The 144,179-nt window shown below is 38.7% G+C and overlaps 1 protein-coding gene and 1 pseudogene across 1 annotated transcript; both read right to left on the minus strand.

Annotated features, from left to right (window-relative positions):
* Positions 1-44,620: 44,620 nt before the first annotated feature.
* Positions 44,621-105,413, minus strand: LOC148029983 (uncharacterized). The gene is made up of 7 exons (XM_087686254.1): positions 104,539-105,413; positions 73,239-73,317; positions 45,804-45,865; positions 45,556-45,655; positions 45,413-45,454; positions 45,210-45,251; positions 44,621-45,044 (listed from the first exon to the last, which is right to left on the minus strand). The coding sequence occupies exons 1-7, from the start codon at positions 105,162-105,164 to the stop codon at positions 44,865-44,867; spliced, it is 1,131 nt and encodes a 376-aa protein (XP_087542380.1). The 5' UTR covers positions 105,165-105,413; the 3' UTR covers positions 44,621-44,864.
* Positions 105,414-139,950: 34,537 nt separating this feature from the next.
* On the minus strand, positions 139,951-140,984 carry LOC148029984 (DNA (cytosine-5)-methyltransferase DRM2 pseudogene; annotated as a pseudogene).
* Between the last annotated feature and the right edge of the window lie 3,195 nt (positions 140,985-144,179).

The raw sequence follows: 144,179 nt of genomic DNA on the forward strand, positions 1-144,179 counted from the left end.
ACTTGTAAGCTTCGTAAAGCTGATTAATGCTAGACATCGCAAACTCCAACATACATGTGAATGCAGGAAATAATCAGCCTTCCACAAAGGATCATATTTGCATTCCAACAACTCTTCAGAAGATTTACGTAGTTTTGAGAATTTCAAACCCAATCTTCATGTCCAGAAGAACATTTATATTCAGTCCTTCAAATGTAATAAACATGACATCTCCTTACCCTTCTCTGCAGTCTCCTGTAGTAGAACTCCGTTCAAGCAACTGTTATTGGCCGTTACTTTCAAGAGAGTCAGTGTGGCTGATTCAGCAAAGAAGGTTATAAAAGTGGCAATTATCACAAGTTTACAGCTTTTTCTTTAGATCTATTGAGAATTTAGAGTCTTTAGACTGACACAGCAGCATTGGTCTGGCTCCAATAGCCGTACAATGCTGGCAAAAGTGCAAGCTCCACCATGACTTGAGTACTCTCAGATCAGCGCCACACAAAAATCAAAGAAATCACCTATTGAAGGTTGCTTGAAGGCTGAAGCCCAGGATGGTAAACACAGCCAAAAGGTTGATTGTATTGAAAACCAAGTCTTCATCACCATCGACATCGTCTTGTCCCTCGTCTCCATCGTTATGACTGTATGCTAGAAGCAAGGTAGGAAGGTCTTCACCCCTTAGAAGTAATTGAAGTTATAGAGGTGATGACAAATGTAAACAAGTGAAGAAGCTTGTCGGAAAAGATGATGACGTCCTCCAAAGCAGCAGTAGAGATCATCAGTCCGTCCAGAATTACAAAGGGGAAACCGAAGCTGAAGATGATGGCTCGAGTTTGTCATTTCGTATCAGAATACATATGCCGCGGTCATTCAGCCCTCTGCGTCCAGCACGGCCACTCATTTGAATGTACTCTCCACTAGTAATCCAGCGAAATTTAATCACCATCAAACTTCCGAACATTTGTGAAGACTATTGTCTTTGCTCCCTTCCTGAGCCAAGTTTTGCTTCTTCAAAGGCAGTAACAATTGAGAAGTTTGAACTCCTGGGCCATGGGCGGACACAGCGCTTGCTCTAATTGACAGCTTTCTTGAAATTGTTCCGATAGGTTTGCGAGATCACAAATAAGATTGGCCAAGCGAGAGTGAGCGCCAATTTTGTAGAAGGTGTATCCCTATAGGTAGTGTTTGAAAAGCCGGAGTAAAACTTGAAGGCGCCGAAAGCATAAATAGCCATGACTGCAAGAGGGCTGAAGAGTGCGTTAAGGAGAGGACCGACAACGGGAACTGCTGATACCACAGGCAAGCCAGCCCTGATCCCTTGTCAGGTTGTGAAAGGAGTAGGCTTGCTGCTTTGCCACAGTAGCTGTTCCTTCTTCTGGTGCTGCCACCTACACTTTGTTGATGAGGAAACCCTCCCGGAAGCTTTTCTGCTCCTTTCCTCTTCGTCCCTCCGTTGTCGCCAGAGTGTCTCCGTTGCTTTTCATTTCTCTATCTTCACCCTTAGTTGCAGAGCTCCTACGACCTTCTTTATATCAGCCATGATCTCCCTCTCAGAATTCTGCGCAGAGTGTTCTCTTCTTCCCTATGCTCTGTTTTGCTTCCCCCGTCTATTTCCCTCCTTGTCTATTTTCTTTCCTCCTTCATCTATTTTCCCTCTCTCTCCCGATTCAAAAAGCTCCTTCTTTTTCTAGAAAAGCTTCCTTTTTTCCCCCAAATAGCCTTTTTGCTTTTCTTACCATTTACTATTCACAATCCCCTTTTTGTTTTTTTAGCCACTCTTTCTTCCATAGCATATCACACACAGAAAAGCGGCCTCCATCTTTTTAACTTCCCGTGTATACCATAATGCTGGCAAAGAAGCCGAGATGTGTGAACTATAAGTTAAAATGTTGCATCAGCCATGTTGTAAAACACTTGTTCTATCCCAACGATCCGTTGGATTGTCAAGAGCATTATACTGAAGTAGCAACTCCACTAGCGACAAGATGTAAGGCAATTCTGTTATCATAATCAGCTGCTTTTGGTGAAGCCCCATCATCCAACACATCCTTCAATGCATTTGTGCTATCTTTGCTTGTATAATTTCTAGTAATGTCATCCTCTCTATGACTACTATGCATGCCTGAAGGCTAAGGACAAATATTGCCTTGCAAAGAATACAACCTTCATCTTGCATTTGCTTGTAACATGATAAACTGCTTTTCTCTTGACCTTGCACAACATAGGCTGAAAGCATCTCATCTTGCTCACCACTATGCCTCCAACTCCTCCTCGCTATACTCATACGCAGAAAATAAATGTAAACACAACAACTAAATATGTACAAAGTACCAAATCCCATGCACAACTTTTGGGTGGTTTACACACCTCGAATGCGCAGCAATACGACAACGTCATGTGGCAATGAGGACACGATCCTATTCTAGGTATTCATGTTCACTTTCAGATAGATATGTATGTATGTATGTATGTATGTATGTATGTATGTATGTATGTATGTATGTATGTTGTCAGAGGGGTTTTTATCTAAAGGTTGTATCCACCAAGGTTTAGAGGTAGAAGGAAGTAGAGATAGGAGATGGAAGAGAAGAAAAGGAGTAGACAAGAGGCAAACAAAACAAAGAAAAAACACAATGAATTGAATCAATATGTATTGACAAAACCTGAAATCCTTTATCTAGCACTACTTAGAAACAATCTCCATGCATTAGATATCCTGGAGCTCCTTCGTAGACCAAAAACATGGATCAAAATAACAACCTCCTCTCTATTGCTTAGAACCCAAATTTGATGGCTCCGTTGACCCCTAACTCTCTGGTGTAGGTCCTGAACGGTGGCTAATGTGCTACAGGGCTCTCTGGCGAGGTGGCAGACACCTGGGAGCCCAAGTGCTCCCTAGAAGTTTTCGCTGCAAATGTAGATGTGGTAGTATAGGTCTGTGTCGTCATCGTGGAGATTCACTACAAGTAAGAAACAACACAAGATAATTAGTTATTTGTTCATAGAATCTCACACTAACCTAAAACAAAGGGGAAAGCTATCTAACAGTGTCTCAATCCCGTACTGAGTCACAATCCCATCACCCAATTCTCTAGGTAGTGTTTGGAAGGGGAGTTCATATAGTGTCTAGAAGGGGAGTCATGGTACCGGCAAGAAGTTAGAATTTGGCCCCTAAAATTATTATATAAAATATAAAACACTTTACTCCGTACGTAAGAGGTGATCGACACCTGTGTGCTCCTTCTGTACCTTGTCCTCTATGTGGCTCTCGAGAAGAGCCCTCATCAGGGGAAACTAGCCTCCAAAACTGCTAGAGGTAAACTATCATCACTGCCTCTAGCTCTGAATTGGGGAGGTGCTCATAATCCTTTGCTATCTGCTCTCTAGGGGTGCCGCTCACCCGCAAGATAGTCCTCAAAGAAATCGACAAGCTATTCCTGGAAGAAGTCATATATGTACACGACTTGTTTTCAAAAACAAAAAAAAGTAACATGTCAATATAAGCAAAACAAAAAGTAACACGTCATGTGGCAATGATGTAACAATTCCGAAATAAAAACATGCATTCTGCATACGAATCCCCTCTTAGGAGGCTATAAGGTTAGGATAATGACAAATTTTTTTATTATTAGGATAATGACAAGTTTGATCAAGCTCCTCGATGGAGCTTGTAGGGGGGGAAGAGCTCATGCCAAGTGATGCATGGGGGAGGGAGGATCTCCTCCCCTCCCCTATTTAAGTCTATGCCATGGCGGGAGATCAAGGAGGGTGCAGGCTGAGAGGATACTCTGCCATCGAGAGGGAAAGAGTGGAGATGCAGCTGTTGTGTGGTCATGAGGGAGAGAAAGGAGGAGCCACCCTACACAAACACCGCCATTGAAGATAGGAGGAGAGGACAATCAATGTGCTGCTCCGCTTGGCTGAGAGAGAGGAGGAAAGTCGTTGCTGCCAATCATCATGCCGACATCTGCCCTCCACCACATCGCCATCTGCTGCTACAGTCTGTCCCGTCCGTTCAGCACGCCGTCGTTGATCCGTTATTTCCTTCCTCCCACGTGGCCCCCAGAAGCTTTAGAAGCTTCCTAGGGAAGCTTCTAAAGCCCTTAATAAGCCCCCCTTCATGTGGCCTATTTAAGCCTTTATATTACACTTTTCCCCCCATAAATTGCCCTTGTAGGCTCTTGTTCATGTGGGCGCGATAAAGCCCTTTTCCCCCCATACAAAATCTCTTCGTGGGCCTCTTTTAAGCCCCTTTTTTCCCCCACCTAAAAACCCTTCTTCAAAGGTCTCATACACCCTTCCTTCCCCTTTGTTTCCCCCCTTTTTCCTTTCCACCAAGAGATATTTTCCTTCCCCCCCCCCAAGGATTCAAAGCCCCTTCTCGTGGCCATTCTTAATACCTTTCAAGTGGGTTGAAAGCCCAGTTACTTCGTGATTTAACCCCTCACTAGCAAGTTATACATTCTTCTGCCTTCCTTTTTCGGTCCACTAAGACCGTTTAAAACCCTCCCGAGGTGCACCCCCCTTTTTGAGAAATCCTCACTTCTGGGTTTTAAACCCTTTTCCCATTGACCCTACAAAGTGGGTTTTCTTTAAAAACCAAAGTTTAAGCCCTTGGCATTTCCACAACGTCATTCTTAATGGTTGTAAGGTCCTAATCGTGAAATCCCTACTTCAAGGAGGAAACCTTCTAAAAATCGTTTCCGAAAGATGATGAAAGTTGTCACAAAGGGAGCTGCACGTGCAAAAAGGAGACGGCCAAGGTCATAAATCTGCATCCAAGACGGAAAGGCCACATTCACGATGGCTCCTAAGAAAGCCCAAGGCGCGACCGCAGGAGGATCATCTCCTAGTATCCACGTGGACATCTCACCAAAAGTCCAGGTTTTTCTTCCTAATTTTTATTTTATGTCATTATAATTAAATTGTGTGTAGATGATTTTTGGAGATAGGATGCATTTTTCGTCTTAAATAGTTTAGTTAATTTATAAGAATTAGCTCACGACGAAAGAATTCAGTCACTAGTATTTTCAATAAAACGAACAAAATAAAGTGAGCAGAAGATTGATACGCAATTCTAGCAAGTAGCTTTGTGCATTGCAATTAATTGAAATTAGATTAATGCTCATATTTACAAAACGGAATTATAAAAGTACACTCCGATTAAGCATGAAAGGAATAAACCGCATAGTGCATTATTGAATATCTATTTTTGAAATGATTCTTAGAGAAAGTTATTAGTAATTGTAGGAAATTGCTAGGACTACATGAAGAAGATTTTACTCTAGGCAAATGGCCTAAAAACTTAAATCAACGAAAGAGTGTGTAAGTTCTGCATATGACAAATTCATTCAGAAATAAAAGTAGTAAAAGGCTGCATGTTTTAGCATGAATCTTGTTCGCATGTTATAGAATGATTAATTGGAACTAGGCTATAATCTAACCTATGCTTGATCTTAAACCGAAAAGTTAGGATTTGAAAATCAACTTACGCATAGAAAATAAGTCATGTGGTTATGGAAATGATAGCGTAATTATCTTCAAGAAGAGATAGTTAAATTGACATAAACCTAAACACCTAAAACCGCGGAGTATTCATTTAGAAAAGGGTTAATTCAATGCAACGTATCCCAAGGAACTATCTAGGGTTAGCCCGGTGAAGACATTTACTTAGTCACACGCATTGCCAAAAACTAAGACTCCTATACCCTAAATACTTACCCACATTCACTGAATGTAGGGACAATAGGACATACTTGCGAAACGTGATCAGGGGTCCCTAAGAATTTCTCGCTAAAAAGATGAAACTCGAAACCCTAGGACTGACAAGTCGGCCTAATGCCAATAGGAACATATTATTTCATGACCCCATTCGATGGGTAAATAGTCCCATAATTGATGCGACACTTGTGCATCAAGTTGTAGATCACATGATCTTGTGATTTGATCACAAGGGAATGGCAAATTCCTCAGAGTGAGATTGGAAGACTCTTACGCAAGTTATCTTATAAGAGGATGAATAATCGTCCTAATATAGTATCTTTTTGGGGTAAAGATAATTGCTTGGAAGCAAAGGACAAGCCAATAAATTGGAATAACATATGAACTTAAGGTATTAATCAAGTCAGGTTAATAGGGTACGCCCTAACCCAGGATATAGGGGATCTTGCCAAACCTCAGTTGATCCCGGATCGAGTGCTAGATGCATTCGGAAAGAAGGATTTGCTCCTTAGTAGTTGGCCAAAAATAATGACCAAAGAATTGTTTGTGCTTGTAAACAATTTTAAGAGCATTGTTTTGCTTTGTTTGATCAAAGAATTAAAGGATAAATGGATATCTAATGCTTTAGGTTGAAGGCCTGAAGGGAGAGGCAGCTTCTGTTACCCCCGACTACCTGCTTGACCCTAACCAAGGGGGTTGTTAACCACGCCGGGAAGGTGGACCGAATCCACCGCAAGAGGTATCTCCATTAAGTGCTACTTGGAGTAGGAGGACGCTTGGGTGCCAGGGGGGATCTGGCCGTAAATCCCTTGCCTTCGAGGCCCTGCACAAGAGGCTAACATGACTCAGGATTGGATCTCGAGGCTCGCATACTAGTCTACGGGCGAAATCTTGGATTAGTAATCCCTGTGGATTGCTGGATAGCCTTTGGGTGGATTGTGGATAAGCCTACGGGCTGGACTTTATGTATTTCAAAGATAAATATGATAACCTATTTAAAAGAAACTTGTTTGACATTGCTTTTCTATGTCAAGTGCTATAATTACGTGAAGGAACCAGTGCCTAACGGGCTAATCAAGGAAGCTGATTGATACATGTCCAACTAAATGTGTTAGGTAATTAAATAACTAAAATAGCCTAAGGAAAGTGCGGTGGGTGTGGCCATAGGTCCATCCTATGGATGGGTGGTCCCGGTTGGGCGGAAACTTTTCTCAATCAAGATAGACAACAGGAAGATCATTCAAAGAATACGAATAGCAAGAGCATTGACCTAGAGTCTAAGTTATAGATGATCCCGATTTACGCTGTTTTAGGGGAATGGAATGGGACTATGCCTTATGGCAGAGAGGTTGAGCTTCGCATCCCTCTCGTTTCCCATTCTCCTTGAACCAACTGCAGCGTGAATCCGCTTTGAACCTAGCATTTCTGCTTAAAGTAGTTCTCTTGGGTTCGACGCTAGTTGCTGTTAGGAAATGACCAATAGGGAAAACCCTAATTCAGGTCGGTCCTAAGTGAGAACAGCTGAAATACTTTTGCTACGTGGCAAACATGGAAAGTCCTAGATCGCAAACCTCGTAACATTCCATAGGAGTGCCGGGCACAGCTTTCTAGATATTCTTTCCGATGGACTGCTAAGATATGTCCTGAAGATAACAAGTGGACACGTTACAAAAGAGGACATGATCCTATTCTAGGTATTCATGTTCACTTTCATGTGGATATGTATGTATGTATGTATGTATGTATGTATGTATGTATGTACGTTGTCGGAGGGGTTTTTGTTGAAAGGTCGTATCCACCAAGGATCAGAGATAGAATGAAGTAGAGATAGGAGATGGAAGAGAAGAAAAAGAGGAGACAAGAGGTAAACACAACAAAGACAAAGCACAATGAATTGAATCAATATGTATTGACAGAACCTGAAATCCTTTATTTGGTACTACTCAGCAACAATCTCCAGGCATTAGATCTCCTAGAGCTCCTTCATAGATCAAAAACATGGATCAAAATAACAACCTCCTCTCTGTTGCTTAGAACCCAAATTTGATGGCTCCATTGACTCCGAAAGGGGGGTAGAACTCCAGGACATGTGCTCAGGGGTCTCCCAGTTCACTTCTTCTTCTTCTTCCAATTCAAAGTACAGTTTTCAGTCTATCAATAGCGATTGTGACACGCGCAATCTCACCCATCTGTCTCTTTTATGAAAAATCTAATAACTGGTTGAAAAAGCCACTTGCTTTTTGCATGCCATCTTAATCTAGAAGCTTTTCTAACGTTTTTGGATTTTAATAATTAATAATATAAATAATAGACTAAAATTTTCTAAAAATCTAGTATTTTTGGACCATTCATGCCACTCACACTAGTACTAATGACTCAGATCACATTGAATCTCTTGATTAATATGAAGGTTGGATGATGATGCATTCCAGAGTTTTTCACACCGTTTCCATGTAGTGGCACGACATTCACCCCCTCTGAATCTGTACATCCTCTGGTATGTGTCAAAATCATAGTTGTCATCAGATTCTAAGTCCTCCTCATCCTCTGTGACCATATCCTTTTCTTTTTCATCTTCCATATCTCTTGGCTACCCCTTGTATCGTGGCCACTATTTTCTTCCAATTCTGGCAACTCATAGGCATTAGATTCCCGCCTCTTGAATAATTTTATTATTTTCTATGCTATGAGAAGTTTTATGGCTATCCCATCCAGTTCATTTAATGCAAAAGTAGTATTATCAAACACCTCTCTTACCACATAGGGTCCAAACCATCTTTTGGAAACTTTATGCATGGCACTATGTTGGTTGTCTAAACTACTATCATCAACCAATACCCAATCCCATCTTGTATGGTTGTTTGTCTCATTCTACGTCCTTTGTCAAACCGTTTCTTGTTTTGTATCCTTGATGCCCTTAATTTTGCAACTGCTACCTCTATGTCTTCTGACTTTCTTTCCAACTGTCTAATGCGCAAGGCCAAAAACTCCTCTCGATTCAACTCCTCCTCCCAAGGTAGCACACTCCATGTGATTGTCATATCTTTTATCGGCATGATAGATTTTTGACCATACATCAATTTTACTGGCATATATCCTGTAACAACACTATGAGTTGTTATGTCAACCCACAAGGCATAAGGGAGTAATCATGACCACTCTTTTACCTTCTCTCCACATGCTTTTTCCAATGCCTTCACAATAGGTGGATGAAATCTTTCACTTTTACTATTTCCTTCAGGGTTATAGGTTGAATCTAAAGCAAGATTTATCCCAATCGTGCAAAGAAATCATGAGCTTCATTGGCATCTAGTTCACCCCTATTTGCAGTAATTTTTTCCACACAGCCATACCGGCAAAAGATCTCTTCTAAGAGAAAACTACACACGGCATTTGTTGTCTTAGTATGTAGAGCTCTCCCTTCCACTTGATTAGTCAAGTCTTCATGGGCAAGTACAAGATATCTCATTTGCCAAAGACCTGTAAGCATCATGACTAAATCCACCACCCACTTAAAATGAAGAGACAATGGATATGTGGGCTGCAATCCATCCCAATGTCTCACAGATGAATACCTTTGACATGTCATACATGTTTCCACAAAGTGAGAAACATTCTTATACATACCTTGCCACCAATATCTTCCTTTGATCTTTGCAAAAGTACCCTAAATACCTCTATCGCCAGTCTACAAGCTTTCATGAAATTCTTGCATAACATTTACTTTGAAGCTTTATCACCCAAAATTCGCAATGGCATACCTTACTTCTTTTTAGCATGTTTCCATAAGTATCCTTCTTTTAAGAAAGACCCATAGGCTTCCCTCTTGATCTTCTTAAACTCCTCATCTAACTATTCATCTCTCTTTGTTAATATACTGAGGTGTTGACCAATTCTTAGCCACTCTCCTGCATATTTGTCTTCCAGAAACACTTCTACACAAGATGCAAAACATCTAAAGTGTCTTCTCTTTGTTGTCCAAGCTTCTGTTAATGTTGTACCAACACCTTGCATTGCTAAATTCACTCTTGCGACATCATTTTCAGCCGCAAGAAAGTCATCTTCTTCCTCCTTATCCATCATCCCATCTTCATTCTCATAATGTGCTCGAGATAACATGTCTGCCACTAGGTTATCTTTTCCTGCAATATGCTAAAATTCAGGGTTTAAAGATTTGATGTATGCAATCCACTGAAGCATAGCAATGTCCGAGGTAGCACAACTAGTAATCATAACCAATACTAGCAAACAATCAATCTAAAAAACTACACGAGCACCCATAAAATACTCCTTATCACATTTAAGGGCTGTCATAATTCCCCATAATTTTGTTTTTACCTGTGGATACCTTCTCTGTTGTTCAATCAATACTTTAGCACCAAAGCATATTGCATATATTTTCCCTTCCTCATCATCTTGCCCAATTTTCCATCCAATTTTGATTGGGCTTGTATCAAACAGTAATAATGATAGGCTTTCCATGTGAATAGTCAGTCTTTCTCAATGTAGAAGTACATTTTAAGAGCTGCTTCAATTTCTTCATTGCTTTTTTATGCTTCCTTTCCCAATGAAATCTTTGACCTTTCGTTAGAAGTTGATATAGAGCATAAGCTATATGTGCAAAGTGAGGAATCCATATCAAATAGAACACAGATGCACCCAATAATCTACGCACCTCTGATACATTTGTGCATACATCTTGCATTCTATCAATCCCATCTATCTTTGCTGGTGATGGTCTACTCCCATAGAGCCCACATATATGCCCAATAATCAAAACCTCTTCAACTCCAAATACAAACTTTTGTCCAGAGAAAGTTAAATGCACCTCTTCTAGACACATCAAAATCCTCTCACAATCCACAATATGGTCTGCAACAAACTGCCTGCATGCATGAGCATCCATCTCTTCATTCTTTTCATCCACTACACACCCTTTGATTGGAACATCATCCAAGAAGGGCATTGTCAATTGTGGTATAAAATCCCTGAGTATCCTATTCATAGCATTTGTCATGTGTGCCATTGAGTTTTTTGCACCCTGTGGGAGAGTACACATCCGTACTAACCCTAAGAGAGTCTTCATGGTTGTGATATCCCTAATTTCAGTTGCAAGCTGAAATTAATCAAACCCCGAGTAAAGATCACCCACAGAATAGATCACTCTACCTCCAAAATCCTCTATAAATTCATCACCCATAGGACTTGCACCCACATTTCTTATGGTCACTTTATTGGCTAGTTGCATGTCTTAAATAAATCTCAAAAGCCATGGGCACAATAAACCAATGATTCGAGTATGGGATTGAAGAGGGCTCCAAGATTTTCATGCAAATCTTTTCATTTAGAAAATCCATCAGGCTTTAGGCATTGAAATAGGCCTCAAGTTCCATGGTACATGTGACATAGTAAATATTACCATAGGAGAGACAACATTTGGATCCACACACGCTATTTCAATTGGCTAAAATGCAAATGCCTTTCCATGCCTAGCCAACATCCACATAAAATAGTCTCTTTGAGCAAGCAAAAGAAACCCTTCTACACCAACTTTCAATTCCTGTAATGTTTCAGATGTAAACTGATGGCCTATATCTTTAGGATCCCGTAAGCTTGGCTGCCTTGACACTTTTTCATACATACCCTCACTTTCTGGTGGAAGTGGCAAAGCAATTGGTTTCACCTTTTTGTCAATTATCTTATACTTTGTCTCCACAAGTGCTTCAGCCCATTGTAATCCTTCCTACTGACCAAACAATGCTATAACATCATACATGTCCAAAGAACATACTGACAACACTCTATTTTGAGCCTCATTTTCTGCATGTATAGTTGCTGAAATTTTAGCCATATTGTGATTAATATTATGCCCATAAAATATGCCTAAAATGCCTTCATTTTTAGCTAACAATCCCAATGCTCTCAGTTCCTTAGTAGCCTATTTCATAGATATGCGTTCAGCCTTGTACATAGCTTCCATAGGCTTAAACCAACATGAACTATTTGCTATAAACTAATAATAACCAATAGTATATATATGCTTCATTCCATCAAGAGGCGAGTACTTCCTCTGAACAGCACTACTGTAGTCCCACATTACAGCAATGCTTAATGAAAATCTAAGTCTTTGAATTCCCTTGCATTTGGAGCCAAAGGAGACTCTCGAAGCGTATCATGATTTCTAGGATGATTAACACAAACAATAAGAAATTGGACTACTTTCGTCCCATCCTTACTTCTGACTCTTGCATAAGCAGAACCATCATTAAGCACCTTTTTTTCCATATGCACTCCTGTAATATAGGCCTATCCCAAAATCACTGCATATGAGGAATTATCTTACACAAAGAAGTGTTGCTCTTCTCGTACATCACCAATTGTAACTTTTACATTAGGACATACAACATAGAGCTCTCGCGAAGAATTATTTGCAGCCCTCATATGCCAACCATGATCAGTGTCCAGAGGCCATGCACCATTTTTATACAATCCATGGTCAATGACATTTATCTTAGGCCCATGGTCAAGTAAAGAAACACAAGGAGTTTCACGATCCCCTATTTTCACTACCGTTTCAGTGGTAGCCTTGGCCCACTGATTTCTTGTGTAATGAACTCGTGGAATAAATCCTATAGTCTCTTCCTCATATTATTGCATCTGCCTTACTCCACCATGCATATTGCTATAAGACAATGCATTTTCAGCCACTTTCTTCTCTTTTCCACATGATGTCCAATGATTAGTAGCATCTTACATAGATAATCCAGTGCTTACTTCATGCTTCGAATACCCAACAAACCAGTTTTCTCTTCAAATTGCAGCAATGCACTAGTGGTATCACCAAGAAACTGACACTTCCTCTTAATTATGTCAATGGTCTCATCATGAAATTCTTGCTTGGCAATGCCAAGCACCTCTCCTAAGGTAAAATCCACGCGACTGTTTAAGATCCATTCTTCAAGAACCTTCTTAAGATCTGTGGCTGTCTCAATGTTATATTGCAACTTATATCGTGGCTGCTTACCCTTCTTTTTGCCCTCTTGTTTGCTATCTTTTTTTTGCTCCTATGTGACTAACATCTTCCATAACATGCTTGCGAGGTGGCTGATTTGTAGCTTTAGGCTAATCCGCACCTCTTCTTGTTACCATTTTAGATGTCCCTGCATTATCTTCATCTCATTTTTGTTTCTCTTCCACAACTACATCCGTGTTTTATACCTTTGCTAAGTCTGCATACATTAAATATGTATCTATCAGTGATTCCCATCCAATTATGTCACGAATGTCTTGCCCTGTATGAGACATTTCACTATTAGAAATCTTTTTATTTTCAGTTGCATGTAAAGCATGTGTCCATATTTCAGCCTTTGGACCACTTGGCCATGCATTTTATCTAACTATAGACTAAAAGTAGAAGCATGTACCATCGCATAAGCATTTCAGACAGCCAAGTCTTCGCACAACTTCTGCATACCTCCCTTTCCAAAATTCAAAGCAAGAGGCAATCTCATTTCTTCTACATGTATTTTTCCATCTTTCCAAAAGATGAGATGTCATGCTAAGGCCTCGTGATAGGCATCACAATCCTTTCTCTCATGCTGCAAACTATCACACCACATACATCTTTTTCCTGGCTTAGGGGCTATTGCCCGTCCCCTTTCCTCTTGTCCTTTTTCATCCAATTTTTCAACCTTCAATTGAAGATCCTAATGCCTTTGACCAATTCATCTAAGACATCTTCCCTATCAAAGGGAACAATAGCAGGTACAACCATAGGTTTAGCCATAGAACCGTGTGGCTTACTAGATACTTCAATTGTTTTGCATGTAGTAGTAGGCAAAGCTAGAGACATGCAATCTTTTTCTTCTTCTATGCTTTTTCACAAGTGCAGTAATAGCTTCCTTGACATGTCTCCACTCTGTTTTTAGACATGTCTCTGTAGTCTGATCCTCTAGCAAATCATCAAGCTTCTCTTGAAGCTCAAAATCTGCTGCTTGTAGAAATAATTAAACTTTTTGACTTTCAAGAGCTTGTTGTTTTGCAAGATCCAACTACTCAAATCAACTTTTAAATTCTCTTAACAATTCTATAGCCTCAAAACCCTTATTAGGTTGTAAAACCCACTCTTGAAAAGTCTTGCGTGTAATCAAACTAATATCCTCAATGTAAAATTCTTCCTTGAGTGTCTTCTTAAAAGCTACCCAGTTAGCATTCTTCATGTATAATTTAGTAATTCGAGCTTTCAATTCATGTACATTGATCCAAATAAAATACTGGCTCCATGCAAGTTGAGCCAGCCCAAATAATTTCATCTTTTGAGCATAGGTATGTACACATACAAATACATTCCTACCATTGAATAACTTCATCCCACACTCAACTGCTTTTGTACAACATTCATGATAACACTTTCTATTTGAGCAGAAGTCTACATTACCTATTATTGTTGTTGTACATGCATAAGCATATTCATATTTTGTACCAACTGTTACAAAACATCACTAGAGATTGTGTTCGAAGGTTCTCCCATCTTGTATTTCCTTCTTCTAATGACCTTTCATATGTCGGATTCACCAATGTCTGAGGGGTTTTTGTCGAAAGGTCATATCCAACTGCAGATCAGAGGTAGAAGGAAGTAGAGATAAGAGATGGAAGAGAAGAAAAAGAGTAGACAATAGGTAAACATGACAAAGACAAAGCACAATGAATTGAATCAATATGTATTGACAAAACGTGAAATCCTTTGTCTAGCACTACTCAAAAAAAATCTCCAGGCATTAGATCTCCTAGAGCTCCTTCATAGACCAAAAATGTGGATCAAAATAAAAGCCTCCTCTCTACTACTCAGAACCCAAATTCAATGGCTCCATTGGCTCTAAAAGGGGGGTAAAACCCCAAGATACTTGATCAGGGATCTCCCAGTTCACTCCTTCTTCGAGTTCAAATTGCAGTTTTCAGCCTGTCAACAACGATCGTGACGCACACAATTTCGCCCATCTGTTTCTTTTATGAAAATTCCAATAACTAGTTTAAAAATACACTTTTTTTTGCATGCCATCCTAATCTAGAAGCGTTTTTAATTTTTTTGGATTTTAATAATAAATAATATAAAAAATAGGCTAAAGTTGTCCAAAAATCTAGTATTTTTGGACCATTCATGCCACTCACACTAGTACTGATGACTTAGATCACATTGACTCTCTTGAACAATAAGAAAGTCGGATGATGATGCATTCTAGAGTTTTTCACACCGTTTTCACGTAGTGGCACAACAATATGTATATGTATATATATGTGTGTGTGTGTGTGTGTGTGCATACATATGGGGATAGTTGTTGTCCTAGAGGGTAAGGTCTCTACACAAGGAGATAGATACTTGCTTGGAAGCTGCAAATGTATTAGCAATCATTGTAGTATTTCCACGCAATAAAAGTAATTAGTTGGTTAGTTCGAAAGTTAGTTAGTCAAGTAATAAGTTAGTAAGATTACTAACTAAAGACTAACTAAGGTAAAAAGTAACATATATTAATAAATAATATTTTTTTAAAGTAAAAATATATTTTAAAATAAATCGAGAGTCATAATCCGACGTTTTACTCGGATTGACAAGAACCGTAGCTACCCTTCACAGAAAGTACAATGTGTGAATGAGACGTATGAGCCATATTAATCACTAGTATTAATATGTATAGTTTGGATAGTCTAAAAATATTAGATTTTTTTGCAAAGAAACTAGTAAATTTTAGATATTATCCTAAAAAGATAGAACTAAAAGTCATTTAAAAGAAAAGACAATTGATGTTTTAGTTAGTTTTGAAGATTTTATAAAAAGAAAAAATTAAGAAAAGTGACTGGAAAAATCACGCGGCCGCGATTGCAGTCTATAGGCAATAGACATCACTTCGAACAAATAAAAGAAGAATGAGTGAACTGAGAGCTTTCTAAACAAGTGTCTTGAGGTTTTACCCCCCTTTTGGAGCTAGGGAAACCATCAGATTTATGATATGAGTATCAGATCACTGAGTCTTCCAAGAGCCCCTCCACTCTTGTTCTTAGTCTTATCCCCTTCTCTCTAATTCATTATAAATATGAGGCATGGGGAGGCAAAAGAGAGTATAACGAATCCCCAAGATGCTGCGAGAGAGAGGTAGAGAGAAGGATACCCCTCCAAGAGATTGTGAGAGAGAGCTTGCGAGAGAGAGAGAGAGAGCGAGAGAGAGAGAGAAAGAAGAGTTACCTTGAGAGGCTGCACAATTCCCTCTATCTCAATCCTCGACTTAGCCATCTTCTCTTACCCTCTCCCATCTCGAATCTATTCTGCCTTCTTAATCTCTTGAGCCTACTTGGAGATGATGGCCTCCAAGCGAAGAATGTTGCGTGCGGATGGCAATCCTACAACCAACAATGAAGCTTCGGGCAAAGGCATCACTGTCAATTCAATTGCGGTATCAAGTGTCTGCTTGCTCTGTTTTCGTGTCTATGCTATAAATTACTCAAACGAACCATGTTTCCTAAAAGACTTAATTAATGAAGCTGATTTGAAATGTCACACATAAATGTGGTAGGACCTAATTAGGAAACTAAAGCTATCAAGGGAAGCAGGTGGACGAAATCCACGACGGGTCCCTCCTACGGCAAGGTGGTCCAAAAGAAGTAGGAGGCTTCTCACAAGGATTTATCACCGATTGACTTTAGGTATTGTTAAGTTAGAACCCAATTCATACCGTTTTAGGGGACCGGAATGAGACTATGCCCTACGTTGTCGAAGGGGTTTTTGTCGAAAGGTCGGATCTGCCGAGGATCAGAGGTAGAAGGAAGTAGAGATAGGAGATGGAAGAGAAGAAAGAGAATACACAAGTGGTAAACGCAACAAAAACAAATCACAATGAATTGAATCAATATGTATTGAAAGAACCTGGAATCTTCACAGCACTACTCAGAAGCAATCTCCAGGAATTAGATTTCCTCGATCTTCTTCGTAGAACAAAACGTGCATAAAAATTACAGCTCCTTCTCTGCTGCTTGGAACCCAAATCTCATGGCTCCATTGGCTCTGAAAGAGGGGTAAAACCCACTGAAGGATATGAGGGTATAGTGATGCCCATTAGCGACAAGAAATAGCAGCGTCGCTATTAGTGTCGCAAATAGCGATACAAATATTGACGGTACCCAGAGGAAAAAAGCACGGGCCAAAAATGGAGTGCGTCATTTTTTGTGCATTCACGAAAGAGAGAGCAAAAGGGAGAGCGAGAGGGAGAGTGAGCATCTTGCTGAGAGGGAGAGAAAGAGAGAAAGAAGGCTTCTCACCGCCGTCGCCGCCGCCCTTCCGTGAAGAAGAGGAGGAGGTGTACGGAGGGCGAAGAGGAGTCGCCATCACAAAGAGGAGCCACCAAACCCGTCTTCGAGCCTTTACGGTGAGTGCATTGTTAATTCTTGCTTTGCTTTTGTGTTTTCTCTCTCTCTTTTACTTATTTTTGGTATAATTCGTGTGTATTCAGAGAGAGAGAGGAAATGAGAGAGAGAGAGAGAGAGGGAGGGAGAGGGAGAGGAAAGAGAGAGGGAGAGGGAGAGGGAGAGGGAAGAGAAAATGAGAGAGACAAAGGGAGTTTTCTCTCTCTCTTTTACTTGTTTTTTGTATAATTCATGTATATTAAGAGAGGGAGAGAAAATGAGGTATAATTCGTGTTTATTGAGAGAAAGAGAGGAAATGAGAGAGGGAGAGGGAGAGGGAGGGAGAGGAAATGAGAGGGAGGGAGAGAGAGAGAAAGAGAGGGGGAGGGGGAGGGAGGGGGGAGGGAGAGAAAATGAGAGAGGGAGAGGGAGTTTTCTCTCTCTCTTTTACTTGTTTTTGGTATAATTCGTGTGTATTGAGAGAGAAAGAGAGGGAGAGGGAAGGAAAGGAAATGAGGTATAATTTGTGTGTATCGAGAGAGGGAGAGGAAATGAGAGAGAAAGAGAGGGAGAGAGGGAGGGAGGGAGAGGAAATAAGAGAGGAAGAGGGAGGGAGAGAGAAAGAGAGGGGGAGGGAGAGAAAATGAGAGGGAGAGAGAGTTTTCTCTCTCTCTTTTACTTTTTTTTGGTATAATTTGTGTGTATCGAGAGAGGGAGAGGAAATGAGAGAGAACGAGAGGGAGAGGGAGAGGGAGGGAGAGGAAATGAAAGAGGGAGGAAATGGGAGAGGGAGGGAAAGAAAATGAGAGAGGGAGAGGGGGAGGGAGAGGGAGAGGGAGGGAGACATTAAACATAATAGGGAAATGAGATAGGGAGAGGGAGAGGGAGGGAGAGGGAAACTTTGAAAGAGAGAAAGAGAGGGAGAGGGAAAGGGAGGGAGAGAGAAAGAGAGGGGGAGGGAGAGGAAAGGAGAGAAAAAACATTAAACATAATAGGGAAAGAAAGAAAGAGAGGGAGAGGGTGAGGGAGGGAGAATAAATAAGAGAGGGAGAGGAAGATAGCAAAAGGAAATGAGAGAGGGAGAGGAGAGAGAAAAAATGAGAGAAAGAGAGGAGAGAGAAAAGATATTAAACATAATAGATAAAGAGAGAAAGAGAGGGTGAGGGTGAGGATGAGGGAGGGAGAGGAGAGAGAAAAAGAGAGAAAAAACATTAAACATAATAGAGGAAGAGAGAAAGAGAGGGAGAGGGTGAGGGAGGGAGAAGAAATGAGAGAGAGAGAGGAGTAGAGCAAAATGAAATGAGAGAGAGAGAGAAGAGAGAAAAAAATGAGAGAATGAGAGGAGAGAGAAAAAGAGAGAAAATATGTTAAACATAATAGAGAAAGAGAGAAAGAGAGGGAGAGGGTAACGGTGAGGGAGGGAGACGAAATGAGAGAGGGAGAGGAAGGGAGAAAAGAAAATGAGAGAGGGAGAGAAGAGAGAAAAAGAGAGAAAAAACATTAAATCTAATAGGAAAAGAGAGAAAGAGAGGATGAGGGTGAGGAAGGGAGAGGAAATGAGAGAGGAGGGAGACAGGCAGCCTTCCAGACCTACCTACAATCTTGGAGCCTGAGATGGAGGAAATGATCAATGCATTGATTCCCCTGGATATCGAGACTTCTGATCCACTTAGAGAGGAAGCATCCATACCATTATATGATGGGTGCCGAGTATCTCGCGTGAAGACACTGCTTGCACTTCTAAGTGTGCAAGCAAAATACAGATGGAGCGATGCGAGTGTTACCAAGTTGTTTAGGTACCTTGTACATACGTTTCGTTGATTTCTTTTCGGCACTATCATTAAAAACATTTGTGCTTTTTCAAGATGTTTTATGATTTTTTTCAAGTTACTGTAATATCATATATTACCACTTACAAATACCATGCCTGAGTCTCGTGATGATGCAAAACATGTTTTACAAAGGACTATAACAGCATCCATGCATGTATCAACGATTGCATATTGTTTCGAGGAGAATACGAGACTATGGAGACATGTCCAAAGTGTGGTGCTCACAGGTATCGACAGGACTTGTAAGGGCAAACCATTCCTCAAAAAGTTCTTAGACACTTTTCGCTTATCCCCCACGTAAACCACATGTTTCATACGTTTGGCATGGCGAGCTTGACAACGTGGCATGCGTAAAATAGGTCCATAGATGGAGTTCAAAGAATATCAGCAGATTCACGTGCATGGAGCCACATTGAATCTACCTTCCCAGGCTTTGCCCGAGAGCCCAGGAATCTTCAACTCGGTCTTGCAATGGATAGCGTGGATCCATTCGGTCTGTGCTCAACTTTTTGCAGTGTGTGGCCTATAGTCCTTGTCAATTACAATATCCCTCCATGGATTTCTACAAATAAATGACATCTCATCCTTAGCTTACTCATTCCCGGCCACTACAAAGTCAAAAATATGGACGTGTATCTTCGTCCATTAGTCGATGAGCTTAAGATTTTGTGGGAGGAGAGGGTCACCGTGCAAGATATGAGCAAGCGCGATGGTCGATGGTTCGCCAATATTCGAGCCATTCTCATGTAGACGATGCATGACTTTTCGGGATTCAGAAAGTGCTCAGGTAAATAAGCTTCCGTTATCGTTGGTAATATCTATATTTTATCTCATTCAAGTTTGTATTCATTGGATAGAGGTGTTGGAACATGTCTGGTTACCTCAGGTTATCATGCATGCCCATTGTGTGGGCCACAGTTAGACTCCCGAAGGTCATAAACCATGAAGAAGATGGTATATCAAGGACATGCCGCTTTCTTGCCAAAGGGTCATGAACTCACGGAAAGTTTTCTTAGACGATCTCCAACACATATGAATGCCGCAAGCTGGTATGGGATAAAAATGGTCCACGCGGAGTCACATCCAAACAGAATGCAATGGTTCTCAGTTTTCTACGAGTTGCCATATTGGACCCACTTATAGATCAACCACTTGTTGGATCCCATGCATATTTTCAAGAATGTGGGCAGCTTGCTATGGGACCACATCACAAGAAATAGAGACACTATAGGGGCACGAATGGATTTGAAGGAGGTAGGCAAGATGGAGGTGCTTTGGTCGCAGTCGAGTGTTGATGGTCGTGTGCAGCTACCTCACGCTCCTTGGGTTTTGTCCACTAAAGAAGAGCGCATTGTGAAGCAAGTAGTCAAGTCTATACGCACTCCAACGGGTATGATGCATTCTCTCAGGTCTGCATTTTCTAAAGATGACCAATTATCAGGGCTAAAATCCCATGACTGGTATAAGATATATCAAGTTTGTACTACGAATGGATTGTAATTGGCGTGCACATTTTGCTATTTGGAGTGTAGCCATTGTTCATAATGCTTTCTCATTTGTGGCAGTTTGTACTACGGATCACGATTGCAGGATGCCTTACTCCAGAAATATGCGGGGCCATTTTACAGGTTATCGACTTTGGTGCAATGGATCTCATAGAAGGAGATTAAGACATCCTCTATTGAATCCGCGAGGGGGGGAGCAGTGGAGACGATTTATCTCTTTGAGAAATACCTGCCTACCAGCATGCTCATGATAAAAATCCACCTTCTTGTGCATCTTGTAGATGAAGTGGAGATTGCTAGACCTGTCCATACGTGATGGATGTTCTTCTTGGAGCGCTTCATGAAAATTGTGAAAGGCGCTAGTGCATATTTCACAATGGCTACCAATGGTGGATCCAGACAACAAAATGCTATGGTCACTGAAGGATGATAATAGACTGACCGGAGATGTGGTGGTTAGAAATGGGATAGCAAAACAAATGGATGTTGCAATGGAGGAGAAGGTGAATCGCTTTTGTATGTTGCACCATGTCTCTATGGAGACGTGGCTCACCAGGTACCTGATCACTAGGCATGATCGAGAGGAAGCGCGATCTGAATTTTGACATAGTATGCACCATCAACTGATTCGATATCCCGAGGGCATGGAGAAGATGATGCGATTCATATCAATGCGATGGTTGCATGGAGCTTTGATCACAGCGTCTCGCGAAGGGGCGGAGGTCTCAATTGAGGAATGAGAATTTCGAGGGGATGTAGTCCAAAGGTGATGACGTGTTTAGGATTTGTTGTATCTATATTTTATATGCGACAACTAATTTGAGTCCTTCCATGTACAGTACAAAATATATAGTGCAGTGTGGTTGCACGGACGGCATTTTCACTTGGAGCATATTGATAAATTGCACTCCACAATGGAATGTGGTATCATGGCAAGGTTTGAGCAGGAGAGCCGACGACAAGCAACGGATCCAAACACGGTTATAGATGAGATGGAGTATTATGGAAACTTGCAAAGTATTGTTACGGTGGATTACTGTAGCTTCTCCATGATACTATTCGATGTGCAGTGGTTCAAAGTGGTACTTGAAGGAGCTGGAGCAACTGTTCGACAAGGTCCATCTAGATTTCTCGAAATAGATTCTGAAAAAAAATGGACGGATTTGCACGACACCTTTGTGTTGTCAGCCCATTGTGAACAAGTGCATGAACTCATTTGTTTGTTAATTGTATTATGACATGGTACATGTCACAATAGTTTAATCTCTCTTATATGTGTTTGTGAACAGGTAATCTTCTATCCAAACCCTCAACAACCTCGATGGTGGTATGTTATACCTTCAGCTCCTCAAGGTACGAGAGTATATGGTCAAAGCGATGTTCCGAGCATAGATGAGGACAATATGCAAATAGAGTGATCGATATTGCAAGGGGTGGAGGCCACGGAAAGCTTAGAGCATGTAGAGGAGCCAACATCAACTAACAATGATGGAAATACAAGAGTCCAAGAATTCTTTGAGAACGAGGTGGACTCATCCTTTTGTGGTGACATGTCTATTGATCTTCCAGTGTATGCGGAGTTGTGTTAGGAGATTGATATGGGACCATAGGATACTTCATACTTGGAGCATCCACTTACTCAATTCCTTGACTAATCGCTTATAAGGGTACATAAGATATATATTTTAGGTGAGATCATTTTTTTAGGATTTATATTATCGTGCTTTGTATGATTTAAATTGATTATGCTAACATTATTTTTTGTCTCTGTAGGTGACCTTTTCAAGATGAGTCGAGGGATGAGTGATGAGAAGTTATAGGATATCTTCACGTACATGTCTCCAAATCAAATGGCGAGATTCAGAGACATGGCAGACTAGGAGTTGTCTTGGACATCGTCAGGCCACTCTATTAGATCTACTTTGGCTCGATCAGATGCTTCAGCTTCGAGCAGAGGAGGTCGACACTCTAGACTTGGGCCAGAGGGAGGGGAGTACTTCAAGGTTAAGGGGATGCTCTAGAGATATAAAGGCAGTGATCTCATGGCCGGCACTGGATACATGTGTGACTGCTCGCTCTCGTGGCAGTTCCAGGGAGCGTGGCTCAAGTGGTTGCTGTGGAGGCATGGACACGGTGTCTCCGTCTCGTCGTTCTACTGGAGTTGCATCACCTCCTGGATTTGTCACACATGTGGGGACATCTAGTCTAGTTACTGTAGCTTTTGCTCAGCCGTCTGCAGGTGGCACCCCTATGGATGCTACACCGATAGATACTACCCCGGTCAGTATACCGGATGTACACGGGTCTCCTCGATATAACCACGAGCGTGGACGCAAGTGGGAGAGGACCCATCTTAGGCATACCCCAGAGGGATATGCCTATCTTGTTGATGATAGGTCAGGAGCCATCATCATGAATGATGAGGGGAGGGGGTGATGGCTCGCATGAGAGAGTTGTACCAACAAGTTTTTTGGTACAACGTCTTAGATCATTGAAAAAACATACCGGAGGGGAGCAAGGACTACATAGTAGCATCCTTGTATAAGGAGTTTCCAGTTCTAGCCACAATAGATAGATTTTCTACAGGCTAGATGATGGACTGCATGTGTGCATATATGTCACACAAACGATCGGATGCATGCAAGGCACTCAAGAGTGGGGCTGCAAAGCCCGAGTGGCTAGATGCGAACGAGTGTCGCCGACTGAGGGACGAGGCTACAGATTCTCCACGATGTTGGAGTCAGCAACGCGAGGTGGAGAGGGCACGACTAGAGGCCGAGGTGGTCCATCATCTTGGGAATGGCGGCCACATGACATATTTGGAGAACTTTGTACGTTTTCTTTTGTTTTTCTTGCTTATGTTTTTGCAATATTCCTTTTACTGACAATTGTGTTTCTAACAGTTAGTATTTTGTTTTCTTTGCAGCACTCCATTACAAATCGTGATTCGACCAGCATTGAGATTCCATATGCAAAGAGGCACAGTCTCATTGCATTGATCGACTGATTGTATAGACGCGGCGGCCCTATAAGTCACTCAACTTTCTTATCCATGGTTACCATGTTTAATTAGAATACATTATTGTATGGTGGACTGATATGTAGTTGTTTCTTTTTTTTGTAGAGCCCGTTCGATGCTCCTTTGTAGGTGGGGCAAGTTTTCGGATGGCGAGGATATGTAGCTCGCCCTTGGATCCCTGGAGCTCATACACCCTTCTTTTTTGGTCGCCTGATCTGTGTAGACATTTTTTATGTAGTAGTAATATATTGTCATGATTGTACCAGTCGCTTTCCTTATGCGATTATGTATTTATTTCATGTATCAGTGTTATGATTTAAGTGCACTTTGTTTTTGTTTACACGAGCATTGTACACAGTGTAGAAATTATTTTGTATGGCCCAAATAAAGCACACATTGCTACTTTTTTTTTTTGTTACTGTCACTATTAGCGTCGCAAATTTACATGTATGTATCGTTATTAGTATCGCAGAGTGTCATTATCAGCGTCACTATTTTCATCTGTATCAGCATTGCGGTGCTGATATCGACACAAATAGCGGCGCTGATAACGACGTTGATACCAACTGTTCTATGGCGTCGCCAAGAACAATGCTTTTTGTGACGACATGGGCAAATTTTGTTATTTATATTTTCGTCACTTTTAACGTTGGTATAAGGTCTATATCTTGTAATGACTTGAGAGCGGAGTTTTGAGCCCGAGATGTGCCAAAAATTTCAAAATTTCGAGAAAAAATATTCGACATTGAAGGTGGCGGGGCTGCAGCTAGGACGATTTTAAGTACCAAGTGAAAGACGGCTTTTAAAATGCACCCGAGCGACACTTATGGATTTTTTATACTTTTTTCAACTACCGTGCAGAATGCCGGGAGCTGCCAGTCAATGCAGGATGTGGAGACGGACACGCATGATTTTTTAGAGGTCGAAATGAAGTCCGAACGTGGAAGAGACCAAAAATTGGCCAAGATTTAAAAAGGTGGACAAAAGAATTAGGACCAAAAAGGGGTGCCCTTTGGGAGGGGGACACCCCCCCTCCATTTTTTTCGTGGAGTATGGCGGCATGTCGTGATCAGCAACGTGGCGTAAAAATCGCCATCCCCCCTCCTAAATCGAATTATGGGGCTGCAAAGAACCCATGCAACAAACATTGGCCACCAACTTCTCCCTCTTTCCTGATTCTATTCACCAGTCCTCGTGCAAGATATGGCTATCTCGATGAAGAGATCAGAATCTAGTCTTTCTATCTCCTCCCTCTCTCTCCTCTCTATAGGTTATTCATGCGCACTATCTTGAAGGAGGAATCGGCAGGGAGATTGAAGCAAATGGTCATGGAGATTGATGGAGATGCTAAAGATTGATGTGCAGCATTGGATTGAGAGCAATGGAGGCTTCATCCGCTGGTCATGCAGTCATTTAATGCGTCTCCGGTTTCGTTAAAACACGGTATGACCATTTTTATGAAGGAAAATGAAGTTGTTTTATAGTTTATGATGGTAATGATGTTCTTATTGGATGAAAATTTATTTGAGTGTTGGTTGCATCATGATTAATTACTGTTTATTAAAAAAATTGATTTTTCAATGATTTACATGCGCTATTTAATTCCCAAAAACCCGAAATGCGGTTTTTAAGCGGTAAAATGGTAGTTTTGTCGTTTCGGGTAGGTGAAATGTGTTCCTATGGGGGGAAAATGAAAGATAAATTGAATGTTAGTATGCTCAAGTGATTGGACAAGAAAAATCATAAAATAGAATATTTTAGTTTCAAATAAATCAAAAAATGAAAAAAATAAAAAAAATAGAAATACGTCTCACAAAAATAAGAAAAAATATAATGATTGTTTATGGATGTATAGTAGTGGCAAAGCATGAGGTTTAGCTTCAGTTTTCCCTATCTCTTTGTCAAAGTTTGTGATTTATCGCTTTTCATACATCAAAATATGACAAAATGAACCTCTACACATATATAACGAAAGCAATACCTAAACGTAGGCGATTGGGATATTTGAATGGTGCGATTTGAGTGCTGATTGTTTGCTGATTTTTTTATGCATATCATGACATAGAGTTTGTTGTATTTTAATTAAATGGATAGTAGCACGAGTGTTGTCTCGGTATTATCCTTACATCGTCTCGCAAGGAGTTAGTGAATGAGCATTGGAAAGCCTAGTTATGCACAACACGTTTCTGATTGAAAATTATATTTGAGCACTTTAGGATCATCCAGTTTTGCATGTGCATGTCAACCATGGTATCAAAATACAAAGGATTGGATGCATAGCACATGTTTTCGATTATGATGACCTACGCTTGAGTGTGGAAAGGTAACCTAAGTCGTAGGATAGATGTTCATTTCTTGGGGAATCATTTGGTAAGGACACATGGTATCTCTTGGAATACTTTCAAAATGAAAGAGTGGAGTTTGTTCATGTGTTCTATATATTGAGCAGCACATCAAGGGGCTAATCCCTGCGATGTAGGAGAGCTGCAATGAGGCCACAGTGTTTTCACTGAGAGGTTGCCTCCCATGTATGTGATTATCGTGGCATTTATTGCCAATGTGTATGGGTTCTCCCTCCGTGGAGTTTATAGAAAGGGTAATGTTGGACTACAAAACTATAAACGCATAGATTAGACTTTAGGACAGTTCATCCTTTAGCAGCAGATAGACGCTCCTGGCCTGCTAGGTCATGAGGGTGTGTTTGTCTGTTATGAGCATGAGGTCCGGCTAGAGTGCCATAGCCAATGCCGGCCCATTTGAGGTCCCATCAGCGGTGCGTCTACCAAGAGCCGCCAACAAATGGTGGTTCCCAAATCTAGGTTTTTTAGGGACCAAAAAATTAGTTTATGTCCTCTGACAAGGACCGTCAAGCCGAAATACAAAAGGCAGAACGTGCTGAGAGGGCTAGACGGTGGTTGGAGATTGTAAGACGCTATTCTCCTCAAAGGAGTAGCCCAATACGCATAAAAGGCAGTGGTCTTAGTAACCCAACTGCTACACATAGTCCTTTAGGTGCAAAAGGAAGCGCAAGTTCTTCCTCTCTTCCACCAAGTCAACCCACTTCAAGTGGGGGTGTGATTCCATCAATCCAAACTCCTATTATCAATCGGATTGTCATCATGGCACAACCCATTGCAATTCCTGCAGGGATGCCAGATCTGCCAGCTTTAGGAGTTCCTTTGCCCATTTTTAATGGGTTAGCCAAAGAAGATGCAGAGTTTCACATTTGTGAATTCCAAATATTAATGTTTAATTACCACATCTAAGATGAGGGACATCTTATGATGTTCTTTAACATGACATTGAAAGGAAGGGCTGCAGTATGGTATCATAGCATAGAGACTGGAACCGTAACCACAATTGACCAATTTTATGCAGCTTTCCGAGGAGAATATGCCCTTGAAAGATGTGGCCAATACTAGTTGTGTATTTTGAATGTAACATGCCAAGATCCCCATGAGAATGTGAAAGCCTATGCCAAGAAGCTTAAGGAAGTGTTTCGTAAGTTACAAACTTACATTCCTATTACACCGGTTGCCCAATTGCAATACTTCTTGCATGGATTGGATTTCAATATTCAGGTACAATTGAGCAGTGTGGCTTTGGCTGATATAGACACCGCCATCACGCGGGCAGAAGGAGTAGAGTCACGATCACAAATGGCCTACTTCTCTCGAATAAATCTTAATGTGGGTCTAGTACTTGGAGGCAATTTACCATTGATGAATGGAATTCAAGGGATACGTATGAATGACCCTAATGGGAGATGAAGCATGGTCCAAAATGTACCTTTACTGCCAGCTCCTCCCAGTGTGACTATGCCTATGGATAGTCAGTTGGCTCCACCAAATGTTGAAGGCCAAGCTTCGAACCCTAACGTTGTTCCTGTGAGTCAACAACCAATGCCCAATCAAATTGTTAGGCCAATGGAACGACGGATAGACGATCAAGGCTATGAGTCGAGTGCCTCTAATGTCCTTGGCGAAGTTAAGGATATGATGAAGCACTACACTGACATGATCTCTGAACAATATTGGCAAATAGCTGTTGAAGTCAATTTCTTGAAAAAGCAGCAGAATCTGATAGGGAGTCGATGCCCTGAAGAGGGTGGTCTCTCAAGATTCAGTTGTAAGTGGTGTGGCGGACAACATTTCCCTAGAAACTGTCCAAATGTTAAATGTGATATTTGTGGGAAGTCGGGCCACTTAGCCGCTACCTGTTGGAGTAAGATCAATTCCCTCTAACAAGGGAGTAAATAGCCAGGTCCAATTAATCATAGAGCGCAAGTTAGTAGCTCCAGCAAAATGATGGACCAAGACAAATATTGCAAAGAGGGAAGACCACTATAGAGGAGTTGCCACAAGGCAATGGAGTCAGCCTTATCGAGGCTATACGCGTCAATGGCACTGAAACCTCTAACCTAAGATCCGTGACAAGAGGCCAAAAGGCTAAAGAGGGTGATAAAGATAATGCAAAACAGGTCGAGGAAAACCCTAAGCAAGGGGATAAGGGGACGCAAGTCCTGAATCCTGGCGTGGAAGGTGGACCTCTAAGGCCTGTTGACAGAAAAGTTGATCCTAAGAAGAATGAGGAAGTGCCAAGAAAGAAGGCAAGAGCTAAAAAAGAAGCACCAAAGCCGGTCCCGAGACCAAAAGAAAGGATGGTTTGGCAAGAAAAGAGAGCTTTGGCTACCTATCATGATTTTGATTTAGCAAGTTCTCTTTGCGAAGTCAAACCAGATGTAAACCTCTTACAATTGATTAAATTATCTCCAAGAATACACAAGAATTCAAGAAGATCCTGCATATTGGGTATATTGTAAAACCTCTGGGCATAGCACGAGTAGGGGAAGATTGGTTCGATCATGTTGAAAAGAATTGCCCTAGGGTTCCAGCATACGTGGATGGAATATTAGTGGAGCATGCTATTGTAGACACTGGGTCCATATTCAATATCATGAGTTCAGAGTTGATGGAGAGGTTGGGTCTAGGCATCCAAAAAGATAGCTCCACCCTTCTTAGAATGGCTGATGATAGTCTAAGGCAACCAGAAGGTTGCATTACTAAAGTCCATGTTATAGTTGCAAGTGTAGAATGCTTCTTGGACTTTAGGGTAATAAGATTTGCAGGATGTCTTAGCTATCGAGTCTTGCTAGGTAGGCCTTGGATCTTACGGATAGACTATCAAGTCAATATACCCGCCGGTCGAGTGGTTCTAGGTAGAGGTGCTAATCGAGTAATAGTCGATGCTTACCCTGAGTCTCCTCAGAGTGAGAGAGCTCCTTTATTCTCTACTGAATTAGAAACAAAAGATGATCCATCTGGTAGTGAAACATCATCCAGCGATGAATCTAAAGAGGGGTCCACTACAGAGGATATTTATTAGATAACTCTAAATGAGCTTATAGAGCCTCAAGATAGGATAAGAGACACGGATGTGATTGAGTTGGACCTTGGCACGCCAAATGATTCGCGGCCAATTAAATTAGGTTCCATGCTCAGTTCAGTAGAAAGGGAGGACTATGTGTCCTTGATTCAAGAATTCCACGACATCTTTGCTTGGAGTTATGACGAGCTGAGAGGCATTCCCCCCAACCTGGCTGTTCATACTATTCCTGTAAAAGAATGCAATCATCTTGGGCGTTAGAAGGTAAGGCGTATGCCTTTTAAATTGAGGGACGGGTAATTTAAGGAGTTACAGAAGTTACGGGAAGCTGGTTTAATCTTCCCTATACAGCACACAGAATGGTGTTCACCAGTTGTTATCAGGAAGAATAAAAACAACCAGATCCGACTATGTGTAGATTTTAGAGAGCTGAATAAGCAAACAGTTAAGGATTACGACCCACTGCCATTTATTGACCAAATTTTGGATCAATTAGTGGGAAATATATTCGTTTATGGAATGCTTTGCGGGTTACAACCAGATGGCAATTGCAAAAGAGGACAAGTTGAAAACAACTTTCATTACTGTCTTTGGTACTTTTGCGTACCATGTGATGGCTTTTGGATTGTGCAATGCACCTGGATCATGGCAACGAACAGCAAGCAAGACCTTTGGTGACATCTTCCTAGACGAGTTGAAAGTATTTATCGATGACCTGGGGGCAGTCACTGTAAGGGAAAGGATGTTGATTATCTTAAGAAAGTGCTTTGAGTGCTGCAGACAATTTTGTATTGCTCTTAACCCACGGAAGTGTGTTTTTGGAGTGCCTTATGGGCTATTGCTAGGCCATGTGATTAGTTCAGTAGGGATCACAACTGACCCTAAAAAGATCAAGGTTATAGTCACTATGAGTACACCACGCACTCCGAAAGAGATCCATAGCTTTCTGTCATCGATAGGGTACTATTGGAGGTTTATAAATGCCTTGGCAGAAAGGACGTTGCCATTAACGAACTTGTTATCCTTTAGCTGTCTATTTGTATGGAGCGACCCTTGTAAGGTAGCTTTCGAGGATCTGAAACATGAGCTAGTAAAAGCACCAGTTTTAAAAGCACCTAAAAAGGGCGAGGTATTCTACATATTTTTAGCAGCCACCATGCATAGTTTCAACTGCTGTTTAGCCCAAATCTTGGAGGAAAAGTAGTATCATCCGATAGCTAGTGAAAATTTGACATATCGGAAATTAACTACACCTACATGGAGAGATGTGTAATGCTTGACGAGGTTCCTTTCATCTTGGAAGAGTGCCATGACTTTGCATGTGGAGGGCACTTTGCTAGATGATTGATGGCACAGAAAGCTTTAAGAGCTGGGTATTGGTGGCCATCCATCTTCCAAGATTCCTTTGAGTACGTTAAGAGATGTGATACCTGTCAAAGACGTGACAGCAGAGAGAATAGAAAACACCCACTTACGCCTATCATGACTATCCTTCCATTTGAGAAGTGGGGCATTAACTTTGTGGGTCCTATCACCCTATCGTCTACTACTCAGAAGAGGTACATTATAGTAGCAACTGATTATTTTACAAAATGATCAGAAGCGCGGGCAACGAGGCAGGACAATGCAAAAGAGACTGCAAGTTTCCTATTAGAGCAGATTATCTACCATTTCGGTCCACCGAGGGAACTAGTGTCGGACCGTGGAACCCACTTTTTGAATAAAGTGATCAAAAGTCTAACTGAAGCTTGGCAAATCAAGCACAACAAAACGACCCCCTATAATCCACAAGCCAACGGGCAAGTCGAAAGTACTAATAAGTAGCTTGTGGATATCTTGTCAAAAATAGTCTCTAAGAAGAAACGAGACTGGGACAGGGAGTTGTATGTGGCAGTATAGGCGTACAATACAACGTTCAAGTGAGCTACCAGCCATACTCCATTTAAATTAGTTTATGGGGAAGAGTGTGTGTTACCCCTCGAAATCGAGTTGCCAACCATACGGTTTACAATTAACCACTCGTTGGGAGACGAGGATGCACTCTTTGAACGTTTCACAACCATAGCCCACCTGGATGAGCTGAAATTGCAAAGCTTATTACACCAGGAGGTAGCTAAACGTCGGATGAAGCAGTTGCATGACCTTAAAGCAAAGAAGTATACCTTTAAAAAAGGGCAATTAGTTCTGTACTACGCTGCACATAGGGAGCTGTTTCCAAGGAAGCTGGAACCTAGATGGAATGGCCCCTACAAGATTGTTAGGATAGGAACAAATAGGTCTATGGCTCTACTAGCTGATTTGTAGGGAGTAGAATTTAAAAATAAGGTTAATCTTAATAAGATTAAACCTTATTATTTCTAAGTATGCTAACACAGAAAAATGCATTGCAAGTCCATGCTGGGGCTGATTTGAGACATGCAAAAGGAGCTTAAAGCTGGTTGATGGGGTGGTTAATTCCTTATTTGGAGCACCCATACTTGGAGCAGAGATACCATCAGGGGAAACTTATCTGGTGGAGCAAAGGTTACAAAGTGATTGAGCAAGAGGACGGAACCTTTGTGTGGGAGATCAAAGTCTTCTGCCATCATTGCTTACGAATGTTGACAAGTATCCCTGTTGAGTTTAATGAAGAAGGTGGGATAGAGCCATCAGTTCATCCTCTAAACATGCTAAATTTTGACTATCATAATTACGAATAGAGGAGTTTATGATGACATGCTGTGTAAACCCATTGTGGACGTACATATTATATTTTGACGGAGCATCCAGGGGCCCTAATAAAGAAGGAGTGTTGGAGTAGTAATCCGCGATCCCCGACGTAGAGTTACGATGAAGTTAGCTGCTTATCTCGGGGTAGGATTCACTAACAACATGGTGGAGTATAAAGCCTTGATTATGGGACTGCATATTGCCAAGCAAGGTGGTATTCGGTGGTTGTTAGTAAAAGGGGATTCCCAGTTGATATTGAATCAGCTAGATGAGACATACACAGTGCGGAATCCCATCCTTTGTATGTATCATCGAACTTCCATGACTCTACTTGAGGAATTTGAGAGAGTGTCTCTTAAGTTGATTCCACATTATTGGAATCACTTTGCGGATTCACTGGCAAACCTTGCTTATGAAGAATACCTTTTCTTAAACTTTGGTCCTAGTTTGGATATTGCTATCAATAATGAGACAGGATCTAGTCGCTTGTGGGAAATGTTATCAGAGCATGCAATATATGGCAGGCAATGGTTGATATGGGTGATGCAAAGAGTAGCCGAGACCCATCTACCATTGTTATCCTGGACCCATAGGTTGATTAGACCACATGTTATGCATACGCCTCTTGCTATATATGCAGGAGGGATGGGTCATAATCTTATGCATTTAGCTTAGGGCTGCGAGCCCTATTTTTTCTCCTTGGAAAGGAGAATATTATTGTTCATCTGTACTATTTCGGGGAGGGATGTGTAGGTGCTATTTTGTTTGATCTCGTTAGGCCAAGAGGGCCAGTTTTGCGAGGTTTTAGTGTTATATTTCATTAGTCCAAGAGGACTGATCGTCTGTTTAGTATGGGTGCGGTTAATGGTTTCTTGTTTTAGTCGTGTGCTAGACAGGTTCAAAGAAGATCTTGGAAGGAGCCTATGACGCACGAAGACTTCTCGTGGCCCTATCTAGGTGATATCTCTCCTTTACGAGTACCGTGGTTTTTATGCTTTATGTGTTTGCGTACTTGTAGGGGATTTTCTTTTCTTGTTGGGGACCGACGTCCAAGGCATGAAGTCCCAGGTTTAGGTTAGGTCTGTCTGAGGGAGGTTTGAGTAGTCCTTGCCTCCTATAAAGACATTGCCAGGCATCGAGAGACCTGTTTCAGAAAGCAATCCTAGTGACCCTATTCTGCTAGCCTGCTAGGCGGCCGTTCTAGGAGTTCTTGTTAGTTGTGAGGCAGTTAGAGAAGCCTGCCGAAGGAAAAAATGATGATGATAGAGGGAAAAAAACCCTGAATATCTCAAAGAAAATAAATATATACAAAGGTGTGTAAAAAGGGGTTCTAACCCCTATAAGAAAAGAAATGAAATGAAATGAAAATTTATAAGCAATTAATCATCACCTTGCGAAGGCCTGGTAGGTTCGTGGGGACGAGTCCAAACTGGGGGCCGATGCCTTGCCTTCCTAGGGGTGGCGTCTTGCTAAAAAAGAAGAAAGTATAGAAGGTTGGAGCGAAAATAAAAGTAAGCGTAAGAATAGGATTAAGTGTCGCCTTGCGAGGGCTTGGTAGGTTCTTGGGTATCGAGACAGGACCTGAGGCCGATGCCCTGTTCTCCTTGGGTCACTACGTTCAACTCCCTCCTTTTTACATGCCCGAGTATGGGGGAATAAAAATCTAAAAGAAGAAATGTGCTAAAAGGAAATACTTCTTGATCAGACTATAGGAGTTCTCGCCTAGTAGGAGCTCCTGGTTGTGTTGTCCTTAGTTAGGTAGGTAGTTCAGACCACCACTTAGGGCGACTTCTTTGATAGTTCTTTTTAGTTTGGCCATGTTGGAGCAGTCAGTTAGTGACTAACTTTGGAACTTCTATCAAATTATGCTAGGCCTACTCCTTGTGGATTTCATGCCTTGGTTTTGTCAGGGGGTAGGGTGAGCTTTGTGATGTGGTTTAATATGTATCTATTTTGTATCAGCTTGATGCTTCCTTTGGTTGTTTTGTGCAAATCTGTTGTGGGATTCGATGGGCTGAGTCGCCCTATCCCGTGGACGGCAATGAGAGTGGAGTTTTGAGCCCGAGATGTGCCTAGAATTTGCCAAAAAATCCGAAATTTAGGGAAAAAATATTCGACATCGAAGGCGGCGACTGCAGCTAGGACGATTTTAAGCACCAAGTGAAAGACGGCTTTTAAAAGGTGCCCGAGCAACACTTGTGGATTTTTGATAATTTTTTCAGCTGTCGTGCGGGATGCCGAGAGCTGTCAGTCAGTGCCGGATGCCGAGACGAACACGCAAGATTTTTTAGAGGTCGAAACAGAGTCCGGATACGGAAGAGGCAAAAAATTGGCCAAGATTTGAAAAGATGGACAAAAGAATTAGGACCAAAAGGGGGGCACCCCCCCCCCCCCCTCCATTTTTTTCATGGAGTATGGCGGCATGTCGTGATCAACAACACGGTGCAAAAATCGCCATTCCCCCCCCCAAATCGATTTATGGGGCTGCAAAGAACCCATGCAACAGACATTGGCCACCAACTTCTCCCTCTTTCCTGATTCTATCACTAGTCCTCATGTAAGATATGGCTGTCTGGATGAAGAGATCACAATCTAGTCTTTCTCTCTCCTCTTTCTCTCTCCTCTCTATGGGTTGTTCATGCGCACTATCTTGAAGGAGGAATCAGAAGGGAGATTGAAGCAAACGGTGATGGAGATTGATGGAGATGCTGAAGATTGATGTGCAGCATTGGATTGAGAGTAATGGAGGCTCCGTGCACTGGTCATGCAGTCATTTAATGCATCTTCGGTTTCGTAAAAACATGGTATTACCATTTTTATGAAGGAAAATGAAGTTTTTTTATAGTTTATGATGGTAATGATGTTCTTATTGGATGAAAATTTATTTGAGTGTTGGTTGCATCATCATTAATTGCTGTTTATCAAAAAAAAAAAAAATTCAATGATTTACATGCTCTATTTAATTTCCGAAAACCCAAAATGCGGTTTTAAGCGGTAAAATAGTAGTTTTGTCGTTTCGAGTGGGTGAAATGTGTTCCTACGGGGGGGAAATGAAAGATAAATTGAATGTTAGTATGTTGAAGTGATTGGAACAATAAAAATCATAAAATAGCATATTTTATTGACAAATAAATGAAGAAAATGAAAAAAATAAGGGAAAAAATAGAGATACGCCTCACAAAAATAAGGAAAAATATAATGATTGTTTGTGGATGTATGGTAGTGGCAAAGCATGAGGTTTAGCTTCAGTTTTTCCTATCTCTTTGTCAAAGTTTGTGATTTATCGCTTTTCATACATCAAAACATGACAGAATGAACCTCTACACCTATGTAATGAAAGCAATACCTAAACGTAGGGGGTTGGGATGTTTGAATGGTGCGATTTGCATGTTGATTGTTGCTGATTTTTTAATGCATATCATGACATAGAGTTTGTTGTATTTTAATTAAATGGATAGTAGCATGAGTGTTGTCTCGGTGTTATCCTTACATCGTCGCAAGGAGTTAGTGAATGAGTATTGAAAAGCCTTGTTATGCACAACACGTTTCTGATTGAAAATTATGTTTGAGCACTTTAGGATCATCCACTTTTGCATGTGCATGTCAACCATGGTATCAAAATACAAAGGACTGGATGCATAGCACCTGTTTTCGATTATGATGACCCACGCTTGAGTGTGGAAAGGCAACCTAAACCCTAGGATAGACGTTCATTTCTTGGAGAATCATTTGGTAAGGACACATGGTATCTCCTGGAATACTTTCAAAATGAAAGAGTGGAGTTTGTTCGTGTGTTCTATATATTGAGCAGCGCATCAAGGGGCTAATCCCTACGATGTAGGAGAGTTGTAATGAGGCCACAGTATTTTCATTGAGAGGTTGCCTCCCATGTATATGATTATCGTGGCATTTATTGCCAATGTGTATGGGTTCTCCCTCCATGCAGTTTATAGAAAGGGAAACGTTGGACTACAAAGCTATAAACACATAGATTAGGCTTTAGGACAGTTTGTCCTTTAGCAATAGATAGACGCTCCTGGCCCACGAGGTCGTGAGGATGTGTTTGTATGTTACGAGCATGAGGTCCAGCTAGTGCCATAGCCAATGCCGGCCCATTTGAGATCCCATCATGACTCCAGGTGGCTTGGTCACGGATCTCCCAGATTACTTCTTCTTCTTTCAGTTCAATTTGCAGTTTTCAGCCTATTTACAGCGATCGCAACGCAAGCGATTTCGTCAATCTATCCTTATTGTGAAAATCCCCTAATTGGCTAAAAAAGCCACTAGCTTTTTGCATGCCATCCTAATCTAGAATCTTTTTCTAAATTTTTTGACTTTTCACAAGAAATAATATAAAAAATAGACTAAAATCTAGATCAATAAGGAAGTCAGATGATGATGCATTCCATACTTTTTCACACTGTGTCCTCATAACATTACGACATCTACCAATATCGGAGGGGTTTTTATCGAAAGGCCGAATCCGCCGGGGATCAGAGGTAGAAGGAAGTAGAGATAGGAGATGGAAGAGAAGAAAAAGAATACACAAGTCGTAAACACGACAAAAAAAAAATCACAATGAATTGAATCAATATGTATTGAAAGAACCTCAAATCTTCGCACTACTTAGAAGCAATCTCAAGGCATTAGATCTCCTGGAGCTTCTTCGTAGAACAAAACGTGCATAAAAATTACAGCTCCTTCTCTGCTGCTCGAAACCCAAATATGATGGCTCCATTGGTTTCGAAAGGGGGATAAAATTACAAGACACCTGCTCACGGATCTCCCATACCACTCCTTCTTTCAATTCAATCTGCAGTTTTCAGCAGCTTGTTTAGAGCAATCGCGACGCGCACAATTTTGTCAATCTATCCTTATTGTGAAAATCCCCTAATTGGCTAACAAAGCCACTAGATTTTTGCATAACATCCTAATCTAGAAGCTTTTCATAACTTTTTCAAAATTTTCTAATAAATAATATCAAAAATAGACTAAAATTATCCAAAAATCTAGTATTTTCAAATAATCCATGCAACTCACACTAGTACTTATGGCTCAGATCACATTGACTCTCTAGATCAATAAGGAAGTCGGATGATGATGCATTCCATACTTTTTCACACTGTCTCCTCATAACATCACAACAACGCGCAAAGAGGATGAGTAGCGCATCCCTCTCATTTCCCATTCTCTTTGAACCAAGTGCGGTATGGATCTGCTTTGGATTGGATATCTCTACGTAAAGTAGGATGTCCAAAACCCGACGCTAGGATGTTGTCAGGAGACTTTGTCTACTAGGAATCCAAATTTTAGGTCGATCCTAGTGGATTTGGCCATGGACATTCTATTGCAAGGCGGACTCGGGAAACCCTAGGCAACAAACCCCGAAACATTCCATGCGAGTGCTGGGCGGTGACGCCTAGAATTGTTTCTCAATGGACTGCTAAAACGTGCTTGGACAACCGATAGATGGGCACGTTACAATCATTTAGGGGCTTCTATAGGGTCAATGTGGGGTTGTGTAAGGTACAAATGCAAGCACACTGAGTGGATGCCTTGGATTGTGAGATGGCAAAGACTACCAATTGGGCTAACCACATGAGAGGCACTGCATCAAAAGGGTAGTACAAGAGACCCACTAAGGATGAAAAGTTCTAATATAGAAAAAACAAAAAGAGAACCCGTGAAAATGTCACTCCCACAAGCATCAAGTGATGGACAAATATGCAAAGGAGGCTGATTTTGCAACATATGGTTTGGATGACATGAAAGCTCTCACAAGAGCTAAGATTGCAGCAATATGTATGTTAATGATTGATAAGGTATCAAGTGACATGAATGCAATGCATGAAACATGGGGAAAGAAATTGAATGCTAAAATGGATGCAAACATGAAATTACGCATGAGGATGTGTGGCAACATGCAACAAAAAGTCATGAATGACATGGATACAAAGCAAAGGGATCTGCAAGTTGATTCCAATAACGTGGAATCAGCTGAAGAAATACGCTCTCAAATTCATCAAGTAGGGTTATAACAGTTCAATGATACATACGAAGGATGAGATTCTAGACTGTGTATGTCCCATTGAGTGGATTTAAGAGCTGGGAATCCCCCTTTACCAACAACTGCCGAATACCACCTTTCTTGGCAATATTCAGTCCTATAATCAAGGCTTTATACTCTGCCATGTTATTAGTGAATCCTACCCTGAGATAAACTGCTAATTTCATTGCAACTCTATGTCGGGGATCTTGAATAAGTACTCCAACACTCCCTTTTCTATTAGGGCCCGGGGATGCTCCATCAGAGTATAACGTGTACATCCATAATGGGTTTACATAGCCAACCATCAAGAACTCCCCTATTCATAATTATGATAGTCAAAATGCAACATATTTAGAGGATGAATTGACGGCTCCATCACACCTTCTTCATTAAACTCAACAAGGATGCTTGTCAAAATTTGTAAACAATGATGGCAAAAAACTTTGATCTCCCACACAAAGGTACCATTTTCTTGCTCAATCACGTTGTATCCCTTGCTCCTCCAGATAAGCTTCCCGTGATGATATCTTTGCTCAAGATATGGGTGCTCCAGATAAGGGATTAACAGCCCCATCAACTAGGTTAAGCTCTCCTGCAGATCTCCAATCAACCCTAGCATAGACCTGCAATGCATTTAGTGCGTTAGCATGTTCATAAATAATAAGGTTTAATCTTATTAAGATTAACCTTATTTTTGAATTCCACTCCATGTAGATCAGCTAATAAAGCCATGGACTTACTTTACCTAACCAAACTATCTTGTAAGGGCCATCCCATCTAGGTTCTAGCTTTCCTGGAAATAGCTCCCTATGCGCATCGTAGTATAGAACTAATTGCCCTTTCTTAAATGTATATTTCTTTGCTTTTAGATCATGCAACCGCTTCATCCAACGTTTAGCCACCTCCTGGTGCAAAAAAACTCTCCAATTTAAGTTCATCCAAGTGGGCTATAGTTATAAAATGCTCAAATAGGGCATCTTCATCACCCAAAGAATGATTGATTGTGAATCTAATGGTTGGCAACTCAATTTCTAAGGTCAAGACACACACCTCCACATAAATTAATTTAAATGGGATGTGACCAGTGGCTCGCTTGAACGTTGTATTATACGCCCATTCCGCCACATATAATTTTGTATCCTAGTCCTGCTTCTTTTCGAAGACTATTTTAGATAGGATACCCACAAGCTGCTAATTGGTACTTTCAACTTGTCCATTTGCTTGCGGATTATAGGGGGTCGTCTTGTTATGCTTAATTTTCCATGCTTCAATCAAGCTTTTAATTACCTTGTTCAAAAAATGGGTTTCACGGTCCGATACTATTTCCTTTGGCGAACCAAAATGACAGATCATCTACTCAAGTAGGAAACTGACAGTCTCTTTTGCATTGTCCTACCTTGTCGCCCGTTCTTCTGATCACTTTGTAAAGTAATCAGTTGCTACTATAATGTATCTTTTTTGAGTAGTAGACGATGGGGTAATAGGTCCCACAAATCGATGCCCCACTTCTCAAATGGAAGGGTAGCCATAATTGGTGTAAGTGGATGCTTCCTATTCTCTCTACTGTCATGTCTTTAACATATATCACATCTCTTAAAATAGTCAAATGAATCTTGGAAGATGGACGTCCACCAATATTCACCTCTTAAAACCTTATGTGTCGTCAACCACCCAACAAAGTGCCCTCCACAAGCAAAGTCATGGCACTCTTCCAATATAAATGAAACCTCATCAGGCATTACACATCGGTGTTAGATATCATCAACACCCTGTCGATATAGTGTTCCTGCAATCAAGGAAAATTTCAATGCCTGTTGTTTAATTTTGCTCTTCTCTGATTTTGATAAAGTAGCTCCAATCTCTCACATAGAAAGTAGTGTGTTATAGCAACATATGAGGAGGGAATAGATGTTGTATCAATCTTGAACAAAGTTTCCATATCACTTCCATCAACCGAGACATCCTTTGGCTCTCCAAAATCCACAAGACACTCTACAATGCCCTGAAACTTCGACAACTTGTTCTTAATCTCGTAATCAAATTCCTGCAAAGTGATTAACCACTTTGCTAAACAATCAGGCGGTTTTAACTTATTTAACAACAATCGAAGCCCTTCCGCCTTCGTATAAAAAACTACCTTCTCATAAAGAATAGTGCCTAAACTTTTTTGTCGCAAATACCATTGCAAGGCACAACTTCTCCATATAGGTGTAGCTAATTTCCGATATGCCCAACTTTTGACTAGCAAAAGCTATTGGATGGTACCACTTCTCCTTCCAAATTCGGGATAAGAAGCAGCTAATACTTTACATGGTTGTTGTTGAAAATATATAGAACATTTTGCCCCTTTTAGGTACTTTGGCAAGCTCCTGTTTCACATCATCAAAAGATACTTTGCAAGCATCACTCCATGCAAACTGATAGTTAAAGGACAATAGGTTCGTCAGTGGCAATGTTCTTTCTACCAAGGCATTAATAAATCTCCGATAATACCCTCCCGATGACAGAAAGCTATGCACTTCCTTTGGAGTACGCAGCGGCCTCATGGCGACTATGAGCTTGATTTTTTCTGTGAAACTGACCACATGGCCTAACAATAGCCCATAAGGTACTCCAAAGACGCACTTCCTTGGGTTGAGAGCTATGCAAAATTGTCTGCAACGCTCAAAACACTTCCGCAAAATAATCAACTACCTTTCTCTTACGGTGGCTGCCCCCAAATCATCAAAAAACACCTTTAACTCCTCTGGGGAGATGTCACCAAAGGTTTTGTCAGCTGTTCTTTGCCACGAACGAGGTGCATTACATAACCCAAATGCCATTACATGGTACACAGAGGTACTAGGTGCATGTTGATTCTCTTATACTCTATCAAGAAAAGTATCATATTGTTTATGTTAATTGCTATAGAACCAAAGCAAGTATTACATGCGCTAGAGGATTAAACCAACTAGATGTGGTTGCTTTGAGTGACAAAGATTCTATTACACATTGAGAACTTTACTTACAAAAAGATGTAATTTAAGTACATAAACAATATTTATCATATTTAAAACTCATCTTTTACCATCAACTAAACCACTATCCTAACACATCTCCACAAGCTACTAGTAGTACCTTTTTCCTAGTCCCACTTTCCTATAGATCTTAGAAGGACTAACAAAAACTAATAAGGATACACTAGAGGGAGGGCAAGCCATGGCTGCAAAAACTCTCACAACCTCATTAGCATGGTCTGGTCTTGCAAAAATATATTCCATGCATGCATTGTGTTCCACTATTTGGCTCAATTTCATTTTCTTTTTTCATCACTTTGAAGTAATTCTCTGACCTTGGACAAGTGGTTTTGAATGGTTGGATCTTGTAAGAAGGTTGTTAAATGTCACAAAATGTGGCTTCACACCTTGAGCGTGCATGTCATCAAAGCATCATCTTTATTCCTATCATAAGACATTATAATTGCATTTCATGATAGAGCATTTCAAAGAGATATTTCAGATGCTTTTGTAACCAAGCCACATTGGCCATACATGTCTAGCAATGCATTGCTTACTTAGAATTCTGGTTCTTGCCCTAATTTTCATACCTCAAAATGTATCTCTTGATCTATTTGTAATACTTCTAATGTGCTGATTAGCTAATCACATTCCAACCTCACTTGCATAATATGTGAGTGCATTTCTATGAATTTGGTTTTGAAACTTCACAACCAAAGTTATATGAGCATCTTAGATTAGTCATTATGAAATTGTAATTTGAATGCAAAGTAATGCAAGAAAATCTCAAAACTCTCTGATTCCCCTCAAAATCACTCACATTTCAACCATGACGAAAAAGCAAGTTCTTAGCTATCACAACTAAACATGGATCTCTTTCAAGCTTCCCTCTCTTCATTATGTGTTTTCTTCTACTTCCACAGTATAATTAAGTAGGTAAAATGTATGGAAGAGATTTCTTCACTATTATTCAAATGTTGGTCTTTCTAATGCATCTCCATGAATTGCAAAAAATATTACAAGTTTTGTACAGACAAGTAGCCAATTAATTCAATTTTCCAAAAGAGTAGCATGACGAAGGACTTCACTTGATGTGAAATCATTTGTGAAACATAATATGATGATCTAGAGCAACTATGCAAGTACATGTTTTTAGAAGGCACACATAGTAACTTGTAGGTTTCATGTGCAAGAACCCTTTTTTTGGATCGTGTTCTAAGTAGCATTCATAAATGAGATGTTGAGTCTCTATGTAATTTGGACAAATGATTTAAAACCTAACATACAAGCTAAGCCTTCAACTCTTCTTCATAAGTAGCTATCATGTCCAAGGATAGGAAATCATTGAAGTTTTGAATCTCAATCAAAGTTGTGATTATTCATTAAGCTCTCTACCACCATTTTTCATAGTTTTTGAACCGATGTGTTTGTAGAATTCAATATTCACCAACTTAGAAAAGTGAGTATCTTCACTTTATTAAGGACATACGAAAATATCAAATCATGAATCGTTTGTAAGAGCACATTTAAATATTTCATCAATATTCAAAGTTTTAAGTTTTGTATTTAATATGTCAAAATATCATACATGGACACATGACATTGCAACTCATACATATTTTAATCTTATTTTAAAAAACTATCATTAAAAGTTATGCGAACCATTAATGTTAGAGAAAGAAACCAATCTTAATTTGGAAAATGGTGTGGCATTTCTTAATGATGGTTGAAAATTGTATATGCTTTCAAGCCTATTATTTCTTAATGTTATATCAAAAACTATAACATAAAAAGCAATATGCACATAATAAGAATGCCAAATGAACAATATGAAAAGAGAATACTTGTACATATTCAAAAAATATTATCACCTTAAACAATACTCCTTTTAATCTAGATGATGACACTTGAGCCATGTCCTTCCAAACCCGATGTCACATTTTGATCAAGTGTCCATTGTGGGTCCAAGAAGATGTAGAAACACTTCAAAGACTCATTTGAAATAATAAAAATAATACAATCCAATCCATATCACACATTTTCTATGAAATTAAAGTTTAAAAATAAGAAACAAATATCCCAATAAACGCTATCAAGCTTAAAGTGTATGCTCTAATGCATTGTACGAACATTTCATAAAGCCAACAATGGAAAATTCAGAAGTAGCCCCAAAGTATACAAAATAATACAAGTGATATTGTATACAAACAACAAAAAATCAAAAAGAAAAAGAAATAAAACAACTCAATTAAGAAGCACAAATAAAAAATATTCAAAACCTATGCAATAAGTTCCTTTATTTTCATGTTCATCATGTTGTACTTTGCACTTTAAAGAAATCCAAAGCTACTTAACAAAAATAAAAACTTGCTATATTATAATGCATAAACAACTATATTGATCATACAAACCTTGATCATTGCATATACTGGAAATTCCATATATAATATTGGTGTGTGGCACAACATTTCACTCTACTCTACACATACCAAGTTTATTATAGCTCAGAAGTGGAGTCAACAAAAATAAAGGTATTTTATCCCCAGACTACAAAAATGTGCAACTACTAATTATGGATGAGATATCACTTTCAGGTAAAGAAATGCTCACTATGGTGGATACAAGACTTAGACAAATAAAACATAACCATAATTTACCATTTGGAGGATTAGACATCATTTTTTGTGGTAATCTATGCTAAGCAAGTATGGTAAAATATAATTGAATCTTTAAGAAATATCAAGATCCAACATAAACAAACGGATATAATTTTTGGCACCAACATATTAACTGATATAATCTTTGGCACCGAAAATTTTAGCACCAACATAAGCTAAATAGAACTTGCAACAGAAAGTATTGAAAAAATCCTACAGTTATACCGAATAAATAATATTCCATTCATTGCTATTGGAGATCACAACAAAGGCATCAAAAAACAAAAGAGTGCAACTTCAAAATTACTCTAAATATTCTCAAAGTACTATGCAAAACCACTAATACACGAACCAACATGTTACTCATCTTGTTTGGACTGCATATACTTATATAGAAAGAAACACAAAAGAAAAAGAACTACACCTTGCCCATGTTTGGAGCACTCACCAACATACATTGCATTTTGATAATCAAATCAACACAGAACTTCATAAGGTAGGCCCATGTTTAATGGGCAAGCTTAACAAAATCTTAACCAAAAGCACTATCAAGCAATTTTTTTCTATATGTTATCAAAAGCTTTCCTGTGCCGCGAAAGCTCAGTTCATCGGCTGGAATCTATATGGATGCTCACAAATTTTTATGCATTTCTCAGTTATGCAATGCAGAGACATACATTGCAAATCAATCACCATCCTCCTGTTGTAGAGCAAGCTCATTTTCTCCGACTCTCTAACAAGAACCGCCTAGCTGCGTTAATGTGGCTTGTGGCTGATTTCGCAAGAGAATTACCCATAAACTAGCTCTTCTGCCTTCTGCCCTTTCGACAAGATTCTCTCTACCCGTTGCATATATCTTGTCTGCTTGCTCCCGTGATTGCGTGTGGTCAACCCCAAAAATTATAACCGGGCTTACACAGGCAAAGCATTTCTCACGAACACGAACAATATGTGGTGGGTGTTTGCCGAGAGTAGCTGCTATCCCTGCCTTGCCTGAAATCATCCTTCTTTAATTCGTCCCGGTTGCTCCTTAGTCAGGTCGCTCCGCTGGACAAACCCACAATTGCGATTGTTCACAACAAGTACTTCCCATTGATTCTAGCTCCAGTCTTCACGGGACTAACGGTGCAGATGTAAAAGCACACTGATAGAAGAGAATTAAAGAAAGGCGGCACACTGACTGATGTTTGCGTAAGGCTGGAATCAGTGTGTTATGGATCGACATATATTTCACCTTGCATGATGCATCTTCATCATCATGGCGAGTATATTGAAGATTTGATCAGAAAATTGACTTCTAAAGCTTACGTCGTGAATGATAGGGCTTGCACATTACTTATAATATCATGTACATAGATAGGCCTGGAGAGCAAATTTAGAAAGCCTGCTCCAAATGTGTGTGAAGCACTGGCAATATATTGATATTTGGGAAAGAGGTTTAGAAAACGTTTTGGCTAGAGCCAATGCCCTTCGCTACAACGATTTGGACAAATGCTACAAAGCATGAAATAGATGCAATTTCTTACAACCGTTTGGACACGTGCTACACAGCACAAAGCAAATACATATTCGGAACCCTCATGATACTCGTATTGCGAGTCTGTGCAGTTTATGATCATTAAACCGCAGGGAAGCGACCCAGATGAAGGGTCGTTTCGGCTATGCCGGTGCTTGATCCGTTGTGCACCAAAGAGACCGGCCTTTGTCTTGATGCAATATTGTTAGGGCTTGAGGAGTCTGCCACGTCTGGATAGCTTAATGACATCACGCTGGGCGATTGCATGGACAACTTTGCAAGCTATCATAAGTGAAAAAAAAAAAACACAGTTTCAAATTCAAAATCAAAATCACCAGCATCCAATTAGATATAGATGGATCCATATTCGAATATCGATGCATTATTACTTCATGTGCTCCATTCATGATTATCCCTTTTACAAAGAAATTTTGCCCATTGCCTGACCTTGCATCTCAGAAGCTCATTTTCGTGAGAAAGAACACGCTCCTGCGGGATCAAAGCAGAATGATCATCAAAAGTAGGCGAATTTCCCTACCACTCTAGTACTGTGACCAGTAATATCTTGGAGTAATGCTAATAACAATGAAATGGTCTGCTTTCTACACCTCAGTTATGTGGACAGCTAGTAAGAGAACATCAAGACTCACCCTTGCATGAAATTCGTTGATCTGTTCGACAAGCACTTGTGTCTGGTTGCAAAAGGAATACACAAAACGATATCCCATTATTCTAATGCTTCCTTTGCAAACTGAAAAGGGCAGGGCTTTTTAAGAAGCGGGCTTTGACTCACCTTCCTTGATTTGATTCTATTGAGGCTGATTTCCAGCTGCCCTTCTAGTCTCTGAAGATCCCTGATGTGCATGGCTCCCAGGTTTTCTCCCATCATGGTTCTGTATGGGTTTTGGTAAAACAGCCAAAGTTCTACTATTATGAGGCATACCTCTGAAACAAAACAGTAACATGGATTCGAGTGTGTGACTATAGCACTTTCACTATTTATAAGTCTGTAGCTATAGTACTTCCACTAAGTCACTCAACCTGTTCCTTTGTTCAAGTAGAGCTGCTTCAGCTTTTAGTCGAGCAGCTTCGCGCCTCCAGCACTGGAAATCAGGCCACACATCAATCACTTGATTGGTATGTAAGATAAGAGCTTTATACTTCGGCATTAACTAAAAACATGGACCAGGTCAAAACCAGAGCAACACTATAGGGGAACTCCGCATTCAGAATTAGCTTATAAAGAATATTTATGACCATCAGGAAAGTTTTCAAGCAGAACAAGGGTCGTTAAGGTTAGTCTAAAAAGAAATTGCAAAAGCCCTTAAAGTTACTTCGAAACTGTCTTCGCTTTATGTTGTCTTACCTTGGTCAAGTGAGGTTAGACTTTCATTTGATTTATGCATCGTCCTCCGGGATATTCTCAATATCTTAGTGCTTTGTTATTTATTTATCTTTTTGTTGGCATTGCCCATCAGGGGATATGATATTGCAACGGAGTCCAACTGGTTCTTTGCCGAAAAACTACCTCTAATGAAATCGAATTCAGCAGTCCACTATAACTAAGGCTTGTTAAGAGCTGATTTAATCCAGCTCAAGTTCATTCTCTCTCTAGACTTTCGCTTTCATTGTAAACCAAAAGCTCGAGAGAGTTCTTGCTTTTGGAACTGAAATAGTATTATTAGGAGCTCTTCTCGGAAACAAAATGGCAATGCTCTACCGCACACTAGTGCGCGCGCTTGCCGTATAATTGGTTCTATGGATTACACAAATCCATCATTGACGCTGCCGCCAACCCTTCTTTGGCGCCACAGCTGCTCTAATTGTACGGCACTCCTCAAACAACTGCTTGAACAACCACAGCTCCTGCAATATTGTTAACGCATCGTTTTGTTTGCCTTATGCTCTGTTTGGGATCTAAACGCAAACCCTTTATGCACGATGCTTTTTCTTTCCTTCGTTTTCTTGTTGTATACACATAATACATGAAGTTGCTTGTATTAAGCTTCTAACGTAGAACATGTTACCAATTATTAAATGGCATGGAACGTGCTGTTCTCTACATGATCATGTTTGGGAGCTCGGGGCGAGCACAAAGGGTCAAAGCCTACTCCACTTACTCGCTCTCGGTAGTACCAAGCATTAAGTGAAGTGGGGTTACTGGCCTCGCACCATTTCACAAATGTGAACAAAAATGGCTGTACTAAGGGGAAATTTACAATTCTGACTAACTTAAGCTCTTTTCAAAACATGCAAATACTGACAAGTCACGAATGACCAATCATTGTTCCCCTTCCCACTAGCCCTCGGTGGTACTAAGCATTACGTGGGGTTACTAGCCTTGCAACATTTCACAAACCTGAACAAAGGAGGAGGTTATGATAACAAGAAATATACAACGCTAAGGACTAATTTGACTTCTTTTCAAAATGTACGAATCAACAAGTCACAGATGACCGATCGTTGTTTCTTTTACGACGATTTTCAACCCACCATGCACCCATAAGTGTTGCCTCATCATAACTGAGACATTGTATATTTATAGATGCAATATCAGATGGTCGATAATGGGCGGTGTGGCTGTTTTCTAAGAGCGGGCTGATCATCAAGCAAAAGCAGTGAGAAGTGATCAAGATAGTAGAAACCTTAGACCAAGACTGGTCTAGAGATGGATTATGCAATGCATAGCCGAGATTGGTATGTAATGTGATTCTTATTCTACCACTCAAAACCTATGCATTCGTTTCCCAACGAATGGAAATAGAATGATGACCAATTGCTTTAATGGACTGTGAATCACGATAAATTTAATCTTCTATATAGAGCTATCGGTCTATTCCAACTTTGTCCATTTGCTATAGTGGAATTCCCTGAATCTTAAAACTAGAGAGCCTCTGCTAATTACGGAAGATTCGGGTATGATACTGAGAATTGTAGAGATCCTACGCATTTTACCTATCTGAAGCAAGCCTTAAAGATGCACGTGGTGGATACCAATCCTTGATCAATAGGGGAATGATGTATGATAGGGGAGAACCACTAGATTTGCCAACTCCCCTAGGGAAGAAAACTCACACAGGCTAGAAATTGACACGTCAAGAATCCGTAGACAGTCACCACTCGTCCTCCTGCTGACGTATCTATGCACTATGTGGAAGACCTCTAGAACATGATCTTTATACCAACGAGTATATATTATATAGTAAAGAATAGCAATGATTCTTATGGATTATTGTTCCGTATCCATGATGGTGTTAAATAGAGAAAGAGGAAAAATGGGACAAATAAGAGAAAGAAATTTCCTGTTGGGATTCTGACTAGCAAGGGCACATCTCAACATGATGTCCAAGGAAAGAGAAGAAAGAGAAACAAGGACGTACAACATAACTTGTACCCTGACTATCCACTATACAAACCATCCGTAAGCAAAAACAGCTAGACCATCAGCGCCTTTAGACTTTTCGGCTTTGAGATGATCAAGGAGGACTTGATACCCTTTGAGGGCAACAGCCCAAGCTCGGTCGAAGTTAACTTGAACCTTTGTTATTGGTAAGATCATCCATTGTAAGGAAAAATGCTAAGAAAAAAGTATTGTGGAAGAAGAAGAACAAGAAGAACACAAAATTCGACCCAAAAGTGCAAGCAAAACAACCATTCCAATAGAGTCCACAACACCAATTGCAAATAGTGCCTCTAAGGTACCATCATTGGAAACCAATAAGCCTACCAAGATAGGAAACTATCTAAAACAAAATCATGACCTCACAATAACAATGAAGCTTTAAGAAAAGACGAAGGAACCTCAAAGGAAGGGAAAACCTATATCAAAGAGACTTACAAGGAGCAATGCTAAAGACCTATTGTAGCACCTGAAGAATAAGAAGAGTCAATAGAACCAACTCTTTCCTACCTCAAAGGACCTAAAGAACATGAAGAATCCAAGCAAAACAACTTTGAGGAAGTCCATGTGGAGTGCATAACAGAACTGCATCGCTACATGAGGAAATACAACATATTGCTGCAGGTATTACAAAATATGACCCTACTGCTTCAAGAAACAAACATGAAACACACAAATAACTTCATAGAACCATACCTATTGGAGCACTTGAAGAATAAGAAGAGTCGATAGAACCCACTCTTTCCTACCTCAAAGGACCTAAAGAACATGAAGAATCTAAGCAAAACAACTTTGAGGAAGTCCATGTGGAGTGCATAACAGAACTGCATTGCCACATGAGGAAATACAACATATTGCTACAAGCATTACAGAATATGACCCTACTGCTCCAAGAAACAAGCATGAAACACACAAATAACTTCATAGAACCATGAGAGAACATCACATAACACTTATCACAACATTCCAAAAATAAAGAACATAGAATAGGACTGACATATAATATAGAAATGAAGCAAAAACATGGCACAAATTATCAAGACAGATTTGTATTGGCAAAATCACATTAAACAATAGGGTGTGATCAGCAAAAGAGATAATAATAGTGCCTCTTCAAGCCACGCCTATAACATGGTAACCTTCAATAACTATTATCTCTAAAGTCTACTCTCAAAAAGACATCAACTAGACTAAGGTAAAGACTAAGAGTAATACAAAAAAAAGACAAATATGATGCTTAACGTCATGGTTAACACCTAGCACATCCTAGTGGATGGCTGGCACAACCATGACCTGAACCATTCTAATGTCAACTACTTTATTAAAATGTAGGCAAATCCAATGACATAGTTAAGTTATGCCTAACCCACGACCTTCTGCTTTGAAAGAAGCCACATAGAGAAACCATAAGCAGAGTCTCTCCAATAGGATACTCATAGCCCCCTAATACAATTATGTAACTCGCTCAAAAGACAGCCATCAAAGTAAAGGTATATGTATATCGTGATGGAATAAACAAAAAAAGCATTGAGAGTTTGTCCAAGCAGTTCATGAGCTGTGATGCTTATGCATTTCATATGAATCAAAAAGTGAATCCTCATGAGACAGATCATCTCCATGTAGCTCATGAATAGCCAAAGATACATCATCCTTGCATATATCATATCAAAGTGATAGCTCCCCAATTTATATCTAATAACATCCCATCAATATCATATGAATCAGAAAGTGAATCCTCATGAGACAGATCATCTCCATGTAGCTCATGAATAGCCAAAGATACATCATCCTTGCATATATCATATCAAAGTGACAGCTCCCCAATTTATATCTAACAACATCCCATCAATATCACACTTTGAACCATTGGAAGTATACATATCAGCAACACATTGTCCAACTGCCTTACAACTTTGCAAATGAAAAAGAACCATAAGCATCTTGTCATATCCTTTTCACAACCCAACCATGTTTTCTTTCAAAGAATCCTTTTCATGAATGAGGGATTCCAAATTTTTAGACATAAAGCTTTGTAGGATAATAGTATAAGGCATGCCAACAACATGACATATCCTATTTAATATACAATTCCGTTGTTCTTGCATCAACTTAATCAAAGAATTCTTCATAGTGGTAAGATCTTTTTGCATAAAAACTAAACCTTCAATATCCACATCCATATCCTAGAGTATTTGTTGTCCTATCTGCAACAAAGGATCAATCCTAGCATCTAGTAACACCCTCTCTGCTCTTAACCATGCATTGTCCTAAATAATCAATTGAATTTCCTACAAAATTTATCTTGCATATTACTAGTCTACTCTTTGAAAACACTAGAAGAAATCTTACATTTTTGCAACATGGAACCATATTCATCCACTTGTCTCTTGAGCCCTTGAATCGCATAACCAACTAGTACATGCATAATTTGCATGATGGAGACTTGAAGAAGACCCAAAAATTGACCAATACTACACCATATTGGGGAATATGGGAATTTCCCATAAATTTGGGACACATTGCATTTGTCATAACTTGAACACTATAACTCCAAATTGAGCACTCTATAGCTCAATAGATTCCATTTTTCAAGCGCTTTTCAATGATAGGTCACATCATATGGTTTTGAGAAACTTATGGGCATGTTATCCGAGTGCCACCTTTTTAGTATTCAAAAAATGGGAATTGGGAGATTCCCAAACTCACTAATTTTGTGAATTTATTCCAAAAAGCCATATTAAAACAACCAATTTTGAGAACAATCCTTCAAAATGAGAAAATCCTACACTTTCTATAATAGAACTGCAATAATGCTTTGAAAATTCTGCACTTCTTGTAGCAAGACTGTAAGTTGTTTTGATAAATCCAAGTCAATAAATTCAATTTTCACCACCAATATGTCATAAATTGATTATTTGTCTTGATAATTGTTCCCACCAAACTTCTTGCATACCACATGAATATCCATTGAATCTGATTGCAATGGTCACTTGAAGGAAATTGACCTCGCATCTAGCCCATTCAAAATCATTAGTGTCTTGCTCAAAATTTGAATAGGAACAACAACAACAATCATTCCTATTACAACATGAATTATATAGATATCAAGAATGGGTACTTGTATACTTCCAGATACTCCAGCTTTAGTGAAAAATTGATCAGTCCTCAAACACTTCAAAAATATCAGTCCAAATAGAAACGTCAACAATCTTATCATTTGATGTATACAAATCCTTGATAATAACATCCTAACTTAGAATATAAGAAAATGCCAACTTAATATATAAATCAAGAATTTCATTGTCCTTTTGTAAAACAACTTCCTCGAGAGAATTAATAACCTCAATATAGTGAGAAACTTGCAAATCCACTATATGTTTCATTTGAGAAACCTCTTGTTACAACAATGTTCTCTCTTCATGAAGCTAATTAATGAGATATAAAGCTTTAATTTCTGTTGCATTTCCTTTCCTTTTCAAGCTCAAAAGAAAGCTATTGAATTACCTCAATTAGATATTGATTGATAAAACAAACCTCATGTGAAACTTCAAAAAAAGCATACAAATTGAATTCTACAATTCTTGATATTTAGCTACGAACTCCTATAGAGCAAATGTAGTACCAATCATAGTATGCTCAAATTTCAATTCTACATCAATTATTGTACATTGACTAGTTTTCTCTAGAACCTCTTCAGTCTCTATTTATTGCTTATCTTACACTTTTTGAACTTCTTCGTTGATATCTATACTTCCTTGCATTGAATTACTGGTTACTTGCTCCAAACTATTTCTTTTCTACATCAGCTCACCACTTTCGTATACTAGTTTTGCAGTTTCATGTAACGAGTTTGCAATTTTTTGTAGGAGGTTTGTAGTTTGGTGCAATTGAATTGCAATTTTCAATCACAAAACATGACTTGTTCTTTTGAGTGGACAATCCAATGACCTAAAATAGTAACTTGCACTACAAGTAATAGCATAATAACATCTTCATTTAGCAATGCATAATCATTAAGCTTTTCATGCATGACAATAACATCTTCTTGAATAAATAGCTTATCTTGTTGATCACCTAACTTATCATCTTCTTTTTTAACAACTTCATTTTATTCTTCCATCTTGACAATAACCGATTGGAGATTGATTGTCACAGTTTATAAGATACCAAATATGGAAAATACCTTCAAATCTTCGATGCAGGGTATGTGATGTTCTACTCTCCAATTTGTAAGCTCCTTTGTTGGGTTTAGGTTGCTCACGGATCCTTGCCTTATTTAGCTCTTGTCTTCTCTCTCTCCTTTACCTAAATCTTCAATAAGACCATGGATAAAGAGCACCAATCATCATCCTCATCACTTGAACTTGAATTTGAATCTGAAGCCAAAATATATTCATATATTTCCTTGAGCTTTTCAACTATTATACACAATCTTCCAATGTAGTTAACACTTGAGTAAAACCTAACTTTCTTGCCTGCATGATCTCATCATGCTCTTCATAAGCCTCATGAAGAATATTTTCAAAAGGAATCAATTTTCTCTATCCTTTATCCATCTTCAAACTTGAATCCTTCTTTGTTGTTATGTTGAAGAAAACTTCTTACAGATACAATTAAACCCCTTGCATAAATCAACCATGCAAAAATACTTGCATGATTTCCTCTCTTCACAAGACTCATAAACATAAGGACAATATTTCGAGGTACGCATATGCTCAAAGCAAACTTTGCACCTTTTTGTCTTCTTGGATTTTCCCATTATATTATACTCAAATGTTACATAAATCTCAATTCTTGCTAGGCTTTGCAAAATAAATTCTCTTCCATGTGCACTCTTTCCAAAACATATTGTGATGAGTGTGGTTGCATGAAAATCCATCCATAGAAATCGTGAATATAAAGAAAACTAAGGTACAAACCTCTAAGTACTTATGAGCAAGTATGATATTTATCCTTGTCTCCTTTTCAAGTTCTTTCCACTGTGTACTGAGCTATAGTATCACCAGTTCGGAGGTAGCACCATCAATTAGAAGACATGTTATTTTTGTAGCACATAATAGCAACATGAGGTGTAAGGATTGGAAACTATTTCTCTATGTCTTTTCTTTCCTCTTCTTTTTAGATCCTCCTTCTACACCTCCTTCTTTATCTTTATGGTCACAAGATGCCATCATCAATCTTCCACCTCTACTCCTGCAGCTTTTGTTCAACATGCATGAGCCACCACTCCTTTTTCTTATTGCTACAAGAGGGCATACTTCAAATTTGTTGTTGCTCAAACTCTAAAGGCTTCAAAAGAAAACATATTACAAGTTTTTGAACATATTATTTTGATGTACCATTGCGAGGCCTTGGAAAGCAAAGAATTGCTACTATAGGAAATACTGCCAATAAGGTTAGACAAATAAGGCCCTTCCTCATTTAGAATTCTTGAACAAGAAAATCGAAATTCTCAAAATAAACATGGTTCATTAGACTATCTATCACATTATTCTAGCATTGCATTCCTTCCATTGCATGAATCTAGGCTCTTTGAAGAATAGGCAAAAAGTACTATTTCCTCTTCTCCACTACTTCTACAAGAATAATTCATTTCAAAAACTCTATGTGGATAATATGACATCTTCCACAAATAAAGATCCTCCTACTTCTTCTCCTTCATTCTGCAATGGTTGCTGATACTGTCCCTTCCCATAATTCTTTCAATTTTGTGCAATCTAGTATATCGTATGTGCTAATATTGTCCTTTTCCATAATTCTCTCAATTTTGTGCAATCTACTACTTCAAGATCTGTAGGAGACTCAATTATTGGCCATTAAACAAAGTCTTTTTGGCTGGAGTTTTAATATAGAAAAGCATAATGTATCATCTTGCTTCAAGGATTTACAAGAAATTCAATTTTTCTCCATGAAACAAAGTCATTTTTTTACTGAGTTTTAAATCAAAGATTCATGGTAAAACAATGGCAAGATTACCAAAGTGCTACAATCCTAAGTCTATGCTAAGTGCATAATGGGACTACATTTCTATATGAGAAAATATAGCATACTGGTGCAAGCATTACTAAATATAACCCTACTACTTTAGAAAACAAGTATGAAACACAAAAATAACTTCATAGGACCATGAGAGAAAATCACATAATAGGTATCGTAGCATTATAGAAATAGAGAACATTCAAGAAATAATAGTGCTAAAATATGACACAAAGATGAAGCAAAAACATGGCACAAACTATGAGGACATATTTCTATTGGCAAAATCCCATCATTCAACAAGGGATGCTCTACAAATGAGATAATGATAGTGCCTATTTAGGCCATGCCTGTTATAACCTCCACAAACTATATGTCATATAATCTTTAAAGTCTATTTTCATAAAGACACTAAATAGACTAAGGTAAAGACTAAGGGTAATATTAAAAAATGTAAATATAATGCTTAATGTCATGGCTAACATGACCCAAGTCTATTTGCTCAGAAAATTACATTTTCCTCTCAATGTGCATAAGAGTTTGACTCGAAGAAAGTAGTCTATTAGCTCAAAAAGATTCATTTCAATCTCAGTATCCTTAAGAGCTTTGGTCAAAGCAAGTTCAACCAACTATAAGACCCTCAAGGCTAGGCTATGCTAGAAAGGAAGAATGGAGGCAAAAATTATAATAAGAAAGTGAGGGGAAGACCATGGTAAGACCTTTAAGGCCTTGGGTGTTTTGAGGTTATTTTCTTTAATATAGGCACTAGGGGTGGGGAGTGGTTAAAGCATGGTGGAAGCATGCATATCTAACCTTTTATTAGAAGGCTTGAAATCCACTATTTCTAAACCCTTGAACAAGTACACATTTGCTAGTAAGGATAAAAAAGATTAGAGCATATCCTTGGCAATAGTTTTGAGGATGCAAAGTGCTCCACCAAGTAACCCAATATATAGAGATTGGATTATCAAGATTGAAAGACTTTGTACACTACTATAATATGGATAAGCAAGGTAAATATAATATAGATATTCCAATGCTTATGAGAAGCACAATGAGTGATATCTAACCTCCTATTAGAAGGCTTGAAATCCACTTCTAAACCCTTGAACAAGTACATATTTGCTAGTAAGGATGAAAAAGATTAGAGCATATCCTTGGTAATGGTTTTGAGCATGCAAAGTACTTGATTAACACTAGAAGGATATAGGGATATAACGACGTGCAATTGCGATGCATTTTAGCGGCGTCGCTATTTGCGTTGCATTTGCGACACAAATGGCAATGGTACTCAGAGAAAAAAAAAGCAGGTGAAACCCGAGGGTGGTAGTTTGCTACAAAGAGTGAAAGAGAGTGAAAAAGAACATGCCTTTGGAAGGGAGAGGAAGAGCAAGAGAGAAAGAGAGAGAAGGAGAGCTTCTCACCGCCATCGCCATGTTCAAAAAGAAGAGGAGGAAGTGCATGAAGAAAGAAGAGGGGCCGTCATGAAGAGGAGACGAAGAATCTATCCTTGGGCCTTTGCGGTAAGTACTTTGCCCCCTCTTGCTTTTTTTTTGTTCTTTCTTATTTTCTTTTGTTTGTTTTTGTTGAGAATGAGGTGCATTGAGAGTGAAAGAGAGGAAATGAGAGAGAACACGAGAGAGGGAGAAGAAGAAAGGAAAAGAAAGAGAGCATGAGAGAGAGAGAGAGAGAGAATAAACATGATAGATAACAAAGAATGTAACAAAGAATAAGTGAGAGAACACGAGGGGGTATAGAGAAACAAAGAGAGGGTTTGTCGTGAACAGGAGACAAACAATCCATCCTCCTCTTAGTTGTTCTTGTTCTTTCTTCTCTTTTTTTTGTTTTTTTTTTAATGAGGTGCATTGAAGAGGAAGAAAGAGAGGAAATGAGAGAGCGATCTCAAACTTTGAGCAAAAAGTAAGAAAAATATGTATCAATCATGCCTTATATTATTTTCACAAACTAATTGAATATCATATACAAAAATATTAGACGTGGTCATAATATTTATATAGGGAGGTGACATCTCATCCCAAGAAGGAATGCACCTATTGCAACAAGTCAGAAGAGTTCGTGGGCGTGTGATGGATGGAGTACTTGAGCCAATCCACCACTTGGAAGGCACGATCCAGTTTATACCATCAATACCAGAGGAGACAAGTAGCCTTTCAAACTTTCCTACAATCTTGGAGCCTGAGATGGAGGCAATGATCGATACACTAATATCCATTGAGATCAAGGCATCTGATCCACTAAGAGAAGAAGCATCCATACCATCATATGATGGGTGTCGAGTATCTCGCTTGAAGATGAGCTTGCACTCCTAAGTGTGTAAGCAAAATATGAGTGGAGCAATGTGAGTGTGACCAGGTTGTTCAGGTACCTTCTACGTACTCTTCGTTGATTTCTTTTTGGCACCATTATAAAAAAAAATTGTACTTTCTCAACGTGTTTTATGATTTGTTTTTAGGTTACTAAAGTATCATATATTACCAATTGAAAATACCATGCATGAGTCTCCTGATGATGCATGATATGTTTTACGAAAGCTTGGCATGGACTACAATAGCATCCATGCATGTGTCAACAATTGCGCCCTGTTTCGAGGAGAGTACGAGACTATGGTGACATGGCTAAAGTATTGCGCTTATAGATATTGACAGGATTTGCAAGGGCAAACCATCCCTCAAAAAATTCTTGGACACTTTTCACTTATCCCTCGTATATGCTACATGTTTCGTACGTCGGACATGGCGAGCTTGATAACGTGGCATGCGTAGAATAGATTTATAGATGAAGCTCAACGAATATCAGTGGATTCACGTACATGGAGCCACATTGACTCTACATTTCTAGGCTTTGCACGAGAGCCAAGGAATCTTTGGCTCGACCTTGCTATGGATGGCATAAACCCATTCAGTCTTCACTCAACTTATTATAGTGTGTGGCATGTAGTCCTTGTGAACTACAATATCTCGCCATGGCTTTCTACGAAGAAAGGACACCTAATCCTTAGCTTGCTCGTTCCTGGCCACTACAAAGTCAAGAATATGAACGTCTATCTCCATCCATTAGTCGATGAGCTTAAGATTGTGTGGGAGGAGAGGGTTACCATGAGAGATATGAGCAAGCACAATGGTCAACGATCCGCCAATATACGAGTCATTCTCATGTGAACCATGCATCACGCACGGTGGATTACCGTAGCTTCTCCATGATCATATTCGATGTGCAGTGGTTCAAAGTGGTAGTGGAAGGAGCCAGGGCAACCGTTCGACAAGGTCTATCTGGATTTCTCAAAATAGATTCTGAAGAAAGATGGGTTAATCTGTGCAACACGTTTGTTTTGCTGACCCATTGCGAACAGGTGCATGAATAATTTTTTTTACTTTTATTATATAGTATATATCACAAATGTTGAATCTCTCCTATATATAATTTTAAACATGTAATTTTCTATCCAAACCCCCGACAACCTCGATGGTGGTATGTTGTGCCTTCAACTCCCCGAAGTGCAAGAGTGTATGATGAAAGCAATGTTCCCAACGTGGATGACGAAAATATCCAGATAGAGAGGTCAATATTGCAAGGGATGGAGGTTGAAGATGGCTTGGAGCATGTAGAGGAGAGAGAATCAAGTAGCAATGACGAAAAGACATGAGGCTAAGAATTCTTTAAGAACGAGGTGGACTTATTCTTTTGTGGTGACATGTATATCAACTTTCCAATCTATGCAGAGTTGTGCCAGAAGATTGAGATGGGTTCATAGGCTATGTCATACTTGCAACATCCGCCTACACAATTCATTGATGAATCACTTATAAGGGTACTCTAGAATATGCATTTTAAGTAATATCATTTTTTTCAAAGTTATATTACCGTGCTTTACTTGAATCTTTATATTAACTATGCTAACATCAATTCTTGTCTATGCAAGTAACCTTTGAGGATATTTTGGAGAGTATGATGAGTCGAGAGATGAGCGATGAGGAGTTGTAGGATATATTTACACGTATGTCTCCAAATCAAATGGCTCAATTCAAAGATATAGTGGACAAAGAGCTATCTTGGACACCATCAGGCCGTTCCATTAGATCTACATCGACAAGCTCTAATGCTTTGATTTCTAGTAGATGAGATCGATGCTCCAAACTTGGGTCAGATGGAGGGAGTGGTTGTAGGGGATGCTACGAAGACATGGATGCGGTGAGCCCAGGATCGGCTCGAGATACAAGTGCTACTTCTCGCTCTCGTGCAAATTCAAGAGAGGGTGTCCCAGATGGTTGTTGTGATGGTATCGACGCAGTGTCTCCGTCTCGTCGTTTTGGTGGAGTTGCATCACCTACAGGAGTTGTTACACTTATGAGGACGTCTACTCCAATGACTCCATCTTTTGCTCAATAACCGTCCGCAGGTGGCACCCCTATAGGTGCTATTTCGAGAGGTAGCACCCCTGTGGGTACATTAGATATACAGCGGTCTCTTGGATATGTCTATGAGCACAATCACATATGGGAGATGACACATCTTGGACATACCCCAAAGGTATATGGATACCTTGTAGATGATAGGATAGGAGTCGTGATTATGAATGATGAGGAGAGGAGAGTAATGGCTCGTATGAGAGTTGTGCCAACAAGTTTTTCCACACATCTTAGACCATTGAAAGTACATATCTGAGGCAAGCAAAGACTACATAGTAGCATCCTTGCATGTGGAGTTTCCAGTACCCACCACGGCAGATAGAATTTTCACCAGTTGGATGATAGAGTGTATGTGTGTGTATATGTTACACAAACGATCGATGCACACAAGGCACTTAAGAGTGGCGCCTCAAAGCCCAAGTGTCTAGATGCAAATGACTGGTGCAGACTCAAGGAGGAGACTATAGATTCTCCAAGACATTGGAGACAATAGCGTGAGGCAAAGAGGGCACGACTGGAGGCAAGGATAGTCCATCATCTTGGGAGTGGCGATCACAAGACTTTGGGAGAACTTTGTAAATTTTTCTTTTGTTTTTCTAGCTTATTTTTTTATAATATTACCTCTATTGACAATCGTGTTTCTAATAGTTGTATTTTGTTTTCTTTGAAGCACTCCATTACAAATTGCAATCCCACCGGCCTAGAGACTCCATATGCAGAGAGACGCGGTCTCACTGCATTGATCGATAGACTACATCCACACGGTGACCCAGTAAGTCACTCATCTTTCTTATCTGTAGTTAGTATTTTTATTAAAATGCATTATGTATGGTGAACTGATGTGTAGTTGTTTTTCTTTTCAGAGTACGTTCGACAAGCTTTCGAATGGCAAGGATCTATAGCTTGTGCATGGATTTCTAGAGTGCACATCTTCTTCGTTTTTTGTCCTATGATTTATGTAGACATTTTTTATGTACTATGTTATTACCATCCTTTGTATCTTGCCATGATTTCATGAGCTTTCATTCAACGATATTGTATTTATTTTATATATTAGTCTTATGGGTTCAAATACATTTTGCCTTCATTTTGATGACCATTGTACATTTTACACATAATCCATTTGTAGAATGTAAATACAATACATAGTGCTACATGTGGCAAGGCAGCTTGCTACAAAAAAAAACTCTGTAACCATCGCTATTAGCGTCGCAAATCTACTGCACGTTGTCAGAGGGGTTTTTGTCGAAAGGTTGTATCCATAGAGGATCAAAGATTTAGAAAAATAGAGATAGTAAATGGAAGAGAAGAAAAAGAATAGACAAGAGGTAAACACGATAAAGACAAAGCACAATGAATTGAATCAATATGTATTGACAAAACTTGAAATCCTTTGTCTGGCACTACTTAGAAATAATCTCCAAGCATTAGATCTCCTGGAGAACAAAAACGTGCATCAATATTGCTCGGAACCCAACTTTGATGGGTCTGTTGGCTTCGCAAGGGGGGTAAAACTCTAGAACACCTACTGAAGGATCTCCCAAATCACTCTTCTTCATCTTCTTCCAGCTCAAAGTGCAATTTTCAGCCTACCAACAACGATTGTGACGCAATAATTTCTTCCATCTTCCTTTTTTATGAAAAATCCCATAAGTGATTGAAACAACAACTTACTTTTTTGCATGTCATCCTAATCTAGAAACTTTTTTGTCTTTTTTAAAATTTTATAATAAATAATATAAAAAATAGACCAAAATTATCTAAAAATCTACTATTTTTTGTCATGCCACTCACACTAGTACTAATGACTCAGATAACATTGACTCTCTTGATCAATAAGAAAGTCAGATGATAATGCACTTCAAAGTTTTTCACACCGTGTCTGCGTAGTGGCACGACATTCACCCCTCTGAATTTGCACATCCTCCGGTCCTAGTTGTCACCGAATTCTAAGTCCTTATCCTTTGCAACCATATCCTTTGCTTCTTCAACTTCCATATCTTGCTGGCTAGCCCCTGTATCATGGCCATTATTTTCTTCCAATTTTGGCAACTCATAGACATTAGATTTCCATTTCTTGAATAATTTGATTATTTTTCCTACTACCCAAAGTTTTATGGTTGTCCCATCCAGCTCATTTAATGCATAAGTAGCATTATCAAACACATGTCTTACCACATAGGGTCCAAACCATCTTTTAAAAACTTTATGTATGGCACTATGATGGTTGTATAAATTGCTACCATAAACCAATACCCAATCCCCATCTGGTATGGTTTTTAGCCTCAATCTATGTCTTTTGTCAAACCGTTTCTTGTTCTGTATCCTTGTTGCTCTTAACTTTGCAATTACTACATCTATGTCTTCTGACTTTCTTTCCAACTGTCTAATGAGTAAGGGCAACAACCCCTCTCGATTCAACTCCTCCCAAGATAGCAGACTCCATGAGACTGTCACCTTTTCTATTGACATGATAATTTTTTGACCATACATCAATTCTGCATGCATATATCCTATAACAGCAATATGAGTTGTTCTATCATCTCATAAGGCATAAGGGAGCAATCATGGCCACTCTTTTACCTTCTCTCCACATGCTTTTGCCAATGCCTTCAGAATAGGTGAATAATCTCTTTCATTTTTGTCACTTCCTTCAAGATTATAGACTAAAGTTAAAGAAAGTTTTATCCCCAACCGTACAAAGAAACCATGAGGTTCATCTGCATCTAGCTCACCCCTATTTGCAGTAATTTTCTCCACACAACCATACCGACAAAAGATCTCTTTTAAGAGAAAAGTACACACATAATTTGTTGTCTTAGTATATAGGGCTCTCCCTTCTACTTGATTAGTCAAGTCTTCACGAACAAGCACAAGATATCTCATTTGCCAAATACTTGTAGGCATCGTGACTAAATCCACCACCCACTTGAAATAAAGAGACAATGGATATGTGGACTGCAATCCATCCCGATTTCTCACAGATGAATACATTTGACATGAAGTATATGTTTCCACAAAGTGAGCAACATCCTTATACATACCCTACCACCAATATCTTTCTTTGATCTTTGCAAAAGTCTCTTAAACACCTCTATGGCCAGCCCACAAGCTTTCATAAAATTCTTGCATAACATTTACTTGTGAAGCTCTATCACCCAAAACTCGCAATGGCATACCCTTTTTCTTTTTAGCATGTTTTCATAAGTATCCATCTTTTAAGAGAACCCCATAGTCTTTCTTCTTAATCTTCTTAAACTCCTCATCTAACCATTCATCTCTCTTTGTTAATGTAGTGAGATATTGATCAATTCTCAACAACCCTCCTGCATATTTGTCTTCCATAAACACTTCTACACAAGATACAAAACATCTAAAGTGTCTTTTCTTTGTTGTCCAAGCTTCTATTAATGCTGTAGCAACACCTTGCATTACTAAATTCACTCTTGCAACATCATTTTCAACTTCAAGAAAGTCATATTCTTCCTCCTCATTCATCATTCCATCTTCATTCTCATAGTGTGCTCGAGATAACATGTCTGCCATTGGGTTATCTCTTCCTACAATATACTTAAATTCAAGGTTCAAAGATTTGATGTATGCAATCCACCAGAGCATAGCAATGTCTGAGGTAGCACAACTAGTAATCATACCCAGTACCGACAAACAATAGGTCTCAATGACTACACAAGCATCCATAAAATACTCATTATCACATGTAAGGGCTATCACAATTCCCCATAATTCTCTTTTTACTTGTGAATATCTTCTCTATAGTTCAGTCAACTTTAGTACCAAAGCATATTGCATATCTTTGCCCTTCCTCATCATCTTGCCCAATTGCCCATACAATTCCAATTGGGCTTGTATCAACAATAATAACGATAGGCTTTTCATGTGAATAGTCAGTCCTTCTCAATGTAGGAGCAGATTTTAAGAGCTGCTTCAATTTTAAAAGCTAATATAGAGCATTGGGTACATGTGCAAAGTGAGGAATCCATATAAAATAGAACACACATTCTCCCAAGAATCTATGCATCTCTGATACATTCATGCATACATCTTGCATTCTATCAATCCCATCTATTTTTGTTGGTGATGGTCTTCGCCCATAGGGCCCACACATATGCCCAACAATCAAAACTCTTCAACTCCAAAGACAGACTTTTGTCTAGAAATAGTTAAATGCACCTCTTCTAGATGTATCAAAATCCTCTCACAATCCACAATATGGTTTGCAACAAACTATCTGCATCCATGAGCATCCATCTCTTCATTCTTCTCATCCATTGCACACCCTTTGATTGGAATATCATCCAAGAAGGGCATTGTCAATTATGGTATAAAATCCTTGAGTACCCTATTCAAAGCATTTGTCATGTGTGCCACTGAGTTTGTTGCACCTTGCAGGATAGTACACATCCGAACTAATCCCAAAGGAGTCTTCATGGTTGTGATATCCATGCTCTCAATTGCAAGCTAAAATTGATCATACCCGGAGTAAAAATTACCCAAAGAAAAGATCGCTCTGCCTACAAAAGCCTCTCCAAATTTATCAACCACAAGACCTACACCGACATTTCTTATGGTCACTTTATTGACCGGCTGCATATCTTGAATAAATCTCAAAACCCCATTCTTTTTTGGTATAGTAAACCAACGATTTGAGTACGGGGGCTGAAGAGAGCTCCAAGATCTTCATGCGAATCTTTCCATTTAACAAATCTATCAGCTTTGGCAAATAAGCTTTAGGCATTGGAATAGGCCTCAAGTTCCATGGTACATGTGGCACATCAAATATTACCATAGGAGAGACAACATTTGGATCCACACAACCTATTTCAGTTGGTTTAAATACAAATGCCTTTTCATGCGTAGCCAACATCTACATAAAACAGTCTCTTTCAATAGGTAAAAGAAACCCTTCTGCACAAACTTTCAATTTGTGTAATATTTCATATGTAAACTAGTTACCTATATCTTTAGAATCACATAAGCTTGACTACCTTAACACTTTCTCACTTTCTTGTGAAAGTGGCAAAGCAATTAGTTTCACATTTTTATCAAATATCTTATACTTTGTCTCCACAAGTGCTTCAGCCCATTGTAATCATTTCTCCTGAGCAAACAATGCTATAGCATCATACATGTCTAAAGAACATACTAACAACACTGTTTTCAGCCTCATTTTCTACATGTATAGTTGCTGAAATTTCAACCATAGTATCATTAATATTTAGTCCATAAAAGATGCCTAAAATGCCTTCATTTTTAGTTGTTAGTCCCAATGCTCTCCGTTCCTTAGTAGCTTGTTTCATAGATATGCGTGCAGCCTTGCATATAGCTTCCATATTTAGTCCATAAAATATGCATAAAATGTCTTCATTTTCAGCTGTTAGTCCCAATGCTCTCAGTTCCTTGGTAGTTTGTTTCATAGATATGCGTTCAGCCTTGCATATAGCTTCCATAAGCTTACACCAACATGAACTGTTTGCTGTAAACTAAGAATAACCAATAGTAAATACATTCTTCATTTCATCAAGAGGCGAGTACATCCTCTAAACAGCACTATTGTAGACGTGCATTATAACAGTGCTTAATGAAAATCCAGTCTTTGAGTTCCCTTGCATTTGGAGACAAAGGAGACTCTCGAAGTGTATCCCGATTTCTAGGATGATTAACACAAACAGTAAGAAATTGGAGTGCTTTCCTTTCATCCTTGCTTTTGACTCTTGCATAAGCAAAACCATCATCAAGCACCTTGATCTCCATATGCACTCTTATACTATAGGGTTGTCCCCAAAATCACTACATATGAGGATTTATCTTGCACAAAGAAGTATTGCTCTTCTTATACATCACCAATCATCACTTTCACATTAGGATATGCAGCATAGAGCTTCCCTGAAGAATTATTTGCAACCCTCATATGCCAATTATGATCAATATCCACAAGCCATGCATCATTCTCATACAATCCATGCTCAATGACATTTATCTTAAATCCATGGTCAAGCAAAGCAACACAAGGAGTTTCATGCTCCTCTATTTTGATTACCATTTCAATGGTATATGACTTTGAGAAATAAATTATTATAAAGTCTCTTCCCCATATTGTTGCATTTGCCTTACTCCACCATGCATATTGCTACAAGACAATGCATTTTCAATCACTTTTTTCTATTTTTCACATGTTATCCACTAATTAGTAGTACCCTGCATATATAATCCAATACTTACTTCATGCTCATATTCAACCCGAATACCCAACAAACTAGTTTCCTCTTCAAATTGCACCAATGCACTAGTAGTATCACCAAGAAACTGACACTTCCTCTTAATTATGTCAGTGATCTCATCATGAAGTTCTCGCTTAGCGATGCCAAGCACCTCTCCCAAGGTGAATTCCACTCGGTTATTTTCCCAAGGTGAATTCCACTCGGTTATTTAAGATCCATTCTTCAAGAACCTTTTTAAGATCTGTGGCTATCTCAATGTTAGATTGCAACTTATACCCTGGCTACTTTCCCTTCTTTTTGCCCTCTTGTTTGCTATCTTGTTTTTGCTCTTGACTGACCTCTTTCATAACATGCTTGGGAGGTGGCTAATTTGTAGCTTTAGATTGATCTACACTTCTTCTTGTCACTCTTTTAAATGTCTCTGCATTATCTTCATCTCTCTTTTGTTTCTCTTCCACGAGTACATCTATGTTTTGTACCTTTGCTAAATATGCATACACTGGTCCAACTAGTTATATCACGAATGTCTTGCCTGCATGAGACATTTCACTATCAGTAACTTCTTTATTTTCAGCTACATGCAAAGCATGTGTCAATATTTCAGCCTGTGGACCAACCATCACTTGGCCATGCATTCTATCCAACTATAGACCAAAAGTAGAAGCATGTACTACCGCATAAGCATTTCGGACAACCAAGTCTTCCAATAACTTTTGCATACCTCCCTTTTCAAAATTCAAAGCAAGAGGCAATCTGGTTTCTTGTGCATGAATCTTTCCATCTTTCCAAAAGATGAGCTATCATATCAAGACCTCCATCAAGGCCTCTTGATAGGCAGCATAATCCTTTCTCTCATGCTGCAAACTATCACACCATATACATCTTTTTCCTAGCTTAGGAACTGTTGCACGTCCCCTATTCTCTCGTCATTTTTCATCCAATTTTTGCAACCTTCAATTGAAGATCACGCATGCCTTTGACCAATTCATCTAAAGACATCTTCCCTAACAAAGGGAACAATAGTAGGTATAGCCATAAGATTAGCCATAGAAGCGGATGGATTACTAGATACTTCAATTGATTTACCTATAATAGTGGGCAAGCTATACAATCTTTCTCTTCTTCTATGCTTTTTCACAAGTGCAATCACAGCTTTCTTAACATGTGTCCATACTGTTTTCAGACCTGTCTCTGTAGTTTGATCCTCTAGCAAATCATCAAGCTTCTCTTGAAGCTCAGGATCTGCTACTTGTAGAAATAATTCAATTTTCTAACTTGCAAGAGCCTGCTATTTTACAAGATCCAACTACTTAGATTGACTTTTAAATTTTCTTAACAATTATGTAGCCATAAGACCCTTACTGGGTTGAAACCCACTCCTGAAAAGTCTTGCGGGTAATCAAACTAGTATCTTCAATGTAAAATTCTTCCCTGAGTGTCTTATTGAAAGCTACCCAATCAACATCATGCATATATAATTCAGTAATTCGCACTTTCAATTCATGTACAATAACACATATAAAATACCGGCTCCATGCAAGTTGAGCCACCCCAAAAAATTACATCTTTTGAGCATAGATATGTAAATATAGAGATACATTTCTGCCATTGAATAACTTCATCTCACGCTCAACTGCTTGCAGAGTATTCATCACAACACTTTCTGTTTGAGCATAAGCCTACATCACCTATTGTACGTGCATAAGCATATTCATATTCTACACCAACTATTACAAAACATAATTGGAGATTGTGTTTGAAGGTTCTCCCATCTTGTTTTTCCTTTTTCTGATGACCTTTCACGTCGGGTTCACCAATGTCAAAGGGGTTTTTGTCGAAAGGTCGTATCCACCGGGGATCAAAGATAGAAGGAAGTAGAGATAGGAGATGGAAGAGAACAAAAAGAATAGACAAGAGATAAACACGATAAAGACAAAGCACAATGAATTGAATCAATATGTATTGATAGAACCTGAAATCCTTTATCTAACAGTACTTAGAAACAATCTCCAGGAGCCTCTTTGTAAAACAAAAACGTGCATCAAAATATCAACTTTTTCTCTACTACTTAGAACCCAAATTTGATGGCTCCGTTGGCTTTGGAAGGGGGATAAAACTCCAAGACACGTGATAAGGGATCTCCCAAATCACTTCTTTCTTCATCTTCCAATTCAAAGTGCAATTTTCAACCTATCAATAGCGATCGCGACACACACAATTTCACCCATCTTTCTTTTTTATGAAAAATCCTATAACTTGTTGAAAAATGAACTTGATTTTTTACATGTCATCCTTATCTAGAAGCTTTTCTAAAATTTTTAGATTTTTACAATAAATGATATAAAAAATGAGCTGAAATTGTCCAAAAATCTAGTATTTTTGGACCATTCATGCCACTCACACTAGTACTAATGACTCAGATCACATAGACTCTCTTGATCAATAAGAAAGTCGAATGATGATACACTTCAGAGTTTTTCACACCATGTCCACGTAGTGGTATGACAACGTATCACTATTGTCGTCGTAATGTGCGTCACAAACCGTTATTATTTGCGTTGCAAACCATCGTTATTTGGATTGCATTTGCAATGCAAATAACGACGTAAATAGTGATGGTTCTATGGAGATGCTAAGACCGGTATATTTAGCAACGACGGGGCAATTTCTTTATGAACAATTTTATCGCTTTGAACATCGATATGAGACATGTATCTTGTAGTGCAAGTAACCCAATATATAGAGAAAGGATTATCAAGATTGAAAATCTTTGTACACTACTATAATATGGATAAACAAGGTAAATATAGTATAGATACTCCAATGCTTATGATAAGCACAATGAGGAAAACAAATAACAAGATTCCTTAACAAATTCCTAAAAATAAGTACAACTTAAGTCCTAGAATTTTTTCAGTGAAGATTAAATGGAAATGGGCTACCTTTTGCAGTGTTTGATAGAAGATTCCATGTGGAGATGAACTAGCACATATACACAAAACTTTACATATGACCTCTCTTTAGTAGCTAACGAAGAGAGACTAGCTCCCCATACTACAAAAATAAGTCTAGCATATGAGGGCAAACTACAACAACAATAATGGATATATAGAGCAAAATCAAGCCCACTCCCAATCAAGATAATAAAGGCAACAACATCTCACATGTATATTCTAATATGCCATAGTGAGAATATGTGGACGTAGTTTATCACATTCCATCTAGAATAGAATTAAAAAAATCCTCAAAGGAAGACTCCACCTCAAGCTCTTTGCTCTCAAGATCTAAATTCAGAGAAGTGATAACAATAAAAAAATGATAAGGCCTTAAAATTTTAAAAAGTTAAAAAGGGATCTACTAGTATATTTGAAGAAGCAAGAGAGAGAAAAGAAATCAAATCAAAGCAAAAGATCAAAAGAAGAATGTTAGATGATAAATGAAATCAAAGAAATTCATAATGTGTGCACAAGAGTTTCATTAAGCATTAAAAAAAAGACTGAGCAATAGTAACATTGAGATCCATGACGTTCCTCAACTAACAAACATATTGAAGGCCTAGCAAATGTTAAGAAAGTGAGGTTATCTAAAAAGTAGAAACCCCCAAATATTATTTTTTAATTTCAAGTCTTAGTAATTGATGAAGAGACAAGACTGAGTTCATTGATATATTTACCAAAGATTAATCTGATATTGATGGAGAACTATCTCAAGTAGTGACTCATGGGATCTGCATGGTACCAAAGTTAAGACAAGTCAAGTAGAGACTGTATTCCATAAATTAAAAATTCTTTCAACAAATAGAATAGAAAACAAAGAATATATAATCTACATGATTCATAGAGAAAAAAATGGATACACCATATGAAAAACACCAACCATGGTGTTCCTAAATAAAAATAGTAAAGTGAAAGTATATATTAATTATAAAAAGATGAATGTAGCTAAGGATACCTACCCCTTACATTGCATAAAGCACATGCTAGAGAGAGTGTCAAGAATAGCGTGGTGGAGAGACTTGCTTGAGTTGTTGTGTCAAACACACATCATATACACAATGGAAAGCTCACTCACGAACACAACAAGAGAGATAGAGGCCAAAACATTCTCTTGCTGGTTTTTTCTTCTTCACCACTCAATACAATGTACACAAAATATAAATAAGATATAACATAAAGAAAAGTGACTTACTAAGTGAAACAGTGCATAACTAACTATACTAATCAATTGGTGCTATAACTATATCAATTGTACATATGTACAATAAACTAAATATATTAAGTGATAAGTCAATGGCCATGTGAGGATCATAATGACCACCGATATACTAAGTGTAGATGTGTAGACAGTCCATCACTAATGTCTGCACATGTTAAGCTTGCCATTTATTGCCTTCTTATTCCAATCGTCTCTTCATCCATTGTTGCATCCCAATGAGCATGACCAATAGCATCCTGAAAAAAATGGACTCAATATCTTTAACTACCTTCACCATATAAGCGTAATGATAAGCTGCATAACCTTCAAAACCAAATCTTTTAATAGGATATCTGACCCTACTAGACTTACATACCACTGAATCACTCAATTGAGCCTTTATATAACTATGTACACGCAATATATCCGATGCCTTGATTGAGGGAATACCAAGCTCATCATCCAAACTCTCTGAACCACTAGAATCTCCATTAAATCCCAAACAACTAGTGGATGCATCATTATCATCCAACACTTTCTTCTTTTCTTTCTCTTTACCTACAATACTTGTAGATCCACTTGAAGATATGGATCTACTCTTTAGTCTTCCAGACCAAGGGCCAATTGTAGATTCACTACCAAATGATGTTGCTAGTCCACCAAGGCTCCGTGATTCTTGCTTTTCTTTTTTCACATAGCTATCATATTCATTATCATAATCTAATACATCACCAATAGATGCATACCAACTGCTCATCTCATCAAAAATAACATCCTTGCTCACTCTCAACTCACTAATGTAGTAAGTGAGATGGGTTTTAAATGCAAGACTAGCATCTACTTTAATAACATTCATGCATGTAAAACTTGTAATATAATTATCTTGACCCCAAGAAGAAAGAGAAATTTGTCTTTTTCTACCACCAATGCTTCTAAATATTCATTCCATATCTTGACTTTGGGGTTCTACTCTTTTGGCCAATTCCTATGTGTTTTAGAATCCTTATTAGCTGCAATGATTCTCATCTTGGTACATTTCTTTGTGGACATGCCACCAATCATCAAATCTACCAAAAATAATGTATAATGTTTTTAGATTTTTCTAAAACTTAATTCGTATACTAGAGATCCAAATGTAAACCAATTATTTATGAATCTTTAAGTAATTCATATGCTAGCCTATTATTTTTTAGACTAGCATTATAAAGACTCTATGATAGGTTCGTTACAGATTGAAATCTTTCCTAGATAGAAGTACTCATTAGGAATTGGGATCTTTCCTAGATACAAGTACTTGATAAGAAGGTAGAGACCAAGTACACTATTAAGAGACAAATAATGACTTTATAAATAATTTAAGTTCATCAAAACATTAGAATCATTTAAACAAAATGAAAAAATAATAATTTAGTGTCTCTACATTTCTCAATTTAATAGTAATGTGGTAATAATCTAGGAAAGCTAGGATTCATGTTTGGTGTATGGGACTAAGTATTGTGATGGTTAAAAAATATTCCCTTTCACTGTTAGTTCTATATTTTGACTAAATGTCTTGAAGATGATGACTAGTTCAAATGTACACCAAACAAAGCATGTTGAACATTAGTATAAGTATTCGACAAGGGTATCATTTAGGTCATGAAGCTATAATTCAATTCAAAGATATTGGAACACTTAGTTCTAGTGCATCAATAATTGTCAGTTAGGAGTTTATGAGTTAGTATAATTGGAATAGCATTAAGTATAGAAAAACTTTGTTATATTTTATTAATAACCATTATTACTTTTATAGGCTATGTATTTTCTTAGGGTTAAATGAGTTTTTGGGAAGCTGCCGTAATTATTAGTTTATGAGTAGATTTTTCTCTACTATGTGAAACATAAAGATTCGAGCACTAGAAGTTCTTGGTCTAGTTAGTGCAAAGTTGAGTATAGAGACGAGAATGATGAAAGTCCCTACAAATAGCACTACAATAGCACTACGAAATAGATTGGATTAATTCAAACACAATTACTATTGTTGTGATTCTAAGAATGATAATCTATTTAAACCCACATATGTACTTTGTAAGACAATGAACAAAACAACACATCGATACAAACCATAGACATGATCCCATCGTTAGCAAGGTCTATCGATGTGCTTGGAAAGAGTGGCACAAATCATGCATAGATAGGTTCAATGGTCTCGAGTTTGTGGGTGTGGGGGTGGGGGTGGAGGTGGGGGTGGGGGTGGGGGTGGTGGATTGCCTCCCAAGATAAAAGTGAGGATCAATTGTAGCAACCTTGAGTCTTTTTGAGATTATTGAGAAGGAGATAACTCAATCTATGCTCACATGTGCATTGAAAGAAGGCCTCAAAATGGTCATAGCCTTAGCTAATGAAGCATGTACAACTCATAAGTTGACGCTCTTGATGCATTTACAGCCTGAGGTATGAAGGGCCCTCCAACCCCTCAAGATTAAAAGTCTCAAATGGTCTTGAGGATCAAATCAAAGATAACTTAAATGCTTCCAATTACGACTCATGCACTAAAGGCAATATGCCAGGTGGCTTACAGTTCATGAGGCTAAAGCAACTCATGCATTCAAGGCCAATGATACACTTAAGGCCCCACGGAATATATCCCATACATGGTATGCTTTTGGCTTTCACCAATTGGAGACAAACCGATTGTGGCTTTTAGGTATGCATGATTATATGGTATTCTTTTGACCTTGCATTGAAGCACAGCATCATACAATAAATCCTTATTTAAAGCTCACACATTTGTGGAAAAATGCTATTCTGATGCCCAAATACAATAGGCCTTCCTAACATTTTTTAATCTCATGCACTTCACGCATTGAGGTCTTACATGCCAACATTCTAACTATTTGGCTCATAAGTATTTTAACCAATCTCCTGTATTTTTTGGTAAATCCCTACCTTTGTATGTTTTTATCAATTTTGATTTAAAAGGATACACGTTGATCACATGCATCGATGTGTATTGCTTTGTCACGGTAGACAACGGTCGATTTAACTATTTCATTAAGCATCTTAGTCTCGATCGGACATAGGCACTATGAGGGCTCGGCAACGGCAAGATCTCTTTCATGCTGCACTTGACCATCTCTTACGTTAACTCATGTTGCAGGATTTTTCCTATGCAACGTAGATGTCACGGTGTCAATTGGAAAACAATCTTCTATGTTAGCCGTAACAAGAAAGCAAATTATACTAGGGAGAAGGCTCTCAATACCTTCTCCTAGAAGATCCATATCAGTCTCTTGCCTTATCCATATAAAGTATCCATGCATATGCTACCCAAATATAATGGTCATATTTAACATATGCTACCAATTATATCAGCAACATTTCTGAATGAGGCGATTGCGACGAGTAGACAAAGCTGGTAATGAAATTGTGCAGTAGGCTCGCAAAGCCGGTAATAGTAAGACCATGATACCACGTAAGAGTGGCAATGCAAGAAGATTCACGTGAGCAAGATGAGAAAGGATGAAGGCAAGAAGCGAAACTCGGCTGGATGAAGGATGAAAGCTGATACAAGGCTCAGCCCCTGCACGTCCTACAGGTTATAGTTGCAGTGAAGGTGCTGGTGAAGCGAAGGCGAGAGACGGAAGAAGTCAATGACCGAAGCAAGTGTAGACCAATTGACCTGAAATCCTCTAAAACAACGATCCAGGTGTAGACTGAACGAACCAATTATTGAGTGTCTGGAAGACACTCTGAATGTTTCTGCTCAAGCGAGGAAAGCTGTACTACACAACCACAAAGAGTCACCCATGGATTGTCTACGCCGGTGCTTTACAATAAGCGATCAAGCACGTAAAAGCAAGGGTATATATCTGGTACTAAAGCTTATGTGAACCCACAATGCTGGATGTTGCAGCAACCTGCATTACACTTGCACTCCAGAATAGGGCCATTTTGTGGAGCGATTATTGCCATGAGCGATAACCAAAGTAATGTTGTGCAAATGGATAGACGTACTAAGCCTTGGTAGCTGTGAGCCAAGTGACATCTCTCTCTCTCTCTCTCTCTCTCTCTCTCTCTCTCTCTCTCTCTCTCTGTGAGACACACATGCAAACACTAGTGTAATGTTCCTCCTTTACTCACGCATTAGACATACAGATTCGCCCTGGTTGCTCACTAGATATACAGTACTTGAAGATGAAGCTGGCAAATGAAAGAGTAAGAGACTGCATTTCTTGCAAATGCGGACCGAGTCCCTTACCTCTAGACTTTGAGTCGCTCCCGCTCCATTTCTTGCACATCCAGTGTATTTCCGGTACTTATCAAGAATCTTCCGTACACTGAATACACAAAAAAGACCAGCCTTAATGACATGTTCTTACATCAACGCATGTGCGCTACAGTCGCGCGTACAACGTGTGAGGCGCATGTAAAGTTCAAAAATATTGTTCACCACCGGTGTTCATGAAAAACATGTTTGGTAGCAGATACCAAAACTTTTAACTTTTGGAGAGATTGTTCATTCAACTTACTACACACGGATTGTTCATTCAACTTACTACACACGTAGTTGCCATTTTAACTACGTTTTTGTGAATTTCAAATATTTTAAACCCTCTTCTTTATTAAATTTTAAAGGTTTTTACGAAATTTTTGCAATTCATTTTATATTAGACCTAAGTTTTTTGTGACCACTAATGTTACTTAGAACAAGTTTGAGATCTGAACCTAATGACGTGTTAGCTAAATTAAGAGAACCCATGGCCAATGAGTCATGTTGATTGTCTATGTTTTGGGATCATGGGAATTGGAAAATTTTGGAGCGAAGGTTTAATCTTAGCATTGTCAGCAAACATTCATGCACACTTTAGCAGTAACAACTTGGCAACATTCCCTCCTTGTTTCAATAAATAAGTATCTATCAAATCATCAATACATTAGGTTCTTGGCAGGTTTCTTCATGCTCCCTTGTAATTTTCATACATCCCAAGATTGTCTATTATGAAAATTCTTCTAATCAAAGATGGAACACAGCTGGAATCTTAAGTGTTAGTTGAGGATTTAACTTCTAAAATTTGAGTGACTTCTTTTGAAGTCCTTGAGGCATGTCACAAAAATTAACAATCTTTGAGCAATAGCTTTACAATATCAAAAATCATGTGAAGTACTTTCAAGGTGGAACATGAATAGGTGCACAAAATTTGCCTTGCTATTAATGGGGAAGTAAAACAACAATGCATGTATACAAGTATGTATATTGTATGTATCTTTGTATGATGTACTATACTCATACATATGTATGTAAGTGGATGTGGGTATGTATGTATGAGAGAGAGAGAGAGGCATAGAGCACCTAGTGTATGCATTAGTAGAAGAAAAGCAACCAAGAAGGATGGAAAGCACCAAACAAGATTTGTAAAGGGCTAAATGGCTAGACAATGTTAAAGATGGCCAATGTGTTTGGTGTAACTAAGCCCCTTAAAAAGTTTGAATATTATATAAAATGACCCTATAAGAGTCCATCATATGAAAAACTAGTTTCATTGTGTTTATACTTAATTAAACTAGTCTTTGTATATAGATATATAAATTCAGAAAGGGGACATAGTCACAAAGAGCTTATAGATTTATAAAGGTCAGATTGTCCAATAAAGCATGACAATAGCATACCAAAGGCCATGTCTTATGGTGGCTAACACAATGAATGTAGAGTGTGCATGTAGCAAAACCATGTTACAAAGACAATATGGTAAAAGAAATTGCAATTTGATTAAGATAGAATAAAAGCTTGTATACACAAAACTTGTGCATACAATTTCTCTAATATTCAAGGATACATTTCTAAGACAATTTGTGTACAATGTGCACTGAAGGGATACTTAAAAACCTCTTTTTAGCTTGTCATGAATAAGATGACCCCTTTTCATTGGTATCTACCAAGGATTTATTCTTCCAAAAAGTGATCTAAAAATCTAATTTGTTGATTAATAGTATTAGCTTAGCCTAAACTTTTTGAATTTAAACAAGCCTTGATAAAATGTATGTGGTATGTTACACAATTATAGTTCCGCCCTTCAAGATTCTAATGCATGATAAATCTCCTTAACTATGATCTTTAATCAAATGTCCTTTTATAACCATATTAAGATGAGAGTATACTAGTTGAAACCATGCTTGAACCTCAAGTATACCTAGTTTTTTCAATTTTCCTTCAAGAAAACAAGATGTGACCATGGCATGCATGATAAATTGCTTATCCTCTCTCAGTGCAATACAAACTCCTATTTGAGAGCAACTTCTTGATATAAAGGGAGCATTCATGGTAGTTTTTTATTTTAACATCCTAGCAAGGATCATAAGTTCTATTTATTTGGATATGTGTTTAATAGAATAGGCCTCAACCTAATTGCCTTATGCCCTTGTGATTGTTATACGTATGGATCTTAGGTTATGAAACCTACATTGTCAAGTCCCAAAAGTGATGGCTTAGCAGTCAGGTGTGGATTCAAGTCATGTTTGAGGGCATCACTTGGTTGAACACCTATGTTCATGTGGTGTGTTCAGATAAGTTGAAGCTCTTGCTCACTCAAACACTTATTTGGTCCTCCTTAGTAGGGCCACAAAGGAAAACAATCACACTCCAATCAAGATTTGTTGTTTATTTGTCTCATAGAATATTTTTTCTATGCACACAAAAAATGCCAATGTGGCTCTTGCCCATTCTCTAAACTAATATTTGGAGGGGAGATGCCCCCCTTCTAGCTAATCATGTGTGTGCCTTATCTCAACAAAGAAAAAACACACACAACATTTTTAAGAAATTCACAATAGAAAGGCACTTCTAATCATAGTTCTTATATAACACTTCAAACTCACTTGTTATGATTGGACTTATAAAAAATAGACAAAGCACATCCATAAGCATTGCAATCACATCTAAGTCTTGCATTTGGAGTCTCCAAATGCAACAAATGGACTTGGGGTTCATTGAGAATGGAATTCATCTAAACAATACATGACAAAAATACAAAACTAAATTGATATTGTTTTAGTTTCAATTATAGAATAATAATTACATTGTTCTCAAATAGCAATGACATAAGTGCAAAAATTTCAATCATAGTTGCAAAAGCTTGTACAAATCTCAATGCAAAAAATATTAATCTATTTTAAATAGTACACAAAATCTAAGAAATAATGTAAGACAACCCAAGGGTAACCTTTCACTAAGAACAAAGTAAATCCTTTTTATCAATGAGCTTACACCCAAGACAATTGTCATTATTTACCTTTTGTTAAGGACACAAACGATCTTCTAAGTTCAATATCTCTTTGTCCCTTATCTATGCTTCATGGCCACCTCAAACCATCTAAGGTGGATTCACAACAATACATTGACACCCTCAATCTTGAAGCCACTTCTCAAATTATTAGATATTTTTATGATAATGGCCTCAACCTTGCAAATGATTGCACAACAAATGGCCCACCCTCACCAACATCAAGATAGCAACAAATGTTTGTGCTATTATGAAAGTATCTATATTTTCAAAGGACTTGCATATAAGGTGGTTTATTCCCTTTGCAATGCATGCATATCTTTTGCTCTTCATGTGAAGCTACAAACTCTTTTAATTGGAGATTCATATGATATATAGTGGTGACATTGGGTTAAAAAGCAAGAAGATTGAAGCTAGCAACAAAAGTCATAGGAAATGTCACAATTGAAAAAAAGTCACATATCCAATAATTGTAAAGGAACTCCACGAAAACAATCGCACTTATTCGACCCCCTTCTTTTCATGTTCTCTTTGCGTTACAACATACCACTAGGATTTATCTCAAGTTTGCAATGTGTATGTAAATTACAAACATAATAATGCCATAGGAAATGAAATATGTAGCTAAAATTGAGGTGGAAATACAACATTTATAAACAAACTTGAAGAGAATGCGTTCATGTATTGGGTTACATCTTACATCAATCTCACAAGTACTTACAATACTTTAGAGTCTCATAAGAGATCATCCTCAGTATCAATTTTTAATCTCTTTGATGCTCTATGATCATCATCTATGTTCTCAAGAGCACTAATATGAACTTTTTGTCTTCAAACTACAAAATTGTGCATTTCATAATTAATCAATACTATCGGATCCCTCCCTCTAGCCACAAGTGCTTGCATTACAAAAAAAAACTAGTATATATGTGTATTATAGATGTGCTTTTACATATGCTTTATACGTGTTTCTAACAACATATCTTTAAGGACAAGTAGTTTGCATCGTTGAGATGCATATAGATGTGCTTACAAACACATAAATAGGGATGAGACATTCAAACCTGCCAACATTTCATTTTTCATGTTTAATGTCCTATAAAGAGAAAGAAGGTGGAAGAAGAGCTTATTGATAGATGAGACACAAAAGTTATCATGTAGAGAGAAGCTAGATTTTATTCTTCTTCTCAAAGCGCAATGGTTGTATCAAAATGTATTTTCCTCCCCTTTAAAATATTTTTTTCCTAAAAATGGTTGTCCATTTTTCTTCTTCTTATTCATTCCAAAAAATAACAAACATGATTTATTTTGTCTTCATCCTTTAGTTTGAGAGAGAGATTCAAGAGGTAATCTTTCTTTTAAAAATGTGTGTTTTTGCTCAATTATTTTTTTAATTTTGGTATTTTGACTTTGTTATTTCACCATTTTTCTTGATGCCCGACTTTGTTCAAAGTATTTTGCAAGATCCTATACATGGACACATTCAATAATCCAACTAAATAATAATTAGAAGCATTCATGAATGTGCACATAGATGCATCTTTGACAATAAAATATGAGTAATAATTGTGTCTAGATTTAGGCCATACATTGCAAGCATGCAACCAAAATCTTTCTACCTTTACACCACAATCATAGGCTCTTATAGTTACTCTCAAGGCTTACAAATCCACATGATATGTGATATGGGCTATGAGTAAGGAGAAAACTATACATTATGCCATCTTCAATGAGAGAACTAAGACACAACCTAATGAGAGAGAGCGAGAGAGAGCTCTATTATTAGGGTTTTTTGTGTATAAAAAGCTAATGGCACCCGCTTCAACTTGGATGATATGAACCTTAACAATATTCTCCTCCAAATGTCTATGTTTCATGAAGGAAACAAGCTTAAAAAGTAATTATTTTGAGAAAAAGATTTTTCCTAGCAAAATGCAAAGCAAGCGAGGTGTAGCCTCACAAGCTTCATAATGATTTACACTACGCAAAACATGATAGAGAATATTGTAATGCTTGATTTCTATCTTTTAGGATTAGTTTATGTCTAATTCTTAACTAAAGCTACTTTAACATTAGTTTTATGTAAAACTAGTTTGAATAATGTTAGTTTTAATGTTATTGAAACAATGAGAAGCTTAAATATTACTTATTTTGTTTTGCTTTTTATATAGTTTAAGCATCACACATGTGAATGGTTTAACTAAGGCTAGTTTAAACAATGTGAAGCTTACTTTTCAATAGTTTCGTTTTATTCTATGTACTTGTGTACATTGTAGCCAAAGTAATACTTATTTCTAGGGGTATTACTTGTATCTTCAATCTGTTACTACAAGTACAACTAAAGAATAACACATAAACATGCAAGTTTTGATGTGGAGCTGATTGCTTTGACACACCACACTGCATGTACATTGTCATGATAAGATTCCTCATGCTCCTCCATGACACGTGCTTCCTGGAGAATGAGCCCTATATGCATTAGTGAGAAATGTGTATCCATTGTTGAGAAATGACAAACGATCTCTACTCCAAGAAGGGATGTCATGAATTCCATATGCACAATGAGGAGAGTGGAACAACCCAACTTCTATAAAGCATTGTACTTGACTATCACTTTCATAACGATGAATACAATATCATGATGCTTTCCTCTTTCACTTAGTGTCATTGTCACTCCAATACACAAGATTGTCTTTATGAGTCCAAGCTTCCATCTTGGAACCTATTTCACTTGTGTAACAATTGTCTACTCATGGTCCATATCAACACGAATGTAGTCTTCATCTTCCAATCTCCATAGCTCCTATCATGCTCCAAATCTGACATTTTAACATGCTATCAAAACTCAGGTGAGCATGGTCAGCTCCTCACTCTGCTTCTCCAACTCCCTTTCACTTCTGCCCAGCTTGGTATCAACTCAAGACTTCATTTCTTACTAAAGCTTCACCTTCACCTTCATTGGAGCTTTCATGGCTAGCATGGATAGCAATACCCTATCTGCTTGGAACACCTAGATCTCTCTTCATAGTCAATATCTCCACACGATTTCTTCTGGATAACTTTCCCTCTATTCAAGGCGCACCATCCTATCATGTCACACATCGACATTGCATTCTGCAAAAGCTGGCATTGTCTAAATTCTTCCTCGTCATTGTCATAAACTACGCCCCTATTGGTCGTACGACTACCATCATCTCCATGTGCGATCTATGCTGCCACCATAGGGCTTTGGTAGCCCCCAAAAGTGGGCAAACCTCACCCAATAGGATTTCCCAAAATACTCTCTCTATTGATCACAATCTAAGAAACCCTAACTATCATCTTTGTGGGTAGCCATAGCCATTGACCTTCAAGGTCACAAAACCTTTCATTTTCTTACTCCTCTTAGTCCACTGAAGACTCTACCACTCTAGTCTTATTGAGCACTTACTTCCAACAAAGCATCACACTAAATCAACAAGCAAGAAGAAAATCAAGCATCAACATCCTACACTGAGCTCCAAGATAGTATTTTTTTAATGCTCGTGTAGTGTTGTTAAACACTAATCTTGTGTCTCTTGACACATTGAAGTACAACCCTTTTACTAGTTGATTTGCTGCTAATCAAAAACAGCAGAGGTTGAACAAATAGCAAATTTCAATGGAGAAGGCTTTCATGCCTGGAAGAAAAAGACCATGTACCACCTCATGAGGAAAGACTTATGGGATCTCTTTAAAGATGATGAAAGTGATGCAAATGGTGGAAAAGAAGATTCAAAAAGTGGAATCCTTGCAGTAGCTCCACCAAAACCCAAAGAATGAAAGAATATGAATAACAAGGCACTAGGCATCATTGCTTGGGGACTAAGTGATGATGTGCTAAATCATATCTCTGGCATTAGAGATACTAGAATTGCTTGAGAGAAACTTGACAGGATCTTTGGTACCCAAGCAAAGAATTCAAATGTAAAATTACTCATATAGTTTTATAAACTAGATATAAATATAGTACTTCCATGACCATACGCATTAACAAGTTCAAGAGCCTAAAAACCCAACTTGCAACTCTTAAGAAGAATATTGATGAAGATGAAGCAATAGTTGCACTGCTAGCAAGTGTAAATAAGGATCCATATGAAAATCTTGTGTCCACCTTAAGTAATGTTTCAAGGCTCTCACTTAAAGATATTGGGCACTCACTATGTGATGGAGAAAGCAAAGTTAAAAGCAAGGATGCAAAGGAACACACCACCAACAACAGTCTCTTCTACACCAAGGGCACTTATGGAGCAAGAGGTCCTAGTTGAGGACTCAACACCAACAACAATAAAGATCGGATTATATGTCATTACTATGGCAAGACTAGCCATATAGCCAATGAATGTTTCCACAAGAAAAAAGCACAATAAATGTAGAATGATAACCACCAGAATGAGTCCATGAATGAAGAATAAGAAGAAGAAGAAGATGCTTTCGCCACCATTAATAACTCTGAGACAGATTGTTCTAAAGAATCTTTCATTGTATCTTTCATATGTTCTTCCCATAGTGGATCTCTATTTTTCTTTTCTTAGTGGATTTTCTTTGTAAAAAGCCTTGCCAAAGATGTAAAGTTTCAAGCTTTAACTTAACTAGGCTACCTATGAGTTGATCCCCTAAGCCATGTCACCATGTAGGGGGGGCAAAAGCCAATAAGGATAGAGACTCATAATTTTCGAAGGAGTGTTGAGAAATGACAAATGATGTATGCTCCATGAAGAGATGTCCTGAATCCCATATGCACAATGATAAGAGTGAAACAACCAAACTTCTATAAAGCATTGTACTTGACTGTCACTTTCGTAATGATAAATACAATATCATCATGCTATCCTCTTTCAGTTAGTGTCATTATCAATCCAATACACAAGACTGTCTTTATGAGTCCAAGCTTCCATCTTGGAACATAATTTACTTGTGTGTAACAGTTGTCTACTCATTGTCCATGTCAATATGAATTTAGTCTTCATCTCTTTCAACCTCCATAGCTCTTGCCATGCTCTAGATCCAACATTTTAACATCTATGATACCTCTCCTTATTGCACGTATACATGTGTACATCCTAGATTAGGCACTATGTAAGTGCATGATATATTAACTTCGCTATAATTCAAAATTTAGCCTCTTTTTTTTGTATGCGTATGATAGATTAGTCTAAGGACATTTACATTTATTGAATGAAGTTTTATGAATATATAGCTTAACAACAATATTTGAGACCAATTTCTTGTTAAATGGTACTATAGCTACAAAAGTGTTGTTACATTTTTTAAAAGTAAACGCACATATGCATAAGAAAAACAAAACAAAAAAACTATTGGTTGTATGATTGTAGCTCCAATTAAGAGTGCAATTCTATGAGCCGAAACTCCCTGGAACTTTTATAGTGAAAAATTGTGTATGTATAGGTATATTAATTTGCATTTTAACTCATAAATCTGGTGTGTTAAAAGATTTTATAGTGAAAAATGGTGCATGTATAGGCATATTAATTTGCATTTTAACTCACAAATCCAATGTGTACAGAGACAAGCCTCTAGACACATCAATAGATGCCCTCATAAACATGCCCAAAAAAAAATTTCTTTAAAAAACACATTCAATCATCCATCAATTTATATATTTTATTGCAATTCCACAATGAGTATAATAGATAGTGGAATCTTTGAATGACACTATTGGATGGTTCGCGGGCCTTAGCCAAAAGATCACAAAGTTTTCTACTTCTCCAACATTTGTATGGTGTCATTGATTCATCCAACAAGATGGCCATCAAGATAGTAGGGTAAATTCGAATGGAAGATAAAGGAAAAAGAGCAATTCCTTTGGAAAACATCCCTTGAAAAACAATTGTAAGGTGTTTGAAATTGTTTGTGAACCTTGCAAATTCTAAAGTCTTTTTTAAATGCACCTGAGTGTTTGCTCTAGCCCAATAAAGAAAATTATCCTCGAACACTATAACGGAATGAAAGTAAAGATATGGAGGCCAAATACAAACAAACAAATACGTTTCAATACATTTGTGGGGAGGGAAAGAAAAGATAGCACTTTAACCATGTATAAAAATACGAAAGAATGCAATATCTTACACATTTGCTTTAACACATGGTTATATACAAGTTGATTTAAAATATACTACATCCTCAAATTTAAGCATTCCAAGAAGCCCAAGAAAACGCAACATTTGGTGCAAATGAAAAGTAAACAAGCCAAGGGATAGAGAGATATATATATAGAAAGAGAGAGAGAAAGAGAGTAGGGGAAAGGGGAAGGGGCTATGAGATGTCATTCAAAGTATTGTGAGGTATTTAAGCTCGTGTCCCAGATGTGGGAGCCTTCTTAGCATGGAGAGAGCCCTCTTCTTAAAAGATCCAAGGTTCAACTCACTTCCAATGTCTTAATAATCTTTGTTTTTCATAAATTTGATTTGGTTATTCAGAGCTTCTTTTATGTTCTTGTTCTTTTTCAAGGTTCTCAATTTTCTAATTGAACTACTATGTAAATGGATTTTTGAATGGGTTTATTAACGCCTCTTGAATCTCTTTCTTAGACAATTCTTCAAGTGAGAGAATAATTAAATCTCCATTCAAGTTTATACATCTGCATAAAGCACACCAAAACTTCTATATTAACAATGTTTAGGGCTGCTTAATGCTTAGATAAACATTGAGGGAGCACTCAACTAGACAACATATTATACGCATGTCTAAATGTGACAAAAAAAAATTGAATGAACAATGTTTGGGGTGTTTAATCTATGCTATCGAGAAAAAGTTAAACACTATGTTTGATGATTTGAAAAACCGTGTATAGAATGCATATTTAAGAATTGTTTAAGCTTTCATATGTGCTACCAAAAAAAGATAAGGAAGTAGCTTTCCAAATATGCAATGGCTTCTTTTATACATGCTTAGTTTAGACAAAGATAAGGGCATATTTCATCATTGTCTAAGAACATATAAAATGTCTCACAATGTTTAGGGCTTCTTGATGCTTAGATAAACATTGAGGAAGCACTCAACTAGACAACATGTTATACGCATGTTTAAATGTGACAAAAATTTTTGAATGAACAATGTTTAGGGTGTTTAATCTATGCTATCGAGAAAAAGTTAAACACTATGTTTGATGATTTGAAAAAACATGTATATAATGCATATTTAAGAATTGATTAAGCTTTCATATGTGCTACCAAAAAAAGGTAAAGGAAGTATCTTTGCAAATATGCATGAGCATCCTTTTATGCATGCTTAGCTTAGACAAAGATAAGGGCATCTTTCATCATTGTCTAAGAACATATAAAATATCTCTTTGTTGGGCTTGTAAATTCATTTCTAATCAATCTAGCTCTTTACCATTGAGCATTACATGCTAAATAATCCAATTCACCAAATTGCAATCAAGGGTCTGGCCAAATTTCTCATATTATGCTTTAGAGTGGCTAACTGAGGTGGTCCCTTCTCCCTGCTTGTGTATATATAGAGATAGAGAAACAAAGAAAGCTAACTTTGTTAATTAACTTATCTATACCGCATCATTTCTTATTTATTTGAGGTTACGACTTTCCATAAAGTAGAGGATCATACTTCTTTGCCATTAGGATCTAGAGAAAGCCTTTGAATTGCTTCTTTATTCTTTTACATCTTACAAGATTTAGGGTTCCTATCCTAACAATAACTTGAGGGAACCCCAAAAGTGACATATCTGCATCTCCATTAGGAAAAATATGGACTCAAAAATGGCTCTTTAGCTTAAGAGTTTATGGCTCTCCTAATGACGAGATTTGAGGTGGGCCAATAGGAGGGGGTGGTGTGCACATTTTATCCACTCCCTTTTCCCCTTGTCCCCATCACTTATAGGTTTGTTCCCCCCCCCCCCCCCAAACTTTTACCACCCTATGTTAGATGGACCCCCTCCATTCCACAAATCTTCTCAACTGTTTGTGCTCCCAACTTCTCTCAACCATAGCCACATAGCACCCAGATTCTCTCCTTCTTCCATGGTCATTCTCTTATCTCCATTCCACAAATCTTCTCATCTTTGTATCCTCACACAACCATAGCCACACAACCCCTAGCTTCACCCAGCCATAGTCACATAGCATACAACCTTCTCTTTCTTTTGAGTATAGCCATAGCCACAAAGCCCCCGTATTCTCCCAGCCATGGCCCAACTTCTTCTCTTTCTTCCATGGTTATTTTATTTCTTCCATTCCACAAAATTTCTCATCTCTCTATGCTCACACAACCATAGCCACACATTCTCTTACCTTCATTCCACAAACCTTCTCATCTTTGTATCCTCACACAACCATAGCCACACAGCCCCTAGCTTTTTCCAACCATAATCACATAGCACACAGTGGCTCTCTTTCTTCTAAGCATAGCCATAGCCACAAAGCCCCCATATTCTCCCAGCCATGGCTATCTAGCACCCAACTTCTTCTCTTTCTTCCATGGCAATTTTATTTATATATGGTGTGAAGGACTTGAAGCTACCTCTTGAGACTACTCAACAAGTTTTCCCATCTAACTGCAGGTCATTACTTTTATGTTCTTAACTTCTCATATGTTTTTGAAACTTTTACTTCTTCCCTCCTGTTAGAGATTTTCCCTTCAAATCTTATTGAGGACTAACCTCCTCTAGGAAGCTTTTTTGGGACATATAAAGCTCTACATGTGGATGTGGGTGAGACAATGATAATTGAAAAGTCATCACAATATCTTTTACAACACAAGATTTTTTTCTATAAGTTCATGTATATAGTGTATACATCAGTTAATTCATATAGTTCTCTTGAATTACTTCCTTGTCCACCTCTCAAATCTTTGGAATGGCCCATTCCAAATGAGTGGATGCTTCAGCCATTGAAAACAAAGATTGTACATGACATTCATAGCTTGTCGCGATTCAGGAGAGCTTCAAGAGATCAAGGATATTTCGTAGTTTATACCAATTCATGTTTTTGCATGTATCTTCAAGTCTAGCACTAATGCGCATCAATATCTTTCCATGTTCATTCGTAAGAATATACTAGAGGACTTTATTAATTTCAATTTTGAAAAAGGATGGAATGAGATAGATAAGGTGCACAAAGGTGACATCTTTTAGTGCATAGTGATAGTCTCTAGTGTTATATTTCATTACTTAATTACACGTTCATCATTGTACATGCCCTTCTATTATCAATGCTAAATAAAAAAAGCATGCCAATGGATTTCCTTAGAGTCTACTAAAGACATGGAACAAGCGAGATTCAAATTCATATGCCAAGTGAAATGATCAAGTCAATCACAATGAGTAATTGTTAGAGTCTCTTAAATCTATGAGAGAATCCAATCTTGATGGAAAGTATTCATACAAAGAGCTTTAAATTTTGTATTGGTGGTAGAATGGTGAGCTTGTTTAATATTTGAATTTTTTGTTTTGGTTGGGATATAGTAATTCAAATCTTACTCCACCGCTTCTTCCATGATGGATCATACTCTTAATAGCTTCATGCAACTCCTTCAAGGCATAAAAATTGTTAAGAGATGAGATCTTTACAATATCTTTTGTCCCAATATCAAGTATTATGATACGGTATTATGATATGGCCCAAGCTTGCAATACTCTCAAGTACATGAACACATATGAGAATATATCATTGGGTTTGAGGATTCTAACAAGCAATGAAAACCATACAATCTCTTGAAGTACATCTATGCCATGGAGGCATTTCGAAAATGACTAGGTCATTTTTGTACAAATTGCACCCCCACCTACTTCAAGCACCTCACTCCTCAACAAGCTAGAGAATATGACTTTGATCAACATGGCATTGACTACCTCTCATGGATTGCCACTTTAATTTTGTTACTCAATGAAGGTGAGGACCCACTTGCAGTCATAGTGGATGCTGAAGAGCATGTGGAAGGCTTACTGAAGGATACCCCTGATCTAAACCCTTTACCAATACACAATGCTAGAGAGGAAGCAGAGGCTGTAGAACAAGCAAAAGCTCTAGACCTTATGTTTGATAGAGCTGTAATTGTTGTGGATAACACCTTAAGAGGTAGCTCAGGTGAGCAAGAGGTTGCCCCCTCTATTATTGATCCAAACTATCGCATAGATAGCATGAGCAAAGTCTTCAATAACAACAAAGATTTCTTATTTCTCCATGATGTAGATAAATTTTTCAGAGTGCAAGAGGATGAACCATTGTTGATGTTGGCAATCGCTAATGACTTCACTCTCGTGTCTGATGATCTACCTATGGAGTACAAAAATTGGAAGCTAAAATACATAAACCACACCCTCATAGCACTTGCAGGTGTTGTGGACTTAGTGGACCACGCAACAATTAGCACCCAAGAGTTTGAGGCTGTGCTGTGGGGAATTCACTATATGTATACCCTCTATATCACATGCATTCAATGCCTATTTATAAATATCATTATTTGTGAATTTTTCCTTAATAAAACATAATCTTTTTCTATTCAATCTGTAAGTAACCCCTTTATATGAACACTTCTATACGTAAAAAATGTGTAAAAATAGTATTTTAAAAATCCCTTATATTGAATCCACGTGATGCATACATATATTTATGACTAACCTCCCGAAGGGTAGTGTACACTCGCTTGGTGGCAAGGCAATGCCCTTGAGAACATAGTAAGTCCCCCCTGATCAACAAGTCCAAGTTAAGTGTGGACTTGACTAAGCCCTTGAAGGTTACCAGCTATGCCGAGCAGGAAGTAAGTGTATCTACAGACATGTCTAGATGCTTTATTTTACAATGTATACTATTTTGAGCTAATTTCATGTCAATGTAGATCATGCTTAACATCACTGATATTACAAGTTACCAAAAGGGCCAAGGAATATTCGAGAAGGATGCCTCCATAAGGCACTGCATTGGCATGATTCCCACTGTTGCTAACATAGCCATTGTCCATGTCACCTTCACACCGAACAGACTGGCTCAGCTCACTACCCTGAAGGCCCCATCAAAAGTACTATATAGCCACCATCACCTCAAATGTGTACCAAATTATTCTTGTTAAATAGGAATTGGTGAAACATGTATTTAGTACACACCTGTACAGAAGGATACTACATGTCATGGGGATCAACAAAGCTAGCTGCGCTACCATGCAAGAGAGTCAAGGTAGGGTTGTTACTAGAGGCCAAAAAGAAACAAAAGGAAGCCCAAGAGAAAATCAAGCTCTTGAAGATGGCCTAAAAGTTGTACTGAGCTCGAGCATTCTAAGCATAGTCCTCTAAAACAAAAGCACTTTGTACTATACACTATAATATAAATATATTTTTATTGCAATCTATCTCTCAAGCATTCTGTTTATTTTTTGGTATTCAATTGTGATAAGATTGAAAGTTTTTATGAACCGACATTATATAATATTGATGTGCATATTCTTAAAATACAGTATACAAAAATACAATTAAAATTTTATCAATAAAAAATGTATGCATTGTTGTCTTGCCCATTCACACACCGTGGCATCCAAAGATTGCAAGACAACTCAGATGCAGTTTTTAATATCATTTTGGGCCAAAGATAAGCCGATTGGCTTGTTAAACCACGAATTTTTTATGGATAAATTTTTAAAATTTTCCATGTACTTCGTCGCTTGTTTCATACATGCTAACTTATTATTCAATAATGCAAAAAGGTTAACTAGACCATTGGCTCAATAATTGATTTCTTGTTCTACTTAATTGTCGATTTCTCAATTGACATTACAAATTTAATCATTATACATCACACACAAATATAATATGAGACATTCGAGACACATTACATGTCGAATATCACAAAGTACATTGCATTGCATTGCGTTACAAAAAATGCAGGCCCTTGGTGGCTCTAATCTCTCTCCTCTTATCCATCTAAGTAAGTGCATGTCTATCTCCATCATGGTCACCCACTCGGCATGAATTGCACAAAGATATGCATCCTCAAAAAGGACGACAAGATATGCTTCTACAGCTTTGTAGATAGCTTCCACTGCAATCCCTTGTATGCGAAATCGACATCCATAAGAGTGAAGGATTTTCTCCACTAAGTGTGAAAGAGCACTTTCTTGATCAATAATTTCATGCTCTTCCAGTACTTGCGGATCTCCCTAAGAGCCGCAAGGTGATAGTTTTTCTCTACTTTAGCCTTTGACCTAGGACTCATCTCGCTAGGTCTCGCTATGATTGTCATCCTTGTGCTTATTGGCTTGGGATTGGGACTCGGGTGGGGGTTGCTCGATAAGGGTTGGATTTGGAGCATGGAGCAAGGGTACTAGAGGAGGAGAAAGAAGTTGTTTGGTTTGCTTTGTTTTTATCTTGGGGCATCGTATGAGACCCTTACCACCTGTTGTGTGCCCCTCGGCTGCATCTCCACTAGCCTCTGGCCACTCTAAGCTATCTTGGAGCCTATGGATGTTGTCATCAATGTTGCCCTCATCATCATTGTTTCCACCTTTCTCATTGGTAGAGGCGTCTCCCTCATTATTCTTCGACTCGTTATTGTCAACTTTCACATCCTTGCTTACTTCTTCCGCTTTCGAAGAATGTTCTTACTCTCGAGCTCTTTTCAAAGACTCCAAGGCCAATTCAGGCAGGCTCTTCGAGCTTTTGGATAGATAGGGAGAGGAAGAATACGAGGATAATAAGGTTGCACTACTATTAGAGTCATCCCATCATGTGGAATGTGAGATCCCTTTGCCTTTCCATGGTGAGGAAGTGAAAACTTGTCCTTGGCCTTGGCCTGATAGTGGATGTTGTCACGTAGTTTGCTTCTTGGCCTTGGCCTGATAGTAGATGCCATCACACAATTTGCTTGGTGTAGGCTATGAGGTACATTAAAAGAGAATAAGAGAAGACATCAATAGAAATATGAAATAGAAAATGAACTAAAAGAGCTCTATTTATATGAAACCTAGCCTTTAGGGTTTAACAAAGATTCACACTTGGAATAATATACGTGCCCACCTAGGCCCTTCTCTTTGCCTTGTCATGCACCATGCTACATGTGTATTCACTACATATGTATTTCATCACATTTTCTTATTACATCCATGGATTTGTTGCTTGAGAGATTTAGCCAATGTAGTACCTTTAGCATTCTCCAATGTGATGGAGGATTGAAGGCACAACTATGCAACCAATCCAACATTTCTACAAGATAGCTTTTCTTGATGCAACCACCTCCATGACAAGTGTTCTTGAAATATGCACCATAATCCTCATAATGAGACTTTTTCATACCTTGGGTGCTCCACATTTTCAAAGACTCATATTTCTCCAAAAAATATAATCGATGAGCATATAAGATATGCTACAAAGATATGGAGCATTTATATTAGATTTGGAGCATCAATGCATCAAAATATTAAAGAATATACAAGTAGTAGAGTTGAAGGTGTACCATATAGTGGGTGATGTTGGTTTCTTCCCGTGCCTTGATAGCTAACTTTGTAAAATCACTGCATGAAATTCAACTTGAGTGAAACAATCTATTGATAGTTTTAGCGCTATACACACTAGCTTATCAAAAGAATGCCAAAATTTTGCCCAAGAATTCTTAAGACTACGGTCTCTTTCCAAATTTGTACAGCATTTGCATAAATTTTTCCATAGTTCCCACTTTAACTTCGATGGCTTGCCAGTCATATTGCTTAGGAATCTCTTCGCCTCCATTCCACTCATTGATATTTTCTATCCTATGTCATAAGTTATACCTAATGTTTTTTTATTCTTTTTAATCTTTACCTTGCCTCCATGTAAACCTTATGAATTTAATAGCTCAACTTTCTCAATAGCTACTTCACGTCTGGAGGAAGGTTTCATTGTGTATACATAATGAACATGCAACTTCAATAGCTTATCAAATATGCACATGAGGCAATGTAAAGTGCAAAAATAGACACTCTTAATGTTAATTGAAAATATAGCTTTCTAATTTTCATTAAGACGTGACCTATTTGGTGGTACCTTTCTATTTGTAGACCAGTGATCCTCCCTTCCACAAAACATTATCTAGGGTCTCATGAGAATTTTCATGCAAAACGAACAAGGCAACGATATCAGTGCCTTAGTGTTACAATTAAACATGTACATTAAAGTCTTGAGCTCACTGCCCAAGTGCCAACTAACGTTGAATTCTCTAACTCCTTTTATGTAGAGCTTCCCTCCACATCTTTGCTTTGAAATTATTTTTGGATATGGAGTGCATTGAAAGATCCAAGATAAAAAATTATGGATCTCCTTAGATACTTCGAATACTGCTAGCCACCAAGTTTCCTTTTCTAATTGCACACTAAATAGTTGGACAAATGTGCTATCTTTTGCATAGGCCATGGTGTAATTCATCAATGTAAGGCCACCCTCTCCAACTTGTGTACCTTTGCGATTTGACATTCATCAAGCTTGATAATAAACTCCGAGGTTCGAACAAAACTTGGTAATCATAGTTGGTACAAACTTAGAAAAAATAAGTGCACTATATTGAATCCATAATGTTAGATTATGACAAGTCAATACCTTCCAAGCATTTCACTTGTAGAAACAAGCCATAGTACATTGCAACTTGACAAAGTCAACAAAAATATTATTGAAGTTATCATAGTCATGAGAAATCTTTCCAATTTTAGCTCCCTCCAATTTCATTTTGCCGATGATAAAAAAATACTTTCCTATTGAATCAACAATGGATATATTTCGTGGTCGTCTTAGAGCTCTCAACCCCGCTGAAATGGACAAGGCAAAATCATGTGCTTTATTTTGCTATGAGCCAATGTAGTTGCTAGTATACCGTATATGGCCTCATAGCCTTGTCGACTAACCTGAGTTGTATTGCATGTTATTTGAACTTCTTCTGTGGATAAACTATTAAGAAGATCTATAAGAACCTCATTCAAGGCAAGAAGCTTGAGGACTCAATGTCGAGTCTCTCAAAAATCCAATCAAATGCTTGTGTCTTAAGAATGCCTTTAGAAGTTGCATTTGTTGACTCTCACCTTTGGCCTCCAATATCATTGAAAAAGTTTCTAACAAAAAATAGACATTTTTAGATAATAAAGTAGATTCAGATTGCCCTTCAATAGAAAATGACAAACCTTAATGCTTGCACAAGTCTTTTTTATGCTTAACATTCTTTGCTTCTACAATGTTCTTGTCTTTCTTCACTTGCTCCAAAAGTGATTTTAATGAAGCATTCTCTTTCTCCAAGGTTGAATTTCTTTGTGTATCCATTGCTATATCTTGTCCCTTCTCTTTATATTGCTTCAATTTTTCTTCAAATATCTACACTTTTATTTATTGAATATAACATTGATTGATAATATTGATGCATATGAATATTTTCATTTAAGTATTTACAATAACTTAGTAAACTATTTTCACCATCCCAACAAATGTAAGTAATAAAGAAGTGAAATTGAAAGGTGAATTTAGCCTAGTGCTAGAATTATTAGGATACAAGGAACCATCCATCCAAAGATCAATATTTATATTTCCCTCTAAACAATATTGGAAAGTAGTTGCATCTAGCCTCCCCATGCTTGCTATAAGGAAAATTTGCAATAGCATACTCTTCATCTACACAAACATGCAAATTCACATTTTTAAAATGATTGCTTATGTCCCTAAGTAGTTCCCTTGGAGCAAAAGAGAAAATGGAGTAGATTAAGTTTTCATGGCATAATACTAATTTGAAAAGACTAGAGAGCAAAAGAGAGTATGAAAAATGATTTGATACATATATAAAATGGTTAGAAACCAATAGAGATAGAAAATGCCATGTTTTGAGAAGAGAAAAAAAAGACACTTTTTGAGTCAAAATTAGTCCACCTTGCTAATGTGGCAACCTGGAGTAGTGGAGTATAAAGTAGGTATGCAACTATCTCTACAAAGTCCTAAGTATCACATGTGTGGATATTTAAAAATATGAGCTGATTTTGAGAATCTTCAATGCAAAAAAGTGTATAAAAATGAGTATTACAACTTGTAATATGATTGGGTGTCTTTTGAAAAAAATAAATTTAAAAATTAGTTTTTTGAAACAAAAATAAATCGAAGTTATTGATGTGACACTTTTGGATGAGTAGTAGTCCCTTCTTGGAGGATGAGTTGATGTGGAGGGCCTTTAATGTAAAAATATATATTAAAAATGTAGATTTTGACATGCAATATGATTCGATACCTTTTTTTTAAAGAAATTAATTTTTATAAAGATTTATAAAAATCTATTTTTGGAAAAAAATAAATCTAAGTTGTTGATATGGCACATTTAGAAGAGTGGTGGTCCCAACTTTAGAGGATAAAAAGGACTAGTTACTAGGGTAAAAAGAAAGAGAGATTCCCTCCTTTCTAGGTAAGACCCACTACAAAAAGTTGATGGAGCCTAAGAATGTAGAGGGACCAAGGGACAAAAAGACATACAATGATGACTATTGAAGATGGACTAATCCAAGATTAAGGATTTCTAATCAAGTTCTTACGATATCCTTTCTTAGTTCATATTTTCCCTAATAGAAGTACATAAGCTAACTATTGAAGGAATATGTCAACCTCTAAGCATGGTGATGACAGTCTTGAAGAGTATCAACTTCTTTTACTATTTCCAACCTAAGACTATCAACGCAAAGGTCATTAAGTAAGAAAGCAATTATATGCATTTTTCATTTTGAGTATTCAAGGTTTTCTTGAAAAACAATGCCATGTACTAGAACATTGTTATGGAAATTACAATCATTATTTACCAAGTTTTGATACTTGAGAGTTACTCCAAACTCTCTTTACTAGAACCTCCTTCTCGAGTCATTTGAAGTGCCCGTCTAAATAAATTCTCATGGTTCTCACTATAATGTGTTTTTCATAGCTACTACTTTTCTAAATCCCTAGGCAACACCAAACATGAATTATTTCAACATCCTCAAAAAGAAAATTGTAGTATAGAGTACTACTCATGGTAATTGTCTTATGCGCCACCATCCCACACTTTTAAGAATAAAAATTTATGTTCATGTTTGTTATTGTATGATATCTTTGTATATTCATTTTTCACTTGTCTGTTGGTTGCTTGAGGTGACTTTACATCTTTGGATTTTCATGAATTAACTTTAAATCTTGTTTTAAGGGTTGCATCATGACCTATACAAAGTTCAAACATTTATGAAACTTTGTTCCAAGTGATCTCTGTCCCATTATCTTTGATCGCTTAGAATATACTTGGTCTCTTGATATTAGTTCACATATAGTGCATATAGACTCCTAAAGTTTAGATATCACAATATATTGGAAAGATGATCGAGCCCATCGTTAACTACTTGTATATAGTGGTGGTCAATCAAAGATGTTTTAGTTTATCAAGGTCTACCATTCAATGGGTTTAAGAAAGTGGTGAGTCTCAACTCCAATAATAAACTACATGGTTAATTCCTTATCCCTACAACACACCCTATTCTTCCACTACTTTGGTATATATCTCCAAGAATTTCCATATTTGCCTAGCTTGTCAAAATCACTATTAATCAATGAATACTATACTATGTCAAGTACCAATCTCATCTTCTAAGCTAATAGTCCAATCATCAAGTATTTGTATGGCTTCAAGATAGGAAATTAATGATAGCTACTCTTTGCACTAAATGTTGAGAATAGCAAATGATGTATGCCCATAGAGGCTGAATGTGTGCCCAAAAGAGGCTTGCCCATAAGTGGCTTTGTATGAGAGATATGACAAAGATGTATGCTCTAGAAGCTCTAAGAAGAGATGTCCAAAATCCCATATGCACAGTGAGGTACAGTGGTACTATCCAAAAAGCTATAAAGGCATGTACTTGACACTCATTTCAATGCAATGACACTATCAGTTTGAGTCACTCAAAACTGTCTTTATGAGTCCAAGCTAATCTATCTTGGAACCTAATTCATTTGAGTTACAATCTCTCATTCTGATAATGTATCGTGTGTTTGACCTGCGTCCACCATAGCCAACTAGCTCTAGATCCGTGTTTCTCAACATGGTATCAGAGCCATGGCTGAGCTAGGAAGCTAGTAGGTGGAATCTCTTCTTCTGTGCATGCTCTAGGATTTTCCCTCCTTCATTCTTCTCCTTTTACAAGCTCATTCCAATCCCAAATCTTTCAAACCATCCAACATCCATTGTGTGTACGAGGAGAAGAAGCTTAAGGAAGGAGGTGCTACCAAAGGAGCTCAAGGAAGAAAGTGCTGCTACTCAAGAAGATCAGTTTATAGTTTATATTGAAGGTATTGAAGGTCTTGCTATTTCCATTTCTCAAGTTATTGTTTGGAAGAAGAAGAAGAAGGCTACAACCATTGAAGGCAAGCTGTTGTTCAAAAATAACAAGCAAGGCAACAAAGGAAGAAGTAATTGGTAGAGACAGAGAAGAGAAAGGAGGTTTCGAAGGGTGCTCAAAGTTCCACAATCAAGAAATCAGTCTATGAGAGACTGACCAGAACAGAGCCACACTCTCGGGGAACTTTCAGAGCCTGGAAAATCGTGATCTAGATCTGCCCGCAGACAATAACGTGCTCAGACTCTCACGGTTGGTCATAGCAAGCACAACTGTCCTCCCACGAATGAATTAATCAATGGCCACTCATTGGATTTATTGCACGCTGCTCCAACATAACAGCCAACGCATTGACGAAGATCACCAATGATAAGGGTAGGCGTTTTTAATGTTTAGCAATGGATAGAGCTGGCGTTATGTTGATCGTTCCAACATCTTCTCCCTGTTCTCTGGCTATGAAAGAGTTTTCTCTCCTTTGCGAAGCATTCTCCACAGTGGTCTCCCACTAGGAAGAGCAGAAATCTACTTCAGCGAAAATTTCCAGTGGCACAACCTTCGCCATCACGCCCATCTTTGCAAGTCGAGGAAAAGAAGAAGTCGAATGCCTGCACATTAGAGGGTACAAATAATATCTGTTCCTTCTCTGGCAACCCATGCAACTGTGGCGAAAAACCTTAGAGCTCAGTCCGTCAAGCACAAAAAGATCCTAAGCAGCTTGCGCTTAGTGTAAGCATCTCTAGGTTACAGCGAAAAGATCACAGTTTTGGCCTGGGTCACGAGTTCCCTGCTCACACGAGAATCTGACGGACAATCAACGCCATCAAGTGCACAATCATAGGTGCAAGTTGAGAGGTATAGATAAGGATATTTAAATTAACCCCTTATAATCCTACTACTAAGGCTTAAAGAAGAATTTATATTCAACCCTTGTTCACACTATCCTTTGCCTTGAATTGATTTATGTAATCACCTTAAGAAGATGTGTGGATTTGAAAGAAGATCCAATGTCAATGTAATGACAACCTATATAGCCGATAAGCCAAAAATCAATCCTATGTATCCCAAGACCAATGTAATGAATCATCAAGCCATGTATGTCAGAGAAAATCTGCTAAGTCAAAACAATGTATTCATGTGTATTCATCTTAAGTTCATTAAGCAGAAAAAATGTGCCAAGAAGACTGAAGCAAAAAGGAGAAGTATCATGTATCACACATCAACAAAAGGGATAAAGAGTACAATAGAAGAAAAGAGCAAGAAGACAAATAAGATCGAGCAAAGGACCGAAGGATGCCAAAGAAGATGAAGAAAAAGAAGTCCAAAAAGACGAAGAAGATCAAAGGTTGCCAATGAAGCAACAAAACAAAAAGGATGAAGAAAATATTTTTCCGCTGCTGTAAACCAATAAAATGTTTTTTTTGGAAAAAATTCCCATAGTGGATCTGTTTCCTAGAGTGGATTTAAAACCCTTAACAAGAATGTAAAGTTTCAAGCCTTAACTTGACTAGGCTGCCAAAGAGTAAGTCTCCTGGTCCATGTTTACATGTAGGGGGGGCAAAAGCCAGCAAGGGTAGAGACTCATCATTTGAGGGGGGGTGTTGAGAATAGCAAATGATGTATGCCCATAGAGGCTGAATGTGTGCCCAAAAGAGGCTTGCCCATAAGTGGCTTTGTATGAGAGATATGACAAAGATGTATGCTCTAGAATCTCTAAGAAGAGATGTCCAAAATCCCATATGCACAGTGAGGTACAGTGGTACTATCCAAAAAGCTATAAAGGCATGTACTTGACACTCATTTCAATGCAATGACACTATCAGTTTGAGTCACTCAAAACTGTCTTTATGAGTCCAAGCTAATCTATCTTGGAACCTAATTCATTTGAGTTACAATCTCTCATTCTGATAATGTATCGTGTGTTTGACATGCGTCCACCATAGCCAACTAGCTCTAGATTCGTGTTTCTCAACACTAAAGACCTCTAACATTTGTGCATTTGCAAATTGAACTTCCAATCAAGTAGAGAATTAGCTCCAAAGTGCTATTTTCTCAATATATGGATAATCTAAAATGTAAATTCAAAAAGTAGCTAAATAGCCAAAATAATTTGTAATAAATCTTTAAGAGTAGCATCATTGCTCTCTAAAACATCAATAGAAAGTTATGCAATACAAACGGCATGACTATATAGTTGAAGGCTCCCTACTCTATAATACATTTCATGCATGCCACTATATCTATATTGTAAATTATATATTTTATGTAGGGCCACCTCATCTAGCATCAAGACTATGAAATATAAAGACATTTGATAGTTGATGCTTTGTTTCCTCAATTGATTAAAATCAATATACATCCTATACATGCTTTTCTTGGGCATGAATATGATTAGAAACATCATATGCCTTTGCTATGAACCTTTCCTTCAATAAGCTCTCAATCTTTCACTTTACTTGTGTCATGTACTTGCAATATTCTTATATCTATGAAATCACATTGATCAAGATAAACTTCTAAGCCTTTTTAAAATGTGATCAACATGGCTTCGATTGCAAATTGTTGAGGCTTGTTACTCCAAACCAACTCACTTCATAAATTCAATTCACAAATTATCTTCGTGCTAAATTTGACTTTGACTCCTTTGATTTCTTGATCATCATGTTAGATTTATTAGACTATAATTTTTTCTTTCTATATTATCTCTTTACCTATATTCCTCCTAGCAACATGATTTGAAGTTTCTTTTCTAGAACTTTACGAGAGATACATTTGGCTATGATTATAAAGAATTGATGCTTTTTGCTTCAAATTCTTTGTCAACAACTCATCTCAAACGTTCACTTTCAAACATGACATTTCCTCCTTTGATTATCCTCAATCATTTGACCTATAACTTCTTCTTCCTCCTTTATCTATTTATCATTTGTGTTTCTAGATATTTATTTTGCAACGTTGTTATCCAGCACTTGTTTTATCATGATTTATCACCTAATTGATTTTGGCCACTAGTTTTGGTTTACTCTCTCTCTCTCTCTAGATCTTATTTTTCCATTCTACTACATTGATCTTAGAATTTGTTGCTTCTCCAAGCTTCTAACCTATTGCTTTTTCTAGTTCTCCCAAGATATACACTAGTACTCTTCTCTCCATATTTTCAATTATATAGCTAGTTCTATTGTAGATGTTGCTACCTTGACCTCATCTAGTACTTTGGACTTTCTTATCTTGGTTCTCTTTTTTGCCTCCCTACACATCAAGTATTGGGACTTTGAGTAGCTCATAGCATCTTGCTCATACTCATCTAATATGTATTGAGATGGCATTGTAGAAATTTTGTTATGGTATTTATCACACTATGTTTCTCTCTTGCAATTATATTACATCTTGCTTTCACAATAATCACAATCAACGGATTCTAAGGTATCATATTTCTCTTATTTATGATGCGCACATCGAATCTCCACTTTGATATAGCACAACATTCACTATCTTTTTGTCAAAGCCAAGAGCTACTTTTTTAGCTTTTCAAGTCTTATCAGATATCTTTCTTTACTTATAATTTCTATCGTTCCAAATTTTAAGCTGCTCTCTCTTTCAATGCTTATCCAAATCATCTTTGGCCTAGAGACACAATCATAGTACGAGAGACTTTCACAACTTTTAGAAATAGAAAAATGGCCATTCAAACCCTACACTAAAGTAAATACATTATTATATAGTTATGTGATAATATCAATGTTTATAACATGTACTTAAGTTTCATAAAAAACTTTGAGTCTTCATGTTATATAAGCGAAACCATGATTCATTACAAGTATAATGAGTGAAGATTTAATAGTTGAGATATTTAAGACTTAATTTTCAAAACTTTAAACAACGAAATGAATTATAATTTATGACTCATAAATTATCTAAATACTGGTATTAGGAATGATAAAATCAAGGTGTCTAATAAGTAAAATTAAGATACAATAACTTTATCATATAAATAATTTATCTAAAGTCTAATAAATACTACTAGCTACTAAGTATCAATATTAATAAACAATCATAGCATCATCATATGCATATGTAATGTCATTGATAACTCGTAACTACAATGTTAAATTGACTCTTGATGAGTCATGACTTATTCGGATTCTAAACATCTATACACCATCGTGTCATTCAACTTCGAAAACCCTAATCGAAAAGATAATAAAACAATCTCAATCTCAACATCTAAATATGGCTCTAACTTAAGGTATATTAAACGACTAGGTGTAGCCCTCATTGTAGTCAACCTAGTCTCCTATGTGTACAAGTCTCATGGATTGATACCGATATCTTATTATAGAGCATAGAGTAGATATCACGCGTCTCCTATGGTATCTCCAAGATGTCACTATATTCTCTTTATCAACTTTATCAAAATTCATTTGTAAAGGCGAATAAAACAAAGATATGAGAAAAAGTTTAGTATGTTTAATATTTATACATATTATAATTAATAATTCAACTTTCAAGGAATGAAGATTTAAAAATTATATTATATATAATACAATTTATTACCTTTGAAGATTCAAGAAACAAAATGATCCTTTTAAAAAACTAAAAATTAAAATGACATAGCATTAAACGCTCTAATTAAATTGTTGTAAGCTTTTTTTTTTGTATAAAAGAGAGCTTATATGCTTTAGTTCCTAAACTCCGCAAATTATAAAACTTAGTTTACATAATCCATTAGATTGTCAAAATATAAAAGTCAGAACTCACATATCAAAGTAGGAGAAAATTTGTCATATTTCTCCTATCAAGAGATGGACTAAAGTTACATCTCTCAAAACCAATCTATGATTTGATCAAAATAAAAAGAATGATTAAGGAATACCAACAAATCATCATCTATTCTTCTTATCATAACTAGATCATCCCTTGTGAAATATGGCATATATCCCATGAAGCCCTTCTCCAACTTCTCACTAGTATACTACTCCATTGCACGAAAGAAGATGCAATATATATGTAACAACATGAATTGGTTTATATTTATAGTATATTTAACTTTTATATATTTTATCAATCCAAGTCATATGTCTATATTGGCCTTAAGGAAAGTAATGATAAGATTTTTTACATGATACACAAGAAATAATGACCCCAGCTTAGGTTTCTATCGAAATATCTTACAATAGAGAACACTGTTATTCAAATAAAAGATATACATATTTATCTTTTGAATATGATTTTTTTCTTATGAAATATCCTAAAACTTTACCAATAAGAAAATGTTTTTAATCACATAGATACTTTAATGCATTCTAGTTTTTTGCTCAATTTAGGATTGTAGTGTGTAAATTAATCATATCCCATGATATAATTACTTCTTGACAACTCATTTAGTTTAAAGACTTTTCATATTTACTACATTAATTGTGGAAGAGGGCTTTTGGATTTAAAAACACAACCTTTCTAATCGCATTTAAATATGAATGTAAAGTAAACAAAATGATTAAAAAATAAAGAACTTAACTTGCGGTTTAATAAACAATATTCAAAAAATTTATTAAAACCTTTAAAAGATTCTTAAGCATCTCTACTAATTAGCTTAATAGAGTTTAGAAAACATCATAATGCCTTCGATTAGGGTTTTCCATTTGCATATCTTAGGATTGTTCAACTACCATCATACAACTCTTGAGTTTATGATACTTGTAGCCTTTTGAACTTCTATGATATCCTACCTTTTTTATATATACAAATATCCTTGTACTAGCTAATTTTTTCTCAATGCTTTATGTATTGATACTATAGTTTCTCACTAGTTTCCTTACATTCTTCATCTATCTATATTTGTGTGACTTTTCTCATTGTATTATAGAAAGTTTTATGAGCTTCTCACTTGCTAGCAATAATATTTATGGTGTTACTCTTATTGCTCAATGCTAATGTAATTGCTAGTCAAGTAACAACTTACATGTCACTTAACATTTCTCATTTAGGCAAACCCTAGCCTTTAAAGCTTCAAAAAATGTCATGAGATAATTTGTTGAAAATAATATCGTTTCTAAGCCCTAAAATCATAAAGATTGTCCAAGATTTAACAATCCAAAAAAAAGGGAGTTTCTGGAGCCAAGGTCACATAGAAATATCCAAAAGTAAAATATAGTTCGCATTTCAAGTATTCCATACCAACGTTGAAACTTGGATATATATTTTCAAGAACGCTGTAAACACATTAGCCTGCTAGTATGAAAATCATATGTGACTTGTTCTTCATGTGGATCATGCGTCATGGCAAAAACCTGTGACATATTTCGCATCACTGCATTTCCACCTCGCTTGCAACATCTGTCTCACTGCAGTGATGTCTAGCGTCACGCGTGCTTCATGGTGCAACGCCTCACCTCGATACGGCTCGACATAGAGCGGATTGCAATGGCAGCTGCGTTTTCCTCACCTCTGGTTTAACGGCTCTTATACACGTAAATATCCATAGCCCTTACCTTGCTGAAATTTCAACGTGGGATGTTGTCAAGTTAGAAACTAGATTCCGTCCACCTTGTATGTAAGCTCGGATTGTTGGCGGTAGTATCTCTAGCGCCATGCATTGTTCCTCCAACCAGAACGATCGAATTGTGGGTGGTAGCTATATGTAGCGCCATGCGTTGTTCCTCCTAGCGATCGATCGTAGCGTGCAACTGGTATTTACTATCGTCCACTTTACTTGCGTTCCTCTACGCTCTCCAGGTGGCGTAATAAGTAGTGCGTAATAAGTAGTGTCTTTCATTATGGCACCTGCATTCAGACTTTTTTTTCTCCCCTTGGCTACCCTGAGTCGTTCTATGAGCAAGGTTGCCTACTAGATTTAAAACATTGGTGGATATCGAGAAAGTTGATTCTGTTACATCATTCCTTTTTTCGCTAATAATGTGGATTGTCTAGTATCAAACGGTTTAAAGGGCCTTCGCCCAAGAGCAAAATTTGTCAATTTACCGGTTTCTTCAAAACTACGCTTCATAAATATAGCTTTTGCCTATTAAGGAAAAGTTTAGCTAATTGTGCCCGTATAAATTGTGAGAATGGGCAAGAGAATCCAGCATAAATGAAAGAACTATTTACGTGAAAAGGGCTTCCTATTGTAGTTGATAACTAATCCCTCCATTACACTTTTGTGCAGATCTCCATCATATTCAAAATAACATTTTTGCTAATATCAATTGCTTTATCCCAATTGATACTATCCCCTCTACTGTAATTTTGTGTAGATCTCCATGCTTTTCCTAGCAAGAGTGCTCGACTTTTTCCATGTGTTCTTGGATCTATCCACCTTAGTATGTTTCTTATGAGCTCTCATACAATACTCTTTCAATAATGGACGCACCAATAGGGTTATGTGCTTTTGTTGCTAACGATGGGCAAATATGGAAATACGTCACACTTACCCTATTCAAGACTACATGAACCATTATGCTTGATTTACATTGCGATCCGTGCTTGCACGATTTTAGATCCTTTAGCATTGAGAACTTCTTCCTTTCCATATTTATAGGCTTAGTTTGTGCATTATGCCTAGCATTTATATCAAAGTATTTAATTCTCAAAGCATGAATGACAATGTATTAAGCTTCTAATATGCAATTTCTAAAGCCTAAGTAGAAAGCAGTGTACTAACCCCAACGCAAGCCATAAAAGCACATGCATTGTGTACGAATGCTTGTGTAAAAACCAATGACACTATAAAATTCAATGGACCAAAAACTATGGAAGGCATTACACTTTGTGCATAAGGATATAGCCAAAGGTGTTGGGATTTGTGCATAAGGTTTTGCCCTTAATGCATAAGGCATTAGACATTAGCATTGCAGCTTGAAGTTTACCTTTACACAAGCACGTTATGAACTTGGCTTCAACCTTTAGGCATAAATTTATGCTATGGCCCATACAAGATGTTTACACATACCAATGAGAATATAAGCCATTATGCATTAAGCTTTGAGATTTGTAAAAGTTCTATGAATAGACTTGAGGTATCTAGCTTTAAGTTTACACTTTAATGCTAGTGCTTCATGAATTAGGCTTGAAACCTTATGCATAAGGCTTTGCCCAAAATTCAGCTGCATTTTTCAAACATATATACGCATCTTATGCTCGTCGCATATAAGCTTATCAATACTTTAACACTAAGCTCAGCTTATAGCATTGAATTGAGTGTTAACTTTTAAGCTTTATACTACTACTGCTTTAAGCTTCCTCCAAAACCTTGATGAATTAGATTGATCTCTAACACACAAAGCCCAACACATTAGGCTATTAGGATTTACACATCAAACTTCAAGCTATATTCAAGGCATAAAACCTTACCATCTCGGCTTCAAGCTTTAAGGCTACTCCTTTATATGCGTTTGACAAAAAGCTATGAGCCTATATTGCCTTAGAGAGTTACAAGTCCTCATGCGCATTTAAGCTTCAAGATTCAGCATTAGGCTTCATGTTTCAAGTCAATTGCATGCATTTGGTATAGGGGTTTATGATAAAAGCTTACAATGATGTGATAAGCGTTGGACTTTAAGTATTATCCTGATATGCAATGAAGCTTTATTACTAAGGGCTTTAACTTTATTTAGAAGGTTTAAAAGGCTTAATATTTTGGCTTTGAGCTTTACGAATAAACGAAATAATTTCAAACGTATCTGTATAAGTAAAGCACAAAGCTTTCTCTATGTCATAGTTCAGTATTTTCCAATGAGTTTCAGCTTTGTCCTTCTTGCACGGTCTGGTCCATGCCAAGTTTGCATTTGCATATAATGTGGCGGTGTGCACACAATTGCAACTATAGTCTCATCAGAAACTCTCACATATATATTCACATGCGTGAACATGTGTGATTCTACGGACTAACCGTATGAGAGAGAGAGAGAGAGCACAGAAAGCTCAGTGATGACAGTCACAGTTTTGGACTGTCGAGAGAGAGAGAGAGCGAAACACATGAATAACATTGCTGACACCTAGTCCTACCCTCGAGCAAGACCAGTGTAAAATTAGGCGATCACCTCTCCAAAGGGTTACCGGTGGTGAATCGACTATATCCGTTCATTTGTGAAGCTAAAACTGGCTAGGTTTGTCAATGTTCGGTAAAATATATCCAGCTGAAGCACTGTCATTATCATGCCCATCTACTGACTGCGTAATCTTGATAAGCTGAATATTGCGGTATGCCTGATCACCAACTTGAAATCTTCAAGTGTAAAGCTTCTCCCTACAATTCCTACCCTTTAGATTGAATAAAGAAGTATACCGCCAACTGTTTGCTGGGCGCGCGTAGGATTGCTAAGTGTTTCAAAATCAAGCCAAAGAAACATCCAAGTCAAGAGTACCAACCGCACCTACCGCACCTAGCAGCTACGAAAGACACTTTCACGTAAATCGGTGAGAAGTGGAGCTTGTTTACGCTTTGAACACCATGGCCATCATGGGGATGGACAGACAACTGCAGTGGAATTTCAAACCACCAAAGTATCGCCCCTGATGACCTAATCCTACGGGGTGAGCTCATGACTAATTGGCACACATCTAAAATCGCAAACGTTATTTCAGGAAGCCTGTGTGAACTTAGTTTCCGGCGTTGAGCTGTATTTCTAATCATGTAAGCATTTCTGTGTTAATGGAGACAGGAAAAACGTCGCGTAACGCGTTGATTAAAGCCTCATTACAGCTTTTCTGTTACGATCACAGTTCAATGGCTTCTATTTAGTTTAAAAGGAAAAGACTACATACATTCACCTAATCAGTCACTTTCAGAGATGTGGCTTGCAATCAAAGATATGCATTCTTGTAGAATCAGGAAGCCAGACAGCAGCCAGATCATGGAAGTGCAGCAGAAAGAGAGAGAGAGTGTGTGTGTGTGAGAGAGAGAGAGAGAAGAGGAGGACAAACAGAAGAAGAAGAACAAGACGAGATAGCTGAGGTTCACACCTGGAGCTCGCATACTCGAAGAGCTTTCCGGTGCTGGAGAAGACAATGAGGAGGATATCTGCATCGCACAGGACCGACAGCTCGTACGCCTTCTTCAACAGCCCGTTCCGTCTCTTGGAAAATGTCACCTGCCGGCTGCTCGTGCGCTCGATCCTCCTGATCTGTATCTTGCCTCGACTTGCCATTGCCGGTCTTGCTGCAGAATCTGGTGCACGCGCCGTATTGTCGCCTTCACTATCATTACGCACCTCTTTCCCCTTCCCTTTACTGGCCTCCTGCGCCTCTGCTCGTACGGCTGCCATGTCTGTGTCCACCTGCGGCCTCATATTGTCGGCCCGCAGAAGGCATCCCTGCTCTCCGGCACCGTCTTCTGCTGAAATGTCATCTTCTGTATCGTCATCCTCCTCCTCTTCATTCTCCTTCTCTGCATCAAAGGCCTCCGCCATATCTTCCTCGATCACAGGCTGTTGATGCACGAGGTTTGCGCGCTGGTCTTCCTCACTCCCGGGTACGACCGGAGAGGCCGGTGATGGCCGCTCACGATGCTGGACTAGCGCGGCCATGGAGAGGCCGAGCTGTGGGGGGTCGGTGTCGCAAACCCTAACACAGGGGGACATTGGAAGCATGCTTCCGGGTGCAGCGCCGTAAGCAGGCAAAAACCTGATTTTTCCTTCGAAAGGAAGAAGACTAGAGAGATGTAAGGACAATCAAAGAGGAGGGGAGCCCTTTTACACGCCTGCGAGATTGGACAAGTAGGTTGTCTACTCACACATGATGGCAAAAGAAGGAAAGAGGAGGACGGATGGGACACACAGAGAAAACGAAGGCCTCTCGGGTTTCTTTCTCCCTTCAGTCTTCGGCTGTGAGAGACAAGAAGCTGCCGCAGCTAAAATCATCTCAATAATTGAGAATCCCCCTGGAGAAAGTTATATTCCAAAATCTGAAACAGTTAGCTTTGTAGGCAGCTCGACAGGTCTCTAAATCTGGAAGTATGAGCGCAAGGCCCAAATCTGACGGCTGTATTGGAGTGAATAATCGTTCTTCGAGCTGTGAACTTTGAAGGCCCTTTTGCCTATCGAAACATGTCTTGAAAAGCTATACCTGTCTTAAGGACACGTTTCGGTGCTTTTGTATTTTTCCCAAAGGTTTCTAGCTTGTGTGCATGTGGATGTGTGTGCATGTGCCAAATTTGGACGGTCCCTTGAGGAAGAATGGTCAAACTAACCTTGGAAATTTTACAATGATGATCAAAGCACTGATAGTACCATCCTGTTGAGACCCTTTCAAAGCACACTAGGACTTTCACTTAGAGTGGCTCTCAATATCGGTGCAAAACACAACAAAACAAGCGTGCTACGCTGTTATTACAATCTCATTACCATAATAACAAATCAAAGCACTCGAAGGGTCTCCCATCAACCTAATTGTTTCCTATATCTCAATTTTTATTTTGAATCAACAATTCATACCACATCACAATGCAATAATGAGGATTCGGTATTGCTTAGCTCACAGCATGGGCTTCAATATCATTGCCTAATAGCATGAGGAGAAGATGGGGAAAACTACAATGAATAGGGATAGCTTCATCCCATCATTGAACATTAAAAAGGATATGAAAAACATAAAGATAAGATGAAGCTAAAATGACAATTTTAGTGATTGGCACCTTCTTAAAAAGACTATTGTCAAACTCCTAGCTTTCTCAAATTGATTGAAGTATGTTTTCTTATCAAATCACTCATGCTCATGCATGTTATAAGACTTCCTTATGATCTCATTATCCCAATAGTCCTCATGCAACTTTCTTTAATACATGTAGTAACACACTCTAAATTTGTAACTTCTACATTGGAAAGTTCTATTTAACTCTTTTAGACATAAATATATCAATAATGTATATCTATACATGTAGGTCTTTTAACAAATATCTCTAATCATTATTGATGTTGCATCAAGATGAGCTCTTAGAGCCTAAGAAATAGAGGAAGTACATATGTTTGAAATTTACTTTCATAAAAACCACCTTTGGTCTTCTATATATAGCAAAATACTTGCTTAAACATCACATGGGCCTCACCTTTCTAAGTAGACCACGTCGAGGGATTGCTAATCTAGGGACTTAACTCTTTCCCCTCAAATGATCGCTATTGTAACATCATAATAATAGAATCCTTAATTGGTCTCTTTGTACCAGCTCAATGAAGATAGTTATCATTTGTATGCAAACTACATTAACTTTTAATAATGTAGCGTATGCCTTGCCTTTCTTAGATTCCTTTATATGGAATTTAGAAGATTCCATGTTAAATGTCTTCTACCTCCAAAGTAGTCAAGCACACCATCAAGAAGAGTGTATAATGCATGTTCAAGCTTTAAAAGGGATTTCACACGACCATTCAAAAAGCCAAAAACAAGGCTATTTGCCTATCGACATCATCTCACATCAATTCATCTTCTTTATGCAGATGTGAAATAGCCACATTTGCTCACATCAATGCATCTTCTTTATGCAAGTATGAATTTCCACATGTGGCTTTGGGAATTCAAGTTTACCTTCATGCAATGCCTTTGATTACAAGTTACAGGAAAGAGATATCAAATATAATTGCTCTAAAAGTTGTCACGAATCCTATCACAAAGGACAAGCAAAGAAGAATTGGACAAAGACCACAATGAATAAATAAGATTGAAGACAATCCAAAATTCTCCAAGGCATGGACTACCCTCCAAGCTACCAATGGTCCAAGTTATAATTTGGGGAGGTTAGATATAGCATTTGAATGTGACTCTAAGAGCTAGAAAAATACACAATGAGATTAAGTACTACCATCAAAGGGACCATCAATAGTAGAGTGAATGCTTCATGTGCATACTTTTAGCATATAATAACAAAGGTTCCTACACGCAAGGCTGATTGATTTGCAACACGCGTATGTTCATTACTATGAAACGTGTTACCTTATGAGAGCTTATTAATCATGCTATGTTTAGTTAAAAGTGGATTATTGATGTTTGTTGATCAAGGGCAAAATCACAATCATAAAACTACATCAATTTTCTCCAAGAATTTGTTAATGGATGGCACTTTAAATATGATAAGAACAATGTCAATGCCATGGAGTAAAGACTTGAGATCATAGATGCCTTGTTAATGGATTTTAAGGGTGTTACACTAGCAAGGCCATTGTGCAATCATATTTGATTTCCCATGCTAGATTTTGTTCAACCTCTAAAAATTCTCATTCTTAGGCACTACTAGGGATCTTATCATTGCAAAGCCTTTTGTAAAAGTAGATTACTCGCTCTCATGCTTACTATGCCACTCTTAATCCTATGCAGTTTGTCATTTCGTTTAAGGGGATACATTACATTTCAAGGGGGAAAGGTTCATTTGCAGACATTGGAGCATCAAACATGTACATTTCAAGGGGGAAAAGTTCATTTGCAAAAATTAGAAGCATAAGACACGTCCATTTTAACGGCAAAAGGTTTTGCACGTACGTTTTGCCATTCATACAAATTGTGAAAATCCAACTACAGGGAAGCACCAAGTAAAAGGAGCTCAACGTGAAGGCTGGAATTTCTTCAAGCTGAAGGCCCAAGGGGGTGGTAGTAGGTGCAGGCTACAGCTTTTAAGGTGAAAAGCTGTAAAGTCGTGATACGTGTCGAGAGCCTATGGGGCAACCACGTGACGTTTGTCCGTGAGCTGTCCGAAAACCACCCACGCCGTCGAAGAGCGGTTTTAGCCCGTCGTGTGTTATTTCGTTTTGAATACCCCTCTCTCTCCCTCCCAAGTCCCCTCCCTTCTCGTGGCGCACATCAAAGTCAGTGCGAGTAGCTGTTGGGATCATGCCCTACGAAAAGCTGTTTCCTCTGTTTCTTTATCGCCTTAGTTATTTGCTCCAACTATCACTTCAGCTTTATAACCATAAGGGGAAAACATCAATACCAATACGACGGTCTTGAGCCAGCTAGCCAATATCAAAACATATGACCCGCTTGGACAGTGACCTTTGATCTAACTCAGCAAGGACGTATTCACATGTGCGCTAGCTGGGGATGCCACTCAATCTATTAGAGCTTGATCGTGCGAGGACATGCACTAGGGTTAGAGCTGGGTCATGCAAGGGCACGTAGTAGGACTTCTCAAACCCTCGGACTCTTGCTATCCACCTAATCCCTTCCCTCTCTCGTCCAGTCCTTGCCCCTCGAAAAGAAGCCACATTCTCGCTAGAGGGCCATGATTTGAGATAAGGTTTCCTTGGACAATCCTTACATGAAAGAGTATCCAAAGCTGGTATAAGTGGAAGATGGTTCATAAGGAGTTGCTTCCAATTGGAATGCGATGATTCTTAGTTTTCTATGAGTCGTCATATTGGACCCATTTACAAATCAACCATTTATTAGATACCATGCACATTTTCAAGAATGTTGGTAGCTTGTAGTAGGACCATATTACAAGAAATAGAGACACTCTAGGGGCATGAATGTACTTAAAGGAGATAGGTAAGATGGCGGCTTATCGGCCCACAAATGTGCTTTAGTGGTTGTGTGCAATGACCTTGTACTCCTTGCATCCACTATAGTGAAGTGCACGGTGAAGCAAATTATCATGAATATCCACACACCAACGAGTATGATGTGTTTTCTTAGGTCTGCATTTGCTAAAGACGATCAACTAAAATGACAAAAATCCCATGGTTGGCACAATATATGCTACATTTTTTCGAGCCTTGATAGTACCTAACTTAAGTATGTACTATTAGTAATTTTTTACTTTGTGTCAATCTATAGTTATAATGTTTTAAACTTTTTGTAGTTCATACTAAAAATGCGATCGCATGGTGTGTCATTCCCAAAGATATATTTAGTCATTTACAAGTTACCGAACTTAGTGTAGCGGATTCGAATAAGGAAATAAGTACATCCTCCATTAAATCTACAAGGCAAGGAGCAATGGAGATAGCCTATCTCTTTGAGAAGTACTTACCCACAAATATGCTCACGATACAGAAGTACCACCTAGTACATCTTATGGATGAAGTTGACATTATAGGATTGATTCATACCCAATGGATGGTCTTCTTGGAGTGCTTTATGAAAACCCTCAAAGGCTTTGTGTGACAATGGGCTTGTCTATAAGGCGGTATAGATTAGCTAGTATTAGAGATATTGATATATATTTTGGACTCGACTACTAATGGTGGATTCAAATAACAGGATGTTCTGTACACTGAAGAAACATGATAGACTAATTGGAGACGTGGTAGTTGAAAACGGAATAGAGAAGAGGATGGATAAAGCCATGGAGTAGAAAGTGAATCATTTTTGTATATTGTACTATACATCCATGGAGAAGTGGCTAGGTAGGTATGGGCAGGCCAAAAGGGAAGGGGAGGTAGCACGATCACAATTTTAACATAGTACACATTGGTGACTATTTTAGTGTCTTAAGGGCATGAAGAAGTTACCACAGTTCATGCCTACGAGGTGGTTGTATGATGCCATGATAGCAGCTTCACACCAAGTGGTGCGCAGATTGGACGCCGTATGTGCGCGTAGTGAGCGTCAGAAGGTTCCCAAGAACAAAAGAACTCTACTATTTGCACAAAAAACAATGAAGAAAGCTTGCACGACATGAACAAGAGGCCAATTGGGTGCAATCTCCTCCCATGCCTTGTGTGAGCGCTTCACAAAGCATGTATTTTATATATTATTCATCTTCAAGCTTAAGAAATACCCCAATTTACAAAATAGCACGCTTTAGCTTTTGTGTTTGCTTTTATGCCACTAAAGAATTAAAGCTATTGGGCGCCCAAGAAGTCAAGCGGTACCCAAATACAATGTCCAATACAAATATTGAAATCGTGCGCCCATGCGCATACAAAAATAATAAATAAATATCAAGTGCTTTAATAAATAAGCGCGACAAAATATAAACGCCATGCCTAAGATACGCGCCCGTAAAAAATTGATGATAATTTGAATACACCCTATCCTCCAATGCTTCCCAATGCCACCGTTACTAGCTCTACACATGAACTGAAGCATTCACAATTGTTAGAAAAATAATACAATTAAACCGACAAAAGTGAATACCTAGCAGTCTTTAGGTACAAAAATAAATTGGTTAGAACTCAATCCTAACCTTAATTTATTACGAGTGCGCACTCTAAACTCATAAATGTTTATTAATTTAAATATGTATTTTGCAGAATCATCCGCTATCACCACAACAAAAACGAGGCATAGATGCACAAAGTTGGGCGTGTCTATCATTGCGTCTATATGCGCGTGTAAAAGAGCGTGTAAATAGATGCGAATTTTGCGTCTATATATCCGCGCAAATAGACGCGAATATAGACGTGTCTTCAGACACGTAATTATTTAACCACTTGAAATTGGACTTAATATAATTAAAAAACCAAAGTTAATAATTATTTTTACATTGCTCTCTAATGAATGACAGTTCCTCCAGTTGACAAGTGTGATATAAGTAATTAGCGGCAAGCGACAGAAACCTTATTATATAATTAGTAGCAAGCATTGCATGTATCTCGTAATTTCTCTACTTAAAGATGATAAAAAATACTTTCTTTTTATTATGGAAATTTCATTTTAGCTTTAAACTTGACTATTGATTCTTGAGTATACACGTGTGTGCATGATATTTTCTATAGAATTAAAAATACACATTGAATCATTAAGTAAATTAAGTATGTTACAGTGAATGATCCATCTTATCTTCAATGAGATCAGCCCTTGCTAAACTATCTACTTCTAGGTCTATGTTACCAAGAGGTAACGAAGCAAATAAGTCTATCCCACTATTAGATGTGTTGCTATATTGCTCAATAACTTCATCAATATCATCAATTACATTATTGTCCTCTTCTGCGTTTCCTTGAACATCCTCGCAAGGTTCATCTTGTACTATATCACACATATCATCCATTATGGTGTCATCATATACATCATCATTAATTATTGGATTGTCATCTGCTATCTCTATGTCGGTAATATTACCATGTATTGGTTTTGAACGATTAGATATAGGGATGACATACCACCATCGATTATTGTTTACCATTGGATGATACACAATCTATATGTGAAACACAAAAGTAAGAAACTTAAATACTTATTATATTGTATATATGTATCACATATATACATATAAAAAATTTAGCATTTGTATATATACTAGATGGCATTGTTGAGGTACTACTAATGTGTCATTCTTGTTTTGATGAAATTTTGTAGAGTCAATGATTACAAAATCACTTGGATAACGTCTGATTGTGTAATGCTTGCCATTTGTTACCACTTTTTTAAACCACTTCACATCTAGTACATATATAAAGAATCGTCTGAAGTCAAGCTTTAGAATATATTGGATCAACCCACAATAACCTTATATGGTACCATTGGCATCCTCGAAGTGAGCAAGGATACCACAATCTTGGGTATTTCTCTTTTCGTCTATATGTTGAGTTCGAAGATGTTTATCCTCACACTAAATAGCATTGAATAATGTGCACTAGTAGTAAAAGATTAAGATCAAACATGCAATTTTTTAATATAAAATATAACTTATAGAAGCAAATTAGTTGATAGTATGTCTCACCTTTGATAAGCAACCTCGTGTGTATTCCCACTCTTCTTGAGATATATTAATTTTTTCATCTTTTTCCATTCTCTTCATTTCCTCATATAATCAATCTATATCAATATGACGTGGGAGTGCATTTAGATTATCTGAAAATGAGACATTACGTCCATATCTGGTGCAAAATGCTTGTCTTTCGCTTTTTCTTCTTGCCCTTGCTTCATTATATAGTGTCACCCATTTGCTCATTACATCACTATTGAGCACACAAAAACTATTTAACTTACGAAGTTCTTCTTTTGTTAGCACTTTATTCATTCCTTTTCCTTGAGGTATTATAGAGGTCATCCTTAAGTCTTCATCATCTTTCCATAGTCATGGTTGAGAGAGGTCTACTTCAGCAAGATATTCAGAGATATAAACAAGGGATTGCACTAACCAACCCTCAGCCATGCTTCCCTTAGGCCATGCTTTTTGCCTCACAAAATCTTTCAAGGTTTTCATGAAGCGCCTAAGAAAAAAACATCCACCTTGCATAAACTACCCCACAAAGTGCGATCTCATCAATCAAATGTACGAGTAAATGTAATTGAGTAGTCAAAGTGAATCGAGGAAAAATTTCCTCCACCAACAAACCACCTCAACAGATAATACTCGAGCATCTTGCAATGTGTTTGGATCAATTTCCTTCGAGCTCACGTATTTGTCAGGATGTATTTGATAATTTTTTATTTTTGTGTAGAAATTCAAAGATATATAATGAAAAAATGTAATGTATACACACCTCACAAGCTCTCCCATCTTGTAAATGATATCACGTACATCTTTGGATACACAATGGGATATGCTAGTAGAAAGTACGAACTGAATGTAAACAATATTCATAGATCAAATGATTAGTTGAGGAAAAAGTCATCATACCCCAAAGTTTACACATAGTTACTCCACTAATTACTATATTCATGGTTAGAGATACCCTTACTCGAATCATTTTGTGCTAATCGTGGGACTTCAAACCAGATAGTTGCTCCACACCTCTTTTCTTTTTCTTTATGAAGGCTCCCTTGAGATATCTCATATATCCTATGGATGTTCGAAAGCTACATATTTGTTCCTTCACTATTTTTTCCTCGTTCTTTGACAATATCCAAGGTGCATGGGGTAGCTCAATCTTTCCTCTGGGTCCAATGCGTGGCCAGGCTCGTCTCATGTGACCAATGTTACGTAAATCCTCCCTTACATTGACTGAATCACGAGCCCCTATCAAGTGATCCCATAATGTAGATACAACATTTTTGAATATGTGCATGGGGTCTAACAGGTGATTGATCTTGAGTTCAGTCCAATACGAAAGATGAAAAAATATAGAGAACCTAACAAACAAACAATATATTATGTAAACAATTCATCATGCTAAATACTTTAAAGTCAATCGAGAGAAATGCACTTCTAACCGACTCATGCCGAGTGGAGGGTGGTTGTCGGTATTAATCCATCTCTCCTTCCAATCTCGAATGGTTAGAGATTGTGGAGTCATTCCATGAGTAGGGAGAACATATTTGGGATGGTTAATAGGAAGAAATCGATGATGATTGTCATAGATAACCTTCTTTAAACGTGCCGGCCTAGAGGAAACTAGAGAGGGACCGCAAATAGGACATGCATGATATCCTGATGTGGTTAAACCTGAACAAACAAGTGAATTAATAAAATGCAATTGATTCAAGTCTTGAATTTCAAATATAGAGTTATATACATGTACCTGAACACTTTGCGTATCCTGAAAAGCCATGCATGGTCCATAACAAACAGGCCTTCAACGTGAAATCTCTAGAGGATACAGATGTGCTTGTATCTTGCACCTCAATACCTTTCCATAACATTTCTAACTCTTCAATCAAAGGCTTTAAGTAAATGTACATGTTTTTTACCTTGTGCTTTTCACGAATCAGAAGGGACAACATTACTGAAGGATGGATTTTAGGCCCCGGAACATGCCTAAAAATAGGAGAAAAATATGGAAATGCGGGGGAAAATGCTCAACCACGAAGGCGGCAGCTCGAGCGAGCACGATTTTAAGCGTCAAGTACTTGACGGGCGCCTGTACGACACTCCGAGAATTTTCATAATTTTTCCGTGCGCCCATGCTAGTCAGTGAAGCTGCAGGCCTGTCCGGGATGTTGAGACGAGCTCACAGAAATTTTCAGAACGTAGTTCGGAGTTCGCACGCGAGAGTTGGCCCGACACCGGCCGGGGTGCCTAAGAGGGGGCCCAAAATTGAAATTTCAAAAGGTGCAAGTGGGGGGGGTGACCTTTGGCACCCCCCCACAAAAAAAAATCGTGGATATGGAGGGGGGGCGGCGGCTGAAAACAGCCGCCGAAAAAAACGCGACCCCCCCCCCCCCCCCCCCAATCGATTGCAGGGCTTGAATAGAAGCCATAGTAATGAACCTCCAGGCCTGGTCAGAGCATCATGCCGAGTGAATCGCCGGTCTCCGCTCCCGCAATGGTGGACTGGTTGGAGAGAGAGAAAATCAGTCTTTCTCTCTCCTCTCTCTCTCTCCTCTTAGCCCCCGTTCGTGCTTGAAGGAATAGGATGGAGATGGACGGCCGGACGGATGCCGATTCTTGACGGGATGAAAGAGCAATGCAAAACCATTGTAGATTGCTGATTCCAAGCAGAATTCATAGCTGGAAATCAATCGTGGGACGTGCCAAATTTAATGAAAAAACCCGCAAGACACGGTAATAATTGTTTTTACAAAGAAAATGGTCTTTTGACGCAAATTTGGTTGATAAAAATGTGTTCATATGGATTGAGTTTTGAGTATGTCGTGCTTTGAGTTGGTTTCTAGCTGTTCATCATTTAAAAATCAGGAAAACATATGTGGGACAGCAGAAAATAGGGAACCGAGACACGAAAAACCATAAAAATGAAGGAAAACAAGGGTTTTGGGCATATAAATGGGGAAAACCGTCGATACACATCAACTAATCTTTCAATTTTGTTGCAAATGAACTAAGGGCCACAGCCCACAAACTGGTTTTCATTTTCAGCAATTTAAAAAATACAAGAAAATGAAGAAAATGGGAAAAAATGATAAAAACACCATGAAAAAATAGGGAAAAAATACATTTGGGGCTACGAAAAATATAGAAAAATAGGATTTATGTTTGTTGATGTATAACAAGGCTGGGGCATGAAGTTATGCTTCAGTTCAGCCTTGTTTATATGTTTTAGTGCGTGTTTCCTTCCTTTCTCCACATAAAATGACAAGGAAACCCTAAAAGAAATGAATATAATGATGCACTATCAACGGGGAAGGGTAGAGTTGTGGAAAAAAATGGTTAAATGCCATCGAGCATGATGAATAATTTGCTGATTTTATATGCATTGCATCTAGGACGGAATAATAATGATAAAAATTAAAACCTAGTAGCACGAAGATTACTTCGGTGCTAGGTGTTGCAACGAAGCACAAAGCGGTTAGAAAGAAAAGCATGAAAGAGATGATTTGCACTTGCACGTTGCTGGTTTTTAAAATGTTTGAGCACTAGGCATCCACCTCTTTGCATGATCATTTAGAGGAAATTAAAAGTATCAGAGTTAGCTCCTGGATATGCATAGCAATTGTTTTCAGTAGGCCTGTGACCCACCGTTGAGAGTGTGAGGTTCCTATGTTGTAGGCTAGTCGTGGGATCCTAAAGGGGAAATCAAGTAAGGACAATGGTACATTCCTGGATACGTTTATTTGGTACCTTGAGCGACGTTTGTGCGAAATGTCTAAATGTTGAGCGACGCATCGAGGGGCCAATCCCTAAGGTGTAGGAGAGTCGCAGAGGGTTGACGGCATTCAGCCGTAGGAGGAACCCCATGTGTATGTGATTCGAGCCTCTTGGCCATGTGAAAGGGACTCCCTCTGAGGAGCAATATTGGGTTAGGATCAGTTGGACTACAACGTATTACAAACGCAATGTTTAGGAAGACAGAGATTTTGATAGACGCTCCTGGCCGCGAGGCCGAGGGGTTGTCTTGTGCATAGTGACGAGGTCCGGCTAGTGCATGAGCCAGTGCCGGCCCGTTTTTAGGTCCATCAGTGGTGCGTCTGCCAGGAGCTGCTTAAAAGTGGCGGTTCTCGAATCCTGGTTGTTTAAGGACCAACTAGTAGTTTATGCCAGAGGATACTGAGCTTGATCCGTTATTTAGTGATAAGCATCGTCTAGCAGAAATCCAAAAGCAAGAAAGAGACGAAAGAGCTAGGCGACGTGCTGAAATCTTTAGGAGATATTCCCCTAAGCGTAGCGGTGCTGAACCCTTACGAGGGAGTGAATCTAGTGGTCTTAGGACCCCAAGCAGTAAGTTAGGAGAAGGTGGAAGCTCTAGTGCTCCCCTTCCTTCTATAAGCCAGTCCACGTCAAGTACGGGAGGTGTAACCCCACCGGTCTTTATTCCTTGTGCAAATCCAATCCGCGTCATGGCGCAGCCTATTGCAATTCCAGCAGGAACGACGGATTTGCCGGCTCTAGGTTACCCGCTACCCATTTTTAATGGGCTAGTTGAGGAAGATGCGGAACTCCACATTAGGGAGTTTCAAAAGTTGATGTTCAACTGTCGCATTCAAGAGGAAGGACATTTAATGATGTTCTTCAACATGACTCTCAAAGGAAGAGCCGCTATATGGTATCATGGTTTAGAAGCCGGAACCATATTGAACATTGATGCATTTTATGGAGCTTTCCGAAGGGAGTTTGCCCCTGAAAGGGGTGGGCAATATTGGTTGCGTGTACTCAACGTGACCCGCCAAGATCCACACGAGGATATTCGTGCTTATGCGAAGAAGATAAAAGAGGTCTTCCGTAAGTTGGACACCTCTATCCCTATCCCCGCAGCTGCCCAATTGCAATATTTCCTACATGGTTTGGACTTTAATATCCAATTGCAGTTGAGTAGTGTCCCCTTGGGGGATATAGATACTGCCATTACACGAGCACAAGAGGTGGAATCCCGACTACAAGCAGCCTATGCTTCTAGAGGAAATTCGAATATGGGTTTAGTATTGGGAAATAATGTGGCAATGGCCAATGGCAGTAGTGGTCAAGGGATAGCGATGGCTAACCCTAATGGGAGAGGGAACATGATACAGAATGTCCCTTTATTACCAGCTCCCCCTAGCATGTCGATGTCTACGGGCAGTCAAATGGCTCCGAGTAGTGGAGGCCAGGCGGTCAATTCTAATACCATGCCTCTAGCTCAACAGCCTGTGCCTAATCGGATTGTTAGGCCGATTGAACGACATGGTAATGACCAAGGCTATGAGTCGAGTTCTTCCAATGTTCTTGGCGAGGTTAAGGACATGATGAAGCATTATACCGACATGATTACGGAGCAGTATCGACAAATAGCCGTTGATGTCAACTTCCTTAAAAAACAACAAAATTTGATAGGAAGTAGATACCCGGAGGAGGGTGCACCGTCGAGGTTTAGTTGCAAATGGTGTGGCGGGCAGCACTATCCAAGAAATTGCCCAAATGTTAAGTGCGATATTTGTGGAAAATCCGGCCATCTAGCGGCTACTTGCTGGAGTAAGATCAGTTCTCTCCAGCGGGGTAGTCGGCAACCAGGGCCTGTTAATCATCGTGCTCAAGGAAATGATTCCCAGCCAGAAAATGGGCCTAAACAAATACTTCAACGACCAAAGACTACAGTGGAAGAGCTACCAAGTGGTAGTGGGGTTAGTTTGATTGAGGCTGTACGCGTTAATGATGCTGAAACCTCTAATCTACGAGCTGTTCTTACAAGAGGTAAAAAGGGTAGAGAAGCCGACATGGATAAGCCTGTCGACGGAAACTCTAAACAAGGCGACAAAGGAACGCAAGTTTTGGATCCTGCCCTAGAAGGGGGACCTTTGAAGCCCGTAGAGAGTAAAGCCGATAAGGAAGCACCAAAGAAGAAGGTGAAAGTTAAGAAAGAGGCAATAAAGCCAGTTCAGCGACCTAAAGAGCGGATGGTTTGGCGTGAAAAGCGAGCTCTATCGAACTATCATGAATTCGATTTGGCGGGCTCTCTTTGCGAAGTCAAACCGGATGTGAACCTTTTGCAGCTTATTAAGCTTTCCCCAGGAGTACGCAAGGAATTTAGAAAGATCCTACGTACCGGGTACATCGTAGAACCTTTGGGTATTGCGCGAGTTGGTGATGACTGGTTTGAGCATGCTGAGAAGCATTGCCCAAGGGTTGCAGCCTATGTCGATGGGATATTAGTAGATTATGCCATTGTCGACACGGGATCATCTGTTAACATTATGAGTTCTGAACTGATGGAAAGGTTGGGTCTTGCGATTCAGAAAGATACTTCCACAATTCTCAGAATGGCAGATGACAGTTTGAGACAGCCGGAAGGCTGCATTACTAAGGTCCATGTCACTGTTGCAAATGTAGAATGCCTGTTGGAGTTTAGGGTGATTCGTTTTGCAGGGCGGCCAAGTTACCAAGTATTACTTGGACGACCTTGGATCTTGCAAGCGGATTGCCAAGTGGATATACCCGCCGGCCGATTGATATTCGGCAGAGGTGCCCAGCGTGTGGTGGTTGATGCTTATCCTGAGTCCCCGCAGAGTGAGAGAGCTCCTCTATCTTCTACAGAATTGGAGACATTAGAAGATTTATCTGCTAGTGAGACATCATCGAGTGATGAGTCCAAAGAGGGATCCACCACGGAGGACATCTATCAGATCACTTTGAACGAGCCGATAGAGGGCCAAGATCGTATAAGAGATGCAGATGTTATCGAACTAGACCTTGGTACGCTTGATGATTCGCGGCCAATCAAATTAGGCTCTATGCTCAGCACAGCAGAAAGGGAGGACTATGTGGCCTTGATCCAGGAATTCAGGGATATTTTTGCCTGGAGTTATGATGAGTTGAGAGGCATTCCTCCTAGTCTTGCTGTTCATACAATTCCGTTGAAAGAGGGCAGTCGTCCTGTACGGCAGAAAGTAAGGCGTATGCCTTTCGAATTGAGGGACGGGCTGTTTGAAGAGTTAGAGAAGCTTCGAAAAGCGGGTTTGATTTTTCCTGTGCAACACACGGAATGGTGTTCGCCAGTTGTGATTAGAAAGAAGAAGAATAATCAGATCCGTTTATGTGTAGACTTTAGGGAGCTGAATAAGCAGACAGTTAAGGACTACTACCCATTGCCATTTATTGACCAGATTCTGGATCAATTAGCGGGTAGGGAGATATATTCGTTTATGGATTGCTTTGCAGGATACAACCAAATGGCAATTGCAGAAGAGGACAAGTTGAAAACAACTTTTATCACTGTATTTGGTACTTTTGCTTACCATGTGATGGCCTTTGGTTTATGCAATGCGCCTGGTTCGTGGCAACGAACAGCCGATAAGACATTCGGTGACATATCCCCTGAAGAGTTGAGGGTGTTTATTGATGACTTAGGGGCCGCCACTGTGAGGGAAAGGCAGTTGATCATTTTGAGAAAATGCTTTGAGCGCTGTAGACAATTTTGCATCGCCCTAAACCCACGGAAGTGTGCTTTTGGAGTACCTTATGGGCTATTGCTGGGCCACGTGGTCAGTTCGGTAGGAATTGCGACAGACCCCGAGAAGGTGAAAGTTATAGTTGCCATGGGTCCACCACGCACTCCGAAAGAAGTTCATAGCTTTCTGTCTTCGGTTGGTTACTACCGTAGATTCATTAACGCCTTAGCAGAAAGAACGTTGCCACTTACCAATTTATTGTCCTTTAGCTGTTCGTTTGTATGGGGTGACCCTTGTAAGGTAGCATTCGAGGATGTGAAACAAGAGCTAGCAAGAGCGCCCGTTTTAAAAGCACCTAAAAGAGGTGAGGTGTTCTATATATTCTCAGTAGCCACCATGTATAGTATCAGCTGCTGTTTAGCCCAAATTTGGGAAGAGAAGTGGTACGACCCGATTGCTTTTGCTAGTCGGAAGCTAGGGGTATCCGAAATCAATTACACCTACATGGAGAAGCTGTGTCTAGCGATGGTCTTTGGGACCAAGAAATTCAGGCATTACATTCTCTATGAGAAAGTCGTGCTTTATACGAAGGCGGAGGGACTTCGACTATTGATGAATAAGTTACAGCCGCCTGATCGTTTAGCGAAGTGGTTGATCACTTTGCAGGAATTTGATTATGAAATCAAGAGTAAGCCACCAAGGTTGCAAGGCATTGTGGAATGTCTAGTGGACTTTGGGGAGCCGAAAGAATCTGTGGCTGAAGGTAGTGACATAGAGATGATATTTAAAATAGATACGGCATCTATTCCCTCCTGGTATGCTGCAATAACACATTATTTATCAACGGGAGAGGCGGGATCCGAATTATCTAAGGCTGAGAAAAGGAAAATTAAGCAGCAAGCGTTAAAGTTTGCCTTGATCGCAGGTACATTATATCGGCAAGGGGTTGATGATATCTATCGCCGATGTGTGATGCCTGACGAGGTACCATTCATTTTGGAGGAGTGCCATGATTCTGCTTGCGGTGGCCATTTTGCTGGACGGCTTACAGCACAAAAGGCTTTAAGAGCAGGTTATTGGTGGCCTGCCATCTTCCAGGATGCGTTTGCGTATGTTAAGAGATGCGATATTTGTCAACGGCATGATAGTCGAGAGAATAGGAAACGACCACTCAACCCTATTATGGCGATACTTCCATTTGAAAAGTGGGGAATAGACTTTGTGGGTCCTATTACTCCGTCGTCGACTACACAAAAGAGGTACATCATTGTAGCAACTGACTACTTCACAAAGTGGTCAGAAGCACGGGCAACAAGGAAAGATGATGCTAAAGAAACTGCTAGTTTCCTTTTAGAGCAGATAATATGCCGGTTTGGTCCACCGAAAGAATTAGTGTCGGACCGCGGAACTCATTTCCTGAATAAGGTGATCAAAGGTTTGACAGAGTTGTGGAACATCAAGCATAACAAGACAACCCCATATAATCCGCAAGCCAATGGGCAGGTCGAAAGTACCAACAAGCAGCTTGTGGGCATCCTGTCCAAAACTGTGTCGGAAAAGAAACGGGATTGGGATAAAAAGTTATACGTGGCAGTGTGGGCCTATAATACGACCTTTAAACGAGCCACTGGCCATACCCCGTTCAAGTTAGTATATGGGGAGGAGTGTGTCTTGCCTTTAGAGATTGAGCTGCCGACTATTCGGTTCGCCATCAATCATTCTTTGAGCGATGAAGACGCTCTTTTTGAGCGCTTGACGACACTGGCACATTTAGATGAGCTTAAGTTGCAGAGCTTATTGCACCAAGAAGTGGCGAAGCGCCGAATGAAGAAGCTACACGACCTCAAAGCCAAGAAATACACCTTTAAGAAAGGACAGCTTGTTCTGTATTATGACGCACGACGTGAATTATTCCCAGGCAAGCTAGAACCCAAATGGGATGGGCCCTATAGGATCGTTAGGATAGGAAAGAATAAATCTACAGTGTTGTTAGCTGACCTTGAGGGGATAGAATTTAAAAATAAGGTTAATCTTAATAAGATTAAACCTTATTACTTCTGATTGTACTAATGCTATGACTGCCTTGCAGGTCTAGGCAAGATTGATCAAACATCTGCAAGGAAATCGTGATAGAGGTTGATGGGTCGTCTGATCCCTTATTTAGAACACCCATATTTGGCACAGAGGTATCATCAGGGAAAGCTCATTTGGTGGAGCAAAGGATACAAGGTGATTGAGCAAGAAGGCGGGACATTTATTTGGGAAATCAAGGTCTTCTGCCATCATTGCCTACAACTTTTGACGAGCATCCCTGTTGAATTCAATGATGATGGAGGGATGGAGCCTACAGTCCACCCGTTGAATATGCTGAATTTCGATTACCATAATTACGAGTAGAGTTCAGGATGGCAGGATATGTAAACCCTTTATGGACGTACACCTTGTACTTTGATGGGGCGTCCAGGGGTGCATGCAAAAAAGGAAGTGTGGGAGTTATCATCCGCGACCCCCGCCGGCGCATTGTCATGAAGTTAGCTGCTTATCTCGGGGCGAATTTTACTAATAATATGGCAGAATACAAAGCCCTGATCATGGGTTTGAATATTGCAAAAAAGGGTGGTATCCGCCAGTTGTTGATAAAAGGGGACTCTCAGTTGGTTTTAAATCAACTCAATGGGACGTACATGGTGCGGAACCTGATCCTTTGTATGTACCATCACACTGCTATAGCCCTGCTAGACGAATTTGAGAGAGTGTCTTTTCAGCTGATTCCACGGAATTGGAATCAGTTTGCTGATTCATTGGCTAATCTTGCGTATGAAGAGGACCTCTTCTTTAATTGTGGCCCTTGTCCCGATACATTTATTGATGGTGAGACAGGACCTGGTCGTTTGTGGGGTATGCTTTCTGAACATGCCCTCTTTGGCAGACGATGGTTGATTTGGGTGATGCAGAGGGTAAGCGAGACTCATCTACCTTTATTATCTCGGACCCATAGACTGATTCGACGACATGTGATGCGAACACCTCTTGTGATATACGCAGGAGGGATAGGTCATAATTTAATGCACCTCGGTTAGGGCTACAAGCCCTGTTTCCCTGGGAATAGTATGCTTTGATGTCTATCATGGTTGTTTCCAGGTGGATGTTCTGCATAGTATTGTTTGATTTCATTAGGCCAAGAGGGCCGATTTAGTTTTGTAGCAAAGTCATGTCTGATTTCATTAGGCCAAGAGGGCCATTTCCCTGTCTAGTGCGGGTGCGTTTAATTGGGTTTTTGTTTTAGTGTTGTGCTGGACAGGTTTCGTGGTTCGTGGAATTTGGTGGAGCCTGGAGGAGCCTTTGCTGCGATGGAAGCTTCTTGTGGCCACTCCAGGTGATATTTCTCCTTTACGAGTACCTTTCTTTCCTGTTATATGTGTATTTGTACTTGTTGAGGGGATACTTTTTGTTGGGGACCGGCAACCAAGGCATGAAGTCCCAGGTTTGGGCTAAGTATGTTTGAGGGAGGTCGGAGTAGTCATTGCCTCCTGTAAAGACATTGTTAGGCATTGAAAGACCTGTTTTAGGAGGAAGTCCTAGTGGCCCTATTCTGCCAGCCTGCTAGGCAGCCGTTCTAGGAGTTCCTGTTAGTAGTGAGGCAGTTAGAGAAGCCTGCTAGAAGATAATAATGATGATGCCAAGAAATCCTGACTATCCTAAAAGATGAATATAAATGCGAAGGTGTGTAAAAAGGGGTTCTAACCCCTATCAATGAAAAGAAAAGAAATGAAAATATATAAGCAGTTGATCATTGCCTTGCGAAGGCCTGGTAGGTTCCTGGGGACGAGTCAGACCCGGGGCCGATACCTTGTCTTCCTAGGGGTGGCTTCTTGCTGGAAAAATAATATCAAAACAAGGAAGGTTGGAGCGAAAATAAAAGTGAGCGTTAGAAAAGGATTAAGTGTCGCCTTGCGAGGGCTTGGTAGGTTCTTGGGTGCCGAGATAGGTCCTGAGACCGATGCCCTGTTCTCCTTGGGTCACTACGCTCAGCTCCCTCCTTTTTACATGCCCAAGTATGTTCATCCAATAAAAACCCTAAAAGAAGACATGTACTGCATGAAAATATTCCTTTGCTCAGACTATAGGAGTCCTCGCCTTGTAGGAGCTCCTAGTTGTGTTGTCTTTAGTTGGTAAGTAGTTCAGACTACCACTTAGGGCAACCTCTTTGGCAGTTCTTTTTCATTTGGCTGTGTTGGAGCAGCTGGTTAGTGACTTGCTTCGGATCTTCTATTAGATGATGCTCGGCCTATTCCTTGTGGATGTCATGCCTTGGTTTTGTCCAGGGGTAGGGGGAGCATTGTGCTGAGTTTTATGATGATAATGGTTTTGTATCAGTTTGATGCTTCTTTGGTTGTTTATGTGCAGATATGTTCGTGGGTTCGACGGACTGAGTCGTCCTATCCCGTGGTCGCCAATGAAGGATGGATTTTAGGCCCCGGAACATGCCTAAAAATAGGAGAAAAATATGAAAATGCGGGGGAAAATGCTCAACCACGAAGGCGGCAGCTCGAGCGAGCACGATTTTAAGCGTCAAGTACTTGACGGGCGCCCGTACGACACTCCGAGAATTTTCATAATTTTTCCGTGCGCCCATGCCAGTCAGTGAAGCTGCAGGCCTGTCCGGGATGTTGAGACGAGCTCACAGAAATTTTCAGAACGTAGTTCGGAGTTCGCACGCGAGAGTTGGCCCGAAACCGGCCGGGGTGCCCAAGAGGGGGCCCAAAATTGAAATTTCAAAAGGTGCAAGTGGGGGGGGGGTGACCTTTGGCACCCCCCCACAAAAAAAAATCGTGGATATGGAGGGGGGGCGGCGGCTGAAAACAGCCGCCGAAAAAAACGCGACCCCCCCTCCCCCCCCCAATCGATTGCAGGGCTTGAATAGAAGCCATAGTAATGAACCTCCAGGCCTGGTCAGAGCATCATGCCGAGTGAATCGCCGGTCTCCGCTCCCGCAATGGTGGACTGGTCGGAGAGAGAGAAAATCAGTCTTTCTCTCTCCTCTCTCTCTCTCCTCTTAGCCCCCGTTCGTGCTTGAAGGAATAGGATGGAGATGGACGGCCGGACGGATGCCGATTCTTGACGGGATGAAAGAGCAATGCAAAACCATTGTAGATTGCTGATTCCAAGCAGAATTCATAGCTGGAAATCAATCGTGGGACGTGCCAAATTTAATGAAAAAACCCGCAAGACACGGTAATAATTGTTTTTACAAAGAAAATGGTCTTTTGACGCAAATTTGGTTGATAAAAATGTGTTCATATGGATTGAGTTTTGAGTATGTCGTGCTTTGAGTTGGTTTCTAGCTGTTCATCATTTAAAAATCAGGAAAACATGTGTGGGACAGCAGAAAATAGGGAACCGAGACACGAAAAACCATAAAAATGAAGGAAAACAAGGGTTTTGGGCATATAAATGGGGAAAACCGTCGATACACATCAACTAATCTTTCAATTTTGTTGCAAATGAACTAAGGGCCACAGCCCACAAACTGGTTTTCATTTTCAGCAATTTAAAAAATACAAGAAAATGAAGAAAATGGGGAAAAATGATAAAAACACCATGAAAAAATAGGGAAAAAATACATTTGGGGCTACGAAAAATATAGAAAAATAGGATTTATGTTTGTTGATGTATAACAAGGCTGGGGCATGAAGTTATGCTTCAGTTCAGCCTTGTTTATATGTTTTAGTGTGTGTTTCCTTTCTTTCTCCACATAAAATGACAAGGAAACCCTAAAAGAAATGAATATAATGATGCACTATCAACGGGGAAGGGTAGAGTTGTGGAAAAAAATGGTTAAATGCCGTCGAGCATGATGAATAATTTGCTGATTTTATATGCATTGCATCTAGGACGGAATAATAATGATAAAAATTAAAACCTAGTAGCACGAAGATCACTTCGGTGCTAGGTGTTGCAACGAAGCACAAAGCGGTTAGAAAGAAAAGCATGAAAGAGATGATTTGCACTTGCACGCTGCTGGTTTTTAAAATGTTTGAGCACTAGGCATCCACCTCTTTGCATGATCATTTAGAGGAAATTAAAAGTATCAGAGTTAGCTCCTGGATATGCATAGCAATTGTTTTCAGTAGGCTTGTGACCCACCGTTGAGAGTGTGAGGTTCCTATGTTGTAGGCTAGTCGTGGGATCCTAAAGGGGAAATCAAGTAAGGACAATGGTACATTCCTGGATACGTTTATTTGGTACCTTGAGCGACGTTTGTGCGAAATGTCTAAATGTTGAGCGACGCATCGAGGGGCCAATCCCCAAGGTGTAGGAGAGTCGCAGAGGGTTGACGGCATTCAGCCGTAGGAGGAACCCCATGTGTATGTGATTCGAGCCTCTTGGCCATGTGAAAGGGACTCCCTCTGAGGAGCAATATTGGGTTAGGATCAGTTGGACTACAACGTATTACAAACGCAATGTTTAGGAAGGTAGAGATTTTGATAGACGCTCCTGGCCGCGAGGCCGAGGGGTTGTCTTGTGCATAGTGACGAGGTCCGGCTAGTGCATGAGCCAGTGCCGGCCCGTTTTTAGGTCCATCAATTACATGTCTCTTTTTAATTGCCATGGATGGAGAAATATTATAGTTCACCAATACCACTCACCATACACTGTATGATGTGCTTTTGATGCCAAATGGATTGATTCCATCCATACCTAAACCAAATCTCAAAATTATTGGCTCTTCTTTGAAAACGGGCAACGAATTATCTATATGTTGCCATGTCGGTGTGTCTGTAGGGATCCTTTATTTTCCATCACTTGAACGATGACTAGCATGCCATGACATGATCTTTCCAATAGACTTACACTTGAACATAAGTTGAATACGTGGAATAATCGGAAAACATCGCAAAACCTTACGTGGCACATCCATTGACTTTATCTCCACTTCATCTCTGCTTCGTATCTTGGTTCCCCACAAACAGGACACTCTTGTGCGAACTCATGAATCCCACGAAATAAGACACAATCATTGACACATGCATGGATCTTGACATAATTGAGGCCTCCCAGAGATGTCAAGTAATGTCTTGCTTGCTCTCTCTTAGTTGGCAATTTGTTTCCTTTTGGAAGCATTTGTGATAATAACATACATATATTTTTAAAAGTGACTTAAAAAACCACCAACATATATTTGTGTTTGATTTCAAAATAGAACAATTAATATTATGATTCATAAGCCAAACTGAATTGATACCTACTTCAATAATGCATTCAAACTGACATTACTCCATCCATAAATTGTTTGCAAGCTAAGTATCTCGAGGAATGCACAAAGAACGGAATGCGTACAACCTTCATACAACGGAGTAGATGACACTACGTATAGTGGATCATCTAGCTTCGTAGAGTGATCTTCTCCTTGAACCTATTGCGAAAATAGATGGTGTACCATGTTGTCCAAAATCTCATCCTCTACAACTTGATGGGGTATTTCATGAGGGCTACTATCATGGTTGTCAGTCTCCACTCTTCTGGAAGACTCTGCCTCCTCGCGTCGATGTTTTGCAGGCTCTCGACACCCGGGAGGGAGCATCTGAGGATGTGGCATTGCATCCTGCTCAACCACAAAAGGGAGTTTCATGTATGCTGATATATATTGAGCAACATAGACTAGCAATCTTAGTGTTTAAAAAAAACAATGAATACCAGTGATTTTTCTCGGTCCCATTCTCCATACATGCTGAGGTGTGACATTGCAACTCGACGTGCTTGAAAAATACACCCGCGACAACGATCACATATGCATTTAATTTTTTATCATAGCCATGCATATCGATTATGAAGACGTAATGTTTCATTCTCACTTGAGGATGTGCTCGTTGACTCATCAGCATGCACCGCACTAGGTGATGACGACGACACGACTAAACCTAATTCATAACAACATCAAATTTGTTATTCATATGCTTACATAAAAACTTCAAGCTGGCGTATTCTTTATTCTAAGATCTCAATTTTAAATACACAAAACTTATCATAAATACATAAAAACTTATAATAAGAACTTACTATGAAAACTTATCTTAAAAACAAAAATTCATGATAAAAGCTAAATGCGCGTCTATATTTGTGTTTATTTACCAGTCTAAATCTGCGTCTATTTGCGCGTCTAACTTCGCATCTATACGCGTGTTTACGTAAACTTAGACGCGTATATACACGCGAAAATAGACGCAAACGTCAAAATTCAAAAGATACTTGAATCATTTCTTTTCAAATTGTGCCTTTCCTTTTCTGCGTTTTTTACGTGTTCTAAAGCTCGAGTTTAGCCGACATGCAGTCTCTTCATGCCTCACCTCCTCATGACTCACCTATTCTTTCACTTCAAAGAGACAAGAAGGGAAAAAGGAAAGCCAAGGAGAGGAAGAAAGAGAGAATAAGAGAGAGGAGAACAAGAGGAAGAAGAAGCAAAGGGAGGAGACAACAAGCAGCAAGCAAGCATCAAGGGAGAGTAACTCACCAAGGAGAGGAAGAAGGACAATGAAGAAGCGCCTCCACCTGCCACACCAAATGCCCAAGGTGAGTCCTCTCTCTCTCTCTCTCTCTCTCTCTCTCTCTCTCTCTCTCTCTCTCTCTCTCTCTCTCTCTCTCTCTCTCTCTCTGTGTATTAGGATCTATGATTGCATTTTGTATAGCACAAATAAATCATGAATGGCAGTTGTCGGACTCAAATCAACCGACTAAGCGCATTTGCCAGCGCGTGTACATTTCAATACAGACGCAGTGATAGATGCGAAGCTATGTTTGCTGTCATTGCGTCTGCGATCGCACCTCATAGCGCATGTATTCTGTGTAGGGATAGACGCAAAGCTATGTTTGCTGTCATTGCGTCTGCGACCGCGTCTCATAGTGCGTGTACTTTGCGGTCTGAGATGCGAGAATACACGCGCCTTGTACAGAAGAAGCTTTGACTTCAGAGTTGCGTCTCCAGGTGCGTGTATCCTGCATGTGAGACGCGGGAATACACCCACCCTGCCCAGAAGCTTTGACTTCAGAGTCGCGTCTCTAGACACGTGTATTCTACATTCCACACGCGAGGATACACGCGCGCCTAGAAGCATTGACTCTAGAATCGCATCTGACTGCGTGTTTATGCTGCATCTCAGATGCAGATATATACACGCTCTGACCAGAGGGTTAATTTAGGGATGCGTTTGAGAGCGCGTCTATCCTGCATTTTAGACGCGATTATACACACGCCAGCCAGCTCTGATAAAAAATAAATTTTTATTTATAAAATTGTACGAATTTGTCTTTTTCCTGTGTTTTTTTTTGCAGATGTTCCATCCTCGTTCATCTAGCAATGACCCAGATTTGGATTGCATGAATGATACATTGGGCTTATTCGGCAGAGGGGTCAATGCATTTTTAGAGGTTTTCCTAGTAAGGAAGACTTCATGGGAGAGATGACCAGACACCTTGGCCACTCTCCCACAGTAGACGAGGTGTTTATCGTCATGTCTAGAACGCCTATGACGTCTTTGCCTGGCACGGCTTCCCAAACACCAAATGTCCAAACTCCAATTGCAGGTACTCCACGTGCAGCACCTGTACATGCATCTGCTGAGGCAAAAGCGTCAACCGACGTATGTGCATTTGTAGAAGTACGTGCATCCACCGAGGCAGAGGGTAGTTGACAGAAAGGGAGGAGGGAGAGTCAAGGGGGAGGATGAGGTTTGTGTGGGGGTTGCCTAGGAGGTGGCGAGCAATCACCCTCACCAGAAGATCACGTAGAGGAGCCAGTACGCCAGTACTATAGAGTTATAGATACTGGTGGCATCTTCCATGATAATGAAGAAAGGGATGTAATGGCGTACATGAGGAGCGTCGTGCATGCGACGTATAAAGATTGTTTTGTTTACTTCAAGAATCAGAAAAGCGGCTTGTGGCAGGAGGTGTTGAGGGCAGTCCATAGGAGGTACCCAAATCTTGAGGGTCAGCGATTCTCGAATGATTGGGGACGCACAAAAGAGAGGGATTTGCTTCACAACAAAAGATCTCACCTCATGACACGCGCCAGGGAGTCACTACAGAGACAAGAGGAGGGGCGTGGAGCCTATAGCCAACCACCTATGTGCTAGCACATAGAGTGGAAGAAAGCAACAGAGAAAGTGAAGAGTCACGAGCACGCAGAGGCGCAACGCATCCAAATGGAAACCATGGGATTGTCGCATTACAGATCGGGCGGCAGAGAGTCGTGGGAGGTAGAGTTTGTAAGTATATTTTGATTTTTAGTTTTTTAAAATTTATATTTCTTTCAATTCTTTATATAATTTGTTCTAATACATTGTATCTCATAATTGTTTGTATATATCATAATTATTTTGTAGACTACTATCGTTGGTAGGATACCTACTCCTAGAGAGGTAGGTTACCATCGAGGCCATAATCGCGCAACCACATGGCTTCACTTCTATGAGAAGGGTCTCATCACTTTCCTATTAAAAGTATAGCTAATTAAAAGAAATTAAATAAATAATAAATTTGGTTTTTTATATAATTTTCCATGTAGATGCGTTGATAGATGCAAAAAAGAAATTAAATAAATAATAAATTTGATTTTTTATGCGCTTGTATTCACGCGTGTATATGCGCGTCTATTTTTGCGTGTAAATTTCTTTATACATGAGACTATAGATGCGAGTTTGTAGACGCGCAAATAGACAGGGGGGTAGTTGCGCCCGTAAGATTTTCTCTCAATTTAGAAATCACATCTAAAAGTGTGTCTAAGAGGCCTTTTTGTTATAGTGTATAGAATCACCCACTTACACATTAAATTAACAAAACGCTCGAAAAGGATAGGCGTCCCTATTGACTTTTCGCACAAAGAATCCACATTGTGTATAAGCCCTGATAATAAAAATTTTGGAATCCACTGCAAAACCTCATGGAATCCACTGTGGAATATGCCTCCTGGCATCATACCCCCAGGGTGAGATAGCAATTGTCCTCAATTGCTATTAGCTCAATGTGGAGCTAATAGTGTGGGGAAAGCACTTAGGTCTTTAGCGTGCATCCATTGGGCCTCTTCAACAGGATGGTTTTTAAACTTGACCAAATATCTAGAATATCTAAGGCCAGTTCTAGTTGTCATAAAATCAATATCTATAATAGTTTCAAGCTCAAGGATTTCAGTTTCATCATCTAGCAAAGGAGGGTTTTCATAGATAGGGTGTACAGGTAATTGGCCTCTGAAAGGTCATAATAAATTGATATGGAAGGTGTTGTGGATTTTCCAATGTTGTGGTAGTTTTAGTTTAAATGCATTGTCATTGATTTTGTGTGTGATCTTGAATGGTCCATAAAATGTAGGTGCTAATTTGACAACGCAGTGTTTATCTACACTTTGTAATCTACGTTTTTCAATTCGTAACCAAACATAATCATCAACTTTAAAACTCATAGCCTGTCGTTTCTTATTTGCTTGTTTTGTGTATGATTGATGGGCTTTGGCAATCATATCTTTAACTTCATAAAAAATAGTAGCATGCATGTTAGCAATATCATCAGCAGTTTGAATTTTGTTTGACAATGATGCAACAGGTGTAGGCAATCGATATCCATAAATAACTTCAAATGGTGCTTTCTTGTAGCTGTATGTGGTGTGTTATTATATGCAAATTGAAGTAAATGTAGATATGCTTTTGTTTGACCATTTGTTTCAGGATGAAATGTAAATAAAAAATCAATCTTTGTTTCTAAGTTAGCAAACAAAGTAATCCAAAAATTATTGCAGAATCTAGAATCACGATCAGAAATAATGACTTTTGGTAAACCATAGTTAGTGAAAACAGTTTTCAAAAATAATTGAGCAGCTTGAGATGCAGTTAAGGTTTTCTTGCATGGAATAAAATATGCTTGTTTACTAAACCTGTCTTCAATAGTCCAAATCATATCATGATTAGCTTTAGTGTTAGGTAGACCAGTGATAAAATCCATTGAAATTTGTTCCCATGGTCGTGATGGAATGGATAATGGCATTAGTAAACCATATTGTTTACCATGGTATCTTTTTACTCGTTGACAAATTAAGCATTCAAATACAAAGTTAGATACATAAGTGTCCATATGTGGCCAATAAAAATCTTCAATCAATGTATGCAAAGTAGATATAATTCCTCTATGACCTTGATATGGGGGACAATGAATTTCATGCAAAACAAATGATCGAAATGGAACAATCACACATAATCTTTTTTCATAAAACATAGATCCATTAGTATAAGACAATGAATCAATAGAAATCCAATTATTTGCAACTAGTTTATTCCAATCAGCTTGAAAAGTAGGATCTTGGTGATAAGTATCTTTTATAGGAATGAGAGAATCAAATGATATCACAGAAATATTTTGAATTGTCAATCTTCTACTCAAAGCATCAACAACAACATTCTCTTTCCAGGTTGATATTGTATAATGGGATGAAAACTTTGAATAAAAGCGGTCCATTTAATGTGTCAGTCAGATATTTGTGGTTGACTAAGGAGATGTCTAATGCTTTGTTGGTCAGTTTTAATCATAAATTCAGATCCCATTAAATAATATTTTCATTGACGTAAGGCTTATACTACGGCTAGCAATTCTTTGTCATAGGTAGAATATTTAAGTTCAGATGGTTTGAGTTTACAGCTAAAGTAAGCTATGGGATGAGAATCTTGCATAAGGATTACTCCTATTCTAGATCCACTAGCGTCAGTAACTATTAAAAAGAATGGTCTATTGAAGTCAAGTAATTGTAATACATGAGCATGAGTTAAAGCATGTTTCAGCAAATCAAAGGACTTTTATTGATTGTCAGACCAATTATACACAATACCCTTCTTTAAGAGTTTTGTCAAAGGTAATGCAAGTAATGAGAAATTCCTCAAATTTTTTTTGTAAAAGCTAGCAAGACCTAGAAAAGAACGTAATTCATGCATATTTTTGGGCATCAGCCAATTTAAAATTGCTTCTATCTTTTTAGGGTCGACTTTAATACCTTTTGATGAAATAATATGTCCTAGATATTAAATTTCTGTTTGGAAGAATTCACTCTTTTCGGGGTTAGCATATAATTGATTGTCTTTTAACAACTTAAAAACTAAAGACAAATGTTCATAATGCTCATTCTCATTTTTAGTGAAAACTAATATGTCATCAAAGAAAACAATGACACAATGCTGATGTTTCAGAAATATGCGATTCATCATACGACTGAATGTGGCTGGTGCATTAGTTAAACCAAAAGGCATAATCAGAAATTCATAGTGTCCAAATTGTGTTCTAAATGCAGTTTTGATTGTCCAATCTTACTTGATGATATCCAGATTTAAGATCTACCTTACTAAATATGGCAAATCCTTGTAGCTTATCCATAAGATAATCTATCCTAGGAATCGGGTATCTATTCTTAACAGTAATTTTATTTAGGGCACGATAATCAATGCACATGTGATAGGTATTATTTTTCTTTTTCACTAATAATACAAGTACACCAAATGTAGAACTACTAGGTCTAATTAATCCTCTATTAAGCAATTCTTCTATTTGTTTTTGAATTTCTTTCTGTTCAATTTGGTTATATTTATATGGTGCTTCACATGGTGGTTGTGTTTCAAGAATTAAATCTATCTTATGATCTTCAGGTCGTGAAGGTGGTAATCCAGATGGTAAATCAGTATAGCAAAATAATCGTGGAATTGGGAAAGAAATTGTGCATTCCTAGGATGCATTTTTTTTCTTTAGCTTAAATTTCATTCACCCATATTAAATAGGATTTGCTACTTTTATGTAATGCACGTTTAGCCTGAGTATGAGTAAGCAATGGAAATTTATTGGAAGCGTGCATACCATGCAATATGATTTGTTTTCCTTGAAAATAAATTTTAATTGAATGCGTAGAATAATCTATATCAGGATTGTATTGATGACGCCAAGGCATTCCTAAGATAATGTCACTAGACTGTAAAGGTACAACTAAGAAATTTCTTCGTTCAATATAGTCACCAATTTTAATTTCTAAATTATGCACCTCTTGTGTTTCATTATATATCGTATCTAAGAATGCAGCCTTGATGCAAAAATGTGTAGAAACAGTATGTAAATTCAATTCTTTGATCAATTTTGCAAAAATAAAGTCATGTGTGCTCCCATCATCATGTAAGATAGTCTTTTCTTTACCATACACCAAACATTTCATTGTTAATAAGGAATGGGGAGTTGGCATACCGAGCAAAGTATCAGAAGTAGTACCAATGTCGTCATCATCTTCCGTAAAGTCCGGCATCTCCTCATGTTCTTCATCTTCTATTGCTCCCAGGTAATTGATATAGACGGATGGCTTTTTGGATTGACAATTGGCTGCTAGATGTCCAGGTTGATGACATTTATAACAAACTATGGATTTTGCTTTGAATACATTATTGGTAATGGCAGGAAGTTTAGGAATGTTGGGATTTGACTGTAGGGATGGCTTAGGGTTCGGATTTATATTTGATGGCAAGGTAGGTGGTCGTGTCCAAGATTTACGGAATGAAGATGGAAGAAAACGACTTTGATTGAATCTTTGAAAATTTGAATTGAATTATTTGGAACCAAAGTTACCATTAGTTGAAAATTGTTGTGGTCGCTTATCTTGTTCGTGAATTTTGTCTTTAGCGTCATGGACCAAGGAAATTGCATCTTCAAGGATTGTTGGCTTGAACATATTGACCTTTGCATAAAAATGTCCAAGTAGGCCAGACATAAACTTGCGTTTATGAGTTGCTTCAGGTACATCTTCGAGCATTCATAGTTGCAATAGAGCATTCCAGAAACGTTCAGTGTATTGGGAAATAGGTTCGCGATCCCTTTGTTGTAGAAGATCCCATTGTTTGATTGCTTTTTCGTGGAATTGGGGAGGAATAAAATTATGCAAAAATTTCTTTTGGAAAGTCTCCCAAGTAGTGGGACAATCAACGCTTTTGTGGACCACAGTCCACCATAAGGATGCTCAATCAACTAAATGGTTAGTGACACATTTAATTTTGTCTTTCTTATCATATGTTTCTTCATGGAAGTAATCATTAAATTGACTGATAAAAGCAAGTACAGTCTTTCCATCGCGTGATCCATTGAAAGTACGAAATTTGAAGTTTCTTTACTTATCTTTGTTTCTTTCCGAATAGATTGGGCTTCAAGTGTTGCATTGATGGTACGTTGTATAAGATCTTCAGGTTGCGATCCATCTTGGTCGGTTGTAGATTGTTGTAGATTGGCCAATTGAGCTTGCAAAGCTTGTCGTGCTCTTCGTTCCTCTTGTAGCTGCATCATAATCAAATCCAACTTTTGCTCCATTGTTGGTTTGGGTAAATCATACCACTGGTGCGCAGATTGGATGCCGTATGCGTGCGTAATGAGCGTCAGAAGGTCCCCAAAAACAAAAGAACTCCACTTTTTGCACAAAAAACAATGAAGAAAGCTTGCACGACATGAACAAGAGACCAATTGGGTGCAATCTTTCCCCATGCCTTGTGTGAGCGCTCCACAAAGCATGTATTTTATATATTATTCATCTTCAAGCTCAAGAAATAGCCCAATTTACAAAATAGCAAGCTTTAGCTTTTGTGCCACTAAAGAATTAAAGCTATTGGGCGCCCAAGAAGTCAGGCGGTACCCAAATAGAATGTCCAATACAAATATTTAAATCGTGTGCCCATGCGTATACAAAAATAATAAATAAATATTAAGTGCTTTAATAAATAAGCGCGACAAAATATAGACGCCATTTCTAAGATACCCGCCCATAAAAAATTGATGATAATTTGAATACACACTATCCTCCAATACTTCCCAATGCCACCATTGCTAGCTCTACACATCAACTGAAGCATTCACAATTGTTAGAAAAATAATACAATTAAACCGACAAAAGTGAATACCTAACAGTCTTCAGCTACAAAAATAAATTGGTTAGAACTCAATCCTAACCTTAATTTATTACGAATGCGCACTCTAAACTCATAAACATTTATTAATTTAAATATGTATTTTGCGGAATATCCGCTATGGAATCACCCACTTACACATTAAATTAATAAAACGCCCGAAAAGGATAGACATCCCCATCGACTTTTCACACAAAGAATCCACCTTGTGTATGAGCCCCAATAATAAAATTTTACGGAATCCACCTCAAAACCTCACGGAATCCATCGTGGAATATGCCTCCTGGCATCACCAAGGGGAGGCAATCTCTATGAAGAGGTGGGAGTTATCGAGGGGTTATAGTCCAAAGGTAAATGCATGCTTTCTTTGTTATTGTATCTAAGCATTGTATGTAGCAACAACTAATCTAGGCATTTTTATGTATAGTATAAAGTCTACATCGTAGCATGGTCACATAAGTGACAATTTTGAGTTGAGTGCATTGACAAATTGCACTTTATGGACTGTGGTATCACGACAAAGTTTGAGTTAGAGAGTTGATAGTAGCCACAAATCCAAACATTATAGTGGATGAGATAGAGTATTTTGGTAATACACAAAGTCTTATTTTAGTAGATTACCATAGCATCTTCATATTCGATATATAGTCGTTTAAAGTGGTGTTAGAAGGATCAAGGGCAATTGTTTGATGAGGATCATTAGGATTCTTGGGAGTCTGAGAAAAGATGGAACGATGATTAATAGTCATTGTTGTAAGGAATAGAGGATAAGAAGGGCTTGCAGCATGCAAAGGAGACAAGCATAGGCAATCTAGGGAAAGATATGAGAGTACAAAACTTCTTTAAGAGTAAAGTAGACTTTTCTTTCTGTGGGGACCTATACATACACCTTGTGGTATATATCGAGCTATACCAAGCACTTATCATGGAGCTATAGGATCAGTCGTGTTTATGTTCGCTTGTCAAATTCATTGGCTATTTACTTATCTTTGTACTTTTAACTTACATACTGCTTTGTAGATATATATTGTTGTGTTTTACTTTTACCCTTATATTGATTGTGTTAACATCATTTTCTAGTTGTGCAGGTCACTCTAGATGATCTAGAGTGTAGGATGAGTTGAGGATACATAGATGAGGAGCTACAAGGGATCTTCATGCGTATGTCTCTAGATCAAATGGCGTACTTGAGATACATGGCAAACCATATGAGTTATCTCAATTTTCATTTAGGCATTTTGCACATTCTATCTCCGCGTGCTCTGATGCATCGTTCTCCAATAGGCAGAGTTGATACTCTAAGATGGCCATGGAGGGAGTCTTAAGAACCTCTTTCTTGATTAGTGGAGGTGGTGATTGTGGTGGATACCTCAGAGAGTCGTATACCTTCTCTCCTTCTTGTTCTAGGGGTGGTTCTAGAGGGTCTTGTGGAGATATAAATGTTGTGACCCCACAATCGGTCGCTACTCCTTGCTCACATGCTAGTTCTAGAGAGAGTGGCTTACGTGTATGTTGTAGAGACACTAATATAGTGTTTTCATCCCATCGATCGAGTGGACACTTACCATCTCCAAAATTTGCTACCCCCATAGGTACATCCACTCCCTTGATTATAGGTTTTGCTTAGTCATCCACGAGTGTCACTCTTATGGGTGCTACTTTAAGAGGTACCACATCTATAGGTCTACTAAATATACAAGGGTCTCCTTGTTATGCTCAAGAGTATGGTTGCAAGTGGGAGAGGGTGCATCTTAGAAGCACCATAGTAGGGTATGAGTGCTCAGTGGATGAGAAAACTAGTGCCATGCTTATAAATGATGACGAAATTGTGCTAACAAACACTACAAGGATATGGAGGTACATCGACGGTGGTTTCCGATACAAAATAGCAGCGTCGCTATTAGCCTCACAAATGCGACGCAAATAGTGACGGTGCCCAGACAAAAAAAACGCGGGTCAAAACCCAAGCACGTTATTTTGCGTGCATACACGAAAGAGAGAGTGAAAGGGAGAGCAAAAGGGAGAGTGAAAATCTTCTGTTTGAGAGGGAGAGAGAAAGAGAGAAAGAGGGAGAAGGAAAGCTTCTCACCGCTGCTGCCGCCATTCGCGAAGAAGAGGAGCTGCCGTCGCGAAGAGGAGCCACCGAATCCATCTTTGAGCCTTTATGGTGAGTGCATTGTTCCTTCTTGCTTTGTTTTTGTATTTTCTCTTTCTCTTTTACTTGTTTTTGTTAAAATTCATGTGTATTGAGAGAGGGAGAGGAAATGAGAGAGAAAGAGAGGGAGAGGGAGGGGGAGGAAATGAGAGAGGGAGAAGAAGAGGGAGAGGGAATGAGAGAGGGAGAGGAAGGGAGAAGAAAGAGAGGGAAACATTAAACATAATAGGGAAAGAGAGAAAGAGAGGGAGAGGGAGAGGGAGGGAGAGGAAATGAGAGAGGGAGAGGAAGAGAGAAAAGGAAAGAATAAATGAGAGAGAGAAGGAAAAAACATTAAACATAATAGGGAAAGGGAGAAAGAGAGTGAGAGTGAGAGGGAGGGAGGGAGAGGAAATGAGAGAGGGAGAGGAAGAGAGAAAATGATAGAAGGAATGAGAGAAAGAGGGAAAAAACATTAAACATAATAGGGAAAGAGAGAAAGAGAGGGAGAGGGAGAGGGAGGGAGAGGGAGAGGAAGAGAGAAAAGGAAATGAGATAGGGAGAGGAGAGAGAAAAAACGTTAAACATAATAGGAAAAGAGAGAAAGAGAGGGAGAGGGAGGGAGAGGAAATGAGAGGGAGAGGAAGAGAGAAAAGGAAAGAAGGAACGAGAGAGAGAGGGAAAAAACATTAAACATAATAGGGAAGAGAGAAACAGAAGGAGAGGGTGAGGGAGGGAGAGGAAGAGGAAGAGAGAAAAGGAAAGAAGGAACGAGAGGGAGAGGGAGAAAACATTAAACATAATAGGGAAAGAGAGAAAGAGAGGGAGGGAGAGAGAGAGGAAATGAGAGAGGGAGAGGAAGAGAGAAACGGAAATGTGGGAGGGAGGGAGAGGAAATGAGAGAGGATGAGGAAGAGAGAAAATGAAAGAAAGAATGAGAGAGAGGGAGAAAACATTAAACATAATAGGGAAAGAGAGAAAGAGAGGCAGAGGGAGAGGGAGGGAGAGGTTGTTGTTGTAATAGTAGTAGTTTTTTTTCATCTCTTATTTATTGTTGTTTAGTTTTCTTGTTTATTGTAGTAGTAGTAGTAGTAGTAGTAGTAGTAGTTTTTTCTTCTTTTCTTGTTTATTATTATTGTAGTAGTAGTAGTAGTTGTTGTTTTTTCTTCTTTTCTTATTTAGTATAGTGGTAGTGGTAGTGGTAGTGGTAGTCATAGTCATGGTCGTAGTCGTAGTCATGGTCGTAGTCATAGTTGTCGTAGTTGTGGTTATAATAGTAGTAGTGGTTTTCTTGTTTGTTGTTGTTGTTGTTGTAGTAATAGTTTTGTTAAAGAAAATGAGATATGTTTTGTTAAAGAAAATGAGAGAGGGGGAGGAAGAGAAAAAGGAAGAAGGAACGAGAGAGAGGGAATAAACATACAGCATAATAAAGAAAGAGAAAAAGAGAGAGAGATGGAAGCAGAGGAGATAATGAATGGATAAAAAACAAAGAGAGAGTGGTAGCAAGGTTCTGTGAGGTCTGGTGCAACACCACGAGATGGGAGACACTCGGACATACATTAATTTGTGGGTGGGTGGGTGGAGATGATCAAGCAACACCACAAGTAAACGAATAGAGATAATCAAGCAATAAAAGTGACATGTACGTCTCATTTATGGTGGAGTTCACTAGAAGCTAAAAAGGGAACCAATGTCTTATGCACCTTACGAATGAGAGAATTTTCTCTATATAAAGACCAAGGAAGACTCGGATATTGTAGAATTTTCTCTATATAAAGACCAAGGAAGACTTAGATATTGCTCACAACTTACATTGAACAAAACACAATGACCATGGAAGGCTCAGATATTGTAGAAACTGTAGGACTCACAAACACCAGAAAAGGCCTATACGATGACTTCTATTGGGAATGCTGCAAGTCACATGAAAGGTTTTTAATAACCCCACGAGATCATGTACAATCGTTGCCAGCAGAAGGTTGATTTGAGAGTTTGGGTCCTGTAAATTTAACAACAATAACAAAGTACATGTACAAAAAATAGGCTATTTGTCAAAGGCAAGCCACTATTAGTATTCAAGAAGGTTGTGTGCAGGGCTACCAAGGACCAAAACTTATTTGGATCTCATACAGATTACACCTCCTTTTCATTTCAACATGTTGGTGTAGTTTTGAACAGCTCAAAAGTAACCTCTTGTGTGCATGATATGTTTATTCAAAGGTAACCTCTTGCTTGCATGATATGTTTTAAACTATTCAGAATCATGGGAAATTCAAAGAAAAGACAGGATTCTTTGCCACCCAAGCCTACCCTGCTTACTCTATTGTTGCCTGAGAGATTGATGCAGGGGCTTCCCCCAATTATGAGGTCAATCTTTCCCACTGCATCCACAATCTCAACCAACTTATCATCAATAAGATCTCTAACATCATCCTCCATTTGAAATTGGCATGTTTGGCCAATTTTGTTCCACCAGTTAGCTATTATGTTTTTACATTTATCATTGATCTCCACAATAACAACAGCCTTCAAAATTATACCCAATTTGTGTAATGGCACTTCTGCCCCACCAAGGCCTGAGAATAAGGATAGAACTGTTAAACCTTGCGGATATAATTCTTTCAGTGGTGAAAGATGGTATACAACAGTATTGACCTGAAATGAGTTTCCCAATGCATCATACCGATTTGAAAGGGTAGAGCAGCCTTGAGTGTGATCACGATCATATCCAAGCACTAGCTCAATCTCATGGGGTTCAAGTGGGGCAGCTTGGCCTGGGCTAACCTAGAAAAAGTTCCATCTTTTGCATGCCAGGACAATCTCTTGTTGAAGATAAGAAGTAATCTCGCTTTCTTTGTGGGAAGAAAATATTTTTCTTATCAATCCACATAGAGTGCTAGGGGCATGCTGTGTGTTTATGCAATTTAGCTTCTCTCTCAGATCCCATGGGGCCCAATACTTCTTTGTTTTTGGAAGCACCTCAAAGATTGTCATGGGAGTAGGGGGAAGGATCAACCTTCTTCCATCTACTGGAAGGTTATGAACATAACCACGAGGCCTAAAGCATGCTAAAAAATATCAAGAGTCTGTGAACTCTGGATCTATGCCATTAAAATGCCGTTTGACGGTCTTCCACTCTGAATTGGGAACATTCTCAACATTTTCAAAACAGAAAAGGGAGGGCCTTCCATCAAACTATTCAATGGTTTTGGACTGCCTTTAAAAAAGCCACGAATTCCAAACCCCATGCCCTTTTTGAACTTGAAGGGTGGGATAGAACCTTGATGTGGACGTGATGTTTTTCCATTCATAGATTGAGTCTCGAGCCATAAAACACTCGAGTCTTCATTGGCACTCTCATCCAAGTCTAGAGCAGGAGTAATGCTGATCTTTGTTTTAAGGCCCAAGTAACTGTAGCATAGCTTAAGGGCTCTTTCATTTGCCCAATATATTTTGCTATAGATACCTCGTGAGGATCCATCATGTCTAGTTATTTGAGCACTCTTGGATATTTTAAATGAGCGTTCAACTTCTCTTGCCATAGGAATCTTCTTGCCCTACAATGAGGGAGAAATCAAGTGATTATGCCTCCCTCCTACCCCTCACGCTCTCACTTTGTTTCATAGATGATGCTGTAGGATTTGAATATTTAAAGACCATTTTACAGAAACAATAGTGCATTTTACATAACAAACCATGCCATTTCTTTCAAAGGTCCAAATATGCACAAAGTCATAGACAAAGGATTGAGAAAGAACCCCGTAAATACATAAGCTGGGAATCATGTTCCTTGCTCCCATACAAAAGAGAGGGCATGTCTTGAGCATGGTATATGAAAATTATTATCCTTTTCACGCTATGAATTCTTATCCTAATCTAATCCCCACCCTGGCCCCTCCAAGCTTGCCACAACTTCCCCTGAGAATGCCCATTCTACTCACATACAAAGACCGAATACGTTTCTGAGCACGGTGGTGGAATTCTTCTCCAACTCTAATAACACTTATGATTTTCCCATCTAACCTCTAGTGCTAGCCAATCCATCAAGCTTACAGTAAACACCTCTCTTCCTATTCTGTCTATTCCGTGCGTTTGTGAACAAGCACAATTTGATATTGGCAGGTGTTCCGGGGCACACAAAAGGTTGCAATGTTTAATAATACTATAGATTTTGGAAAACTGGTAATCAATTTGAAAATTTTCCACAATGATATTACATTTTAGAGGGTTTACTACGACATATTGTATCAAGGGATAAAAAATGATTAACTTTGCATTAGGAGCCAGGACACATGCACAATTCATGCTTACAGAATGAATGTTGACCACTTTCAAAGAAAGCTAAACAAAAGTTGATGCCATCCAATTTTTTTCTCAAAGTATAGATAGGATACTTCATACTTGGAGCATCCACTTACTCAATTCATTAACTAATCACTTATAAGGGTACATAAGATATGCATTTTGATTAAGATCCTTTTTAAAAGATTTATATTACCGTGCTTTGTATGATTTAAATTGATTATGCTTACATCACTTTTTGTCTGTGCAGGTGACCTTTGTGGATACTTAGATCATTAGGATGAGTCAAGGGATGAGCGATGAGGAGTTATGAGATATCTTTACACGCATGTCTCCAGATCAGATGGCGAGATTCAGAGACATGGCAGACCAGGAGCTATCTTGGACATCGTTAGGCCACTCTATTAGATCTACTTCGGCGCGATCAGATACTTCAGTTTCAAGCAGATGAGGTCGACGCTCTAGACTTGGGCCAGACGAAGGGAGTGCTTGAGGGTCAGGGGGATGCTGCAGAGATACGGAGATAGTGAGCTCGCGGTTGACTCGAGATACATGTGCTACTTCTTGCTCTCATGGCGGTTCCAGAGAGCGTGGCTCAAGCGGTTACTGTGGAGGCACGGACGCGGTGTCTCTGTCTTGTCGTTCTGCTGGAGTTGTATCACCTCCAGGATTTGTCACACTTGTGGGGATGTCTACTCCAGTCACTTCGGCTTTTGCTCAGTCATCCACAGGTGGCACCCCTATGGGTGCTACTCTGATAGATACTACCCCGTTCGATACACCAGATGTATAGGGATCTCCTGGATATGCCTAGGAGCGTGGTCGCAGTTGGGAGAGGACCCATCTTAGGCATACCCCATATGGGTATTTCTACCTTGTAGATGATAGGTCAGGAGCCATCATCATGAATGATGAGGGGAGGAGGGTAATCGCTTGCATGAGAGAGTTGTGCCAATAAGTTTTTCGGTACAACATCTTGGATCATTGGAAAAACATATTAGAGGGGAGCAAAGACTACATAGTAGCATCCTTGCATGAGGAGTTTCCGGTACCAGCTGCAATAGATAGGTTTTCTACAGGCTAGATTATGGAGTATATGCGTATATATATGTCACACAGACGATCAGACGCATGCAAGGCACTCAAGAGTGGGGCTGCAAAGCCTAAGTGGCTAGATACTGACGACTGGTGCTGACTGAGGGAGGAGCCTACAGATTCTCCAGGACGTTGGGGATAGTAGCGCGAGGGCGCGACTAGAGGCCGAAGTGGTCCATCATCTTGGGAGTGGCGACCATAGGACACATATCTAGAGGACTTTGTAAGTTTTTCTTTTGTTTTGCTTGCTTATTTTTTTGCAATATCCTTTGTACTGACAATCGTGTTTCTAACAGTTAGTATTTTGTTTCGTTTGCAGCACTCCATTACAAATCACGATCCGACTAGCCTTGAGACTCGATATGCAGAGAGGCACGGTCTCACTGCATTGATCGACCGATTGTATGGACACGACGGCCCTGTAAGTCACTCATCTTTCTTATCCGTAGTTACCATGTTTAATTAGAATGCATTATTGTATGGTGGACTGATGTGTAGTTGTTTCTTTTTTTGCAGAGTCCGTTTGATGCTCCTTTGTGGCGGGACGAGCTTTCGGATGGCAATGATCTATAGATCGCCCTTGGATCCATGGAGCTCACACACCCTTCTTTTTTGGTCATGTGATGTGTATATACATTTTCTATGTAGTAGTGATATCTTGCCATGATTGTACCAGTCGCTTTCATTATGCGATCATGTATTTATTTTATGTATCAGTGTTATGATTTAAGTACATTTTGTCTTTATTTACATGAGCATTGTACACAGTACAGAGACGATTTTGTATGGCCCAAATAAAGCACATAGTGCGCTGCCTTGCTACAAAATTTCTTTTTTTCCTGTTAGCGTCGCAATTTTACTGTAGGTATCGTTATTAGCATCGTAAAGCATCGTTATTAGCATCGCTATTTGCGTCGATATCAGCATCTCATTTGCTGATAACGATGCTAATACCGACTGTTCTATGGTGTTGCAAATAACAATGCTTTTTGCAACGACGAGGGCAAATTTTTTTATTAACATTTTCGTCGCTTTTAATGTCGGTA

Source organism: Lygodium microphyllum, chromosome 10 (assembly GCF_053477565.2).
Source record: "Lygodium microphyllum isolate KBCC chromosome 10, Lygodium_microphyllum_v1.1.10, whole genome shotgun sequence".
Taxonomy (NCBI): domain Eukaryota; kingdom Viridiplantae; phylum Streptophyta; class Polypodiopsida; order Schizaeales; family Lygodiaceae; genus Lygodium; species Lygodium microphyllum.

Excerpts from the sequence above, each read along its gene's own strand:
- LOC148029983 (XM_087686254.1), bottom strand. The coding sequence starts at position 105,164 with ATGCTTCCAATGTCCCCCTGTGTTAGGGTTTGCGACACCGACCCCCCA. Across the intron at positions 45,455-45,555 it reads ATAGAATCAAATCAAGGAAG|ACACAAGTGCTTGTCGAACA; the intron begins GTGAGTCAAAGC and ends TTTTGCAACCAG. Across the intron at positions 45,252-45,412 it reads TCAACGAATTTCATGCAAGG|GAGCGTGTTCTTTCTCACGA; the intron begins GTGAGTCTTGAT and ends TTGATCCCGCAG.